Source organism: Notamacropus eugenii, chromosome 5 (assembly GCF_028372415.1).
Source record: "Notamacropus eugenii isolate mMacEug1 chromosome 5, mMacEug1.pri_v2, whole genome shotgun sequence".
Lineage (NCBI taxonomy): Eukaryota > Metazoa > Chordata > Mammalia > Diprotodontia > Macropodidae > Notamacropus > Notamacropus eugenii.
The window spans coordinates 117,727-261,905 of NC_092876.1; the positions used below are offsets into that span (position 1 = coordinate 117,727).

Here is a 144,179-nt window from a genome sequence, read left to right on the forward strand (position 1 = left end):
CCTCTCCATCAGGACTTCTTTCCCCAAGAAACTTACCAGGGGAAATCTCATTCTTGTGCAAGTCTGAATCAGCCTCAGTGCTCACACCTTCTCAGTAGCCTCTGTCCCTCTGATTGGACCCTCTGACTGGGGAGCCAGGTCACAGATTCCAGGGCCTCTGTTTAAGAACAGGGGCTCAGTCCCATTTCCTCCTCATTTACCACCTGCTATCCTACTGTGGACCTCTCCATCCCTCCCCCTCCTTATGTACCTCCTCCTTTGCCCCTTCCTTCCATAAACCCCTCCCCATTCAGCTTCCTTTTATGTATTCTCCTCTCCCTTTACATTGCAAGCTGTTGGAGAGGAGGAACTGTTTTGGTTTTTATTTGTATTTCTAGCCCCAGAATTTAACGTAGCTTGGTACATAGTAGGTGCTTAAGAAATGTTTATTGACTGACTGCCTGAAATCATTGCCCAGGCTCATAGGGACACTGAAGGAAACAGCCTGTGACAATGTCTCCCCTTCCTAGGAGCTCCCTCCCCACAATCATTATGGGAGGAAAGATCCCTTGGAGGGTGAGCTCCCCATCCCACCTCAGCTGCTGCACAGCCAAGAATCCTGACCCTTTGCTCCACCTGCCTAGGGTCAGATCTCAGGAGTAGGAGGGAGAATAGAGGCTGCATGGGTGGTCAAAGTGCACAAGTGCAATCAGAGCAATATCTACTGGGTCCCCTTTCATGTAGGATGGGCTAGTTTTCCCCCAAAAAAGGCAAAAAACTGTCCCTAAGTTTTGATTGGTCCAGGCAACTAGGCTTTGAGTTATTGACATGGTTTCCTAGGTTCCTTGGTGGTTGTCGTGGAACCAGGAGATGCAGATGAGGAGGCAAATCGTTCTGTTCTTGAGGGAGAGGGGAGATGGAGGGTTTCCTTGAAGGAACAACAGGTCAATGGTACTGGATCCAAGGTGGTGTGGTGAGGGGGATGGAAGTGTATTAAAATGCATGAATGGGAGAATGGGAACTGATATTGTGTTCTGAAGGTTTGAAAGCCAGATGTTTCTATTTGATCCTGGAGGTGATAGGAAGACCCTGGAATTTATGGAGTAGAGGAAGAGCATGCTCAAACTGGGCTTAAGAGACAACTGTGGGAAAGACGAACCAGAGTGAGGAGAGACTTGTGGTAGCTGACCAACCACAGACTAATGGAATCTCCCAGGAGAGTGACATGGTCCAAAGTTTCAGAGGAGAGAAAGGCTGAATGTGTGAGAGATTTTACAAAGGCAAAATCAGCAGACCTTGGGAATAGAATGGATATGGGAGGTGAGAAAGAGGAAGAAGTCCAACCTTGATATCTAGGTTTGGAGTCAGAGGACCGAGAATGGCAGTGCCTTGGACAGGGAGGTGTGGAAGGGGTTGGTGTTTGGGGATGAAGCTAATGAACTCAGTTTTGGACATACAGAGTTTAAGGTGTCCTCAGGCCATCTGTTTCTAACTGTTCCACAGGCAATTAGAGATGAGAGATTGTAGGTCAGGAGACAGTTTAGGGCTGGATAAACAGATTAGAGAATCATCAACACAGAAATGAGAATTGAATCCATGGAAGCTGATGAGATCACCAAGTGAAATAATATAGAGGGAGAAGAGAAGAAGGACCAGCATAGACCCCTGGAGGAAACCCACAGTTAGCAGGCCTGACCTAGATGAAAATCTGGCAAAGGAGACTGAAAAAGAACCGTCAGACAGGTGGGAGGAGAAATGAGGGTAAGTGACAGTGTCAAAGGCTGTGAAGTCAAGAAGGATGAAGACTGCGAAAAAACCATTAGATATGGCAATTGAGAGATGGCTAGTAGCTTTTTAAAATTAGATTTTTATTTCAGTTCTAAATTCTCCCTCTCTCCCTCTTTCCCTCTCTCCCTCTCCCTCTCTCCCCCTCTCCCCCTCTCCCTCTCCCTCTCCCTCTCCCTTCTCTCCCTCTCCCTCTCCTCTCTCTCTCTCTCTCTCTCTCTCTCTCTCTCTCTCTCTCTCTCTCTCTCTCTCTCTCTCTCTCCCACCTTCTCTCCTCCCCTCCCCTATTCACTAAGCAAAACAAAATCCATTATAAATGCCTATAATTATGGGAAACACATTTCTTCATTAACGAAGTCCAAAAAAGTAATAAAAACAAAAAAACTACAAAAAATATGTTTCAGTCTCCTCTCTGAGTTCACTCGTTTTCTCTCTGGAGGTGGGCAGCATGTTTCCTCATGAGTCCCTTGGAATTGTGGTTGCCCATTGTGTTGATCAGTTACTAAGTCCTTTAAAATCAGCTAGCTTTACAATATTGTTATTCTATAAATTATTCTGCCGGTTCTGCTCATTTCATGCAACATCACTTCATACAATTCTTTTCAGGCTTTTCTGAAACCATTCCCTTAATCCTTTCTTTCAGACGAGAATATCCCAATGCTTTCATCTACCATCATTTGTTCGGTCATTCTCCAATTGATAGGCATGTCCTCAGTTTCTAATACTTTGCCACCATAAAAAGAGCTGCTATCAATATTTTTGTACGCCTGTGTCCTATTCCCTCTTTCTTTGATCTTTTTGGGGCATAGTAAGTATTGTACTTACAAGTAGGAATACCTCTGGATCAAAGAATGTGTACAGTTTAATAGCTTTGGTGGTCTACTTTCAATATGCTTTCCAGAATGGCTGGACCAGCTCAGAGTTCCACCATACTGCAATAGTGTGCCTATCTTCCCAAATCCCCTCCAGCATTTGTCATTTTCCTTTGCTGTCACCTTTGCCATGCTAACAGGCATGGGAGGGGGACATGGCAGAGTTGTTTCCATTTGCATTTTCCTAATTACTGCTGATTTGGAGAATCTTATTTCATATGGCTATTGATAGAGCTTTGATTTCTTCCTCTTAATATTGTCTATTCTTATCCTTTAACTATTTACCAATTGAGGAATTTCTTCTACTCTTGTGAATTTGACTCAGTTCCCTATATACGTTAGAAAAGAGACCTTTAGCAGAAAAACATGCTGCAAAGATTTTTTGCCCATAGTTTTCTGCTTGCCTTCTAACTTTAGCTGCATTTATTTTGTTTGTGAAAATACTTTAATTTTACATATTCAGAATTATCCATTTTACCTCCTGTGAACTGTTCTCTATCTCCTGTTTGGTCATAAGCTCTTCCCCCATCCATATATCTGATAGATAATTTCTTCTATGCTCCAGTTGTTTGTGTATGATGCCACTCTTTATGTCTAAATTATGTACCTGTTTTGAGCTGATTCTGGTATATGGCATGAGATGCTGATCTGTGACTAGCTTTTTCCAGACTACTTTCAAATTTGCCCAAAAGGTTTTGTCAAATAGGTCTTCAATGTCTGGGATCTTCTCAAACAATTAATTACTATGCTCATTTATTTCCATGTCTGGTACACCTGCTCTCTGCCACTGATCAAACTTGCCCTTTCTTACCCAATATCAGTTTCTTTTGACAATTACAGTTTTGTCATATATTTCAAGATCTCACATGGCTTGGTCTCTTTACTTCTCTCTTTTTTAAATCTATTCCCTTTATATTCTTTTTTGGGTAAGAAACCAATGTTTATTTTCCATCAGCATTTTTTCCAACATTGTTAGAGCATCTGGGTCCTCAGTAGCCGTCTGAGCACTCCAGTCTTCAGGAGGGAACTGCTGAATGGGCACAGAAGAACCTGTACTCCCTCAGACCAATCAGCCACTTCAGGCTGAGCAGCAGTGAACTCTGGGGCAGCTGCAGTTCATTCACCCTGAAACTTCTCTTTTGTCATTGCCTTCTCAGCTGCAGCCTGCTCTTCCTTTTCGGTCTCCTCTGGATCCCTGTAGAAGTAAAGATCAGGCATAACCTCCCATGGGTGCCCACGGGAGATGGTACCACACACACATAGGATTTCAAGGGCCAGTATCCACCACATCAGACCAACTGAGTGAGCTCCCTTGTTATTACACAGAATGGCAATGCCCACATAGTTCAGTGGGGAGTCTGTCTTGCACAATGCAATGGCTGGGAGGGTAACATATGATGCTTCAGTCAGGCTGATGATCTGCCCGAGGCTCAGTGATTTCCAAGAGGTGGGGTCCTTGAAAGCTGTCTGGATCTGGTATGGGTGGGCAGCCTATGGGCTAGCGACACAGCAGCCTGTCTGGGCATGGCTCCAGGCCCAGGAGGAGTGTGCAGTTTGGGTTCTGTCTGAAGCCCTGGAACAAGTCGCAGTAGACCATGTCCACAAGTGCCCTGAGCAGTACAAATCAAAAACAAAATTCTGCCCCTCACCATGTACATACACTGGCTCCCCCAGGCTCCTTCCTCTCTGGGGCCCACCCCCATCTGCAGAAAAAAAGGATTCTCAGATGTCTCCAAACGTTCATTTCTTTTCCCCTTAACATGGCCAGAACATCTCCACATGGGCATCCTGCTCCCCACAATCCCCCACCCAAATGTGAAGCTGAGTTGAAATTTTGCAGAAAAGCTGAAGACTGCAGAGTAGTGATTCATCAGGCCATTCTGATAGTCAGACAGAGACCCCAGAGGTCAGGGCAGCATCACATGTGCAGGAGGGCTCATTCTCAAAGCCCTCTGGTCCTCACTGCTGGTTGTCTCCCTTCAGAGTAACATAGGCAGGAAGAAAGGTGGCGGTGGGGGCAGAGAGGGAGCCTTTGAGAACAGGTCTGAAGGTCCTGATGATACTGCCCTGGTCTTGGGCCAGTAGAGTCCAGGGATGATCCCAGGGGCCAGTGCTGAGGAGAGAGGCCAGGAGTCAACAGAACAACCCAGGGACTGCAGACTGGTTTTCTGTCTCAGGTCCATGCCAGGCAATTTTCTCAAACTGAAGAAGGAAAGACAGATTCAGGGGATCCTCCAAGTGCCCTCTGGCCTCCAGCCTCTCATCATTCTGAAGGGCCTGCCTTACCACCCAGCCAATTCTCAGACTAACCTCCCACAGACCCTCCTCCTCTTTGCTTGGCCCTCTTTACCTCCATCCATCCCTCCTTCCAGGCCCCCAGAGTCACACCTCTGTCTGTGAGAGAGACATCTGACCCCTGAGAATTGTCATTGCCTGGAGACAAAGGAGGGAAACAACCCAGTCAGGGACATGCATTTCAGTATCAGGGTATGGGAAGGGAAGGGGACACCAAGGGAAGGCTACTGGGATAAGCCTCTCATCTGTCTTCTCACTGCTCAGGTCCAAGAGACAGCATGGGCTGGCCCCTTATTTCTACCCTTCACTTACCTGCAGCTGAAACATAATCACCTCCTTTTCCACCTGAAAAAGGAAAACAAATTTCCAGAGAGGAATCGAGGAAAAGAGACCACACCAAGGTCTCAGAAGTTCAAAGATTTGTCTTCGAGACACAACAAATTACATTCCCTTCCCCCACTCCAGTCTAGTATTTAGATCCAAAGGGAAAAGAGAAAGGCCCACCAATAGACCCTTCACGCTCTCCAGGCCTGCATCCAGGGGTTCCCAGGGCTGGTCTACAGCCCCCAGCTGGGGAGACACCCAGGCCTTTGGGCAGAGATCTCTATGTCTGAAACAAATTCCCCACTCAGCCAGTCTGTTATACCCCTGCCAGATATCCTCCAGAGAAATGGTTTCCAGTTAAGGATTTGTTCATCTAGAGTCTTAGGGACCATCTGACAGTCTCAAATAACGAAGAGAGGACTTGAGGACAGAAAGACAAGCTGCTGGGTCAAAGGAAGCCCGGATCTCCATGATGCCTGCTCTCTAAGGCCCCCTCCCAGTCTTGCCTACCTGAATTCTTCTTTCTCCAGATCTCAACTCCAGCAATGACTGCAGTGAGGAGGAGGAGGCTAGCAGCAATGCCCCCCACTGTGAGTCAGGTGGGTGAGGATGGTGGCTCTGAAATGGAAAAGGGAATTGAGAGGCCCTGACCCCTGTTAGGCCTGAGTCACTAACCCCTCCCCCACCTCCCCCAGTAACTCCCCCTCCCTCTGATCCTGTGGGGGGTGGCCTTTTCTCAGCCCCTCCTCACTGTCCTTACCCTACTTCAGGTTGAGGGGCTCAGACAGCCCCTGGTGTTGAACTAGGCAGGTGTATTTGTCTTCCTGGCCCGAGGTCATCTGCACAGCTGCCCACTTCTGGAATGTTCCATCTCCTGCAGGCCTAGTCTCAATGAACTCTGTGTCCTGGGGGTGTTCCTCCCCATCCCTCAGCCAAGTCAAGGAGATCTCTTTAGGGTAAAAGTCCTGGGCCCGGCACCTCAGGGTCACTTCCCCATGTGGGGCAGTGTGGCGGGTCACACAGGCAGAGGGTGGGTCTGGAGACAAAGGTCAGAAGCAGGGAGTGCCACACATACTCGGGCCAGGCCCTACCTGTCCTCATCAGCGTCTCCTTTCCCATCTCCAGGTATTTCTTCAGCCACACCAGGCAAATCTCCTCCAGATAGGCTTTCCTTCTCTCTGACATGCACCTGCCGCCTCCCACACACGCTTGGTGTTCACAGCCTGGGGTACCAACGCTGTCCAGGTGTAGGTGTCCGTGTCCAGAGAGATGTAGTCGAGCCCGTCGTAGGCAATTGATAAAACCCGCGCTGGAAGGTGAGTTCGGGAGACACCTCGCAGCCAGACAAACCCTGGTAGGTGTGGATGCCTGCCCCGGCCGGAGCCCTGGGTCAGCACCGCTAAACTTTTGCTGATTCCGTGACCCGCTCCCCACCCGTGTCCTTCAGCCTTGGGAGCCCCTCCCCACCGTCGGCAATCCCAGGGGGAGCCGACCTGGCCTCCCTCCGCCCCTGCCCCTGCCCCGGGGCTCAGGGCACGCACCACTTTCACTCTGGTTAAAGTAGCCACGCAGGGTCTCCGTAAAAATGTGTGGACACCTCGTTGTGCCGCGTGTTCCTATCCCAGTAGTCTGGGTCTACATGGTCCATCTTGTCCAGCCACCGCGCCAGTGGCTCCACCCTCCGACTGGCGCTGTGGCTGTCGAAGCGGGCCAACTGCTGATAGTCCACGTAATCAATGGAGAAGAACCGCGGCTTGCCGAGCTCGGGCCCGGACACCGAGACCGAGAAAAACCTCAGGGAGTGAGAGCCTGAGATTTGGGGACGCGAGCCCGGAGTCAGGGCAGTGACCGCGTAGATCCTACCCCCACTGTCCCGCGTCTGCGGCCAAGCTCAGACCCTGTCCCGCCCGGAGAATGACCCTGGACTCCCAACACGCTGTCCCGAAATGTCTTCCCATCCTTGGTCCTCTGCCCCGGAGGCTAGTGCACCCAGCACAGTGACAGTAATTCTCGAAACTATCGCGCTTTGAAATCACCAATTACATTCACTGATAACCCCAGGCAGGTCCTAGTGCTCCTTCGCTAGTTGCTGGCTACGCATACGCCCTTCTCTGGTCTGGGTCCCGGATCTCTCACAATCCTCACCCTCCGGGCCCCATCTTGTGTCTTCACCAGTCCCCATGCTCATTCCCTCCATCACACCCCCACCCCCGAGATCCACTCCGAAACTCTTTAACAAAGCTGCTCCTGGTTCTCCTAGATGCCGGGGCTGGGGGCTCCTGGACAACTCTGTTCCTTCTTAACGCTCCCAGGACTGTCGCCCCCATTTTCCCTCCTGGCTCCTCTGCTTCAACGCCCCTCGTCCTCACACCCACCTACCAATTCACTCACCCTTCCCTAAACTAAGGAACCGACACCAAGACTTCCAACCCCTCCCTCCTTCCAAAGCCCTGCTAAGGGACAGTAGGCTACTGGTTCCCGAGTCACACGCACACAGCCTTAATCACGGCTTCTTCCTTTCAGAATCGCCCTGATTTCACCTGACATTAAGGACCTGGTTCCCTGAGCTGGGGTAGGAGGAGCTTTCTGTAGGAAACCCCATCCCACCCACATATCTGCTGTGTCCAGTCTCCGCGGCGCCGCTCAACACTATTCTCTACTTACCCGCCCAGGTCTCTGGCACGGTCAGGGTCCCCAACAACAGGAGAAAGCGCATATAAGGTCCCATGGTCCACAAGCACAGAAATACAAGATCATTGAAACCAGTTTATACTGGGTTTAGATAGGGTCGAATGAATCCCTCACTTCTGGTTGACTTCACAGAGTCTCTGCTAACCAATAGCAAGCGGAAACCAAAAAACGTCATTGGTCACTGTGCAGAATGAACACTCTCAGGTTAGGAGGCTAAAACTGAAACTGACGCAGAAGAAATCTCCAGCCTTACTGGACTTTCGCTCTTTATTATTCACAGAACAGCTTCAAACTCTCGGGAACCTGATTCTCCCTCCCTCCCATCATCACTGCAGGAGCGCACGGTTCTTGTGCTCCCGGCTGGAACCAGAGAAAAACAAGATCCCAGCCCTCAACCCTTCCCTGCTGGCCTTCCAATCTCCAGCCCTCCTCATTGTGACCCTTTCCTGTCTTAGAAGTTGGGAAGAAAATGTCCCTACTCCAAACTGAAGGAATCTGAGGACTAAAGTAATATGAAGGCTGATTTGTGGAGGGGTACGTTTCCACCTCCGCTTTAATGACATCCATCCCATCTGTGACTCAGACAAGTCTTTTTTTTTTTGTATTTAAAATTTTTTTTTAGAATTTATTTATTTTCAGTTTGCAACATTCTCTTCCAGAATTTTTTGAATTTCAAATTTTCTCCCCATTTCACCCTTGCCCCCCACCCCAGGACATCATGATTACCTTTTTCTCCAATCTGTCCTCCCTTCTATCACCCACCCCCTTATCTCCCTCCTTTCTATTTTTCTGTAGGGCAAGATAGATTTCTATATCCTGTTGCCTAAAAATCTTATTTCCTAGTTACATGTAAAGATATTTTTTAATATTCGTTTTTAAAGCTTTGAGTTCCACATTCTCTCCCTTCCCCTCTCCTCATCCACCTTCATTGAGAAGGCAAGCAATTTGATATAGATTATACATGTGTAATAACACAAAACACTTCCATTACAGTCATGTTGTGAAAAACTAACTATATTTTCCTCTGTTCGGTCTCAACCTCCATTTATTCTATTCTCTCCTTTTACCTGTCCCTCTACAAAAGTGTTTGCTTCCAATTACCCCTTCCCCCAATCACCTGTTCCTTCTATTATTCCCCCCTTTCTTATCCCATTCCCTCCTGAATGAATTGGTCTATCATAATGGAAAACCATTATTCTGGAGTCAAAGGAACTGGGATGCAAGGCTTGCTGGCCTAAGCCTGGAGCAGCTACAAGGAAGGCCAAAGCTGGCAGGAACTCAGGCAGGAAGAGGAGGAGAAAGAGAAAGAGCTCCCACAACAAGAAGAATAAATGAACTGGAAAAGCAATGGCAGCAAGCAAAAAAAGCTAGACCAGAGTTGGAAGTCACCTGAATAGTCACTTAAATTTAGTTCAATCTCATTCCCACCCCTGCCATAGTCTTTTAATGATTCTCTTCTTTTTGACCGAATTCTAGCTTTTTTTGATTTTCCATTATGATAGACCTCTTCTTTCAGTTCACATTTGTCTCGAGAATTTCTGATGTTTTTGCTCTTTTTGTCATTTTTTTTTTTGCTGTTTTTACGATAATTTTGTGGCATTGGATGGACTTTTCTTGTGACTTCTCATGGTATCAATTGCCTGGAATCCTCAATTATTAAGCTCCTTCAAACTGAGGAAGATTTCCAAAGAACTGAAAAGTTCTAAGTATTTTACCACCACCATAGCAAATAAGTAAAGGCAATGAAGAAAACAAAAGCCCCTGCCAGCTCACCCTCAGCCTGTTGTCCCCTCTTCGCAAAACCATTATGAGAATAGTCTCTGCACATCTTGAGGACAGATTCTATTAAAAACAGAGAAAGGATAAGACCTGCAAAATATCTCCAAAGCACAATCTTGGGTCAGGCAACTGTCTGAAAAGTAGAGCATGTGAGATCCTATGACATCTACTAGGAATAATTGTTTTAAAGCACTCGACTCAGTAGAACTAAATGTGCCCCTGAAGGCTTTCATCAAACAAATTACCTCCCACCACATGTTAGAAAGAGGGACAATTCTTTGATAGATACAATGGATACATTTTCCAGGAAGTGCAGAGCACTGCCATGAAATGAAATCAAAAATAGAAGCATATGTTCCCCTATAGTCACATGGAGTAGACATAAATGAGGTTTCAGACATCATTTATACCAATCATTCTATAGGGAAGACAATTGACTCTCAGTAATTAAGATCATGGTGTTGGGGATGGAAGCTCAATTCCATGTGGACAGTCTTGGGCGGGTAAAGGTGGGAACTTCTAAATCTTAGAGTTCTCATGAGGCACCCCATGAAACACCAGGGAATCGAGGAGTGAGACCGAGCTATCTCGTGTATTTCCGCCTCTTCTCCTGAGAAACGTGATGGGAGGAGCATCCCTGCCCTCGAGACTGTCCCGGATCTGGGCACACCTATTGTTATCTAACAGGCACGGTATTCAGGTGCAAACTACACGGCCGGAGAGCTTAATTAGGGTCAGGAAAGCCTGAAGGGCTCTTAGCTCGGAGGGGCCCTGACAGGACAGAAGGCTCCGTTTTTCCTCTCTTCGCTCTCCCCTCCCCCTCTCTCCCCACTTACACTTCTGCTTCTAATCTCTTACTATAAGATCTTTGCCTCCTTGGGAGATTTCTCTCTCCCTCCTAAGGAAGAGCTCCCCCTGCACATGTAACCAGGACCCTGAATAAAGCCTAACCCTTGTTCGACTCCGGAAAGTCTCTTCTCTCATACGTTTATCCAGTTTGGCCAACCGAAGACCTGGGACAGGTAAGGTAAGACTCGGGTAGCCCTCAGGCCTCTAGGCCTGGCATCATGGTAAATAACAATGCCAGGATCAGAACCCAGATCATTGAGTTTCCAATGTTATTTATGTTCCACTGCAATAATTTGCCAGGAGCATGGAGTACATTATGCCTTGAATCCAAACAAAAGAAGAATCCTCCCTGGATGGCAGGATTCTCCAATTCCTCCCATTTCCTCATGATATCAGATCATGATTGACACTACAGAGCCTCTGAAGGGAAATCTATGGCAATATCAAAGAGATTCCTCTAACCATCCACATAATGAAAAAGCAAAGTGGAGAAAGCCCCAATATTGCCATTATCTAGATGACATGGGCCTCAGTCTGTGCTATGTTCATTCAGGCTGTTTGTAAGTCTTTGGATAAGAACACCAAATGGACAATGAGTTGGATCCAGAATTGAACAGAAGAAGAGCAGACTTTCATTGGAGAGACTGTGTGGTGCTTTCAGTAGCTGCAAACTGCCCATATCATTAATGTCTGTTTCTACTGATGAAATGCATGCTTCTGAGTCATATAACACCACAATCTGGTGGGAGGGGAAAAAACAAAATTACAATTAAAGTAGCATTGAAAAAACAAGTATTTCCTTTTCTTTTCAGAGTTTAAAATTTATACTGATGTGAAGAGCATCACTAAACTTTTATAAAGAAAATTAGTTGAAACCTTTAAAAATGATAGCTCTCTTTTCACCTTAAAGCAAAATTAAACCTTTAAAACTGAAATTCATTAAAACTTAGTTGGTATAAAATGTCTTTAAGTAACAGGTGCTCAAAGTATTATAACAAACTAAATTCCTAGTTATTGTAAAATTCCTAAATATCACAAAGTGATTTAGTCAAAAGGTGTTGCAATGGAATCTCACATTGGTAACAGTAAGAGAATGATCACAGGAAAATACTACTGCTTTTAAAATCCTTTTAAATAATGGGAACTTACTAAGGTGAGTCATAAGTAGCTTACATAAATTTTCTAATTCTAGATAAAAACTAATATTAGATTTCCCAGTAAGATTACACAAAGAGCTCACATGTTTTACTGATCTCTTACTCTTGATCATAGAAATTTTCTATAGAAGAAGAAAAGCAGGGACATGTGACATACCAAATAGGACAGGATAAAACATCATTGACTTTGTTTGAATTCAGAGAAGAGTGAAATTCTCCAACCATGCAGTATCCGTTTCATAGCCAGAATCAGGAATAGGCAGGTGGGAAACATTCCTTTCTTAAAGAAACACAATGGGGAAACTAAGCCTGGAGAATTCTATCCTAAATTGAGGCCAGAATTGTCTCCTCAGTCTTTCCTTTCCAGATGCAAACTTCACCTGTTACCAGTACAGGATCACATTCCCTCTGAATAACGAGTAGCATATCTTTCCGATACTGATTTAATGCAGGCAATTGTACCCAAATTCAAACTCAAAAATGACAGTGTTCCAATTGTCCCAAAAATGTCCCAAATGCCTTTTACCTTAAACAACGAGTCTCATTAATCACAGTTTAGAGCCAGATACAGTTATTTTTATTCTCATGGAGTTGCAACAAGCAATAAATATTGAAGGGATTCCATTTAACATCTTTCCTTCTTGAATTTAAAACTTGTCCTGGTGTAAAAGCCAATTGTTAAAAATATTTTCTATTACCACTTTGGAGCAAGTCATATTCATTATTTAGGAACTACAGAATCCAAACAAGTTCTTTTCCTGGGACTGATGACCTTGCCCACATGGATGGTTTCCGGGGGCCTTGGCAATTTTACAAAATAAGGGGAATCAGTACAGACCACAGGGGAAGGGGGGACTGATGTTAGTGCCCCTGCCTGCCAACCCACAAATATACAGGAGGACTGTTCTGAGTGGGCAGAATCAATTCTGGATAAAGCTTTCACCCAATTCCATCCTTTCCATACACAGTGATCAATTAAAAATTTTAGGTTTCTGCATTAAAACAGTAACCCCAAATAACTTAGTTAACAGTCTTACAACCTTCGTAAATGATAGCCCAGCTGTTTTAGCTGTAACCTCTTTCAACAGGCAAAGGTGAAAGTACTTGATTTTCTAAATGGCAGCTATAAAACCTTTTAAGACAGGGTTTGCAAGGTTGATAAAGTAACATAACTGATTTTTACACAATTTTTCCAACTTCTTTTCGTTTCAACAAAATTCAGATTAAAAATTATTTTGTTTAATACCATTTCTGTCTCACAGTGGTCACTCAATTTTTACAATATAAGAGAAAATTACCACAATTGAGAAGCATAATCGTAACACAAACAGTACATTTTAGATGACATTTATTGCATTTCCAAACCATCACATATACACATTATTAGTGGAAGATTGGGCTTGGCAAATGTAGAGGCTGGTTTGCTTGTGATCTTGTACTGTCCTGGCACATCCCCTGTTCTCCCCACAGTTGCAGAGCCTGGTTGTGGGGGAGGTAGGGATTTGTGAAGGGGGAGAGAAAGCGGGACTAAGGACCAGGGAGTTCTGGGAGGTTGTGGAGTCCAACACCTGAATCAAATGTCCAGGGGCTATTGAGAAGGGGAATTTGATGGATAAGGGAGAGAGTCCTTGAGGAATCTATGAGCTTCCTGACTGGGGTTGCTCAGCTTCAGGGAACTTGGAGCAGAAGCTCTAGGCTCAGGTGGTATGGGAGCAAGGTCTGGGGGGTTTGAGAGGAGAGGTTCCTCTGCTTGCCTGGGGAGAGGGGGGCTTCAGGCTGGCCAGGGACCCAGGACTGTTGTCAGCGAGGCCCAATAGCTACTATGCCTCTCCTTCCTTCCTTTTGCCAGGTTGGGGAGGATAACTCAGATTCCTTACTATTTTTTAGCAGTCTTTTCCCTTGATCTGATCTGGGATGAAAGCAGCCCTAGCTCAGTGGTCAGAGTCAGAACTACAGCGTGAAGGATCTTTACTCAAGTAAACTTCACTCCTATGTCCACTCCTTAAAAACTTCTTTGAAAGAGAGGACTCTGAATGTGCCAGTCGAAGAGTGGGGGACTCTAGAAAAAGACCCAGTGGCACCTGGTCCCTTCTGCTGTACTGGAGACTTCCAAGCTCTGTCTCTGAGGTGTCTCTTTTTCAGATCTATGCATTTCCCCAATTTTCCTTAGTGCCAAATAGTATAATAAATTCTGACTTATCTTAAACATAAAGTTAGGAGTGACACATTTCAATTAAAATATCATTAAAATAAATTTAACTACCTTTTTGTTTTTCTCTTTTAGATGAGACATGAAATGATTAAATGCTAATCAGTGTCCTTCTCTGATATGAGAGATAAAGTGTACCAGATTTCTTTCTTGTCTTTCTCTTCATCTCCACAACCTGGCCAGTGTTAGAAAACAGAAGGAGAGGTGGCAAGTGCCACCTGAGGCCAGAGGGCAAGGGGGAGGGGGTGTACAGTGGTGCTGGGGTGCTAGGTGGTGGACCCTGCCCACGAGGAGGAGTAGTGGGGACTCCAGGGGCAGTGCCAGGGCTCTGCTGCCTCTGTGGGGCAGCCGCAGGCACAGTTCGAATGCATGATGATCTAGGACAGCGTGGCCATGGCCCCTCCTCTTCCTCCTCCTCCTAGGTCAGGCCGATCCCCTCCCTGCAGGTGCCTCCTCCTGGACTAGACCCCTGGTGCCTCATCCCCTCCCCAAGCCATTCCCGCAGCCCCTTCCACCCCCTCATTCATCCTCATGCACCATGGCTGGCACAGGTTCTATCCAAGATGTCCAACCGAGTAGTCTGCTGGGAAGCTGATCCACAGCCTCAGGTCCTCAACTGAATGCACAATTAGATGGTTGATTTTCACAAATACAGTCAACAAAAAGACCTACTAGCGTCATTATTGCCCACCATGCAGGGTATACTTACTATGGGTCTCATGCTGTTCATGCTTACAAACAAGTGGATCCATCTGTTACCAGGAGAATATTCATCCTGGGCCTTCCCATCAAGTGCCCCTATCTTGATGTGCACTTTCCAGTGTGGATATATATAGAACACCTTCATATTGATCAAAAGATTTATAGAGAACTGTGGAAGACAGGAATGTTTGAGCATGTCTCTGCAGACAGATTAAAATGAACACAGTATTGAAATGCATTTGCCTTATACTGCTAAAGCCATGGAAAGCCATAAGGATGAGTTTACCATTATTCCTGTATTGGTTGGAGCTCTGAGTGAGTCAAAAGAATAGGAATTTAGAAAACCCTTCAGTAAATATATAGGGGATTCTAGTAATCTCTTTGTGGTTTCTTCTGATTTCTGCCACTGGAGTCAAAGGTTCCATTACAGTTACTATGATGAATCCTAGGGGGAGATTTATAGATCCATTGATCATCTAGATAAAATAGGCATGAGTATTATAGAACAACTATACCCCATATCTTTTAGCCATTACTTGAAAAAATACTATAACACAATATGGGGAAGACATCACATTGGGGTGTTACTAAATGCTATCACAGAATTCCAGAAGAATGGAATGAATATGAGCTTTCCATTTTTGAATTATGCCCAGTTAAACCAGTGTAGCAACTGGCAAGACAGTTCAGTGAGTTATGCAGCTGGAGCATTTACACTCCACTGAAACTTTGAATACTCAAGGATACCACCTGCACATAATCATTCTCTAAATGGGGTCCCAGCCTCACCCTTACAAAGATACAGTTCCTGGTCTTTGGGGATACTGAAACCTCAAAATTAATAGAACTTTTTTCTCCTCTTTTTTAGTAGGTATAGTCCTTCCTTAATTTCAACTCATTATAAAATGCTTTATTGTTTAGGACAATGAAAGGAAGGAAGACTGGCATCAAAATATTTTGTGATTTAAAAGTGATGATAGATATAAAGTCATGGTGTCAGATGGTCCTTCAAATATAACCTGCAAAACATTTACTATATTAAAAATTCGTATTCTTTGCAGACCTGTGCACTCATATTCAGCTGTCAGAATAGTTTTGCAAATTATAAACAAACAAAAAAAGGTGGAAGCTTTTTAATAATGAAAACTGTATTTATAAATTGACTGTATTGGAATATAATAAATCTCCAGTAGAGTCCACTGCTACCCATGTTGCACAACAGATATCTTCCATTTTAGTTGCTAATAAAGGGCTACAGAACTCAAAAAAAAAAAAAAAAAACCAAGGTAGAGTGAGAGAGAGAATTTTACTAACAACTTTCCATAAATTTCCAAACCTTTTCTGCTTTCCTTAAACTTTCTACCCATACTGTTCTCTTTCCCACATGCTTATTCCTTCTGGTGGGCTTTGATTAAAGCTCCTTTAAAACTGTACATATCTTATTTCTTTCTATTTCTGACTGGACACTGCCTTTAGCAATCATATAAATTGAACAGTATAAGATTGTCTCTCTCTTTCTCTCTTCCATCTATCTACTCTCTGATGCTGCTATCAGAGAAAGGAGGAGAGGAGGAGAGACAGAGATAACCAAATTCCAAAGTCCAGCTGCAGCAGGCTGGCTGTATTAACACAGACACTCTCATTCACACAGATGAAGACAAAGAACATGTAGAGACTGAACATAGGCAATGAAAAGAAGAATCCAAAAACTCCGAGAGGATTGTCAGAAATTCTCTGCACAAATCAAACATTTTTTCTTGACTCTCCAGATCATAATGGAGGCCAGGTAACACATTCTTTACAGTCTGGGAGACCAAGTTTCCTAGGGGTGAATCTTGCAAGTGGAGGGGAGGGGGGTGAGTTTGTTGGCCTATCCTTTTCTCTGTAAGCCTTAGAGATAGGTACAGACGGGGAAGGGTACCAATACAGCCCCTGTAGCCTACCTTGCTTCTGTGCATCCCAAGAGAGTGAGTGAACCCATACAGGAACTTCCTACCAAGGTGTCCCTTATCTCGCAGGAATTATGTCAGAGTCTGTCGAAGTCTTCCTAGGTACCTAAGGGGTGAACCTCAACTACAGGGCTAGGAAGGTGAAGGAATATTTCATATCCCTTGAATAAAGTAAGTTCACTCTGTTCTTTTGGTGACCTCTCAAGGAATATAACATATGTGAGTTGGCCATGTATTAATGTTCTGGGAACTAGCCATCCCCGGAACACATAGATAATACTTGGAAGATTTGGCTAGTCTTCCTAGTATGTGATTAATTAACTTATATCTTGTGGCCCCTGTATGATATCTCCTTGATGGACAAACATCTGTATTCCCATGGCCATGTGCCTGACCAGCTTGGAACAGTGTGCGGAGCCATTGGCAAAAAGCCTTCTTTGTCTAGATCCCTATAAAATCCCCTTGTTTAGTGTAAGTCCTCGGAATCTCACCCATGGAGAGGATGCTCTGCCTGGGACTACTTGCTCACAATTCAGACCCTGAAAGCTGTATCCCGGGATCCCCCAGCTGAGAAAATTCAGGTGTTGGTGCTTTCCTGAATTGGTGATGTTTTTCTATTTCCTCTTATATCTATATTAATATTGTTATAATTATATTAGTATTAGGCTATATTAATTATTTCTGCTACAGCTCTAAACTGTTCATGCATTTGCCTTTTCTGTAAATCAATAAAATATCCAGCTTCTTCTTCTCAAATGTGTCTTATTGTGGGTGCGAATCTGAATCATAAATTTCCTTAATCACACAGAGGGGGGAAGGGTTTGGGAAACTTAAGGGAAAGGGGAAGACAGGGGAAGCTTACCTTGACTTGAATAATGCCTGTGCCCCATGTTGGATGCCAAAAATATAATGAGGGCTGGAGAGACCTCTGTGGGCCATCTGGGAAAGAATTCATGGATTTTAGGGTTAGAATCAGAGCACATTTAGAATCAGTGCTCCGATTCTATCAAGTGTTATTGAGGTCAAGGTAAAGATATACTGTGCTTTTCAGCAGGCAAGAGTTCTTAGGGAACCTGCAACCTTATAGGGGTACACATAAAGTTTATATAGGACATTCTATAATAAAACATGTGCTAAATATGCTAACTAGGTGATTCAGGGTGGAATTAGGGAATGTTTAAGGAAAATGGTTAGTTCTTAAAGGAACATGCACATTTGGTATCTACTCAGAGTCCATGAGGAAATAGCCCAAGGGAAGAAAATACCTGGAGGTGTGGTTTTAGGCCAGAAAGTCACTAAGTCAACTAGAGGTCAGGACTGACTCAGGAATACCAGGCTGCTCTCATCAATGTCTTGTTAGACAAGATTTAGGGTTAGGGGAGTATGATTGGTCAGTGAGTGGAAAATGTTGCTATAACCCTGTACACAGTCAGCTCAGCCCAGTATACAGTTGGTTCAGACTAATAAGTTCTATAGGTTCAGTTGGCTACTGTAGCAAGAAGGGAGAGGATGGTTGTTGCTGGGACAGGCTGTGTCCTTGGGCTGGAGAGAGACTGACTGGAATACTGTTTTGAGGCTAGGGAGAACAGTGATTTTTAGAGAGAAATATGATTTTAGAATTGGGGTCCAAGCACATGCACCCAAGCACCTCATCCATCCTCTGTTATAAAATCTTTTCTTGTCCCATCTTTGATCTCTAACCTCCATAAAAACCTCTAAGACTACATCATCAATCTGAATCCTCTATAGAAGCAGAACTCCCCCTAATTTCGGGGTCTCACTTAACTTTCTTCCTAAGGAGACCCCTAGACTTCATGTACTAAAGTTCCCAACGAATGGCTATAGATAATGTCTGAGTGAATTCTTTCACACCCAAACCCCTCTCCAAAATTTCCCCTTTTTCCTTCCTTCCTTCTTTCTCCTCTCCCCTCCTTCCGTCTGCTTGCCCCCATGGGATTTTTTCGGTCCCCTTGTTTCTTTTGAGTTGCTTTTTCTTCTGTGTTACACGGCTTGAACTCGTATGGGTTTATGGTCTTCAGGGAGGATGGAGAAGCAGAAGAATGGGAGGTCTGGTGGGAGGGAGGAAGGGAATGAATCCAGACGTTCAAGAAAATGGATGTTAAAAACGTTTCTATACGTCACTGGAAAATACAGAATATAAAATAAATAACATGGGTGATTGAAGAAAAAAATGAAATGGGAAGGGGGGAAGAAATTCGTAATTCCAGATTCTTCATTTGCAGTCCTGCCTCCCTCCTCCTAGAAGGCAAACCATGGGATGCCTACTCTCCAGCAGAGGTCACGCTAGGGCCTTACAGCAAACAAACTAGAGGACAGGACCAAGGACAGCTTCCACGTGCGCTCGCTACGTCATCGCTGACTCCGCCTCCAGCTCCACCTCTAAATCAGGAACCCAGGGATCCCCTGGGGCCCAGCAGGCCGGAACGGGGTGATGCCTGTCACCCAGGGTCTGGGGATCAGTTCTGGGTAGGAAATCTCTGCATTTAATTTACTCCGCTTCGCTCCTGGTAAAAGGAAGGAAAGTGGCAACAGAGAGCTGGAAGGCGAGTACGCCGGGCAGAGGTGGAGATTGGGGAGGGACGGAATGCGCAGGCGCATGGGCGAGGCGGAGGCGGAGGTAGCGAGAGGGACGGAATGCGCAGGCGCCCAGGAGCGGCGGAGGCGGAGGTAGCGAGAGGGAGGGAACGCGCAGGCGCCCAGGAGCGGCGGAGGCGGAGGTAGCTAGAGGGAGGGAACGCGCAGGCGCACAACCGAGACAGAGGCAGGCAAAGGGAGCGAGCAGGTGAGAGGGAGACGGGGCGTGCGCCTGGGGTCCTGCTGTGGTCGAGCGCTGCTCCGGTCCCCGGGGCCGGGGTTGCCCCGTGAGTCCGAGGACGCGGAGCCTGGTAGGTCTCGGGGTCCGGGAGGCGCGAACTCCAGGGAGGGGTCCGGCTGGGTCTGCCCCGCCCCCCCTCAGGGCCCAGTTCCCAAAATGAAGCTCAAGTTTGCGGTGAAGTTTGGAATAGAAACAGAGGGGGAGGGGCGGGGGAGAGCCGCGGGTGGGGGAGGGGCGGAGAACGGGGCGCTGAGGTTCGGGCGGGTCCGGCCCAAGTTCCCCGCCCCGCCCCCCTCCAGCTCTCCGTTTCCTGGGTTTGGGGGTGACCGGGATCGGGACTGGAGCCGGGTCCTTCACCTCACACACTCGGGGCCCCTGCCCCCCAGGTCTGCAAAAGGAAGAGGAGGAAGGGTGACCCCGGACCTCTTGCTTCCCCAACTCGGTGTCCCCCGGAGCCTCCCTGCCCTCCCAGGTCCCCACGTCCTCCAGCCCCCCTCCCTCCTAGGAATGTGTGGGGGATGAGGAGAGGGGCCTCCCAGGAGCCACTGAGGCTCTGAGGGGGCTCATCCCATCTGGGACCCCATGCCCCTCTGCCCCCCGGGGGCAGGAGAGAGGGAGGGGAGGAGTCGTCCTGTTCTGACCGTTTTCATTTCCCTGCCTCTTCTCTCCCTCTGCAGGCTGCAGTCTCTCCCCTGAGGCCGGGGAGGTCCCATTATGACCCTTGTGGGGCCTCAGCCTGCTGCCCTGGAGAAGAGACCTCTCCCCGCTGGGATCCTTCCTTCTCCCTGCCCAGCTCAGCCTGCAGAGGACCCAGGCCTGGCCCCAGCAGGGAGCCTGGAGCCAGAGGGAATGGCCCCTGGGAGCCGCAGCCACCTTCCCCAGGTGAGTGCCGTCTGTGCCCAGACATCATCCACAAGGCCATTGCCATGGGCGTGGAGGATGGTCTATGAGGCAGGAAACACCTTCCTTCTGGGCACAAAATTGAATAATTCAGTTCAAAATAATGCTGTCTGCTTCTCTGGGTTAAAGTGATTCACTGGCCCTTTGGAATATGGACCACAAACTACCCCCTCCCCAAATTGCTGCCCTCCCCTGTTTGTTTTGAAGTTCTCTCATTAGAGTAGGTCAGACAACTTTCCCCCGTCCCCCTGAATCTCCCATCTCCCATTTCTTGGGTCCCATGGGGAAGCATTGGGTATTGTAGAGTTGTTTTCCAGTCGGGTCGACTCTTCAGGTCTTCCTGATCTCATTTGAGATCCTGGAGTGAGGATTTCCTTCTCCAGCTCATTTTCCAGAGGAGGAAACTGAGGCAAACAGGGTGAAGTGACTTGTCCAGGCTCACACAGCTGGGAGCTCCAGCTGCCCCATCGAGGATTTAGAAAGTGGATGTGAGTGCCAGGCCTGGTTCTAAACTTCTCTGGACACACAGGAAGGAAAAACAAGGCCTGCCCTCAAGGCGCTCACAATCTAATGGTCAGTCATTTTACTCACATGTGACTCTGTGACCCCACATCTAGTTTTCTTGGCAGGGATGCTGGAGTGGGCTGTCATTTCTTTCTTTAGCTTATTTTACAGAGAAGGAAACGGGCTTAAACCTGACTTACCCAGGGTCACACAGCTAGTGTCTGAGGCAAAATGGGAGCTCAAGTCCCCCTGAGTCCAGGGGTAGCACTCTATCTGCTGGGGCCTACAAAGGGGGTGTGAGACCCCCTCAAAGACCAGGGTGCCAGGGGCAGGTCTTCTGGAGAAGAATTCACGAACTCAGGCATTGCTGAAGTCAAGGTAAAGATTTATTGCGCTTTTCAGCGGGCAAGAGTTCTTAGGGAACCTGCAACCTTAAAAGGGTACAGAGAAAGTTTATGTAGGATGTTCTGTAGTATCACTTGTGCCAAATGTGGTAACTAGGTGTTTTGGGGCAGGATTAGGGAGTGGTTAAGGAGTGGTCGGTTCTTAAAAGAACATGCACTTTTGGTATCTACTGCGCAGGTATTTTACCCAGAGTTCATCGGGAAATAGCCCAATTCGGGGGCTATCTGGAGGTGTGGGTTTAGGCGTCACTAAGTCAATCAAAGGTCAGGGCTGACCAGGAAAAACCAGGCTTCTCTAGTCAGTGCCTTGTTAGACAAGATTAATGTAATGGAGCATAGGTATGTCCAAGTCTGGGATACACATGGTTGGTCAGCGAGTAGTAAATGTCATTATGACCCAGTGCACAGACTATTCAACCAGTACACAGCTGGTTAAACCTAATGAGTTCTATAGGCGCAACTGGCTACTATAGCAGGTAGTTACTAGGGCACTGTGTGTCCTTGGGCTGGGGAGAAACTGCCTGAGATAGTATTTTGAGGCTAGGGAGAAATGTGATTTTTAAAGAGAAATGTGATTTTAGAATTGGGGCCCATTACATGCACCCAAGCACCTCATCATATCTGCAGTGCCATTTAGCTGACCCTGTCCCAAAGAAGCTCTGTACAGTGTTAAATACAGTTAACTCTGAGAGGGAAGACGAACAGTTTTGGGGACTGGGAAAATAAAGTTTTTCAGAGATTGAAATTTTAGCTGAGACTTGAAAGAAGCCCAGAGGCCAAGGTCAGCATCAGGAACTTCCGAGTCATGGGAGACATTGCAAAGGCTCAGAGTCAGGAAGTGAGGTGTGCTTTGGTCAGAGAGGAGGAGATGGAACAGAGTGAGGTATAGGAAGACTGGAGAGGGAATTGGGGCTGGTTATGTGAACCTACTATGTGCCACCTTATTCAACTTACACATTTTCTCTCCTTTGATCCTGTTCCAAGAATTGTCAGGGTCCTTGCTAGTGACAGACTGGATAAGGCAACGCAGGCTGCAGCCAGACGCACATTTAGGTTAAACTGTCCCTTTTTGTATCTATTCAGACTGTAGGGGCTTCAGGATGTGTTGTGGTGAAACTGTCTCAAAGCATTCTGAGTCAGACCCCCTCTTATCCAAGTATAGACATTTATTGAGATTGTTGCTTCTCATCAAGTAGGCTAAGTTCCAAGAGAAAGCACGATGAATCTTTATAGGGTAAAGATGCAGTTACATAACAGAAATTATGAATATTCAAAAGACTAGAGGGGTTTGTTAAGGGATTAGGTAATAGGGGAGGGGTCCCAGCCATAGTGGAACTGTGTATGCAGTTACACACAATGCATACGGGAAAAGTCATTGGGGAAGTTATGTATGTATGATAATGATATTATAATAAGCCTCTCTACATCGTAAGTTCACTGTAGGCCAGTTTTTTCTTATTGCTCTGGAGGTGCCTACTTAGGGAAAGTCCCTTCCATGATTTTGGGGTCCACATCCTGCTCAGATAGGCTGGTGGTGCTGCTTTCTGATTGGCTGACTGTTCTGGTCCTGTCTGAGACTAGATGGATGTAGTTGTGGTTGTGAGTGCATGGATACATGTGCTGTTTCTGTGGGAAATATGAGGAATGGGTCTGGGGGCAGTGTCTAGCTAGAGTTAGTGGCTGGGATCCCATCGTGGGGACACACCTGCTGCTTCTGTGAGAAATAAGAGTTCATGGACACACCTGTTGTTCTCTTGAGCAGAGAAGTTAGGATCTTGAGTGGGGATGGGGGTAGAAATGGCTAGGCAGGGGCAGTGGGCCTGCTCTTCAGTGGGGCCTATATAAGGAAGTTAGAATATTGATGATGGAATCCTAATAAAGCTGCCCCCAGGCCCAATATTCTAACTTCCTTCGATGGAAATTCAGACTCCATCAGTTCTTTCTCAGGACATGAACAGCATTTTTCCTCAGAAGTCTTTCTGAATTGTCTCAGATCATCATACTGCTGAGAATAGTCAAATCATTCCCATTGATCATTACACAGTATTGCTTTTCCTCTCTGCAGCATTCTCATCTCACTTTGCATCAGTTCATGTACGTCTTCCTAGGTTTTTCTGAAAGCATCGCGCTCATCATTTCCTCCAGCACAGTCGTAATCCAGCACAATCATATACAGCATGTTCAGCCATTCCCCAGTAGTACATTCCTTTGATCTCCACTTCTTTGTCAACACTAAAAGAGTTGCTCTAAATATTTTTGTACCTATAAGTCCTTTTGGTTTTCTTTGTTTTTATTTCTTTTCGTACATACCTGGTAGTGGCATTGCTAGGCCAAAGAATATGCATGGTTTTATAGCCCTTTGGGCATAGTTGCAAATTGATGTGTAGAATGGTTGGATCAGTATACAATTTCACCAACAAGGCATTAGTTTCTCAATTTTCCCACATCCCCTCCAGCACTTGTCATTACTTTCTGTTCTATTAGACAATCTAACGTATGTGAGGTAATACCTCACAATTGTTTTAATTTGCATTTCTCAAGTGAACAATGATTTAGAGCCTTTTGTTCTTATGGCTATAGGTAACTTTGATTACTTCATCTGAAAATTGACTTCATATTTTTTGATCATTTATCAATTGGGCAATGGCTCTTATTTTCATAAATTTGATTCAGTTCTCTATATATTTGAAAGACGAGGTCTTTACCAGAACAAATTGTTCTCATCTGCCCATTACACCAGAGGAAGTCATCACATGCTTGGGGTAGACACCCCCATAACTTAATGGATGTGAGACCCCTTGGTTACCCTCAACCTGGTTTGGCCCATCTGCCGAAATGGTTTACCAGGGTGTGGCCACTGTGCATGCTGCAGTTTCTTGGAGCCACAGGTGAGAGTCGAATGGAACAGGTGAGCACCAAAGGTGGAAAGAGCCCTAAAAGGATTCGGCAGCCATCACACCAAGGTATTGGTCCTCCCTGAACACACCAGGACCTATGACACTGTTAGTCATGAGGGCTTATGGAAAATTATGTCAAAATTTGTCTGCCTGGAAAAGTTCATCTGTATTGTATGTCAATTTCATGATGGCATGTTTGCCCAGGTATTGGATATTGGGCAATGCTCTCATGCCTTCCCAGTTACCAGAGGAGTGAAACAGGGCTGTATGCTTGCTCCTGTGCTTTTTAGCATGATGTTTTCAGCCATGTTGACAAATGCTTGCAATGAAGATGAACACAGCATCAAGGTCAACTACCATACTGAGGATAAGTTCCTCAGTTTGAAAAAGCTATAAGCCAAGACCAAAGTGGAGGGAGTGCTGGTGCATGATTTTCTGTTTGCAGATGATTGTGCACTCAGTGCAGCCTCTGAAGCTGAGATGCAACAAAGTATGGATCAGTTCTCTGCTGCCTGTGCTAATTTTGGCCTAATAATTAATGCTAAGAAAACACGTGTGCTCCATCGGCCACCACCACACCATCCATATGTGGAACCATTGATTAGAACAAATAGAGAAGTTTTGAATGGTGTGGATAAGTTCACTTACCTTGGTAGTATACTTTCCAGGGATGTACACATTGACAATGAGGTGGATGCAGGCATTGCAGCTCAGTGTTTGGGAGGCTCTGAAGAAAAGTTTGGGAGAGAAGAGGTATTAGACTGACTACCAAACTGAAAGTCTACAGACTGCAAGTCTGCTGTACTGACCTCATTGTTGTATGCGTGTGATACATGGACAATCTACCAGCACCATGCCAGGAAACTGAATCTCTTCCATGTGAACTGTCTTAGGAAGATTCTGAGGATCACCTGGCAGTTTAAGGTGCCAGACATTGAAGTCCTTGCTCGAGCTGAACTGCCAAGCATTCAAACTGTGCTTCAGAGAACGCAGTTCCAATGGTCTGGCCACATTGTTCAAATGCAAAATGTACACTTGCCAAATGGACCTGATAGAATCGAGTGTATTTTTTGGAAAACTCACATAGAGCAGGCGATCACGTAGTGGTCAGAAGAAGCGATACGAGGACACTCTCAAGGTCTCTTTCAGAAACTTTGGATTTGACTGTGTAACATGAGAGACACAAGAAAAAGTGCTGTGCTCTCTGAGCAAAGCAGAATTGAGACAGCACAAAGTAAACATAGGATGTGCAAATTTGGAGTATCCACTTCAAATATTCATACAGACTATCTGTGCCCAACCTGTGGTAGAGCTTTCTGATCTCATATTGATCTGATCAGCCACAGTCAGACACACTGAAACTTCACTTTATCATGGTGATGTCATTTTGGTCCTCTTAGAAAATGAAGGACAACAACCAATCAACCTTTACCAGAGAAATTTGCTTGAAAAGTTTTTTACATTTATGTTTGCTAACTGTATTTCCCTCCATCCTGTTTCCCCCATTTATTATGTTTTTTCTCTCTCCTTTCACCCTGTCCCTTCTCAAAACTGTTTTGCTTCTGGTCACTAACTCCTCTAATCTCCCCTCCTTTTTATGAGCATGCCCCATTCTCTTATCCCTTTCCTTTTCTACTTTCCTCAAGGGTAAGAGAAATCTATCCCCAAGTGAGTATGAATGCTATCCCCTTTCTGAGCCAATTCTGATGAGAGTAAGGTTAAAGTCTTCCCCATCGCTACCTCTGTTTATCCCTCCACTGTGAAGTCTCTTTTATGTCAGATAATTTACCCTATTTTTTCTCTCCCTTTCCCTTTCTCCCAGTACATTCCTTTTTCTCTCCTTTTAATTTTATATTTTTTGATAACTTCTCATCATATTCACCTCACACCTGTGCCCTCTGTCTATAGACTCCTTCTCACTGCCCTCATGCTGAGTGTTCGGCCTTGAGGCCAAAGGGCTACCCGAGTCTTACCTTACCTGTGGCAGGTCTTTGGCAGCCAAACCGGATAAACGAGTTGAGAGAAGAGACTTTCCAGAGTCGAACAAGGGTTAGGCTTTATTCAGGGTCTTGGTTACATGTGCAGGGTGAATTCTTCCTCAGGAGAGAGGAATCCTCCTCCTCCCAAGGAGGCAAAGATCGTACAGCAAGAGAATGGCAGTGGGAGAGGGGAGGGCCCTTCTGCCCTCTAAGGGCCCCTCAGCTAGAAGAGCGCCTTCAGGTTTTCCTGACCCTACTTAAGCTCTCCTGCCGCATAGTTTGCACCTGAATACCATGCCTGCTCTCACCCTTTAGCTAGTCAACAACAGGTGTGCTCAGACCATGGGTTAATCTCAAGGGTGGGATGCTCTCCCCAGCAAGTTTCCCACGGGGAAGAGGTGGAAATGCACGAGATAGCCCGTGTCTCACACCTCAATTCCCAGCTGTTCCCTGGGGGGCCTCATGAGAACTCTGAGGTTTTAGAAGTCCTCACCTTTACCTGCCCGAGACTGTCCACATGAAACTGAGCTTACACCCCCAACACTGAGAATTTTCTTAGGACTTATAAGTATCCCCTTCCCATGTAGGAGTATAGTTTAATCTTATTGAATCCCTTGTGAAATTCCTCTTTCCTGTTTACCTTTTTTCTACTTGCATATTGTATTTGAAAGTAAGATTTTTCTATTTAATTAAACATCTGTTTTGTTCCTCTGAAGAATTATACTCAGTTTGGTGATTCACCAAAGCACCTGTGCTTTCCAGAATATCACATTCTAAACTCTTTGATCCTTTAATATAGAGGCTGTTAAATCTTGTGTTATCCTGGCTGTGGTTTCATGCATACTTGAATTGTTTCTTTCTGGTTGCTTATATTTTTTCTTTCACCAGGGAACTCCACAATTTGGCCAGTTTCCTGGGAGTTTCCTTTTTGGGATCTCTTTCACGTGATGATCAGTGGATTCACTCAATATCTACTTTGCCCTCAACTTCTAGGATATCAGGGCATTTTTCTTGATAATGTTTTGAATGATAATGGCTAGGCTCTTTTTTTTTATTGTGGCTTTTAGGAAGTCCAATAATTTTAAAATTACCTCTCCTGGATCCATTTTCCAAGTCAGTTATTTTTCCAAGGAGATATTTCACAGTCTTCTTTTTTTTTCTTTTTCATTTTGAATGTTTCTTCATATCTCATAGACTCATAAGCTTCCACTTGCTAAATTGTAATTTTTAAGAAATTATCTTCTTCAGTGACGTTTTCTACCTTCTATGGTCAATTCTACTTTTTTTTTTTAATTTGGTCAATTCTACTTTTTTTAAATTTTTATATTAATTTATTTTAGTCTTCAACATTCAATTCCACAAGATTTTGACTTCCAAATTTTCTCCCCTTCTTTTCCCTTCTCCTCACTTCAAGATGACATGCATTCTGGTTACCCTTTCCCCCAGTCTGCCCTCTGCTCAAATCCCCCCATCACCTTCCTCCTCACTTCCTTGTAGGGCAAGATAGATTTCTGTACCCCATTGCCTGTACATCTTATTTCCCAGTTACATATAAAAACAGTTTTAAAAATTTGTTTTTAAAAGTTTGAGTACTAAATTCTTTCCCTTTTTCCCTCCCTCTCCCCCACTGAGAAGGCAAGCAATTCAATATGGGTTATACATGTTAGGCAAAACACTTCCATAATAGTCATGTTATGAAAGACTGACTGTATTACATTCCATTCTAAACTGCCTTCCATTTATTCTGTTCTCTCCTTTGACCCTGTCCTGTTTCAAAAGTGTTTGCTTCTGACTAGCCCCTCCCCAAATCTGCCCTCCCTTCTATCATGCCCCCTCTTATCCCCTTCTCCCTACTTTCCTGTCGGATAAGATACCCAATTCAGTGTATATGTTTTTCCCTACTTAAGCCAAATCTGATGAAAATAAGGTTCATTTATTCCCTCTCACCTCTCCCCTCTTCCCCTTCATTGTAAAAGCTTTTTCTTGCCTCTTTAATGTGAGATGTTACCCTATTCTATCTCTCCTTTCTCTTCCCAATATGTTCCTCTCTCATCCCCTAATTTTATCTTTTAGATATCATTCCTTCATATTCAACTCACCCTATGGCCTCTGTCAATGTGTGTGTGTATGTGTATGTGTGTATGTATGTGTATTTAGGGTTAGGGTTATGTATGTATATATGTACTATTCACTCCAACTGCCCTAATCCTGAGAAAGGTCTCATGAGTTACAAATATCATCTTTCCATTTAGGAGTATAAACAGTTCAACTTTAATAAATTCCTTATGATTTATCTTTCCTTCTTACCTTTCCATGCTTCTCTTGATTCTTATATTTAAAAGTCAAATTTTCTATTCAGGTCTTGTCTCTTCATCAAGAATGCTTGAAATTCCTCTATTTCATTGAATGTACATTTCCCCCCTTAAGTATTATACTCAGTTTTACTGGGTAGATGATTCTTGGTTTTAATCCTAGCTCCTTTGACCTGCATACTATCATATTCCAGGCCCTCCAGTCCTTTAATGGAGAAACTGCTAGATATTGTGTTATCCTGATTGTATTTCCACAATATTCAAATTGTTTCTTTTTAGCTTTTACCCTTCTCCTAAGAACTCTGGGATTAGGCTACAATATTCCTAAGAGTTTTCCTTTCAGGATGTCTTTCAAAAGGCAATCAGTGGATTCTTTCCATTTCTATTTTGCCTTCTGGTTCTAGAATATCAGGGCAGTTTTCCTTGACAATTTCTTGAAAGATGATGTCTAAGCTCTTTTTTTGATCATGGCTTTCAGTTAGTCCAATAATTTTAAAATTATCTCTCCTGGATCTCTTTTCTAGGTCAGTGGTTTTTTCAATAAGATATTTCACGTTGTCCTTTTTTTTTGCATTCTTTTGGTTCTGTTTTATGCTTTCTCATAAAATCATTAGTTTCCATTTGCTCTATTCTAATCTTTAAGGGATTAATTTCTTCAGTGAGCTTTTGCACATCCTTTTCCATTTGACCTATTCTGTTTTTTAAGGCACTCTTCTCCTCATTGACTTTTTGGACCTCTTTTGTCATTTGGGTTAGTCTATTTCTTAAGGTGTTATTTTCTTCAGTATTTTTTGGGTTCTCCTTCAACAAGCTGGTGACTCATTTTTCATGATTTTCTTACATCACTCTCTTTTCTCTTCCCAATTTTTTTCTCTATTTCTCTTACTTGATTTTCACAATCCGTTTTGAGCTCTTCCATGGCCTGAGATAAATTCATATTTTTCTTGGAGGCTTTGGATATTGGATCTTTGGCTTTATTTTCTTCTTCTGGTTATGTTTTGATTTTCTGTGTCACCAAAGTAAGATTCTATAGCCTGAGGTTTTTGGTTTTTTTTGCATTGTTTGGTCATTTTCCCAGCTACATACTTGACTTTCTAACTGTTTATTAAGGTAGGACTCTGCTTCCAGTTTATAGGGGGTCCTGTCCCAAACTTCAGGTATTTTTCACAGCTATTTTCAGAGATACTTCTAGCCTGTAAATTTTCAGTTCTTCCATGGTGGTATGATCAAAGGAGAGGTGTTCAAACATTCTTCTCTTCTTCATAAATCTGATAAATACACTATTCTTTGCTCCCTAATTATTTATAGTATCGGTCTTTATACCTAGATCATGTACCCATTTGGACTTTATTCTTGTGTACGATATCAGGTATTGGTCTGGGCCTAATTTCCACCACACTGTTATCCAGTTTTCCTAGCAATTTTTATTGAACAATGAGTTCTTATCCCAGAAGCTGAGGTCCTTGGGTTTATCAAACAGTGAATTGCTATATTCATTGACTACTATGTCTTGAGTACCTAACCTATTCCACTGGTCTATCCTTCTGTTTCTTAGGCAGTGCCAACTGGTTTTGATAATTGCTACTTTATGATACAATTTGAGATCTGATAGAGCTAGGCCACCTTCCCTAGCATTTCTTTTCATTAGTTCCTTTGATATTCTGGACCTTTTCTTCTTCCAGATGAATTTTGATATTATTTTTTCTAGGTCTAAAAAATAATTATCTGATAGTTTGATTGGTGAGGCACTGAATAAGTAAATTACTTTAGGTAGAATTGTTATCTTTATTATATTGGGTCGACCTACCCACGAGCAACTGATGTTTTTCCACTTACTTAGATCTGACTTTATTTGTGCAAAAAGTGTTTTGTAATTGTGTTCATATAGTCCCTGGGTTTGTTTTGGCAGGTAGACTCCCAAATATTTTACAGTGTCTACCCTAGTTTTAAATGGGATTTCTTTTTCTATCTTTTGCTGTTGGGCTTTGTTAGTAATATATAGAAATGCAGAAGATGTGTGTGGGTTTATCTTGTAACTTGCAACTTTGCCAAAGTTGTTTATTGGTTCTCTGGAATTCTCTAAGTATGTCATCATATCATCTGCAAAGAGTGATAACTTAGTTTCTTCTTTGCCTATTCTAATTCCTTCAATTTCTTTATCTTGTCTAATTGCTACAGCTAACATTTCTAATACCATATTGAATAATAGTGGTGATAATGGACATCATTGTTTCACCCCTGGTCTTACTGGAAATGCATCTAGCTTATGCCCACTGCATATAATGCTTGCTGAAGCTTTTAAGTAGGTACTGCTTATTATCTTATGGAAAGGCCCATTTATTCCTATGTTCTCCAGTGTTTTCAGTAGGAATAGGTATTGTATTTTGTCAAAAGCTTTTTCTGCATCTATTGAGATAATCAGGTTAAAGATAAAAGGTTGGAACAGAATATTTTGTGCTTCACCTGATGTAAAAAAAGCAGGGGTAGCAATCCTAATCTCACACAAAGCAAAAACAGAAATAGATCTAATTAAAAGAGATAAGGAAGGAAACCATATCCTGCTAAAAGGCACCATAGACAACGAAGCAATTTCATTACTAAACATATATGCTCCAAGTGGTATAGCATCCAGATTCTTAGAGGAGAAGTTAAGGGAGTTACAGGAAGAAACAGACAACAAAAGTATACTAGTGGGGGACCTCAACCTCCCCCTCTCAGAACTTGATAAATCTAACCTCAAAATAAACAAGAGAGAAATTAAGGAGGTGAATAGAACTCTCGGTAAGGTAGATATGATAGATCTCTGGAGAAAATTGAACAGGGATAGAAAGGAATATACCTTTTCCTCAGCGGTACATGGCATATATACGGAAATTGACTATGTACTAGGCCATAAGAACCTCATAGTCCAGTGCAAAAAGGCAGAGATAGTCAATACATCCTTCTCAGATCACAATGCAGTAAAACTTATATATAATCAAAGGTCATGAAAACATAAACCAAAAACTAATTGGAAGCTAAACAATCTAATCCTAAAGAATGAGTAGGTTAAACAACAAATCAAAGAAACAATGAACAATTTCATTCAAGAGAATGACAATAATGAGACAACCTACCAAATCTTATGGGATACTGCAAAAGTACTTCTTATGGGAAGTTTTATATCTTTGAATGTCTATATGAATAAAATAGAGAAAGAGGAAATCAGTGACTTGGGAATGCAGCTGAAAAAGCTTGAAAAAGAACAAATTGAAAATCCCCAAGTAAATACCAAATTAGAAATACAGAAAACCAAAGAAGAGATTAATAAAATTGAAACTATTGAACTAATAAATAAAATTAAGAGTTGGTTTTGTGAAAAAACCAATAAAATTGATAAACCTTTGATTTGATTAAAAAAAAGAAAGAAGCCAAATTACCAATATAAAAAATGAAAAGGGTGAACTCACCTCCAATGAGGAGGAAATTAAAACAATAATAAGAAATTACTTTGCCCAACTGTATGCCCATAAATTCGACAATCTAAATGAGATGGATGATTATTTTAAAAGATATAAATTGCCCAGATTAACAGAAGAGGAATTTGAATACTTACATAACCCCATCTCAGAGAAAGAAATTGAAGAAGCCTCAATGACTCCAGGAAAAAATCTCCAAGGCTAGCTGGATTCACAAGTGAATTCTGTCATACATTTAAAAAACAGTTAATTCCAGTACTATATAGACTGTTTGGGAAAATTGGGAAAGGACTCCTCCCAAATTCTTTTTATGATACAAATATAGTTTTGATACCTAAACCAGGAAGAGCCAAAACAGACAAAGAAAATTATAGACAAATTACTCTAATGAATATAGATGCAATACTTTTAAATAAGATTTTAGCAAAAAGAATACAGCAACTTATCACAAAAATAATACATTATTATTAGGTAGGATTTATACCAGGAATGCAGGGCTGGTTCAATATTAGAAAAGCTATTGGCATTATTGATCATATCAACAACAAAACTAACAGAAGCCACATGATCCTCTATCTCTCCTAATTTATTATTTTTTAAATCTTTTTTCAGTTCTTCTGTGGCCTGAGACCAAGTCTTATTTTTCTTGGAGACTTTTAGTGTAAGAGTTTGTACTTTGTTTTTCCTTGTCTCTGTAGTAACTTTCTGTAGTCAGAATTTTTTTCCTTTTTCTAGCCTATTACTTGGCTTTTAACTCCTTTCCAAAGTGGGGCTCTGCTTTCATGGGGGCTGACATACTAGAAGCTGTCACTTCTGCCAAGGTCATGTGAACAAAGGAGAGTTGTGTGTCCTCCTCTCCTGGCCTGTGCTCTGATCTGTGAGCAACCACAGGCACTCTTTCCTCCCCAGGGGCTACAAGCTCTGCTGTGTTTCTCCTCACCTTGGGACTGCCACCCATATCTGAGTGCTGGCAAAGCATCAGAGTCCTGCCCCTGGTGCCAGCAAAGAGACCTCTATCTAGCCAGTTATCTGTGGGCTGAGAGGTCCAGAATCTGCCATAGCCACACCACCACTGATTTTTTCCTGGGACCACATCTACACTATTGCAACCTATGATGGATGTTCCACTCTCAGCCAGTTGGGATGCACCTTTCTCCCTCTCCCCTTCAAGTACACAAATTAAAAATAAAGGACATATAAAGAGAGACTCTATCAACATCCAGAGAAAGAACTGATACATAAAAGTATGTATAGAATAATTTTATATATTTATGCCTATTTGTGTCTAATGGTAGCCATCTCTAGGACTGGGGGGTGGGAGGATGGGGAGAAAGAAAGAAAAGAAATTTCCATGATAACTTTGTCGTGTAATTAGAGGCAGATAGCAAGCTGGACACAGGAGATTTGCAGTTTCCTGTGCCACCATCTGTTTTATTGTATTGCCATGGAAATGCTTGTTTTCTTCCCAGAATTTGAAAATAAATTTCCTTTTTAAAAAAGGTAAAACACAGTTAGTTCCTAATCCCAAGCAACTCACATTCTAGTGGAGGAGATAAGTAAAAATAATTTTATATGTTAGATGTATTTGTTATATACAGGTACATATGTGTACATACCCATGTCTATACATGTATGCACATATTGCATAAATTTGGTCTGGAACTTCACTTTCTTCTACATAATTTCTCTACTTGTTTGGTCTCTATGTCCTTTGGATTGAACTCAGTCTTCCTGCAACTCCATTCAATATGAAACGACACAAATTTACCATGCATATGCATGTGAGAATTATTTTAAAAAAATTTTTTTTAAAAAAGAACCTATCACTTATATCAGTTCTGATAAGGAAGATCATTCCATCACCCTCTCCCATTCTCCACAGATCCACCTACTTCGCAGATAGAACACAGAGAGACACAAACTTTCTCCCTGATTTCACATGAGGTGCATTTCAGAGTAAAATACTTCCCTGTTTTATTCCAACTGATCATATAAAATGCTTTTCTCAAAATTCAATTGGACTCTTAATGACTGTGGTTTTAAGAGTTGACTCTGACTTCCATAAAGGGCATGACCTTTGAATAAATCTGTGAGCTTTAGTTTTGTTCTGTAAATTAATGTGGTTTGGACTGTTTAAATCTAAAGTGTCTTTCAGCTCTACATCCTAAGACTTTTAATGATTTAGGTGTTGGTGACATTCAAGGATGTGGCTGTGGACTTCACCCCAGAGGAATGGGGCCTCTTGGACCATCCTCAAAAGGAGCTGTACAAGGGAGTCATGCTGGAGAACGCACGGAACCTGCTCTCCCTGGGTAAGGATACTTTACCTGGTAACTCTGAGTCTCAATCAAAGGAGATATCTTCATTCCCTGGTGTGCAGGGTCAGGAGCATCTATCACTTATTAGAGAGAGAAAAGTGCTGGTCTCCTATCCTCCTGCTGCCTGGTTTTCCTGTACAATATCTCTGCAGTGTGTGACAGGAATCTGAGGGTTTCCTTGTTGCCTCTGAAGCTGTCTCTCTTACCACTCCTAGGCAGCTTCATATTAGTGTGGAAGAATCTGAGACGTGGAACAGATCTCAGGGCCATTCGGTCTGACCTCTCCCTGGATGTGAATTGTGTCTGTTAAGTGTCTGAAAGCTGCTCAGGCAGCTTCTCCTGACAAGCCCGTACTCTCTGGAATGGGTCTAGGATCTGGAATATTCTTTTTAACAAGCATCAGTTTGTAGCTCATGGCTTCTACTTGTCCTTGGTATAGTGAGTTGGTCCTAAATCCTCCTTCCTTTTACCCTCAAATTCCAGCAGAGATGATGGAAAAGGAAAGGAAGGGAAGAAGCATTTATTTTCACCTACCGTATACCAGATGCTGGACCCAGGGCTTTCTTTACAATATTATGTCACTTCATCCTCATAATAATCTTCTAAGTTTGGTCCTGTTATTCTCCCTATTTGACAGTTGAGGAAACTGAGGCAAATGGAGGTTATGTGACTTGTCCTGTAGCACATAGCTTGTAACGTTGTGAGGCTGATTTATACTCTGGCATGCCTCACTCTAGACCCAAGCCTCTCTCCACTGCACCCTCAGCTGCCTCTAATTTCTAAATAATGGAAAATGTGCAATGAGTCCATCCTTTTGTGAAGATTGGGCGCCAAAACCAAATTTACTGATTCCGACCTGGTTCCATGATCTTCTCCCGAAGGCTCAGAAAACAAATGCTGTCAAACTATCCTTCAGGACTCCTGGGAACCACCCTGGGATTGCCAGGAATAACAGACTGGCCAAGAAATAGAATTTGGACCAAGTAGGGTTTATTGAGTTTGCCAGCAGGAGACTCATCTAAAGAGACAAAGACTTCGCAAATGAGCAGAACACAATATTTCTATAGGTGTGAGGAATGGGGGTTGGGGGGAAGAGTGCAAAAGCTGGTTCATCAAGGTCCCTGTTTCTGGGACTTGAGGCTGGTTCTGCACAATAACCCTTTTTACCCAGTTTTGGGATTCAGAGTTTCTGCCAGAATAGAACATGACAGGATTTGGGGAGGAGGGGCAGGTTTGTCTCTTTCTCAGAACAGGTTGTACAACACATTCTATTTTGGGTTACTTGCAGTACAAGCACCAATGGGTGAGTTACAGTCTCGTGTATGAACATAAGGGAGCAGCTCTAGGTCTGAACACCTTTCCCTAAAGATAACTAAATCCCTATGATTCCCTATGCCCAGGGCTGCCAGTTCCCAGAGAATACATGATCTCTTATTTTGAGCAAAGAGAAGCACCATGGATGGTGGATCAAGAGGGCCTGAGGAGCTGCTGTTCAGGTGAGTGAAGTGAAAGCAGGTATATGAGAACTAGGATTATGCGGGTTCTGTGTTATAGTGAAGCAAGTGCTAGATTTAGGGGAAGAAGACCTGACTTGGAATTCTTTTTCCTGGGTCAGTCACTGAACCTCAGTTTCTCCATCTGTAAAACAGACGATTTGGTCTCCATGGCCTTTCAGCTCCCTTCCGGGGATCAATCTGCGATCCTAAAAAGCATCATTGTTCAGAATTTAGGGGCAATAAATTCTCCTGAAAGTGCAAAAGGGGGATTAAACTTTTCTATGTGAGCTCTTTCCTAGACTTTCTTCAAGTCGGCAAACATCTAGGCATTTGCTACATTCCACATCCTGTGCAAAGCACTGAGCACATAAATCAACACTGGAGCCCACAGACTGGTGGGGGTAGAGAACATACCACATATACTAGGCAGGATAAATAGGAGTTAGTCAAGAGAGGAAAGGCCTACATTTAAAGAGGAGTGGGAAAGGGTTATTGTGGGAGGTGGGGCTTCAAGGAAGGCAGGGCAAAGAAAACCCATGGAGTACGAAGGTAAAATGCCCTGTCCCCAGAACAAAATTGGGCCTGGAGAGAGGATTGAAAAAAGACTGACAGAGCAGAGGAGGAGTAGATGGTGAAGTGCTTTAGCTGCCCTAGAGACGGCCTAATATTTGATACTTGGGCAGCCACCAGAGGTTGTTGTGTAAGTGATGACATGATCAGGTGAGAGTTTTAGGAAGAGGAACTTGATAACTGAATGGCAGATTGACTGAACTAGGGGGAAGTGAGGCAGCTGGACTAACCAGCAGGCACAGACACCATTTCAGGTGTGAGGTGACAGGTCTGAACAAACGGTGTCAGCATTGAAAGAGAAAGGGGTACATGTGAAAAAGGTGGAATCAACAGGATTTTGCAACATTGAATATGGGCATCAGGAGTGTGAAAGTGTGAGAGTTGATGAGGAGTGCATGGTATTTCATTTCTGAGCCTGGACTGTTGGGAGGTTGCTTTGGATAGCATTAGGAGTGTTAGAAGATAGGAGAGTTGGGGGAAAGAGATTGAGTTTCATTTTTGGATGTGGTAGAAGTTGAACCAAGATAGAGTAATGTCACTAAAAACTAGAGAGGGGGATATCGAGAAAAGGGGGAGACTGACAGTATCAAAACCTGTGGAGAAGTCCAGAACAATTAGGATTAAGAAATGGCCATTGAATTTTAGCAATTTTGAGATTATTGGTAATTTTTAAGACATGCGTTTCAGTCGAAACATGAAATTGGGAGCTAGACTACAGTTTCTTTTTTTTCTTTTGACTATTATAAATACCCAAATTAACTGTAAAGTAGAAATGAAGGAACATTTTGTATCTACATACAGAGAAAGAACTGATAAATAGAAATATGTCTAGAATACTTTTACATAAATGTTCCTATTTGTGTCTAATGGTAGCCATGTGTTGGGTGGGGTGGTGAGGGAGAAAAGAAAGGAAAAAAAAACGTTTCAAAGAAAGCAAGGGAAAGGAGTTGGAGACACCAAACGGAAATGGCCCTCTCTGACAGTTTAGATGTAAAGTGGAGGAAAGATGATGAACACCATCTTGTGGGGATGCATGGATTACATGGGAGTGTTGTAAGCATTAGATAGAAATGATTTTATTTGAAGCAATAGGAAAAGTCATTAGAGTGGAACAGAGTGAAAATTGTTGAAGAAACAACATACTAGAGGACGAATGTCCTGGGGTAGAGAGAGATTATTTGCAAGTGTAAGGGCATTTTCTCTAGTGAGCAGAAGAATAATCTTTCCATACAGAGGTCAAAAGGAAAAAGACACCTGATTTATGTGAGATGAGGATAAGAAAGCCTTTCATAAATGTCCAGTTATTTTTTCGGTGGGGAGGTAGGGGGTGGAAGCAAGCCATAATGGAGGGTTAGGGATGAATAAAAAGATTTGGAAGAGCTGCTGTGATGAGTAGCACAGGGAATCAGGGAGATGGCAAAGGATTGCCTTGCCCCAGGGAGGGCCCAGCTTGAGATTATGTATCCTAAATTGGTAGTGGGTCTGGCAGCCTGGTTTCATGATTTTTTTTCTCCATTTAGTAGCACATGAGGAGAAGAGAAACCTTACTCAGTAGTCTTCCAAGGCTAAATTTTGCATAAATCATCAAGCTTTAAGTCCCTTTCCTAATCTCTGAGGCTAATCTCTGTCCCATTTTTGGAGAATCATGGGCCAAGTTCATGTACATGACCACCACATGAGTTTGGGGAACTGGGAGATAGAGACCCACAGGTGTCCTATAGCATGAGACCCTTCCAGAGGCTAGAAAGAAACCTTTGTGATCTTGCAGTTGGTTCTGGTCCAGTTCCATCAGGGTTAGAACCTAACAAATGTGACTTCTTAGAGGTGATTGAGTACAAGAAAGGGATAAAACAGGGCTGAGGCCCAAACATGGGATTCAACAACTAGGAGAGAGAGCAGATTGCGGGGAGTAGAGGTAGAGTGTGGGGACAGCTGTCAGCTCTGGGCCCAGTCAGGAAATCAATAAGCATTGATTAAGTGCCTTCTGTTTTAGCCATTGTACTAAGCCATGAGGATACAAAAGGCACTCTCTCCTGTCTCAGAACTCAAATTCTAGTTTACAAACAAATGCTGATATAGGAAAAAGGGAATGTTTTGGAATGAAAATATACTTAGTTCCACAAGGAAATAAGGGAATAAAAGGGGTGAGGTTAATAATGGTTTAAGAAGGAGAATGGAATTGGGGAGAAAATAGTAAAACTCAAAAGTAATAGCTAGGTTTTATGCAACACCTACTATGTGTCATGCACCATATAAATATTGTCTCATTTTATCCTCATGAGAACTCTAGGAGTTAGGTGCTATTATTATCCCCATTTTACAGATAAAAAAATGAGGTAAACAGAGATCTTATGACTTGTCTAGGGTCACAGGACTAGCAAATTTCTGAGGTGGAATTGGAACTCAGGTCTTCATGATTCGAGACCCAGCATTGTATCCACTGCACCACCAGTTGTATTCTGATTTTTAAACAGAATATGATGAAAATGCTCACACATGTGTAAGATATAAAATGGAAGGAGAATTTTACAAACTCTTGCTAGGGGATGGAAATTCCTTTTTTTTAATTCTGTAGCCAGTCAAAATGAATTGCTAATTAGTATTAAAAAGATTTGTTTTTCTCATTTGTTTGGCTCATGACAAGTACTGCATTAAATGACAAATGTTATTTTGTCAGTATTATTATTTTATCATTATTTTATGATATGTTATATATATATGATATATCAATATTATTATATAATATTGAAGATATTACTTTGGTCTGGTTTTGTTTTATTAACATTTATATACAGAACGGCCTTTGAAAGGATAGAATTTCTTCACACATTGGTTTTTTTTTCCTACCACTAGTAAACTGGCTGCACTTTGAAACTCTATTGAATGACTAACCTATGTTGCCAACCAATTCCTTTGAGAGGCTGCCAGATAGAAGAAGAGTAACATAAACAGAGGAGAACTTCTTACTTAGCATTTCATTGAGGGACATTTTTAGGGCTGTTTTTATAAAATGGTTGTGATGGTCCATGATGATGTTATGATGACCTCTATTGTGCATGCCTACTGATCATGGTTTTCAAGTAGCCTTCCCTTACTGTTGCAAATCCAAGTGAGATCTGGATCTGGTGATTACAGCTTTGGTGAGTTGTGATTACAAGGTAACCTAGGAATTGTGTGCAGTGATAGGCAGCCACTGAGGGTCTTTTGGAAACAATTTGATGTCAGGCTGAGAAACTGAAAGGATGTGTTGCACATCGTCAGAAACAGACAGAAGCTTTTATGCGTGGTCCACAAAAGCAGTGTACTCCTGATCATAATAGTTTGGAATCACTGCAGAAAGAAATCTGTTAAGGTTGCAATATGTGTCCTCTTCTGTACAAAAGGATGATAAACTCAAATTTCTGTATCAGACACATATTTTCAGACATGGGGGATGACATGCATTTTTTAAAAATTTGTGGATTTTAGGGTTAGGATTAGTATTTGAATTTTATTTTAGTGAGCAGAGGTATTTAAAGATAATTTTATAAAAGAAATAAGTAATGGCTATCTCAAAAATTAATGGGTAAGAACAGAAACTCATGCCTCAAGTAAATACAAAAAAGTGTTGGTATTCTGCTTGTGACCTCAGATAATGCAACAGAAAAAATAAGATTGAAAGTGATCACCAGGGAAATTGCATTATGTTTACAAATAGGATAGATCATGACATCATTTGAGTATTTAGTATACGTGCATCAATTGGCATTGTATCTCTGAAGAAAGGATTGAAAGTGCAGACAATTAAATAGAAAGTGAAAGATTGATAGTTGGGATACTTTTGTTGAGTACTGTGGACAGAGCATGCGCATTCACAGCTTTTGAATTCTAGTCTCAACTTCTGGGATTTGGGTCAAGTCACTCAGCCGTTCTGAGCTCATGGTGTGAGTTGTGAATGTGATGATAATGATGGTCCTTCCTGTGTCACAGTTTTGTTGTGAGGATCCAGTGTAATTGTGTATGAAGCTCTTTGTGAATTAAGTCATCGTTGAGATGTGAGCTAATGGCATTTTAAAATGATTGGGTCTGCTTTGCCTGGGGACATAGAAAGTAACTGAGTTTATTTTCTGCTGATAGAGGGAAGGGCACATAAATATATATATATATATATATGTGTGTGTGTGTGTATGTATAGTGTCTGCATTTTTTTTTTCAGGGGAGATTAGACTTGAAATGAAGGAAACTACTAGAGAGCTGAGCCTTTCTGTGGAAGAAACTCATAAGCACAGATTCATAAGTGATGTTCCCTTTGACGTCAATTGGAGAAAAATCTGTGATACACATGAGAGAACCCACACCGGAGAAAAACCTTATAAATGTAATCAATGTGGAAAGACTTTTGGAAAGAAGGAGAGTCTTGTTCGGCATCAGAGAATCCACACTGGAGTGAGACCCTATGGATGTAATCAGTGTGGAAAGACTTATAAACAGAAGAAAAACCTTATTGTGCATCAGAGAACCCACACTGGAGTAAAACCTTATGAATGTAATCAATGTGGAAAGGCTTTTAGAGACAAGAGCCATCTTACTGTGCATCAGAGAATCCACACTGGAGAGAAACCCTATGAATGTAAAGGATGTGGAAAGACTTTTAGCAGGAAGGAACGTCTATTTGAGCATCAGAGAATCCACACTGGAGAGAGACCTTATGAATGTAATCAGTGTGGAAAGACTTTTAGCAGGAAGGAACGTCTTTTTGAGCATCAGACAATCCATAGTGGAGAGAGACCTTATGAGTGTAATCAGTGTGGAAAGACTTTTAGAAAAAGGAATAGCGTTATTGAACATCAGAGAATCCACACTGGAGCAAAACCCTATGAATGTAATCAATGTGGAAAGGCTTTTAGAGAGAAGAGCCATCTTACTGTGCATCAGAGAATTCACACTGGAGAGAGACCTTATGAATGTAATCAATGTGGAAAGACTTTCAGATATAGGAATAGTGCTAGTGGACATCAGAGAATCCACACTGGAGAAAAACGTTATGAATGTAATCAGTGTGGAAAGACTTTTGCATGGAAGGAGACACTGGGTCTACATCAGAGAATCCACACTGGAGTAAAACCTTATGAATGTAACCAGTGTGGAAAGACTTATACACGCAAGCGTTTTCTTGTTCAACATCAGAGAATCCACACTGGAGAGACACCTTATGAATATAATCAACATGAAAAGACTTTTACATGGAAGGAGACTCTTGTTCAATATCCAAGAATCCACACTGGAGAGACACCTTATAAATGTAATCAATGTGGAAAGAATTTTAGATGGAAACACAGTCTTGTTGAACATCAGAGAATCCACAATGGAGAGAGGCCTTATGAATGTATTCAGTGTGGAAATGCTTTTACACGCAAACATATTCTTGTTCAACATCAGAGAATTCACACTGGAGAGAAGCCTTATGAATGTCATCAATGTGGAAAGGCTTTTAGAGATAAGTATTATCTTAGTGTGCATCAGAGAATCCACACTGGAGAGAAACCTTATGAATGTATTCAATGTGGAAAGACTTATAGACAGAAGAAACATCTTAATGTGCATCAGAGAACCCACACTGGAGTGAAACCTTATGAATATAATCACACTGTAGTGAAACCTTATGAATGTAATCAATGTGGAAAGACTTTTGGACGTTGGAAGGACATTGATGAACATCACAGAACCCACCCTGGAGTGAAACCTTATGAATGTAATCAGTGTGGGAAGGCTTTCACAACCAGGCGTAGTTTTGTTCAACATCAGAGAACTCACAGTGACGTGAACCCCTGTGAATGTAATCAATGTGGAAAGACTTTTAGACAGAAGAAATATCTTATTGTGCATCAGAGAACCCACACTGGAGTGAAACCTTATGAGTGTAATCAGTGTGGAAATACTTTCAGATGTAGGAAAGATATTGATGAACATCAGAGAGTCCACACTGGAGAGAAACCTTAAGAATGTAATCAATGTGGTAAAGCTTTCAGGCTAAAGTTGGTCCTTGTTTCCCGTCAGAGAATTCGTGGAAGATAGAGGAATCTTATAACTAACCTGAATGAGGAAAGACATTAAAATGGAGTACAGAGCTACTTAGACAAAAATTCACTCTAGGTACAAGCCATCTATGGATTCCATGTGGGAAGGGTTTCAGCCAGAGGTTAGCTCTTATCATTTTGTCAGAGCTTTTGTAATGAAAAGAATGTGCTCAGTGGGGACATGCTCTTTAGAACATGGAAGTCACTGGTGAGGGTGAAATTTTGTGTCTGACCATAAAAGAAATGTGAGACAGGGAAAATAATTCATGCTGCCTCCAGGTTGCAAAACAAAAGGAGACAATAGGCTCATAAAATGAAGAATTGTGTGAGAGAATATATCTGGATATTCTCAGACTTAAAATGTTTTGAGAAGGAAAAGACTTTGTGTCAGTGTTATGTCAACTGGAGAAGAATCTTTGGCCAAGGGAAGAAATCGGATGTTTTTTGATCAAACATATGAAAATTGTGATGATTTGGGGGGGATTTTGTGTTCTCCCACAGGCTGCCTACATGCACATATTCAGCCTACATCCAGACCTTTGCATGTGACAGTTAAGAAACTTCTCATCAACTTGAGGTCATATCTGCCTCCTGATTTTTGTAACACAGCAATCAAGATGAAAAGGAAGGGATTCCCCTCATGAACTTGAGGTTTAAAAAAACAAAAGGAGCCACCAGTAAACACATAAGGGGGCTTGCACTTTCTATTTCAGAAGGTTCCCCTGGTTGCTCGTGTGCTGCCAGCCAAGAAAGAATATCTAAAAGAACTAAATTTCATATCATAGGCATCTGGGCTGCTTGTTGCATGTACTTTACAAATCAGTGAAAGGCTCAAATACTGACAACAGCTTCCTCATCAGTGTAATGGTTTCTAGTTCAGAGACCAACAGGTTGGACATAAGGGAGCACTTCAAGAGGCATTACAGGAAGTATCTATTCTTTTATCAAGGCAAGTCAAAGGAGTCTTGCTTTGCCAGAAATGGCAAACATTGATAGGAAGAAAGCTTTCAAATGAAATTTATTTGAATGCTAATGAGGATCCAAGCCAACTTCTTGTTCCCTTGTCACTGATTTTATCAGAGAAATGAGTTCAAGGGGTCTTCGGAGGCCATCCAGGCCAAATTCATGCCTATGCAGGCATATCTTTGAAAATATTTCTGCTTAAAGACCTGCTAGGGATGCAGCCCATTATTAGGACACTGTACATCATGTCAAGCTGAAATCTACCTCTTACACTCATGGGTCCTAGGTCTTCCCTCTGGGGTCAAGTAGGACAAATGTGATTCAACTTAGACATGATAGCCTTTCAGTTATTGAAAGAGTATTTCATATTGCCCACCAAGTCTTCTCTTCAGGGTAGGTAACCTCAGTTCTTTAACTGATCCTCATTTGGCATGATCTTCAATCTGTCTTATTTATAGTCTTTCTTTGGACATATTCCAGCTTGTCAATTTCTCTTATTATCTCCAATTTATCTTAGAACTAGATATCATATTTGTCCATATTTATTTGCTTGTTGTCTCTTCTATTAGACCAAGTTCCTTCAGAGTAGAGACTGTCCTTTGCCATTCTTTGTGTTCCCAGTGCTTAGTTCAGTGCCTGGAACATAGTAGGTGCTTCATAAATGCTTATTGACTGACTCATAAATTGTTGCCTAGAGATGAACACAATATTTCAGATGTGGAAAGACTTTTGGATGTTGGAAGGACATTGATGAACATCACAGAACCCACCCTGAAATGAAACCTTATGGATGTAATCAGTGTGGGAAGGCATTCACATCCAGGTGTAGTTTTGTTCAACCTTAGAGAACTGACAGCAGGATTATCACTGCTGTCTATCAAGAATGATTACGAGGAATTTCTCATTTCTTTCCTTTCTTGATTTGACTTGTTTGCACAATGACTATTGCGGGTATGAAGGCAGAGTAAAATTTATACTTCATTGTCTTTTGAATAGGGGAAAGTGAGATGGCATAAATTAGGCCCATAATTTCCTCATCAGTTTTTGCAGGCTGAAAATGTGATTGGTTATTGCTTTATTCTTTGAAGGAAAAGACATTAAAACAAACAGGTAAATGAATTAGGCAGAGAACATTGAGAGAAGATATGGTAGTGCTAATGCCTTCCATAATTAGCCTGCTGTAGCTATCTATAATGCTATGGATGTGTGGAGGAAGAGGAAATAAAAGATTTAAAAAGATAGAAGATAGCTTCTTTAGCATATTGGATGTTTCCCTTCCACCTGGTCACCTCCGTGAAAGGCAGTATAGTGGAGTGGAAAGAGTACTAGATGTGGAATCAGAGGGTGTGGGTGTACTTCTGTGGCTTTGGGAAAGTAATTTAACTTAACTGAATCTCAATTCCCCCATCTGAAAAATGGAGGATATTGGACTAGGTGATTGCTAAGGCCTCTTCTACTTCTAGACCCCTTGATCCTGTGGATCTGAGAAGTCAAAGGGGATCTTAAAGATGAACCCAACCCCCCACTGCCACTTATTGGTGGAACCTCACCTGCTGGAGAGGGCTGGTGACTCAGATGACTTCTGGGGATGATTGGCAGTTTGGAGAGGTAGAAAGATGGGTATTTATAATAGACAGAATAACTTATTTGCTCAAAGTCATTCTTAGGACATAACACTATTATTGACAGTGGTTGCTTGGTTCTCCTTGTTTTGCTCTTCAGTATTTCATGCACGTCTTACCATGGTTTTCTAAAATCTTGAGCTCATCATTTCTTAGAGCACAGCCGTATTCCATCACAATCATATACCACAACTTGTTCAGCCATTCCCCAACTGATGGGCATGTCTGAAATTTCCACTTCTTAGTCACCATGAAGAGAGCTTCTGTAAACATTTTAGCAAGATATAGGCTCTTTTTTCAAAGGTTATACATGTGTAGTCATGCAAAACATATCAATAATAGTCATGTTATGAAAGAAAGCAACAAAAAAAACCTCAAGAAAAATAAAGTGAAAAATAAAAAGAAGTTCCTTCAATCTGTGCTCAGGCATTATCAGTTCTTTGCCTGGTGATGGATAGCATTCTTCATCCTAAGTCTTTCAGAGTTGTCTTGGATTGCTGCATTGCTGAGAATGCTAAGTCATTCACGGAGCGCATTCTAACCCTAACCCTAAATGCGCTCCAATTCTAACCCTAACCCTAAATATAATTTGTGGTAGTGTGATTGGCTCTGAATAGATTAACTTATGTAGAATTGCCACTTTTATTACATTTGCTCAGCCTACCCTTGAGCAATTAATATTTTCCCAGTTATTTAAATCTGATTTTATGTGAAAAGTGTTTTGTAACTGTGTTCATATATATCCTAGGTTTTGTCTTGGTAGATGGACTCTCAAGTATTTTATATTGGCTACAGTTATTTTAAGTGGAGCTTCACATTGTATCTTTTGCTGTTGGTCTTTGTTGACAATATATAGAAATGCTGTTGATTTATGTGGGCTTATTTGTATCCTGCAACTTTGCTAAAGTTGTTCATTATTTCAAGTAGTTTTTTAGTTGATTCTCTAGGATTTTCTAAATATTCTTTCATATCATCTGAATGAGTGGCAGTTTTGTTTCCTCATTACTTAGTCTAATTCCTTCAATTTCTTTTTCTTGTTATAGCTAATATTTCTAGTACAATATGAATAATGAAGGTGATAATGGGCATCCTTGCTTTACCCCTAATCTTACTGGGAAGGCTTTTTAGCTTATCCCCTTTATAGATAATGCTTGCCCATGGTTTTAGATAATTATGATTTATCATTTTAAGGAAAAATATTCCTATGCTCTCTAAAGTTTTTAATAGGAAGTCTGCTGTATTTTGTCAAGGGCTCCATCTTGTGTATCTATTGATCATCACATGATTTCTGTTGGTTTTGTTATTGATATGGTCAGTTATGCTGAAAATTTTCCTCATATTGAAGCAGCCCTGCATTTTTGGTATAAATCCCACCTGGTCATAGGGTATGATCCCTATGATATATTGCCATAATCTCCTTGCTAGTATTTCATGTAAAATTTTTGCATCAATATTAAATAGCGAAATTGATCTATAATTTTCTTTCTTTGTTTTGGCTTTTCCTGTTTTAAGTAGCAATAGTTTTTAGAAAAAGGATTATTAAATCCTCTGGCAGAGGCTAGAGCCAAAATGGGCTAGCTCCCTGAGCCTCTGCAAGTTTTACCTTCTGTTGAGTTCAGACCCAGAAACAAGGACATAACAGCTGAGTGGCCAGCTTGGAGGCAGTTTCCAAATAGGGGACACAGAATGTTTAAAAGTTCAATTGCAGAAGATTCCATGCCTCAGTCTCTGGACCCCCTGAAAGGTTTCTGGGGTCATCATGACCTGTATGCTTCACAGAGAAAATGTCCACAAAGGTATCTGCAATGCTGAAAGTATCTTCCTAGAGTTGGGTTGGTATGGTAGTTCTCTCCCAAATTGCACAGCTTGCATTTTTGTCCAATATCCCAGATATGAGACAAATCTAAATCACATCCAGATCCAGACTTCTCTTACCTTCCTTCCTACGTTCTACCCATTGGTCTGACAACACTGGCCTCCCTGCTCTTCCAGGGAGAAGACACTCATCTCTCCATTCCCAGCATCCTCTCTGGCTGTCCTCCATGGTTGTAACATTCTCCTTCTTCTCTGTCCACTGGCTTATTGTGAGTTCCCACTAAAATCTCACCTCTACCAGGAAACCTTTCCCAATCCTCAATTCTGGTGCTTTCCCTCACTTAATCAATAGTATTTACCTTGTTTGCACTTATTTGTTTGCTTATTGTCTCCCCTTCCTTAGACTGGAAGCTCCCTGAGGGTAGGGATTGTTGTTAATCTCATTTTGTACCAACTCTAAGCATGGTGCCTAGCATACTGTAGGCACTTAATAAATGTTTATTGACTAACAGCTCCCATTCAATTCATCTCAAAAACAATTCAAGTTTTTTCCACTCTCTCACTCCGCTCATGGGGCAGCCAGGTGGTACAATGGATAGAGCACCAGTACAGGAGTCAGGAGGACCTGAGTTCAAATCTCACTTCAGACACTTGACACTAGCTGTGTAACCTTGGGCAAGCCACTTAACCCCAGTTGCCTCATCCTGGGTCATCTCCAGGCATTGTGATGTATATCTGGTCACTGAATTCAGATGGCTCTGGAGAAGTGAAGCTGGTGACCTGCACAGCTCTCATTGAAACCAAAGTCAAGTGCAAGTCATGTCATCATTTCGCTGATGGCATGGTCTTCTTTGGCAATGAAGGACAAACGCACACCCTCAGAAAGGGGCAGCCTTTTTTGTTGCCCTCTATAGACAGGTTTTGGTGGCCTCAATCATCCTATTCCCATCCCCATCCCTGACCAAATTTTCATCTTTTCCCCACTAACTGTTTCCTTTCAAACATGCCAGACTCCCCTAAACACTTTACAGTCCCTTGTTGTCACCTCCTTTTCTTATCTGAATCTCTTGAAAAATCTTCCTGATCTCAGACCGTCAACCCTGGCCCAGAGGCTCAGAGAATAGGGATCACATCTGGTCAGCACAGCTAGACCTGGAATCTGGAAGTGGGGGGAAGAGTCCTTTATTCCTCCACTCACCCCTCACCCTGTTCATTAAATGAAAGTTGGGTGAAAATTCTCGAATCCTCACCTGAGCCCATGCCAGCTGTTTTTTGGTTCAACAGCATCTAAGACATTTGCAGTCGTTGTCTATACTTCACTTAAGCCAAACCTCAGCCCCTGGAGGGCTCTTCTTTCCTTGGGTCCTCTTAAGCTCACAACCACTTTACTCCTTTATTTTTATATTTTTCCTTTACATTCATTTTGAGGTGATGTTCTGTCTATTGTGGAGGAAATCTGGAGAGCCTGGAATTTTCAGACCTTCTCCACTGTCTTCCCAGAATTCCCACACACACACAGACTCTGGGTCTTTCCAAGTTTCAAAACTCAGGTTAAGGAGAAAATAATGCAAGCAACAAGAGAAAAAAACAATTGAAATACTGCTGATATACAGTCAGTATCCCACAAAACCAAAAAGATGGTAGGTGTTGGAATATCCTTCAAAAAGAAAAAGAGCCAGGGTTGTGACCAAGAATAATTTACCCAGCAAAACTGAGTATAATCCTGAATGGAAAAAAAAAATGGATATTTAACAAATTTGTGATGAAAAAGACCAGAACTAAAAGGAAAATTTGATATAAAAATCCAGAAGAAATTTAAGGAAAACGTTAAAAACTAATGATAAAGAACTCGTTAAGGTAAAGCTGTTACAGAATCTGAAGATGTTAAAGAATTGGAGGATTAGGGTAAGAGGATGAAAGGAGAGGATAAGGGACTCTTAAGAGGGGTGGGTAGAATAAGGTATAGGAGGGTAATGGGAGAGGATAAGGTAATAGAAATAGTGTGAAAAGAGGCTGAAGACAATAGTGAGTAAAAATAGGATGGAGGGAAATTCACAAGTAGTAATTATAACTTCAAATGTGAATGGGTTGAACTCACCCAAAAAATGGAAACATTAGAATGGATCAATAGATAACAATATGTTCACAAGAAACACGTTTAAGAATGAAAGATACACATAGTTAAAATGTACGTTACAGAATTTATTATACTTCAGCTGATGAAAAAAGGCAGGGATAGCAATCAGGATCACAGCCAAGGTTAAGTCTAAAAATAGATTGAGAGAAATCAATAGGGTAAATCCATTTTTATAAAGGTATCATAGACAATAAAGCAATAGTAATACTGAACCTATATACATCTGCGAAATCTGTGAAATTTCTAAAGCCCCCATATTATGTGTGAATGTAATTGCAAGGCATGTGTCCCTCACCCCTACTCCTTAGCAAAGTAATTTTTTTCTTAATAAAGAAGTCACACCTACTGGTTCTACCTCAGCATGAGTGTCATAAAGATAAGCTTAAGGGACTGCAAAACACTATCTGAGCTCACACTATGTACCCCAGATGAAGCTCCAACCACTCCCCTTACACATAACTATACCCAGGTCAGCCAGCCTTGGCCAGATCAGTCAGCCAGCTTGGTCACTAAGGCTGAGGGAGCCCATCTGATTCTGTCCAGAGGAAACTATGATCCAGTAGCCTTAATGGGATGAGCCTGGAGGGCCGTAAGTATGAACAGCTCCTGACAAACTACTACCATCAGTCTTGCCCAATGCCATCCCTGGTCTTAGACATTTATACTTGCCTTTACAATTGGCATCATGTATTGTGCATCACCCCTGATGACCTGAATTATTCACAGCACCTTCTTGTCAAGTTTGACAAAATGGTGTTAGAAGTGGGATCGACTTCTGCTTGGTGCCAGTGATAGTCTTCCTGCCAGTTCCCGTCATAGAACTGTGACAGCTGGATCCAAGAACGCTGCTAGCCTTTCTCCCTTTGTCCCTTCCTTTTTTTCTCTTCTTTTTCTTTTGAAACATGTACATAAGAAATTAAGATACCCTAGTCCCAGGATTATGCAGGATAAGGGAATTAGGAGGTGAGGCTAGGCCCCGTAAGGCCTTCTCCTATAAAAGTTTAAAAGGGTAACCTTGGAATAAAAGGGTGGCCTGTATTTTAGAAAGTAGGTGCTCTTCAGCACCATGGTAAATAGAGAGTCTGGCACAGTTTGTTTCTGGAAAAGACAACCAAGCACCAACAAGGAACCTGCCCAGGGAACTAGAGCATCTATTATGTTTACCCAGTAGGGAAACAGTGTTATCAGAGCTTAAACAAAGGGTGTAGGTTTACTCAGGAGGATCTCCAGTACTACTAGCCAGTATAGGGAATGTGTGGTCAGTCTAAGGTAGATTTCCTGAGAAAGAAACTAAAGATAAAACCCAGTACCCCCAAAAAATGAATGGGAAGCCATTGTCGGGATACTGAACCAAGTGCCAGAGAACATCAGGCAAATAGGGTAAATCCATTTTTATAAAGGTATCATAGACAATACGCACTGAAGGAAGAAATTAAGCAGATTAAGAACTCCTCTCAGACTCTGGAAGAAGTTATAGTTATTTAAAAAAGAAAAGATGTGGGTGCAAAAGACACCTCAATCAGCAAGCTAGAGCAGGAATTTAAAGATGAGGGGCCTGTAAATACATGCACTGGCACAATCCCCCTCCTCCACAGAAAACTTACCCCTCCCTAGACCAAAGAGATTCTGTCAAGGAAGAAGGATCTCCAGGGCAGTTACCCTTCAAGTTAAAGTTCTGCCCACTGGTTCCATGTTGGGATTAAAGACTGAGACTGTCTAGGCTAAGTAGACAGTCCCTCAAGTTAAAAAAAATGATCTGGGGGAAGAGAGGTACAAGCCTTATTGTCCTGGGGATGCTACACTCCATTTAAAATCAGTGGGAATTAACCTTTGGCCAAACAGTTGTCATATCTGATCCCGTCTAGGCCATTTCTGTCAAAGTTTACTAAGGAAACACACTTGGGCTCATGATCTGCAAAGCTATCTTAAAGACAAGGTCTAACACAGATGAAGAAATCTCCCTTCATTGTATCAGGGAAGGTCATGCTATTGATATAGTAGGTTTGCCAAAGTTAAGGGTTAATACAAGAACAGCAGCAACAGAAGCCATGGGTAATACATAAAGGAAAAGGTTTAGGTCTACTCCCTGGAAGATGCAGACCTTAAACACAATGTAGTCACACCCTAGCAGGGGAAAAGTCATGGGATCTAAGGTTGGTCCACTTCAGTATCTTCCTATTAGGGGCATACAAGTCACACTGAGCTAAAGCTACAACTACAAAGCTTCCTGTTGGGGTGGGGCACAGCTGGCTCTTGGTTGTGGGAGACACTCTCTATGCCAGGGACAACTTTCCATGAGTTGAATCCTCCTTGATTTATGAGATGACACACTCAACACCAATAACTCTCGGGTGATAGAAAGTTTGCTGAAGCTGTATTTGAACTCAGATCTTCATGATCTATATCTTAGCTCCATCAACATTGTCTTAGTGTGCCTCTCTTCCTACAACTCTTCAAACATTGACTTGTCATTTGAGGGGGGACATCATTGCCATTTTGCAGATTATGAGATGAAACCTGAGTGTTGTTGACCTATATCTTGCCACTGGACCCAGGTGGCTTCAGAGGAGAAAATGAGGTTGATAACTTTTCACAGTCCTCCCTCACTTAATTCCAATTCACTTGTCCGTCATAGCATCACCTTCCTGATGTCATGATCCCCTTCAAGAATGAAGGACAGACAAGAATATTTCTCATTAGTGATTTGGCACATTTTTTCATGTGGTTGTGAGTATTTAGCAATTCTTCTTTTGAGAACCTTTTGTTCATATCCTTTGACCATTTCTTAGGTAATGACTATTAGTTATATTGTGTGTGTGTTTGTGTGTGTGTGTATGTGTGTGCATCTTAAACCATACATTATGGCTATTATTTTACCAATACCTGATGGTTTTGGTAACTTCCTTATAAGGTAGTTTGAGGTCTACAAGTGTTGTTGCCCCATGTTCTTCTTTTCATCATTTCCCTTGATGTTGTAGATCTTTATAATTTTATTCAGTACTGTTGCAAGATTCTGTCCATAATATTTCCTGTCATCCTCTTCACTATTACATCTACCAGATCTCCTCATTCATCCCTGTCTCCTCCTGTGCTTTGAGAAAGAAGTCTCTTATTAGTCATTGTTTTATTCTGTCCCTGTTTCTGCATTTCTGTTATTTGGGGTAGCCCAGATATAAATAAGCTCTTCAGTTTGGATTTTCTTTCTAAAAATATTTCAGATTTCTCCTTATTAGTCAACATGAACTTTTTGTTCCATATTGTTAAGCTCATATTTGTGAAACAGGTCACCCTGGGCTGCATCCTGAGCTCCACTGCTCTCTGGAAAACATTCTTCAATTCCCTCCTCATATCTAGTGGGTTTGGAATCATCTTGCATTATTCCAATGTCCTTTCCATTCTCTCTCTTGACTTATAGGATTTTTTGTTTCTGAATTGAATTGTTAAATGTAACCTCTAAATGTCTTGGAGTTTGCAGTCTTGGTTTCTTTTTTTTTTTCTGGAGGTTATTTGTCCGTTCTTTCCACTGAACTTTCATTTTCTACGTTCAGAAGTTCTGGCCAATTCACTTTATTTCCCTCATGCTTTTGTTGATGTTTTTTACCCATTTGCGCTCTTTTGCGAGGCCTATGATTCTTAGACTGTCTGCGGGCTTCCTGTCTTTGATTTCAATATGTTTTCTTCTATAGTGGGCAGATTTTCTTTTAATATTATTGTTCTTTGCTTTTCTTCTTCTAGGTTGTCCTTCACTTTTGTGTATTTGTGTTCTCAATCTATTGTCCTCTCTTGTTTTCTTTGGAGAGCCTTGTCAGGGCACTGACAATCTAACAGAGGAAGAAGACATAGAAGGATGAAAAGGGGTCAGGGTGGGGAGAAGGCAGCCACTTCAAGATCGTGGTGAAGTCAGTCAAAGAAGTCTTAAAGAAATAGAGCCAGGTGAGAAATGCGGAGATATCTAAGGTGAGCATGCTCCATAAAAGGAGGTTTGGAGTTCACAATCCCAGCTCATGGTGGTGAAGGAGGGATGTGGGAGATGATTGAGAAGGAATGAAGTTTGGAAAAGTTTCTGTTGGCTGTGAGTTAGGGAATCATTTAGAGATCAGTTATCCTTTGGTAAAAGGACTGTCTTCTTTCAGTGAGAATTCCCAGTATGAATACTGCACAATGAAGAAGAGTGACTCAAGACCTTAGAGAAAAGGAAAGATGTATAAATTCTTTGGAATCTCAAAAAGTGTAATAGGGCAACAAATTCTTCAATTGTTCAGAAGTAAAACAATAAAGGAAACTAAGGGTGAAGTATGGATTACTCTCTTTTCCTCGACAGATCCACCTACCTTAGAAATAGAAGCTGTACTTTCTCCCTGTTTCCATAGAGACACACATTCCATAAGAAGACATTTCTTAAATTCATTCCAAACTAATCATATAAGAGGTTTCTTTTTTTCTCAAAATGTGGTTGGGCTATTGATAACTATGAGTTGACTCTGACACAACAGGTGTGATGTTTGGGCAAATCCTTCCTTTGTGCTTCAGTTTCCTCCTGTAATTTTTTCCTTTTTAAAAAATGTTTTTCACAATTACATGTAAAAACAGTTTTAACATTTAGTTTTCAAATTTTGAGTTTGAAATTCACCCTCTCTTTCCCTCCTTGTCATTGATAAGGCAAACAATTTGGCATACACATTTCCATGTAAGTCATGCTGTGAAAGAAAAGGCAAAAAAACCAAGAAAAATAAAGAAAGTAAAGAAAAAGTGTCATCAATCTGCATTCAGGCTCCACCAGTGCTTTCTCTGGAGATGGACAGCACCTTTCATCTTAAATCCTTCAGTATTTTCTTGGATCATTGTGTTGCTGAGAATAGCTAAGTTATTCACAGTAGACCACCATACAATATGCTATTACCGTATACAATGTTCTTCTGGTTCTGCTCATTTCCCTTTGCATCAGTTCATAGAAGTCTTTCCAGGTTTTTCTGAGAACATTCTGCTCAACATTTCTTATAACACAATAGTATTCCAGCATAATCATATACAACCATTTGTTCAGCCATTCCCCAACTGATAGGCATTCCCTCAATTTCCAATTTTTTGCCACCACTAAAAGAGCTGCTATAAATATTTTTGTACATATAAGTCATTTTCCTTTTTTTTACATATCTTTGGTATAAAGAGCTAATAGTGGTATTGCTTGGTCAAAGGGAATGCATGTTTCTATAGCCCTTTGGGGATAGTTCCAAACTGCTATCCAGAATAGCTTAATAGATATACTTCACTGACAGTGCATTAGAGTTTTAATTTTCTCATGCCCTCCAATATTTGTCATTTTTTTCTCTATCATATTGGCCAATCTGATAGGTGGGGGGGGGGGTAGCTCTGAACTGATTCAACTTGCATTTTACCAACTGAGACGTGGCTCTTATTTATAAATTTGACACAGCTCTCCATATATTTGAGAAATGAGGTCTTCAAAAGAGAAACTTGCTGTAAAAACATTTCACAGTAATAATTACCAACTATGTGTTTCCCCCCATGCTATTTTCCCGTTTATCCTTTTACTCTGTCCATTCTCAAAAATGTTTTGCTTCCATTTTTGACCTCCCCCAATCTGCCCTTCCTTCTATCAGTCCCACCCCCCTTCTCTTACCCTTTTCCTCTTGTATATTCCTGTATAGTCAAATAGATTTCTATATCCAACTTAGTGTGTATATATGTATTGTTTCTTCTTTAAGTTAACTCTGATGAGAGTAAGGCTTGTGCTTACTCTCTCCTCTTCCCCCATGTTCCCCTCCACTGTAAAATCTCTGGGGGGGCCTCTTTAATGTCAGATACTTTACCCCATTCTGTCTCTCCCTTTCCCTTTCTCCCAATTGTGAGAAATAATTCATTTGGACCCCCATTCTATTCCAATCAGTATTTATCCGTTTGCTCTGATTCTATAAAAATAGTGCTGATAGGCCCCAGAGCTGTGAGTTGCAAATTCTAAGTTCACTTGCTTAATTATAGGAAGCTAACTAGAGGCCCTCCACCCTTGTTTTACCTTGTTATGGTGACCAAACCCAGAATGGAGAAGGTAACTCAATCATATGGTAAGTCACCCAACTTATTTTTGTACCTCTGGAACACTGTCTTGTTCAAAATGAGCAGGTGTCAGTGAAGATGTGTGATGCTTTGCCCAACCTGAGATCTCCCTGCTGACATGCCATTTCTAGCTGATGAATCATTTTTGACCTTCAAAGTAAGATCTATCAACCAGTGGGATTCCATACTTTGTATAGTTTCTTTAGAATGTTCAGATCTCAAATCTGACATCGTCTTATAAAAATAAAACCCTAGAAGAAAGGGGCATCTCAGATCATGAGGAAGATCTTAGGTCCACATCATTAGAGGGGACCATGGACCTTTTAATCATTGGCTCATATGTCTGCCTCAGTCTCTTTTGTTGTAGGTTGGACAATTTGAATCCCCTCAATAGTGGTACTCTGAAATGGAACAGTGATGCATGGGCCTCATCCTCTTTAGGCCGACCCCTACAAGGGACCCAAAAAGGAAGTACACACTAGGATAAATTTTCACCAGTGCTCCCCATGGACACTGGCCCTCGGAGGTTGAACTCCTCTCTCTGTCTGTACCCAGATTCTCTGAACCAGAGGTAAGTCTATCTAAGCTAATAGTTGGTGAATCTACCTTGATGTACCCTAAATTCATTTTCTTTAGGAAGGGTTCCCAAATGGGCTAAGAGGTGTACACCCCTGAAAGTACACTACCAGGGTAAATGAAATTATCCACGGCATTCAAAACTTCTCCATTTGCTGTAACCAATGGTTTCACATATGGATGGTGTGATGGTGACTGATGGAGCACCTGGGTTTTCTTGGTGTTAATTATTAGGGCAAAATTAGCAGAGGCAGCAGAAAATTGATTCATATTTGTTGAATCTCAGCTTCAGAGGCTACATTGAGTGCACAATCATCTGCAAACAGAAAATCATGCACTAACACTCCTTCCACTTTCTTCTTGGCTTGTAACCTTTCCAAGTAAAAGAATTTACTGTCAGTGCAGTGGTTTACCTTGATGTCATGTTCATCCTCATTGAAAGCATTTGACAATATGGCTGAAAATATCATGCTTAAAAGCATAGGAGCAAGCATAAAGTCCTGTTACACTCCAATGGTGACTAGGAAGACATGAGAGCATTGTCCATTGTTATCTAGAACCCAGGCAAACATGTTGTCATGAAATTGACAAACAATGCTAATGAACTTCTCTGGGCAACCAAATTTTGACATAATTTTCCATAAATTATCTAGCTCATTGTTTGGGAATTTCCAAAGTAAAGTTTGAGAGAGAAGAGGTATTAGACTGACTTAAACTCTGCTTCAGAGAGTGAAACTCCAATGGGCTGACTATGTTGTTCAAATGCAGAATATACACTTACCGTAAATACTGTTTTATGGAGATCTCACACAGGGCAAGCATTCACATGGTGGTCAGAAGAAGCGATATAAGGCCTCTCTCAAGAACTTTGGATTTGTGCAACATGGGAAATGCTGGAACAGGATCACTCCGAATGGCATGCCCACATCAGAAAGGGTGCTGTGCTCTATGAGCACAGAACTGAAACAGCTCAAAAGAAACACAACATATGCAAGTTTAGAGAATCCACCCCAAATGTTCCCACAGACTCCTTGTGCCTGACCTGTGATAGAATATTCTGAGCTCATATTGGTCTGATCAGCCACAGTCAGACACATGGAAACTTGACTCTAGCATAGGGATTGGCATTTTGGTCCTCTTTAAGAACCAAGGACAACAACCAAGAGGTACATTTTGAATTTGTGACTTAATCTGTCTAAATATATAAACTCTAGAGCATTCAAATTGTACTTTTACAAAAGTTATATGGCCATAATTTTAACTTTTTGTACACAGGCTACTGTTGGGGTTTTTTTTTTCCCTCTTTTTTTTTTACTTTCATTTTGATAACACCAAGGAAATTCAGCAGTAGAACTGCTAGTTCCTCATTTTCAAACAGTTAGCCACCTACCTAATTTTAAAACTTCCTGTTGGCAGGTTTAAAATAGATTTTTTTTTTGTCTTTAAGTTCCTTTAACAAGGAGTAATTAAATTATTTTTGTCATCAGTAGAGAAATTTTTCAAACTGATTGAGGGGGAACTCGTTTCAGTGGCTCACAGCGGGGTTGATCCTATGACCAGTCCCTGAATGAGTAGGATTTAGGGGAATGGTTCCCCACTGGAGCTCTCCAACACCACCTTGAGAGAACCATAATTTAACTAGACCCAACTGCCTCAGGGGAGAGATTTCCCTTTCTCAAAAGTAGTTGCATGTGACCACCCTGGGAACAATCCCATCCTCTTCTGACCTGAGAAGAAGGCTCATTTAAGTTTTACAGAGATGATGAAAGGGAAAGGCTCCCTTTCCATTAGCAAGGTTATTTTCATGTACATTTTCTTAGGATTAAGGGAAGGTTATCGAATATCAAATATATAATATCTATCAAATATATAATAAATACATAATATATGTTATGTACAATACGTGTTATATATTATATACAATCAAATATATAATAATATGTACAATCAAAGCTAAATGCTTAGGAAGTTTTGAGAGAAAGTAGATATAAACTGTGATGAATAGTCTTAGGATCGTAGAGGTTAAGCCCAGAAATTAAGAATTGGAAATTTTGTAGAATTTGTCAAAACAGGGGAGGAGCCAAGATGGTGGAGTAGAAAGATACACATATGCTAGCTCTTACCCCACAGCCTGTAAAATACCTGTAAAGTAGGTATTAACAAATAACAAATTCTAGAGCAGCAGAAGCCACAGAACAACAGCGTGGAGGAGACTGGAAAGACTAATGGGAAAGGTCTGTCATGCACTGGACGTGGAGCAGAGCCCAGCCCTGCCTTGGCACTGAAAGGAGCAGAGTAGAGCAGCCTTCAGAGACAGAATCTCCAGTGGCAGTGCAGAGCCCTCAACCCACAGGTGCCAAAGGTCAGTGAGAGGGTCTTTTTAGCTGGCTGTGAGGGAAGCGGGGTGTCCCCATAACTCAGGGCCCCTCAGGAGGCAGCAATAGAGGCAGCAGTGAACAGGGGCTCCCAAAGCAGGCAGTAGCCTGCATCCATTGTTGAAGGTCTCATCGTAAACCCCCTGAGGGACCTGAGCCCTCTGTGGTGGTCACCACCTGGGCAGCTGATCTTAATCTCACACTGAATAGCAGCCCTGCCCTCACCTAAAGACCATGAGGCTTTGGAGCAGCTCATCTGAATCTCATCCCCCAGTGCTGGCTTTGCAGAACTGGAGGCCAGCAGGTTGTGGAGAGGAAACTTAGAAATCAAGTAACTGGCTGGGAAAATGCCCAAAAAAGGGAAAAAAAAATTAGACTATGGAAAGTTACTTTCTTGGGGAACAGGTGTCTCCTCCCATCCTTTTGGATGAGGAAGTACAAGGCATACTGTCAGAGGAAGTCAAGCCCTCTGCCTCCAAAGGGAACTTAAATTGGGCTCAGGCAATAGAAGACCTTAAAAAACAAGTTAGTAGCTTACTAAAGGAGAACCAAAAAAAAAAAAAATGCTGAGGAAAATAACAGCTTTAAAAAGAGGCTAACTCAGCTGGAAAAAGAGGTCCAAAAAGCCAATAAGGAGAAGGATGTTTTAAAAAGCAGAATTAGCCAAATGGAGGAGAAGGTTCAAAAGCTCACTGAACAAAATAATTCGTTGAAAGAGAGAATTGAATTCAGGGAAATGAATGACTATGAGTTAAACCAAGAAGTTAGTAAACAAAATCAAAAATTTGAAAAAATAGAAGATAATGTGAAACATCTCATTGGAAAACCAACTGACCTGGAATATATATCCAGGAGAAATAATTTAAAAATTATTGGTCTACGTGAAAGCTACGATCAAAAAAAGAGCCTAGACATTATCTTCTATGAAATTATCAAGGAAAACTGCCCTGATGTTATAGAATCAGAGGGCAAAATAAATATTGAAAGAATTCACCAATTACCTCCTGAAAGAAACCTGAACAGAGAAACTCCTAGCAATATTGTGGCCCAATTTCAGAGTTCCCAGATCAAGTCGAAAATACTGAAAGCAGCTAGAAAGAAACAATTTGAGTACTGTGGAAATACAATCAGGATAGCACAGGATCTGGCAGCTTCAACATTAAGGGATTGAAGGGCTTGGAATGGGATATTTCAGAGTTCAAAGGAACTGGGATGGAAACCAAGAATCACCTACCCAGCAAATCTGAATATAATACTTCAAGGGAAAATATGGTCATTCAGTGATATAGATGACTTTCAAGCATTCATGTTGAGGAAAAGACCAGATCTGTATAGAAAAATTTGACTTCCCAAGACAAGAATCAAGAGAAGCATGAAAAGGTAAACAGGAAAGAAAAATCATAAAAGACTCTCTAAAGCTGAACTGTTTACATTACTACATGGAAAGAAAATATGTTTAACTCTTGAATCTTTTCTCAGTATTAGGGTAGATGGAGAGATTTTACATATACACACACACGCGCATGCATACACATAGATAGATAGAGAGTGCAGGGTGTGTTATATCAGAAGAGATGATATCCACACACAAAATAAAATAAAACAAAAATTAAGGGGTGAAGGAGGAAAATTTCGGGAAGAAAAAGGTAGTAATGGAACGGGGCAGGCTATAACTCATAAAAGAGATAAGAAAAATCTTATTCAATGGAGGAGATAAAGGAGAAGGGGAGAGGGGGTAAAATAAAGCTATTCTCTCCACATGTGACTGAAGGAGGGAATAACATGCTCACTAAATTTGATATGAAAATTTATATTACACCACAGGAAAGGAGGAGAGGAGGCAACAAGTGGGGTGAAGGGTATGTTAGAAGGGAGGGCAAATAGGAGAAGGGAGTCACTAGAAATAAACACTTTTGAGAAGGGACAAGGTCAGTTGTAGGGGGAAAAATAAATGGGGATGGGGTAGGACAGAGGGCAATATAATTAGTATTACACAAAATACTTATTATGGAAGTCTTTTGCAAAACATATTTAGTCTGTATTGAATTGCTTCCCTTCTCAGTGGGGCTGGGGAGGGAGGTGGGGAGGGAGAGAAGTTGGAATTCAAGTATTAGAAACGAATGTTGAGAATTTTTATTGCATATAATTGGGAAATAACTACAGGGAATGGGGTATAGAAATTTATCTTGCCCTACAGGAAAAAAGAGAAGATGGGGATAAGGGAAGGGTGAGGTGTGGTAGAAGGGAGGGTACATTGAGGGAAGGAGTAATGAGAATGCAAGGTATTAGGAAGCAGAGGGAGGGGAGTGATGTGGAGAAAAATTGAACATGTTACAAAGTGAGGTAAAAGCAATTAGTATTAAAACAATAGACTGAATTAATTAGTGAGAATAAATCAATGACCACTTTAGTTTGGGGAAAAGAATTTCAGTCTAAATGTCCTATGCTGGGGATGGAAGCTCAATTCCAGGTGGACAGTCTCGGGCAGGTAAAGGTGGGAACTTCTAAATCTTAGAGTTCTCACGAGGCCCCCCCAGGAAACAACTGGGAATCGAGGTGAACCGAGCTATCTCGTGTATTTCCACCTCTTCCCGTGAGAAACGTGATGGGAGAGAGCTCTCCCCGCCCTCGAGATTGTCCCGGATCTGGGCACACTATTGTTATCTAACAGCACGGTATTCAGATGCAAACTATGCTGCTGGAGAGTTTAAGTAGGATCAGGAAAGCCTGAAAGCTCTCTTGGCGGGAGGGGCGCGGAGCGGACAGGACAGAAGGCTCCGCTTTTCCTCTCTCTTCTCTCCCCTCCCCCTCTCTCCCCACTTACACTTCTACTTCCAATCTCTTATTGTAAGATCTTTGCCTCCTTGGGAGTTTCTTCACTCCCTCCTAAGGAAGAATTCCCCTGCACTTGTAACTAGACCCTGAAATAAAGCTCAACCCTTGTTCGACTCTGGAACGTCCTTTCTCTCATACGAGCATCCGGTTTGGCCAACCGAAGACCTCCGATAGAGGTAAGGGAAGACTCGGGTAGCCCTCAGGCCTCTAGGCCTGGCAGTCCTCAAGGAAGGTAACCTCAGGCAAAATTTGGCACTGAAGGAAAAGTTAAGGTTTTAATGGTATATTTGATTTTATGATTGCTATTTAATCAGGAACTAGAATATGGATAGAAAGGCATGTAAGCCACTTAAGACTTGCCTCAAAAGATGTTCCTTAGCCAAAGTGAAATTATAATCATATTTGAAACCTGGGTATTGGAACTTGCCATTTTTAGTTGCTGTGGGACTATTAAGTGACTGTTCTTCTGAGTCTGTCTCCAGGTATGGGTAGCAAGAAAGGCGATCTGAGCCTCCAGTACATGATGCCAGTAAACTGGTGAGATGCTGGTATGAACTATATAAGGTGCTCTCAAGGGAAGGGTGGGAGAGTGGCTGTTCAGCCTGGGCTGAGATAGGATTCTCCTGACTCAATTTCCCCACTGACACCTGGCAGACTTTAAGCCTGACTGAATGCAAGTGGATAATCTAATCCTGCCTGGAATTGACATGAAGTTGGGGAGATATTGTTTCCCTGCAATGTCCCTACTCTTGATGGCAATTTCCTATAGTCAAAAGGTTTGTAAGTTTAATATCAAATCTATTCAATTATAGGTTATTGGTAGGGGAACATCCGAGGTTAAGTCTAAAGTCAAGCTATTAGGTGTAGGATCTTAGACCAACAACAATAAGTTAGGGTCCTTTAATTCTTAGTAATACTGTGGAGACAATTAGGTCAAGAGCTTGTGAAGTTAGCAACATAAATATTATTTGTGTCTCAGTTGGTTAATGTTTTAAAAAAAATTCTTTTGTGGTCCATATTGTAAATGCTTTAAAAAGAAATATCACCTGACCAAAACTTTGGATTGCCTCATCTGTTATACACTGTGTTAAAAATAAAAAAATTAAAATTAAAAAAAAAAGAATTTGTCAAAACAAATCCCTGAATATTACAGTTATTAGCTGTAGGAAATTACATTATTAGCTGCAGGAAAAGAACTTACATATAGGTGAGACTCAGACAGATAGAAGATTGCCTCCCACAACGGGGGGGTTTTACCTCTGTGGTCTTCAGTGGGGAACTTCTCCAATGGAATAAGCTAAAAGGTGGGTACATTGGGACTCTAGTCCAGTTCTTTCAGGAAAAATTCCTCTGGGGAGCTCTATTGCTAGTAGGGTATGCCCCCCAGAAGATGTGGAGTCAGAGATAAAAGGAGAACTACATCCTACAGATCCCCATTAGGACAAGGATGGACTCCCTGTCCAGAGATGATTGAAGAAAGAGCTGCTGAGCTGGGTACAAAGAATTTAGGGGATTTTATTGGCCAAAGCGGAAAACTTTTGATTAATTAGTAATTTTAATTGCACATTTTAATTGAACAATCTCCCCAAATCAGCTTAAAACAAATGAATTATTGATACTGCTAAATTATTCATCATTCTCAGTTTTTCTTCCTATGATTATAGTTTGGTCAGAAGTCTGGAGGAATGGAACTTGAATCAGCTCTTGTATCAATTAGAAGCATGTTCTAAATACAAAGTGCACTTTATATGAGTGAACCCCTTTGGGAAATTAGACTAAAGCAATTTTATATTTTTACTAAATTACATTTTTAGGCACACGCCAGCCTGGAGCCAAGGTGGGGCCAAGGCCAAGCACCAAAACGTGGTAAAGAACCATCGTGATGGCTGGCCAAGGAGAACCCCAAGTGCAGTTTAAACTTGTATTAGTTGGAGTTGGAGGTACTAGGAAAGTCACATTTGTAAAACATCACTTGACTGGTGAATTTGAGAAGTATGTAGTGTTGACCTGAATGTTTGATTAAAGAAATGGCAACAGGCTAAATGCATACATTTTAATTATTTATTCTAAATTCCCCTTGAAGTAACTATTAGGTAGTACTATGGAGCCAGGATCAGAACCTGGCTACTCAGTACAGAAATCATCTGCTTAAATACATTTTACCATGAGAAAGGAACTCTCTTAGTTCAACACATTGTAAATTTAGTAAGACAAGACAGTTAACAAAGTAGTATCAGTTGGGATTTATGGTTTCAGCTTGTCTAAATTTCCTCTCTGTACTATATGTCTCTGTGACATACAATAAAGAGAAAATCCCACCACTCTAATGGCAGGCATCCTGTCATAAACAGGTAATTGAAATTGCTGACACAGGAAAAGGTATTTTTAACAGAGTTGACAAAGTTTCAGTTGAAATTACAACCCAGAATATCTGTGTTTTTCCTTATCATTAACATTCCATAAAGAAGGATCTCATAAGGAAATTACTAAGACATTCCCATCTGCTTCGCTGACATACAAAAAGGCATTCTCTGAGTTTACTTAAGATTAACAAAAGAGACTATTAGGTCCAGACTCTTCTTAATTCAAGCTTTGGCCCGTATTAAAGTCCAAAATTTATATTAAATATTATCATTCCCTCCTTTTGGTCAAAGGCAACCTGAAGGCTTCACTTGTAGACCAACAAAGGTATGAAAAAAAATTCTAAATCTTCATGCAGGTCTTGGGAAAGTTGTCTATGTCTGATGTCATCTTCTTCAGGCCCGTTCAAAATTGGAGGGCACTCAGGAGCAGGGGCAATGGAAGTGACAGATGGATCCAAGAGTCCGTACAGAAAATTTGACAGGGTCTCCTAGAAAACATATGATTTGATAATTGAGAGGAAACAGTACAACATAGTTAACATGGCTAAAGGCACATAGAAATAGTTCAGTTTCCCAGTCACACAGGGCTAGGTTCAAACAACACGATGAAGTTTTTCTCACAGTTCACAAAATTACATTTTTACATTAAGTCAGGTACAGATTAAACTTAGATGGCTCACATTAGACTAGTTTTGAGAAGGGAGATTTACATGTCACCAAAATAAACAAGAAAATTAAACATGAACCATACACATAAATGCAATCATTATTTCAATGTTAATTAACATTAAGTTCCTTGTGTCCCAGTAATCCACTCTTAATTTTCATTTAAACGTCACTTTTTGGATTCCAGATTTCTCATGTAGTTGTCTGATGTCTAGACATCCTTTCTTTGACAATAGGTTTTATTCTTGGGACAGTCCAAAAAGAGAATTTTGCTTCTCTGGTTCAGATCTAGAAGTTCCCATGTAATTCTGACAATATAAATTAGTACAATCACCTAAAATTTGTTCTCTATCTTTGAAATTTCAGAGAATTCCAGTTTATATTATTTGGTGTCTCTGTCCTTACCTAAATCCTGTACCTGAAATGAGAATCTTTTAAAATGTGGAGGTCCAACTGTAAAATGAACTCATCTGCCCTTTAAATTATCAGACAAGTACTTTAACAAAGAAGAAATAATTTAACTTACTTTTACCACTATCTTATACAAATTTTATGCAAAAATCAAAATTTGAGATCTTATTACCAAAAACATGAAAAATTTTAGAAACTAATCATATACATCTGTGTGTGTATATATATATATGTGTGTATATATATATATGTGTGTGTATATATATATATGTGTGTGTGTCTATATATATATATGTATATATATGTGTGTATATATGTGTGTGTGTGTGTGTGTGTGTGTGTATATATATATATATATATATATATATATATATATATATATATAGGATAGCAAATTTTGAGGAAGACCTAACCCTAAATTCTTCCTCAAAATTTGCTATCCTATTTAATTAGACATCTGTCTCCTCACATCTTTGTCTAATTACCTGGCCTAGTCATTTCCTCAGTGTTATCTCTATATTATATTTATTTATTTGGCCAGGAATGTAGGTTAAAGTTGTGAGTTATTCATTCCTGCACCCCATTATAATAACTCAGAGATGTCCCAATTTCCATTTATTATTTGATAGACTTAGTATCATACTTACAGAACTTCTTGATTATAAAGATTTGCTATAAAAGAAAAAGAGGAACAGTGTCAATATAGTAAAAGAAGGAAAGGATTTCCTTAGTTCTGGTTGATTCCAGGAATGAGCCATTATCTGACAGTTAATCATGTGGTCACCAGGTGCTGAAAGGAGGGCTTAATAATCAGGTAGGGAATTTCCTTTCTCAGAAAGGAAAAAGCACATTTGGGGAATAAAGTTAGGAAGATCCTACCTTGGCTGTGTCCAAGGTCGTCTTCAAAACCTTTCCAAACATCCACCATTAGCCTGCAGCACATGTCAATTGGCTTTATGATAACTTATTCAACTATTCCTGTAATCAGAGCTTCAAACAATAGTAAATTGCAGTCCCAATCTTATAGCAAATAAATATTGGCTGGTATGCTTCAGATAGGGCCATCTCAAATTTGATTGAGCTATTAATTAGCAAATTAAATTACATATGTTTTCTTCTTAAACTACTTCCTCATACTCTCTAAATATACCTAAACCATCTGAAACTGACACAAAAATATCCAGAACAACTGTCTAGGAACAAGAGGGGTTTAGATAAGCCACATCTGTTCTCAAACTTTTTCTGCCTTTCATAGTTTCAATCAGAACTCAAATCTCTCAATCCTATTCTTCAGATTATTCCACTTGGTTTTATACTTTAACCATAAGACAAGATAGCTCATAAGTTATTACTTTTTACTAGCATAACTGTACTGGAATCCTATTCCAGCTTGAACAAGCAAAGAGGTTAGTGGCTAATCTTATAGTCTGGTGAAATTACGTCCTTGTTTCACAAGTTTATTATTCTTCCCTAATTATACTCACTCTGTAAGAACGAGATACTTCAGGAATTAAATCTTTTACATATAATAAGTTCAAATGCAAATTTTAACTCTGACTGAGGGCATAGAATAGCTACAAATTCAGATCAAAACAACAAGATCTCTACTTCTTCACAGCTTAATTTAAGAGCAAATTATTTTGAAATTTTAGTAGGCCTTCTAAAAAATCACATAAGATTTTTCAAGACATTTTTCTAGAAGTATTTTCATTTCTTTAAAAACAGTCCAAACTTTAGTTTGATGTTTACTAAATTTTTATGAAAAAAATTAGTTGGAAACTTAAAATGATTGATATTTCCTTTTTTTCCTTAAACAAAAATAAGCCTTTAAAATTGGAATTCATTGAAGCTGAGTTGTTACAAAAATGTTCCTAAGTAATATGAATTCCCTAAGTATTATAACAAACTGAATTCTTAGATATCACAAAATGCTTTAGTCAAAAAGATGTAATGGAACCTCACATTGGTAATAGTAAGAGACTGATCGCAGAAAAACACTACTGCTTTAAAATCTTTTTAAACAGTGAGGACATGTTAAGGTGAGTCTTAAGTAGCTTACATAAATTTCTGTACGTGTTCTAATTTCAGATAAAAATAATATTAAATTTTCCAGTAAGGTTACACAAAAAGACTCATATGTTTTGCTGGTCACTTGTTATTGACTATAGAAATTTGCTACAGAAGGAAAAAAGCAGGAACATGTGACATACCAAATGTGACAGGATAAAACATCCTTAACTTGGTTTGAATTCAGATGAGGGTGAAATTAATGCAGACAACTGCAATTCAAACTCAAATAAAAATAGTTGTGGTCCCAAATGCCTTTTACCTTAAACAGCAAGTTTCACTAATCACAGCTTAGAGTCAGATACAGTCATTTCCACTCTCATGGAGTTACAATAAGCAATAAAAATTTACCAGGACACATATGCAGAAGAAATTCTATTTAACATCTTTCCTTCTCACATTTAAAACTTGTCCTGATGTAAAAGCCAATTGTTAGAAATCCTTTCTATTTATTACAACTTCTGAGCAAGTCATACTCATTGTTTAGGAACTACATAAAACAAGTTCCATTCCTAGGGCTGATGATCTTGCCCACACAAATGGGAGAACTGTTCTGAATGGGCAGAAGGAATCTAAATAAAGTTTTCAGTTCATTCCCTCCTTTCCATACACAGAAATCACTTAACAATTTTAGGTTTCAGCATAAAAACAGTAATCCCAAATAACTTAGTTAACAATCCTACAACTTCATAGAAGATAGCCACATTGTTTAGCTTTAACCTTTTTAACAGGGAAGGATGAAAATATCTGGTTTTCTAAATGGCAGTTACAAAACGTTGTAAGACAAGGTTAGCAGGACTGATAAAGTATCATAACTCGTTTTACACAATTTTCTCAACATCTTTTAGCTGCAACAAATTCAAATTAAAAATGGCTTTGTCTAACATCATTTCTGGATTACAGTGGTCACTCGACTTTTACAATGAAAGAGAAATTGAGAAACACAATCTTAGAAATACAGTTTTAACACAACAATAACTTCAGATGGTATTATTTGCATTTCCAGAAATTATTGATCTTATTACTTTTAGTAATTAAAACCACTTAGAAGTTAACAATTACATTAGAGATAATAATATTGTGTGTAACATATACCAGTCATTATGTTAAGCATTTTACAATCATTTTATCATTTTGATCCTATAATAACCATAATTATTTTTACTTTTACAAATCAGGAAATGGTTCAAACACAGATAAAATACCTTTTTTTCCAACTGAACAGAAAAGTGAAGCTTACCAAGAGCAGAGAAGCTGGTGTCCCAGTGGTGGTGATTTTTGCAGGCAGAGCCTAGGGAATACTCACCACAGGCCTGATTCATCCACCTTTTCCTTCCTCCACAACTGCAGAACTTACTGAGCCTAAGGCAGCGTGCAGCTGCTGGGACAGGGTTGGCAGAGTGTATAGGACCTAGAAATATTTCCAAGATTTACCTAGAAAGGTGGGCTACAAGGTTACCCACAATCTTAGGAGTAATTTCAAATGATCAGTTCAAGAATTTTTATGATTAATCTCACAACATACAAATCTTCTAAAATGATTTTACCTCAGGTGATCTCACTTTCCATTGCAATTCCAGGTTAACCAGACTGGAACAACAAGGAAAAGTGTTAAAGTTTTGTTTATTTATTTCCTTAGCTGCACCCCTTGAAGTCCAGGTGCTTGCGTTTAAATCTTACAAGATAACAGACTCATTCATAACACATATGATACAGACATACACTGACAGACAAACTGAAGACAGGACAAATGCAAACGGAGCTCACACACACACACAAAAAAAAAAAAAACAGAGAGAGAGAGCAATTAGAAGCTTGTTAGTTCATAGGTGGATTGTAACTGTCCTCTTCAAGACCAGAGTCCTTAAAGGGAAAATGCGGAGGGGGAAGGAGGAGGCAACGTAGCCTTGAACAGAGGTTGCCTTACTTAGGGCTAAGGCAGATAAGGGAAGGCAAAGGGGGAGGAGGTAGTGGCTACGTGCCCTCACCTTCCCCAGATTAGAGGCCTTTAAGGGAAGGGGGAGGAGGAAGGAGGAAACAGGGGGAATAGGAGGTCACCCAATAACATTCTTTCATTACGTTACTATGATGGCTAGGAGATGGCACAGTAAAAATGACAAGATTTTCAAAACTGGGTCAAGAAGTTTACATGTAAAAAAATTGTTTGAAACATCTATCTGATAATATTACAAGAGACAAAGACTCATTTTCCAGTTCAAGCCCTCATGATGCAGCAATTGAAATTCTCTGAAGTTTCAGGTGAACTGTGTATTCTAAATAGAATGATTCTCCTTATAGCTCTATTGTATATTGGATTTGTATTAAGTCTCAGCACCTGAGACACAGATCTGGAAAGAAGAAGTCTCTTCAAAACTGACCTAACAATGTGACTTGTTATAAAATATAAAATTATATACCTTAAACTTCTTTTTTTCATCCTCAGCAATGATATATGATCCTTAATAACTGAATCCATGTAAAGTTATGAAGCTATGATTATTAGAACTTGCATTAGACCTCCTGTAACTGTAATTGATACTGTTCTGAACATGATTCCAAGTTTAGTCATCAAGGAATTCTACTAGGCCAATAATCCAGGATAGCAGTAACCCTATGGGGTTGATATCCATGAATTACAAGTGGGGTTCTCACACGAAAGACTGTGAGTAATGATTCTTGGCATGGACTGGGATAGTATTCCCCTGACTCTATTTCCTCCTGGATGGAGAATATTTCACTTTTTAAGCTTTGATCAATAAAATTAACTATCTATATGGAACCTGGAATTGACATGAAATTAGGGAAGCATTTTTTCCTTAATGTCTCTATTTTCTTTCAATGTCAGTTTTCTATAATCATGGCACATTATCAGTGTAAATACAATATTAAATCCTTATTTTGTAAGTTAATATTAGACTACATCTGAACCATTATAATAAGACACAGGCATAAGATTTGAGCTGTTTAATCTAAAAATTTTAGTCCTTCCTCAAATTAATGTAAGAATAATTGAATGTTGATGGAACAGTTTATGGAACTTAACTGTTTTATTAATTACTAAACCCAAAATAGAAATATCTTCAATTTTTGTTTGGAAGGAAAGAAGGATGATACAATACCTAGTATTACCTAAATGGGAAAAGCCAAATTTATTTGTGTTTATTACCACCTGAAACTGAGCATGACTTGAAAGGCAAACATGTTTTTATTTATAAATACTTTACGTGATCTGCACCATATTGAAATTAAATACTCAGTATGTTTATACATCCTCTCCCAGAACTCTTAGTTACAATTTAAATGATTTTAGCAACTTCTAAATGAATTCAGTTGTGTATCAGAGGTCATCACCTTATAAAAAAATGTTTTGTCAAAAGTTCCCAAGCAGAATCTTATCCTCTTAAGGGGGATGAACAGCTAAAGAAAATAGCTAGAGTGAATAATGTTCAGTTGGTTTTAATAAAGACTTGTAATAAGTTTAGGTAAGTATATATGCCAAATATAAATTTTGGGATCAAAATTTTTAAATTTTTCAGTTATTTCAATTTGCCAACCCAAAGATGTAAATTCTCTAGTCTAGTGATGTTGATATTAGTGCTATTAAAGTTTGACTTAGTACTCACTACCTGAGCTGGCTATTGTCATAGCAAACTAGAATTGTATTAAAATCTATTATGTCTGAGATGTTTAACAGAGAAAGGGATCTCTGCAAGTGACCTGAACTGGAGAAGCAAATCCATTAGAAACTGCTCTGAAGCCCCACTCTTTCCAGTATTGCTAAGAGGAGAGATCTCTAGAGGATGATAGGACTGGATTGGAGCATGTTTCAGAAGACTGGATAACTGGATGACATGGGACAAGCCTCAGTTGTTCTGTAGGTCACCTAAAAAAGTGTTAGCTTAAGGGCATGCACCTCCGAGTCCACAAAGTCATAACTTTTGCAGAACATCATGACATCTTCGTGAGAGGGATTGAATCTAGCATCCCACCTTTGATACTCTATCACACTCCATCTTGTATTCCAGAAAGCACGACACCACCATCATCCTCCCCACTAGTGACCCCTAATATACCTGTTCCTGAATCTGCAGTCACTGGAACTCCGAATCCTCCGTTTTAGTCTCCTACTTTGACTTTTGCTCCATTACCAAAAGCAATGACTGAGAATATTTTTGTTCATGGAACTTAACTCATTCCTTTTCTTCCACTCTCTAAACTGCAACAGTCTAGATCTGTTTGTGTTGCCTATAGAAATGTTGCCTCTCATCGCTGTAATGAATTATAGTGACTGTTTGCCAAAATAACTTGAATTGTTTGCATAAATTCAAAAGATTTCCAAAACCCATGTGAAGGGCAAACAATGCTTACATTGCATGCTCTTCAACAATGCCCTATGGCATACCTGTTCCTTGTAGTTTTCGATCAGTGAGAGAGTCACTTCAGGCATTTATTGCATATTTAGTTGGTTGGCTGTTGTGCTTCGTTCTCAAAGAGGATCAAAATAACTTCACCAAGATAAAGTGAAATTTCAGTGTGTCCAACTGTGACTGAACAGACCAATACGAGTTCGGAATGCTCTCGTATATTTTATATGAATATAACATATATATGTTAAATATATGTGGTATATGTTATATATGTCATGTATGTTATATATGTCATGTATGTGTTATATATATTTATATGTTAATGTTTACTCTAGTAGAATGCAATCGGTATGTTATAATTTGTGCTCATTTCCCTCTTCTCTAATGTGCCTTGTGCCCCAGTGAGGGGATCCGGCCCTTCTGGTTTTGTCACTCATGGAGGATTACCTTCCATGCTTTTAGACTGTAATGATACAAAGATCTGGGGTCTTTCTGTGGATTGAAGTGGTGGAATGTGCGAAATAATTCATTTGAAACCCTACTCTATTCCACTCAGCATTAATCAGTTTGCCATGATGCCATAGCAGTAGTGATTATAAGTTCTGTACATTAGACCCCAGAGCTGTGAGTTGCAAATTGTAAGTTCACTTGCTTAATGATAGGAAGTTAACTCGAGGCCCTCCACCCCTGTGTTGCCTTGTTGTAGTGGTCAAACCCAGTATGGAGGTAACTCAATTAGATGGATAATCTCCCAACTTATTTTTGTACCTCTGGACCATTCTCTCTTGTCCAACATGCGCAAGTGATCCTCTTATGACCATTTAGTCGGTGGAGATGTCCCATGCTTTGCTCAACCTGGGACACTTCTCCATCCCTACCTGCTGACATGCCATTTCTAGTGCATGCATCATTTTTGGCCCTTGAAGCAAGATCTATCAACCAATGGGATTCCATACTTTTCATAGCCACCTCTTTAGAATGTTCAGATATCTAATCTGGTGTCAAGCCTTATAAAAATAAGACCCTAGAAGAAAGGGTCATCTCAGATCATGAAGAAGATCTGAGGTCCATTTCATTAGAGGGGACTTTGGACCCTTTAATAAAGTGTCACTGACTCAGAGCTTAACCTCCGTCTTTTTTATTGTAGGTTGGACAGTTTTAATCTCCACATAGTGCATTCTTCTTTCTCACTCCTTAATTTAATTTAACTTTTTTATAAATATCCCATCATATTCAGCTCACACTGGGTTCCTCTATCTATGTATATGCCTTCTAACTGCTCTAACAATGAAAAAGTTTTTAAGAGATGTAATATTTTCCCATGTAGGAATGTAAATATTTTAGCCTTATTGAACCTGTTTTTTCCTGTTTACATTTTTATGCTTCTTTTGAGTCTTATATTTGAAAATAAAATTTTCTATTCAGCACTGGCTTTTTCATCAAGAATGCTTCAAAGTCCTTTATTTCATTAAATATTCTTTTCTTCCCCTGAATGATTACATTCAGTTTTGCTGGGTAGATGATTCTTGGTTGGAATCTTATTAGCTCCTTTCCCCTCTAGAATGTCATATTCCAAAGCCTCCAGTCCTTTAATGTAGAAACTGCTGAATCTTACATTATCTTCTTTTTGCCTTCTTGCAATATTTTTTCCTTGACCTTGGAATGCCACAATTTGGCTACAATATTCCTAGGAGTTTTCCTTCTAGGATTCCTTTCCAGAAGCAATCAGTGGATTCTTCCTTTTTCTATTTTACCCTCTTGTTCTTGACTATCAGAACAGTTTTCCTTGATAATTTCTTGAAAGATGTTGAGGCTCTTTTTTGCTCATGGCTTTCAGGAAGTCCAATAATTTTTAAATTATCTCTCTTCTATCTATTTTTCACATGGATTTTACCAGTGAGTTATTTCACATTGTCTTCTATTTTTTCATTCCTTCGATTTTGTTTGTTTATTGATGTCTCATAGAGTCATTGACTTCTACTTGCCCAATTATAAGTTTTTAGTAATTATTTTCCTCAATGAGCTTTTGTATGTCTTTTTCCATTTGGCCAATTCAGCTTTTCAAGACATTATTCTCTTCATTGGATTTTTTTGCCTCTTTTATCATTTTGTCTATTTTGTTTTGTAAGGTAGTGTTTTCTTCAGTATTTGTGTATGTCCTTTAACAAACTGTGGACTCCCATTTTCATGATTATTTTTCATCACTCTCATTTCTCTTATCAATTTTTCCTCTACTTTTCTTACTTGATTTTTAAAATTATTTTTGAGTTCTTCCATGACTTGGGGCACAATTCATATTTTTCTTAGAGACTTTGGGTAGAAAAGTTTTAACTTTCTTGTCTTCTGAGCTTGTGTTTTGATCTTCTTGCCACCATAGCAAATTTCTATAGTTAGGATATTTTTCAGTTGTTTGCTCAATTTCCAGTCTATTTCTCTTTTTGAAAAATTACTTTTAATGTATGGAATAAAACAAACATTTCCATAGCATACTATAATAAAAAAGACAATAAAAATCTTCTAAGCACAACTTGCTCTTCCTCTCAAATATACAAGAAAATTATGTAAATTTCTATTTTTATTCTCTCCTTCACCCTAAATATGAGTACCATTAGACACAAATAGGTACATACGCTTACATATATAGTATGTATACGTAAAATTATTGTATATATCTATTTTGTCAGTTCTTTCTCTGGTTGCAGATAGCATCTTTCTTCATGTGTCCTTTGTAGTTAATTTGGATATTTATAATAGACAAAAAAATTTATTCACTCAGTCATTCTTAAAACAATATTGCTTGCTCTAAATCAATATTGATTAGAGAAATGCAAATTAAAACCATTCTAAAGCACCATCTCTCATCAATCAGATTGTCTAACATGACAATAAAAGGAAAATGTCAGGTGTTGGAGGGGATGTGGGAAATCTGGGACACTAATGCACTGTTTGTGGGACTGTGAACTGATCCAACCATTATGGAAAGCAATTTGGAATTGTGCCCAAAGGGCTATAAAACTGCATACCCTTTGATCCAGCAATAACCATTGCTAGCTCTATATCTCAAAGACATCCACAAAAAGGGGAAGGACCTATTTGTAAAGAAGTATTTATGGCAGCTCTTATTAATCTTTATGGTCATTCAATAAACGAGTAGCTCCTAGGGGAGTGCTACAATTGTTCAAATGAATGCAAACTTTCTTATACTGTTCCAAAGTGGAATCTCCCACCTTGCCATCTAGTGGCTAAATGAGGCCTCCTGAACACCTCACTTCACATTTCTTCTCTCTGATAGGCTTCCCCTCAAACAGTTCATCAAGATTGACCACAAGTTTCTGACCTTTTGCCTTATCATGCTACATCACAACTCTAATTAACTGCTATCACTCAAAGCTGGGAAGAATTTTAACCCTGTGGAAACAGAATTCCTTCTTTTGTTTCCCACACTTGCCAAAGTCACATAGCTGCTAAATGTCTGAGGATCTAAACTCAGGTCTTCCTGACTCCAGGCTCAGTGCTCTTTCTATTTTTGTAACTGTTGACTTTCTTCCAATCTTGGGGAAGCTTTGCTCTGTTTCCCTTTCACTGCTGTTCCCTAAATTGATTCTTTCTCTCATTCTATTTTGCTAGGTCCTATTCATGACCTATTCCCTCATTTGGACACCTCCCAACTTTCTGTTCTGGACCCACTTTTTCCCTTTTCTTTGCCTATTTTCTACCACCATCACGACTTAGTAGTAGTAGGGACTCCTCCCACTGCTCCTCTTCCTACTAGCACTGTTGCTGCCACTGACACCCCCATCTCTCGGCTCAGCATTGTCTCTTCTCAGCCCCCATCCTTGGAACACTCACCCTGCTACTATTATTGATCTTACTACTACCACTAGTCTGCATTTGCTTTATTGATTCAAGGTTTTCAAATCACTTCGTATACATTCTTTATTTGACCATCACAGTAAACCTGTGAGATATGCACTTGTGCGCATTTTACAGAGAGGAAACAGACTGAGAAAACTTGGGGCACACAACTAGTGAGTGCCTAAGGCAGGATTAGAATTTCTCTTTCTGACTTCCAAATCCCACACTCAATTCATTATCTGATTTAGCTGCCCAGGTGGCCTCATCAGGTCATTGGGTTGAACTCGAATGTCTATACAGATGACTTCCCAGACCTGCAGGTTTGGCCATCCTCTCTCTTCTCAGCTCTAGTCCTAATTCCAGACTGCCTTTGGACAACCTCAGCCATATGTTCAGTAGGCATCTTACTATGCTTATAATATAATTCATCTTCCCCATTAATGCCATCACTCTAACCTTCCCAAATTCTGTTGAGGACATGACCATTTTTGACTTGTCCAAGTTCACCAGTTCACAGTCATTTTTTTCTTTCCACTCTCCCTTACTCCTCCACATCTAATCAGTTGCCAAGTCTTTCTAAGTCTACCTCTATAGCATCTCTGGTATCCATTTCATTTCACTGTATTCCATTCATGTGGGCAGCTGGGTGATTAAGTGGATAGAATTCTGGGCCTCGGAGACTTACTAGCTAGCTGTGTGACCCTAGCAAGTCACTTAATCTCTGTTTGCCTCAGTCTCCTCAACTTTAAAATTAGAATCCTGGAGAAAGAAAGGGCAAATCACTCTAATCTTTGCCAAGGAAATCCCATAAGACGAGGTCACAAAGAGTCAGACATGACTAAATGACTAACAAGCACACTTCATTCAGACTGATTTACTCGCTGTTTCCTGCTCTTGCCACTCAGTCTCCCACCTCTGTCCCTTTGGATAGCCCATCCCCCATGTTTGGAAGGCTCTTTCTCCACCCTCTCCATCTTTGGCTTCTTCCAGGTTACTACTTGGTTTTTACTGATAACATTTAATATCATTTGGGGATTTAATAAGGTCCAGAGCTTGAATTAATCAATCAGAAGAGTCTGCACCTAACAGTCTCTTTGTTCTCTGAAGGAAACTCTGAGAATAACTCTTCTTAAGTGAACAAGGCCAGATGGGACTGACTTAGCATGCTTTATGAGACCCTTAACCAGAGATACTATCTTGAATAATAGAATATTTTCTGTATCTTATGCTTTTTATGGCATGTTAATGATAAATTGAACACAGATATCCTGACACTTTGTCAACTCTCTTATCTTATTGTATTTACAACCTATTCAATTAAGAAGACTCTTTTCTCATAGAGAGAAGCTAAACACATAGAGACCATAAATCTGAGGGACACAGACACCCTTCGATTGTCCTAAAACAGATTTAAGCCTGGTCATTCCTGTAACAATCAGTCAGAGGTTTCCTTCTGGCTCCATGGCCATGTTACCACTAGTTTTAAGGGAATAAACAACATGCATTCAAACTGTTTGCTTTTTTAACCAAACTTTCAGGTTGACATTACTATTCTCACCCTCCTCACATTATCTTGCACTGACTGGTTTAGAAGTTGTGTTCCCTAATGAAATGTAAGCTTCCAATAGGCAGGAGTCATTTTTCAGATTTGTCTTTGTATCCCCAGCCCACTGCCTTGCCCATAGAAGGGCTATAAAAGGGCCTGTTCAATGGAGCTGTAGTGGAAAGATCACTGGATTAGGATTCAGGGCACTTTCCTCCTCCCTGGGCCTTAACTCCTTCCTCAGTAAAATGAATGAGTTGGGCTAGATAATGTCTAAGGCCCTTTCAGCTCTAAATCCCATGAACCTCCTCTGTAAAAAGAGGGTAATGCTTGCACATTCCAGGGTTCCTGGGAGGACAGAGTCAGATAGTGTATGTGCCAACGTGAAGTAAAAAAAAGAGACAGCTGTAGCAGCTTCTGTTGTCACTACCAGCAGCAGTAGCAGCAGCAGCACCTGAGATGCCTGTGTGTGAGAGCTTTGGAGACTAGCCAGGCATGGGCAAGCAAAGGCCTGGATGAGTGTTGTTACCTTTCTCCTTCAGGGTTTATAACCAGCCTCATAGACCCCTTTGCATTTCTTTCCCCCTTTCCCCTTCTCTTTCTTTCACCAGGGAGGTGTGCCCAGTGTCAGCCTATAGCTTTCCCTCTGGGAGCAGAGACTTTCCAATCTAGAAAGTGGCTGAGGAGCCATGGGATCTGAACCAGGGCAGCCAGCTCTCTGAGGAAAGGCTTGACTGAAGCCCCCCTTTTTCTTCCTCCCATTTCCAAAGGGCAGTACAGCTTCCCTTCCACAGGGGTTCCTGATTGCCCTTTGTGCCACTGCTTCAACCAAGGTCCCAAGTCAGCCCCAGAGAATCTCTTCCAATCGACAAGGACTTTCCTTTATGACCTCTTAAGTGCTAGGAGCACTAGGTTGGCTTAAGTTGCAGTCCAAAGCAATTTTCCTGGTCTCAGCCAGTATGTTTTCCATACTTTATGTGGCAGTCTCCTTGATCCCTAATCCTCTTTTTTACAACATAAAATTGTCACACCACATAAGTAATAAATTTTATTAACTGAAAATTTCAAATGATTTCCAGAATTTTGAGGCTATCAATTTTTATAAAGTTTATTTTTTAAACTATGACATTATAATTGCATGGCTCAAAATGAATGATGTTGAGAATTTATTATACCAGATGTTTTAATACTTTTTTTTAATTTTAGGTTCTACAGGTACATTCCTATTAAATGCATGCTGCATAGAAGAATTGAAATGAATGGGAGAAACCATAAAATAAGACAAAACAAAACATAATACAAAAGAAAATGGTCTGGTACTATCTGCAATCCAATTCCATAGTTTGTTCTCTGGATGTGGAAGGCTTTTTGTCTCAGGAGTTCATTGGAAATTTTTTAAGTCCTTGCATTCCAATGAAGTACTCAGTCTAGCAGAAAAATTTCTTTCACACTGTGGTTGTTGCTGTGTACATAGTTCTCCTGGTTCGGCTCCTTTCACTCAGCATCAGTTCATATAAATCCTTCCAGGCCTCTCTGAAGTCTTCCTGTTCTTCATTTCTTCTATCACAATAGTATTCCATTACACTCATATACCACAACTTGTTCAGCCATTCTCCAATTGATGGGCATCCCCTTGATTTCCAGTTTTTGGCTACCACAATGACAGCTGCTATAAATATTTTAATAGTTTTAATTTTTACACACAGATTATCTTCATGCACCAAGGACTGGGAAAATCAGGCTATGTATGTCATGAAATGATGCTGCCTGAGGTTGATGGCGGTTGGATCATACAGACCAGTTTTACCTTGTCTGGCTCATTTTTGTTGACTTGACTTCTTTTTTATATTTAAAAATTGGAAGTAGTTATATGAAAAGGATCCAGTAATTTTGGTAATGGCTTTGCTTCCTGCCATTTCCTCACCTCCCGCTCTAAAGAAAAGGGTCTTATGTCTGTTGGCTGCAGTATTTGATGTCAGTCAGATATATGTGGAGAAGAGCAAGGATTGGGGGGAGGCCCAGATTAGTGGGTGCTGTAGGGGAACCTCAGGAGAGGAGAGAGGCAAAGATGGGGAAAGAGAAAGGTGGCATTAATGTGGGAAGGGTGGGAGATGGGATATTGGAGGAGTCTCCTATCCCTTTGTCTCACTGACCTTTCCTCTGGTAGTATCTCCCCACCCAGTGCCCTGGCGGATCCAGGATATAGTAATAGTCACTGGATAGAAGATGCAGAAGACAGTGAGCAGCCTGAAAACTGTGGGGAGTTTTTGGGAAGAAAAGGATGAAAGGGGTTTTGAAGGGTTGAGGATGCAAGAGGGCCCCCAGTGGGTAATGCAGGTGTGAAGTGGACATTTTCTGCTCCTGATCTCTGTTCATAGTGAACCTGCTGTCTTGTTTGACTTTCCCTATGCCCAGGGACTGTTTTCCTGCCCACCACCTTAACACAGACTCAAGAATGTTCAGAATCCCAAAGACCCAGTGCAAAGAAACAGAATTCCCAAGATATTAAATTAGGCCAGCTTTATTGAGGGGAGATAATAAAAAATGAAGGGTGGTCACAGAGGATGATGGAAACAGGTCTGCTGGACTCATGATGTGTGGGCATGAGCATCACAATGGGGTCCCGGAGGTAATGGGCCACCCCCTTCCAAACCAGCAGAGTCTGGTGAGTTTTTACAGAGTTCTCCGTGTCTAACAGTCAGGCTTTGGGGCAGGGACCAAGGAGGCTGGAGTCTGGTGCTAATTCATGCTAGTAGGGGTAGGAAAGGCTCCTGAGTCATTGGAGGCCAGTTTATTCACAGTCCCTGTGGGCAGAAAAGGAGCTTTGGGCAGTTCCTACTGGTCTCACTGAGGAGGTGACTCTATTTCCCTGTCAGAGGTTTGGAGCTTCCCTGGGGCTTTTTCTTTGACCTGTGTCTGGGAGGCGGTCCTATTCCTTACTCTCTATCTTCTAGGAGCTACACAGGAGAGTGGTGAGGCTCTAGGCAGGGAGATTACTGGCAGAAGATCAGCAATGTGTCTCAGCCCAAGTGCCCACCTCTGGTAAAGACCTACCTGTCCCAGCCCCATGAAGTCTCTGGAAATAGTTGTCATCTGCCCTTGGAAATGAGGCCCGCAGAGCAAATGAGAGAGATGGAAGCAATTGAGAGATCATTTAGAAGAATGATGTCTTCATACACGTATACAGAAACAATGGAATTACAATGTATCAAACTGTATTTAACAATGTATTGGTCACAATGTATTCCAATGCACAATTACAATGTATCAAACTGTATTTAACAATGTATTGATCACAATGTATTCCGATGCACAATTACAATGTATCAAAATTCATTCAGGACTGATGAGAAAACTTAGGCCTGAGATGACCTGAGTCAGTTGTCACACAGCAGGGTGGAGGAAACGGACCTCTCCCTTCCATCAGGTTTCTCCCCTCTTTACAAGGAGGCAGAGCTGACATTCGGTCTTCCTAATTTCACAGAATATTTAAGCTACACTTTATCCCGCCCCAGTTAATGAGAACTCGAGATATTGAAACGTCACTGGGTACTAGCTGGTCTGGTTAGGGAAGATTCCTGTTCTGGGAAAAAACAAACAAACAAACAAATAAAAAACAGGTTTTCTCTTGAAGTCGGGAACTTCCCAGTCCCTGGACAAATCTGAGATTATCCTCTGCCCTGAAATGACCTTGGAGTTTTCTTAGCCCTGAGTTAGGGGAAGTAACCTCTGCGTATGAGGTGCTTAACCGTGTTTGTATCCTGGACCCCTTCTGCTGCATGATAACCACTAGGGACCCCTTTGGGAATAATACTTTTCAATACATCAATAAAACTCCATGTAGGACAAAGAAAGTCAATGACACGGAAATAAAGACATGATTCCCCAGCCCAGCCCTCCATTCAAGTTCATGCACCTGACAGTCCTCCTTGGATCCCTGGAACGAGGGAGGAGTGGGTTCTCGGACCCCGGGTTCAGACTTGATGTCGAGTGAGAAATAAGTCCCTGCCAACCTCTAACTGACTCCTGCTACTGGAGCCCCTCATTGACCCGTGAGACCTGCAACAATGCCCCATCCGCACAGTTAAAATAATCCTAGCCCCGTGTCCAAGCCCTGTCGTCCCGGGAGGGAGTCTGCGATAAGGCTCCTGAGTCCCAACAGGAATGGAGCTCGACTCGGCAACCACGCGTGGGAGCAGGGGTTTTGATATCTCCGGGCTGCTGTAAACTCGTGCGGCTGGGTGGATGTGTGCGGGACGCAGATGCAGGCAGATTTCAGGCAGCTTTCATGTGCTTCCAGCCTCCTGGATCGAAGGTCCTCCTTTCTCTCTCCTGCCCCCTTCCCCAACCTCTCTTCTTCGCCTCCTGAGACAGAGGTGACAAAATTTACAGACGGATTCGGGGGCATGCGTGCCGCGATGTCCACAGTCCCGATCGCCCCGAAATTTCCTTCATCTTTCCAGAAAGAACTCCCTCCCCCGCCGTCTTCCTCTCCTCTCCTCCTTGCAGTTTCCCTTTACGTTCCCGACGCTGCCTCACTCTCAGAATCTCAGCCAGTTGGATGTGTTTTAGAGGTGAGGGACCTCAGGTTCAGAAACAGTAGGTAAGTAGCCCCAGGTCACACACAGCAATGACCTAAAGTCTCCTGCCCACGGAGCGCTCTGTTCTCTTCACCGCTTTCGTGGTTAGAGGAAAGAAGCTTTCTGGTTAGATGAAGAAGGGTGGGAGGTGGGGAGAAAGAGCTGAACGCCTTCCAACTAAGGACTTTCCCAAATCTCCCCTCCGGAGACGAAACCAGGACTGGAATTCTAGATCCTTCTTGTCCTATTCCAGGGGAAGATGAGGACTCAGATGATCAGCAAGCCCCCAGCTGGATCTTGGCAAGTTAAGGCTGTTTCAGCCGACAATTCGCTGAATTTGGCGCCATCTGCTGGCCAAAGGCAATCTTCCGCTTCCCCTCTTCTCTTGGTCAAAGTCCTGTCTATGGAAGGGCATCTTTGGGATTTTGTTTTGGAAGGCAGAAGGGAAAGTAAACGGAGTGGGACCCCACAATGCTTCCCTCCGCATCCTTTCTGCATCCATTTTGCTTCTACAGAAGCTTTACATTTCATGCAATCGAAGTGATCAATTTTATCTTTCCAAATTGCCTCCATGCTTTGGTTAAGAATTCATCCCTTACTGGAGGTTTAAAAATGAATACGTGCTCTCTTCCAGTCGAGAAGTATTCAGTATCCTGGTCGCATGCCTGTTTTGAACTTGTGGATAGTGGCATAAGATGCTGGTCCAAGGCTTATCTCTGTCAGACCACTGTCCTGTTTTCTCAGTAATTCTCAAATATGGAGTTCTGTTCTAGGTCATTTATGTTTTTAAGGTGATCAATCACTGAAATATTGAGTGCTTGTCCGCTAATGAGTTCTCTTAATATCTTGCTAATGTCCACAAATCTGTGGTTTCTCCTTCTCGCTACATGCCTGACCATGCCCTTCTGGTCTATATACACACCTAATAATGGATTTCATGCCACTTCTCGTGACCTAGCTGTTGATTACCCATTGCAGCCATTTTTGTATTGCTTTATTTGTGTTTTTCATTTTTTCCTCCCATCAGATTGCGGTGCTCTATGACTCCTAGGCATGCAGGTCATCAGTAGAAATAAACCTTAATAAGATGGGCAGTTTGTAAACGCTGAAAGCACCACACACTCTCTCCAGTGAAATAGTCTACTCTTCTATTCGCTTCTGCATCCAGCTCATTGTCCATTTGGTGTTCCTATGCAAGAGACTAGCAGAGAGCCTGAATGAACGTACCACACATGAAGAGTCCAGGCAATATTGGGACTTTCTATTGGTTAGAGCAAGTTCTTTGATATTACCATATATTTCCCTTCAGAGACTCTGTAGTGTTGATCCAAGTTGTATGATGTCTTATGGGAATGGAGAGAATTAGAGAATCCTGCCATCCAGGGAGGATTATTCTTTTGTTTGGATTCAAGGCATAACCTTCTCCAGGCTCCTGGCAGATCGGTTCAGTGGAACATAAATAACATTGGAAACCCAGTGATCTGGGTTCTGACCCTGGCATTATTATTTACTATGACTCTATTTACTGAGAGTCAATTTCTTTCACAATAAAAGGAATGGTACAAATGATGTCTGTAACCCCGTCATATGACTAGGTGAGCAAATGTTTGTTTTTGTTTTGGATTTCATTTCATGGCAGTGCTCTACACTTCATTGGAAATTTCTCCATTGTGTCTATCAAAGAATCGTCCCTCTTTTTAATATATGGTGGGAGTTAACTTGTTTGATGAGAGCCTTCAAGGGTACATATAGTTCTACTGAGTGCAATGCTTTAAAGCAATTATTCCCAGGAGATATCATAGAATCTCAAATGCTCTACTTTTCAAATAGTTACCTGACCCAAGATATGTGCTTTGGAGCTATTTTGCAATATCTTGCCCTTTCTCTGTTTTTATAGAATCTGTCCTCTTGGTGTGTAGAGACTATTCTCATAATGATTTTGCAAAGAGGGGACAAGAGGCTGATGGCAGGTTGACAGTGCCCTGGGTCTTCTTCATTGATTGCCTTTATTTATTTGGCATGGTGGTGGTAAAGTGCTCAGAACTTTTCAGTTCTTTGGGAATCTTTCTCAGGTTGAAGGAACTTAATAACTGAGGCTTCCAGGAAAGTGGCACCTTGAGAAGTCACAAGAGAGCCCCAGGAGTCCTTACCTATAGAACCAAACAGGTAACAACTTCTTGTTAATTAATTGAATGATTGATTACAGTATAACTGGTCAGGGAGCTGACTGTAAATATGATAAACAGGAAATGTTTCCTAGCTCCCTCAGAAGAGACTAGGTGACACTTGATTCCTACTGTTGGATAGGGAGGGGTGTGGGAGTTAGGAGCCAGCTATCAGAAGCAGGGCCTAGGGACAAAGAGGAGGGAAGGGAGAAGGGCAGTTTAAAAAGAATAAAGATTTTTAGGTAAGAGCCTTGTGACCAGGAAGAAAACACTCCTGGGAGACAAAGGCAGATGAAGATAAACTAGATTTTTTCCCTTCCGTGAGCTGTCCCCATTCCAATTCCAGCTGACTGAGATGGAAGGCTTCCATGCTGAGCTCAGTCTGTGGTCTGAATGACTCACAGGGCACTTTGTCCTACTGAGGACTCATTGTCCAGGGTCTGGTGGCAGATTTATTTCCCATCAGTGCCCTCAAGCCCTCTTGATCTTAGTCAGACTGTCCCATTCACCATTCCTCCACCAAGAAGCAGAGGACCTGAGGTCAAATCTCCTTCTGCTACTGATGTTAGGATTTGGGCAGGTCCTATCACTTTTCTGGGCCTCATCTTCTGGACTTGTAAAGAAGGGTTTTCATTGCTAAACTCCCTGTAACAAGTTCAGTGTCCTGTAGGATCCACAGGGCATCATGGGCAGAAAAATGAGAAGACTTTTCTTCTAAAAGGGCAAAGCCCTCCCTCATACTAAGTGAGGGTAAAGGGCAGAGGTCCATTTCACTGAGGAAAGCAATTGTTCCCGGAGGCAGGAAAGTGCCTGATTTCCCCTTTAGACAAGTCTCCAAGCCTGCTTGCTATCCTCCATCCAAATTGTTAATAAATGAGGAATATTTCCCACTCCCATGAAAAGAAATCATTCTTCATCCCATGAGTCCATATCCTGTACTTTCCCACCTCTATACCCTTGTCCATACCATTCCATTTGCCCTGAATGCCCTTCCATCACTAACTCAGTAAAAATCCCATTCATTCTATTAGACCCTGCTCAACAAATGTTTTCTCTTCCAAGATGACTCAACACAGCACTTCCTTTGGAAAAGATTATTCCATCTACAGGCCTCCAATAGCACTTTGTGGACACTTCTGTTTGCTGTATTAAGGCTGCTTGTGTGTTAGAGTGATTCACTAACTAGATTGGGGGCAGGGCCCAGGCTGCACTTACTTGCTTACTTCTGCCCCCACCCAAGCTCTCCATAGGGTAGGGGCTCTTGGATTACCCTGACCGTGAAGAAATCTCCTGAACATTAGAAGGAGCTCCATCCTCTGGGTCCTGGGTGAGCCCCAGGGCTACCTAACCCTTGGCTTTCCATAGGGAGGGGGTTCTTGGTCTATACTGACCAGGAGGAGAGCTCCTAGGCATTGAGAGGAGCTCCATCCTCTGGGTTCTTGGCAAGCCCTTGGTTGCTCCTCCCCCAGCTCCTGAATGCTGGCAGCCACCCTGCTTCTTCCTGCCCATCTTCCCCAGGCCCTGGATCCAAGGATAAAGCTCCTAGCCCCCAAGCACCACTGACCCAGAGCCATCTGTTCCCTCACAAGTATCCAGGGAAGCAGTCAGCATGATGACTGATGATTCTCAGATACATCCTCTCCCCCCACTCCACTATAAGATCTACCTTCCCCAGGACACAATTCCTGCAGACTCAGTTTCCCCTGCCCATGCCGGATTCCTCCTCAGACATAGTTTCCCTTTACTCTTACCCTACCTCCCTTCCCAGTGGTCCCAACATTCCCAAGTAGAGCAGATGTGAAACAGCTTGGGAGCCTCTTCTAGAAACTACTGCCCAGAGGGACCCACCCTCACCACACTTATCCTTCCTCTGCATCCTGAGTTCAACGGGCAGGTACTAACAAGAGTTCCTTCACTTGCCACCTCCAGGCTCTCAGGCTCAGCCAGATCCCATGTCTGAACCTTTGCCTCCATCCCCTTAGGTTCTGTCAGAAATACTCATTTTTACTCCCCCTGCCCTACCCCCCTCCATCTTCTAGGAAATAGATGGGGGGGGGGGGGTGAGCTTGATCAGGGAGATTGCTGACAGCAGGTGAGCAGCATGTATCACCACAAACGAGGCTCAGAGAGATCCATTTATTCTGGTCTTCCCTATAGGAAGAGAATGCAATGAGTTTCTAGTTTGTGACAATGCCAGAGATGGTTTATGTTTCTATATTTGCTTGTATTTCTTTCTCCCCTGTGGTATCCTTCCTTGACAAAGAAGACCATGCCATCAGAGAAATAATGACATGACTTGCACTTGACTTTGTTTTGAGTGAGGGAGGGCTGTGCAGGTCACCAGCCTCTCTTCCCCTCCAGACCCATCTGAATCCAGTGACCAGATATTCATCGGGATGACTGAAGATGACCCAGAATGAGGCAATTGGGGTTAAGTGACTTGCCCAAGGTCACACAGCTAGTGAGTGTCAAGTGTCTGAGGTGAGATTTGAACTCAGGTTCTCCTGACTCCTGCACTGGTGCTTTATCCACTGCACCACCTAGCTGCCCATTCCCAGGGGTAATGTACCAGAAAAAAGACTTCTCAATTCTAAGTACTGTCTCTATTTGTTTAGTATTACTCCTGAAGTGGCTATCAGAAAATATTACAAATCAAAAGTATTCAATAGCTGAGGAAAGAAGAAAAGGGAAAGGGAAAGAAGAAAGTGAAAGATGTACCCAACTGAATGAAGAATTCCAGAAAGTAGCAAGGAGATATAAGAAGCAGTTCAGGTTTTTCCTAGGATATTTTGTGTTTGTCAATCATTTCTTAAAAAGGACCATGACATCAAGGAACGAGGACATGACTTGCAGTTGAAATGCCAGATGAATCATATAGATAATATGTTCTCTGGGAGTTTAGAGGAAGTGCAATGTAGATGGGATATTTGAGGAACTGTAGGAGCTGGACTGTGAATAGAAGGGAGACAACTTATACTAGAGAAGAGAGATCATCTCAGGAAGTTGTACGAACCAACTCACAAGCTGGTTCAATGGCTGACTGAGTGAATGAATGAATGAACAAATGAAGAAACATTTAGGAAGTCAAGGACCATTCTAAGCCCTGGGGATACAAATAGGAAAGAAGCAGTCCCTCTTCTTGATAATTTCATGAAAGATGATGTCTAGGCTCTTCTTTTGATCATGGCTTTCAAGTAGTCCCATAATTTTTAAATTGTCTCTCCTGGATCTATTTTCCAGGTCAGTTGTTTTTCCAATGAGATATTTCACATTATCTTCCATTTTTCCATTCTTCTCGCTTTGTTCTGTGATTTCTTACTTTCTCATAAAGTCCTTAGCCTCCATCTGTGCCATTCTAATTTTGAAAGAACTATTTTCTTCAGTGAGCTTTTGAATCTCCTTTTCCATTTGGCTAATTCTGCTTTTGAAAGCATTCTTCTCCTCATTGGCTTTTTGAACCTCTTTTGCCAATTGAGTTAGGCTAGTTTTCAAGGTGTTATTTTCTTCAACATTTTTTTGGGTCTCCCTTAGCAGGGAGCTGATCTGCTGTTCATGCTTTGACTTCATGTCTCTCATTTCTCTTCCCAGCTTTTCCTCTACCTCTCTAACTTGATTTTCAAAATTCTTTTTGAGCTCTTCCATGGCCTGAGCCCATTGGGTGGGCTGGGACACAGAAGCCTTGATTTCTGTGTCTTTGCCTGATGGTAAGCATTGTTCTTCCTCATCAGAAAGGAAGGGAGGAAATGCCTGTTCACCAAGAAAGTAACCTTCTATAGTCTTATTTCTTTTCCCTTTTCTGGGCATTTTCCCAGCCAGTGACTTGACCTCTGAATATTTTCCTCACACCCACCTCGCCTCCTGATCCTCCCAGCCAGCGTTTGGGGTCTGAGATTCAAATGCTGCTTCCAGCCTTAGGGCTTTTGGCGGGGGCAGGGCTGCTATTCAGTGTGAGATTAAGATCAGGTGGTCAGGTTGGGGCAGGGCCACCTCTCAGGCTCAGTTCCCTCAGGGGGTTTATGCACAGACCTTCCACAATGGATCCAGGCTCCTGCTCCCTTGGGGAGCCCCGGTCTGCAGCCGCCTCTCAGCTTCTACCTCCCGGGGGGGCCTGAGCTATGGGGGCACCCCACTCCCCTCTCGACACACCAAAGAGACTCTCTCACCGACCCCAGTCACCTGTGGGTGGAGGGACTTGTGCGGCCGCTGGAGAACCCGTCCCTGAAGGCTGCTCGGATCTTTTCTTCTTGGTGCCGCGTTGCAGGTCTGCACTCAGCTCCCAGTCCCGGTGCCCAGTCCACAGAGGAAGGACCCCCTGCGAGAGGTTTGCAGGTCTCTCCGGAACAGAAATCTCCCTTGCTCCAATGTTCCGTGACCTCTGGGTGCAGAATTCGCCATGAGTTACTTCCCTGTAGCCGTTCTATGGGTTGTGGGTTCGGAGCTATGTGTATGTGCGTCTTTCTACTCCGCCATCTTGACTCCGCCCCCCAGCAGTCCCTCTTCTCAAAGAAGTTTACAATCCAAAAGGCGTGATGACATATGGGGGGCAGGGGGTGATGGCTAGATAAGGGAGTTTTGGCCTGGAAAGTCAGAGGAATGATGGGTGGAGCCTTGTGGCAATTCAAGTGATTTCCAGGAAAGGTGGTGAGAGCAAACTGATATCCTGCTGCCTGACATATTTATTCAATTTAAACTGAGCCCAAAGGTGGTCTAGGAAGGCTGTACTGACCCTCCTCTTTCTTCAACTCTCTTTCTTACTCACACCATTTCCACTTTCTCTTTGCACTGCATTCATTCTCATCCTTCTCAGGGGTACATGTGGAGTCTTTGGTCAGGTGTGTCTCTTGTTGCTCTGGTATGCAGCTATCTGCAAGGGGAATCAATCCAAAGAAGGTTGGACAGAAATGCAGACTATTTTGAAAAGAACTATTGCAAGAGGAGATATGTGTAAATGATATAAAAACAGTAAATACTATCCATCTTTTCTTGATTCCACAAGAGACTCTGCAATCTTCCACTCATCTTGATCTCGGTCTGAATTACTCTACTCAATCCTTAATGAGATTGGGAAGGCTATCTGCCCTTGGGGGATCACAAATCCTAGAAAGACCTGAGATATGTCTTGTAAGTGGAGAAAAGAAGATCAGGTGTGGTTCATTGCTCTGAAGGCATCCCAAACCAAACATCCTTTCATGCTCGGGCATCTGGCTCCCTCGTCACAGAACAGTTGGACAACAGGAACAGAATGCTATGTCCAATACTAATTTTTGTGAGTTCCATTACTTTAATTTCTGAATCAAATCCAGGTCCATGTCTTTCTCCCCTAAGGTCCTTCCTAGGAAAAAGTGTCCAAGATCACCTGGCTAAATCATTGGATCTTTCCATATATAAATGGAAAACTCTGACTCTGAAACCAGTTTCTACCCTGAACCACCCGTAGGGAACTTCACCATGTAACACTGTCTATAATGTTAATGATGGGAAGAAACATTGAAATGACTTCCATCTGGTAGAAATGCCTCCCATGTTCCTTGTGAGCCTCTATGCCTCATATAGTACCATCCTGTTTGGACTTTGACTGGGGTAACGTCAGCAGAAACAAAATGTTTCTCCCTTTCTTTATCTCTCAACTTGTGTATTTTGGATCCTCTGTCTAGTTAAGACAACAAAGCAACCATTCCTTTAGAAAAAGTAGACCCTTTAGGATATGAAGTTTCATATCTCTTGTTCCAGAGAACTTGAGAGGATCAGAAAATATCCAGAGAGACCTTTGGTGGTTTCTATGACAATCCCCTACTTTCCTGATTTTCTGAGATAAATGAAGTTGATAAGGGCTCCTCCAACTCAAAATCTAGCTGGGATGCCCCAGCCCAAGAATGTCAACTGAATTATTGCCCTTAAACCCTGGACCAGACTTACCTTTCTAGGGAGTTTGGCTCCACTTCTTGGATTGAGAGAGTTCCAACTGTTCTGATGCATTGTGGGGATAGTAGTTGTATTGAGGGAGACCAAGCAAGAGCATTATATATGACACCCTCTCCAGGGGGTGAGAAAAATGTCTAAGGATTGAGTTTGCATCATTGAACACAGGACTCACACTTAATGTTCTCAGTCTTACAACAAGGAAATGTGTGAATGCAGAGTCTCTTTTTCCACCTAGACAAAAAGTAGGTGTTTGTATGGGGAAAAACACAAGAACGAGAGAGGTAGCCAAGTCATGTGGCCAAGACGAGGAGAGTACATAGCTAGTATATGGTTTCATGACCTGTCCTAGGAGTTCCCACATTGCTGAGAAATTGATACTTGTGCTACAAATTTACCTGTTTCTCTTCAGGTCAAAAATTTGCCGGGTATAAAAAGTACATGGAATGACCGTATGAACTAATGCCATGTGAGTTAACCTAAATATAGACATACACACACACACACACACATACATACACACATTTGTGTGTGTATATATATGTATGTGTGTGTGTGTATATATGTATGTATATATACACAAATATGTTATACAGATAGTCATAAACATGTTCAGGGTACCAAATCTGGGCGGGGCGATTGATCCATGAATGTTACATTTTACATTGTCCTTTCCCCAAAAACCATTTTTTGTCCCATTACAAAAACTTACTGTCTTCCTCCAAAGTCATGTATTTCCTGCAATATGACATGATTCACTGAATCCCTTCGTTGTAATTTCTGCATTGAAACAGTCACAGACTTGTCTGTCTTGTGAAGGGACTTGAGCATAGAATCAAACTTTGTCAGTTTGGACAATTAAAAGAGTCACTAGGTACAAAGCAGAAATAGGTAAATTTGCCCTTGATTAGATGCAACTGGGAATAAAATACGTCCAATCCGTCAAAGGGTCTTGGGAGAAGAACAGGACAATGTGGATCACAAGCCATATCATTCCCTTTATTTCATTTCCAAGGAAGAACGTACTAACAATACACTGGAGTCAGCATCCTAGTCAGCACTTCCCTCTAAACTTCACTGCTATTTTAGTCCTGCCCAGAGAAGCTGAGCTCCACGTCACGATGGGGCTTATCCAAGGGACAGTTTTTTCCAACTTCTATTCTAAAGGTGATGTCTCTTTCAAGGGACTGTAGATGTTGACCTAAAAGGAATGAGGGAAATATAGGATCATTTCCTCCTTTCAGATTAGGGTTAGGGTTATGTTAGGCACAGAAAAGGGTTAGCCCTACAGGTCCTGTTGTGCATATGGAGAGTTTTCTTCATCATCATCATCAAAAGTAATAATAACAGTGGCTAGCTCTTACACTGCGTTTTAAAGTTTGCAAAAGCCTTTAGGCAAAGTGCCAAGTAAAGTCTCAGAAGACTGGAAGGGTTGAAGGGCCCAAGTTCTCAAGAGCTTTAAATGACAAAGACCTTCATACTTCATCCGAGGGTGATAGCTCCTTATTACTGGAGTTTATTAATATGTTGTTGTTCAGTCATTTCAGTCGCAGCCAACTCTTTGTGACCCCATGTGGGGTTCTCTTGGCAATGATACTTGACTGGTTTGGCATGTCCTTATCCAGCTCATTTTACAGATGGGGAAACTGAGGCAAACAGGGTTAAGTGACTTGCCCAGGGTCACATAGCTAATAAGCATTATGAGCTCTCTCCACTGTGCCACCTAGCTCTGTCTCATGGAATATATAGGCTACCACAACCACCACAACAGAAATATTCAGGAATGCAAGAGGAACCATAGCTGCCAACTGTGGTTTTGGGGAGAGTTTTTTTAATGAAAGGAGTAAAGAGGATCACAAAACCTTAAAAAAAATTTAAAATCTCTTGCAGGAACAAAATCAATGCAATTATAATGAAAACAAAAACTATCATTAGAAACATATTTTCACATAAACGTCCCTATAAATAGATATCCAAGACTGACAATATGCTGAGTCAGCAAATATTTTAGTATCTGCTGGGTACCGCGCACTGGGGTACCATGCACTGTCTCTCTCTTTCTCTCTCTGTCTGTCTCTCACTGTCTCTCTGTCTCTCTGTCTCTCTGTCTCTGTCTCCCTGTGTCTCTCTCTCTGTCTGTCTGTCTGTTTCTCTCTCTCTTTCTCTCTCTCTCTCTCTCTCTCTCTCTCTCTCTCTCTCTCTCTCTCTCTCTCTCTCTCTCTCTCTGTCTCTCCCTCTCTTTCTCTGTGCCTCGACAGGTGAAGAGAAATCAGGAATGAAGACACAGTGACTGTGAAGTGCAGCCCCACACTCAGTTCATTTAAGTGATAAGGAAGTTAGTATCCAATGAAACACTGGGGTCCCCCACTCTGATGTGAAAACAGCACCAATAACCCCATCCCCTCTCCCAGTTACTCCCAGTTGGAATCTTCCTGAGCTATAACATAAGTAGATGAAAATGCACCTTTTGATCAAATAGTAATGCATGTTATCACTGTAATGGAAGCAATTAAAATAGATTCCATCATCAGCAGATTAATCAGCATCTCTAGGGATTGTAGATAGGTGTTGGCAACAATGCTGATTATCTTATTTTAACTTCTTCCAACTAACCAGGAATTAAACTTGGCTTCTTCTGAAGAAACAGTTGTTCTGTGCCAATATCTTCAGCTGGTCTTATGTCTTAAGGCCATCAGTATCAGGTGAAAGAACGAAGTTGAAAAAAATTGAATCTTCTTCTTTTTCCCCACCTTTGTTCTAGTCTAAAACGATTAGGGGGCTTGCCTCTCTGAGAAAGTCAACCTACCCCCTTTGGCCCTTAGTCTTACTCCCTCGCAACTCCCCAAAATCGTTGCTTCATTGATGACCTCCCCTTTCCTTCTTCACATCCTAACAACACTCAGCTTCAATGTATCCATCTCTCCAGACTCCTTCTTTAACACCTGTAAATATGCACAGGTCTCCCTTATCTCAAAAGAAAACCTCTTCATTCATTGTTAATTGTATGAAAAAGTTAGTCAGTATTCGCTGCCTCCATTCCTTCACGATCCAGGCCCTCCATAGCCCTAACCTGATGCACTCTGGCTTTCATCTCCCCACCACTAAATGGAAAGTGCTCCCTTCAAATTCACCTAGAAATCTTGATTGAAAAATTCTTATTTTGTCACCTTGTCACCTTTCTTACTTGTCACCTTTCTCCATCAGTAAGATGTGGTGGACAGCACCATCCTTGGACCCTTCAGTGTTTCTAGGCTAAAATTCAAGCTTTTCTTTTTGGCTATAAAGGTTTAAAACAAAATCTTATTCTTCACTTTGGTTTTTATATATTTTCCCACTTGTCTTTTCCCCACATGCCTTCCCATTTCAACTTCCTTTTCCGGAGAGCAAATCCACATAACAAGGAATAAAAAAGAAGTGAAAGTTTAGTAAAACAAATACATTGAAAAAGTTTGAGATTACAAGTAGGATTCCACATTGATCATGTGCTACCTCTTCAAAGAAGGGGGAGGCAACTTCTCCTATCTCATCTTTGGGGTCAGACTTGGTCACCCTTGCTTTACCTCTGATCTTATGGGAAATATCATCAGCATTTCTTCATTGTATACAATGTATATAATATTGGTTCTCTTAGTCCTGTTTCAAAAAGGACCATTTCTTCTCCAGAGCACTCCTACTATGAAAGAGGAAAATGAATGCACTCTGTGGTCACAGATCTGTCAGTCATCTCCTTCAAGTCATTGGACAGAGGATCCTATAGATCTCCTTGTCCCACCTGCTGAATAATCCTAGCATACCATTATCACCCACCCCAGATTCTCATAGCTCTTACATACTGAGCCCTTAAACATTTACCCTTCTTTCTCACAAGTTCATTTCCTGGCTTACAATCTTTCTCTTCTTCATCAATATATTGATACTCCTTCAAAGATCCTAAATTTCCAATTCCCCAATTTACACAAACCCCTGTGACCTACCCTTTTACTCCCTCTCAGCTACAACACAAAGGTCGTCATAACTTTGTTCTTGCCATCACTCATGAGCGTTTTATTTTCATGATGAAGAATTTTGAGCTTCCTTTACCTATCCATTTCACCGTGTGCATAATTTTTTTACTAAGCCTTCTCTTCATCCTCAATATAACCTCTAACCTCACCTTCCAGCTGGATTTTCTCAGGTCAGAACCTCTCCTATGGCTACCTTCTCCTCCTTTCCCAATCTTGACCCAGTTACCTGTGCCCTATCCTCTGCACTTTAATCCTTTGCTCATTTACCATCCATCACATGTTGCCACATACCAACTTTGGATGACTCCTGGCATTCGCTCTCTTAACTTTTACTCATATGCTGCTGAACAGAAGTGGAAGGATTCATGGTGCTTGTCTTGCCACAAATCTATACCAGCTTAATAGTATAAATCCTCCTCCTCCTCCACTCCATCTATTCTATCATTAGTTTGCATCGTCTCATGTATATGTGCTGTCTCCCCTATCAGAATGTGAGTTTCTTAAGGACAAGGACTATTTCTAATCTTCCTTTCTATCCCAAGTTACAAGTTAGCACTGTGTCTGGCCTGTAGTCAGCTGATGATAAATCCTTCTTGATTGGGTAACCAATTATGCACGTTCAATGTCTGTTGAATTGAAGCATCTCAGATGGGATTAGCAACAGAACAGATCTCATGAAACCTGCGTACAGACCAAGGGACACTCACCAGCACATAGAAATCTATCTTGTCCTACAGGAAAATGTGTGTGTTCATCCTTCGTTGCTGAAGAAGAACATGCCATCAGAGAAATGATGACATGACTTACACTTGACTTTGTTTTGAGTGAAGGAGGCCTGTACAGGTCACCAGCCTCACTTCTCCTCCAGAGTCATCTGAATCCAGTGACCAGATATTCATCAGAATGACTGGAGATGACCCAGGATGAGGCAACTGCGTTAAGTGATGTGCCCAAGGTCACACAGCTAGTGAGTGTCAAGTGTCTGAGGTGAGATTTGAACTCAGGTCCTCCTGACTCCTGCACTAGTGCACTAGTGTAATAGTGCTTCACTTAGTTGCCCCTACAGGAAAATAAAGGAAGCGGGGATGAGAGAAGGGAGAGGTGTGATAGAAGGGAAGGCAGATTGGGGGAAGTGGTCATCAGAATGCATGCTGTCTTGGGGAGGGTGGAAGGGAGAGATGGGGAGAAATTTTGGAACTCAAAATCTTATGGAAGTGAATGTTGAAAACTAAAACTAAATTAATTAATTACATTTTTTAAATATTTAAAATATAAAAATATTTTATTTAATTATATATGTATAATTTAGGGTTACATTGGCACAGGACTGCCCAGCATGGAGTGCCCACATCAGAGAAGGTGCTGTGCTCTATGAGCAAAGCAGAATTGAAGTAGCTCAAAAGAAAAGCGAGATGTGTAAATTTAGAGAATCCACCCAAATGCTCACTTGAACTCTTTTGTGCCTGACCTGTGGTACAGCCTTCCAAGCTTGTACTGATCTGATCAGCCACACTCAGACACACTGTGACGCCACCCTAACATAGTGACGTCATTTTGGCCCTCTTCTAGAATGAAGATACACTGTACATGTTCTTGTGCTTCTACTTATCCCTCTCTGTATTAGTTCATACATGAAAAAGGGCACAAACTAGATAAGAAAAGCCAAAGCGATTGAAGGCAGTTGGTCCAGCATCACATACACTCAAGAACACAAAGGGACAGGTGAAGGACTCCCCTTTATACAAGCACTACAGAGAGAACTGGAAAGCCATTTGGGAAAAGTCAGGTTAAGACTTGGCACTCAAAATGGAGACTGTACCTGAGCATAAAAGTCAGTGGTTAAAAGATTTAGGAAGGAAGATGAAGGAGAAGGAAAGAGAACGTCTAGCTTGACACATTCATGCCTTCTAAAAGCAGATGCAGAGCATGGAGCACCCTAAATCATGGGTGGGAAATCCAAGAAACCACACAGAGAGGCATTGTTCCAGACAGAGAGGGTTCTGTGTACCCTGGGGAAGGGATATGACCATGAGAGGCTTGGCTGAGCATGTTAACTCAGGGAAAGGCTTACTGCTCAACTTGGGCTTGGACATTTAGGGTAGACTGAGGGGATCTCCCTCCCTGGCAGATCCAGGGTCAGAGCCTGGTAATGAGTCAAAGGCTCGAACACATTCAAAACAAGCACCAACTTGTGGTTCCAATCCCAGGAGCAGTGTGGTATCTCAGGTCTCTTCCAGCCCTGTCTGAAGCCTACAGAAGAATAACCAGGGAAAAAGTCTTACACGAAAGGGGACTCTAAAGTTCTGTCACTTTCTAGCAGTATAGCTTTCCAGCTGGCTTATAGTGGTAAATCCATCAGTAATCTCAACATGGGCCAATACCACAGATGTATTGCTCAGACTCAAACATAGTTCAAAAATTTGCAGATCTATGATAGGCGGTATGGGGAAGGATAGGGAATCAGATCATCCTGGGTGCACTGAACACTTACAGGTCCCTGAAGTAAGTTTTCCCTGAGATCCTGGAATAACATACAACTCAAAACCTCAAGAAAGCAGCAACAAGGTTATTCTGGACTTGCCCTTCAGAATGCGGAGAAAGCCTGGCCCTGACATCAGGTCGAGGGTCAGGAAGGAGACTGCAAGAATAAGCAGACAAGAAAGGATCCCACCACAAAGTTTACCTTGGGGAAAAAGATGCTCAAGACACAAACTCAGAAGAAGAAAATGACTTCAAAACATCAACACACAAAGCCTCAAAGAAAAGCACAGAGTGGGCAGAATTCAACTAGGATTTCTGGAAGACAGCAAATAAGAGATAAAAGAGTAAGAAAAAGCTAGAGATGATATTTTTCATTGTGGAAAAAATTGGAATTGAACTTACAGCTGTGGAAGAAAGAATTAGAAGTGGAATAAAGGGCTTGTCACAACTAAATTTTAACAGAAGGGTAGAGGCAGATCTCTGAGCAAGATGACATCTATTAGCAGGGAATGCTACCTATCAATAAATAGGTCAATGACTTGCCTCCACTTATGCCAGAGGCCTGGAGAAAAAGAACACTTCCCTTTTTGTGGGTTTTGGGGAGCACAGAAGAAAGAGCAGAGCAGGGTAGGTGACATCGTGGGGTTAACGCCTAGTTACAATGCTGAGGCCAGGGAACAACCTGATTGGTTGAAAGTTGATAATGGAGGTGAGCAACAACTCTCCTTCTCCTCCTGTGGGATTAAAGGTGCCCATGGCCTGAGTCCAGGTGCAGGATAGAGGCCCAGACATTGGAACGGTAAACCAGATATCTTGGAAGGACAACTTGGTGGCATAAAGATGTAAGGCCCAAACCCCCTTGCTTTCTTATCCATTTCCCAAAGCTAGAAAAATTCCTCGAGCAGGAGAGCTGGACTCTTCAGCTTAACCTAGTACAGACCAGCTGAACTCTAAACCAAGTTTAGAGACAAAGAAACCATAACTTAGGCAATTACAGGATGAAAGTAGTTTCAGCACAAAATCAATAAATTGTAAATAGGATCAATAAGAAATGACATAGAATTCATCTTAATCTTCACAGGCTTGCCCCCAAAGTGGCAGAACCTTGTCCACACAACAAATATATGGAAAACTAGAATGGACCAAACATTATCCAATGACTCCATGTCATAACGAGCAAGATCCAAATGAAAGCAAAAGACTGGACAACAGGAGAAACTGTAAAGAAAACTTATTGTCCTGAACATCATATCAAGGACAGAGAATTTAAGAATCATTAAAACCATGGCCCTAAATCGTAATTCAAGGAAACATTAAAAAAAAACTATTGGATGTCGTTAGAACTAGAGCTCAAAATGGAAATAAAAAGAACCTAAAAGAACCCATCTCTGGAAAGAACTCCAAATAAAAACTCCCAGGATCCTCCTAGCCCAAATCCAGAGCTTAAAGTCAAAGAAAAAAAAAATACTGCAAGCGTCCAGAAAGAAAGACTTACCAAGGAGCAGACAGCTGAGAACATTACAAAAGACAAAGGCTTCTGAGGAGGGGGAAGGTGAGGGACAAGCATCTCCCATAAACCAGATGAAGCAGAAGTCTGTGCAACAGAGGAGCGTCTGGTGGGAGAAGAATCTGACAACAGAACAGCAATCTCACTTGAACGGATCAAAGGAGAGACTGCAGAGGGCAAGGGATGAGAGATGCTCCCTACTTCCTGATGGAGATTAAAGATTCAGAGAACAGAATCTTATACATATATACATACATTTTTTGGGTTTTGGGGGGAATAAACTATTGTACAAAGCTGCAATGCTGCCCTTGAGCATACGAGTTTATAACAGAGGTTTTGTTTTCCTTTATCTCTCAATTTAAGAATGCTGAGCAGGGTAAGTGGAGGTTTTCCTGAGTGAAAAAATATTTATTTGAAAAAATCAGAAGAAAATCCATTCACTTAACTTCCACAACTGTGTCAAGGAGCATTCTTAATCCAAGATTGGAGACTTTAAAAAAAATAGATAATCCTAACCACATAAAATTTAAAAGTTTTCACTAAAACAAATGGAGATCAAATATGAAAAGTTGTTGAATAACACATATGTCAAATAATAAATCAAATCTGAGCAAAATAAGTCCTTTATATCCATACAGAGAGAGGCCTACACCAATGTGAACCAAAAGCCATTGCCAACAGATGAGTGCTGAAAGGATGTGAAAGTTACTAAAGTCCTGGCAACTGCAAACGACCTGAAAACAGATCTCCAAGCCACAATAAGAGGAAGTCATGGGAAAATAATCTTGCCATGTCTTGTGAAGGGGTGAATTTTGTGCATGACAATAACAGAATGATGAAATAGGAGGAACCGAGGCAATAGAGTTGATGATAAATGGCATGAAAAGAGATGTCTGGACTTTCTCGGAACTAAGATGAGACTCGGGACTAGAGTCAATATTATGGCTACTACGTTTGGTAAAAAGAAGAAACCAGAGCTGGGTATTCAAGGCTATGTAAGTGTGCACTGTTGGTCTTCAGTTTCCTAATCTGGAAAATAAAGGAGGTTATCTCTCAGATCCTCTCCAGGGTTAAAATGCTCTCCATGGATTCTGAAGTTTCATGGTTTCCTAGTTGGGGGGATGAGACATGAAAGAGGGAAAATCTTACCAAATGTGCCCAGGTTCATTGTTTCTGAAAAGAAAAAATAGCTAGGCATTCACATCTTCATATTTCAGGCAGCTCAGAACCAGCCTTGGGCTGAAATGACACTGCTCTCCATTTTAATAATTAAGATCTTTCCTTTTTTGTTATTGAGTATTTTCTGGCTTATTGTGACACCTTTGAGGGTTTTCTTATCAAAGAAATTGGGGTGGCTTGCCCTTTCCTTCTCCAGATCGTTTTTCAGATGGGGAAACTGGGGCCAACAGGGTTAAGTGACTTGCCAGGGTCACACAGCTAGTAAATGTCTGAGGCCTGGGTTGGAAGACAGTTTGTCCTGACTACAGGCTCTTGGCTCTGCCCATTGGGCCACATCCCTGCCCCTCTTCTACTCGGATTCCCATTTCCGTTCGCCGGATTTTGATTTCCTCAGCATTCTTGTGTCCTGGCTTAGGAGGTTACAAGACTTGCCTGAGTCACAGCTGGGATGGAGGCCCTTAAATCTGAGGTGGCAGCTCCTGGGCTCAAGTCAGCCTGCAGATTTCTTCAGTCCTCAGACCCCCTCAATCTGGGGGGGCGACATTTTCTCCCCAACTTCTAAGGAGGGGAAAGGGTCGCACTGAGGAGGGCTGGAGGGCAGGGTGGACTCTAGCCCTAACCCTTCTTTTTCTCTGGTTCAAGCTGGGAGCACAAGAGCAGCGGGCTCCTGAAGTGATGATGGGAGGGAGGGAGGCTCTGCTGCTCCGTAGAATCAGAGGCTGTTCTGGGAATAACAAAGACAGAGCCAAGGTCTATCGAGAAGGGGATTTCATCCCAGGCAGTTTCAGGTTTGGTCTAGTACCTTGTGCAGGCTCCTTCTGCCCAGTCACCGGTGACGTTTGTTGTCTCCCACATGCTATTGGCTGGCAGAGGGATTCGTCCCTTCATAAACCCAGAGCAAACAGGTCTCCTTGATGTTGGGCTCCTGTTCCTGCGGACCATGGAGAGCTCTCTGTGCGCTCTCCTTCTGTTGGGGACCCTGGCCCTGCAGGAGACCTGGGCGGGTAAGGAGAGACTGGACTCTGCACCCGGGGGTGGCCGTGGGGCTAGGATGGGGTTTCCTACAGGAAGCCCCTCCGATGCCAGCCCAGGGAGGGTCTCCCCAGACCCGGCTCCTTCAGGTCATTGCGGTCCCGGCAGGCTGAAAGGAAGAAGTTGGAAATAAGCCTGTGTGGGTGATCAGGGACTTGGACTCTGCCGCCCCTTAGCTTTGGCTGGGGCTTGTGGGGGTGTCTTGGTGTCAGTTCCTTACTTTGGCGGGGAGTGAATTAGTAGGGGGTGGATGTCATGGGGAGCTGAGGCAGAGGTTCCAGGAGGGAGAATGGGAGCGATAGTCCTGGGGGCGTTTAGAAGGAGCAGAGCTGTCCGGGGTCCCCCCGACATCCCCCCCCAAGGGCGAGGACAGAACCAGGAGCAGCTTTGTTAAAGAGGATCGGGGTGGGGGAGACGGGGCAGGTGAGGACACAAGGTGGGGGCGGGAGGGTGAGGAGTGTGAGAGACCTCGCACCCGGAGCAGAGGTGGGGGCGGGGCGAGGGAGGCAGGCAGTCCAAGTGTAGGGTCCTAGGACCTGCCTGGGCTGTTCTCGGGGAAGGCGTTTTGCTGATCTCTAAATAGCAGCGGGGCACGGTGTGCCCGCATGGCTGTGAGGAGCTAAAGGGAGGGGATGTTGGGGGCCGGCGGGGAATCTCACGATAGTGGGGTCGGGACTCCGAAATCATTCCCCGGGTGTGACGGAGTCAAGGGTCGGTGTCGGGTCAAGGCACCCCCCGCCCTGACGCGGCCCCGTCCCCACGTCCCAGGCCCTCGCTCCATGAGGCATTTCAACACCGCCATAACCCGGCCCGGGGTCAGGCAGCCGCGGTTCCTCACCGTGACATACGTGGACGATCTGCAGATCGCGAGCTTCGACACCGACAGGCAGTGTCTGAGGTCTGGGCCGCAGGCGGCGTGGATGGAGCGGATGGTCCAGGAGGACCCGTGGTTCTGGGAGCGGGAGACGGAGATCCTCAGGGGGGCCGCACAGATGTTCCGTGTGGCCCTGCAGAACATTAGTGTCTATTTCCACCAGAGCGCGGGAGGTGCGTGACGGAGGATGGGCGGGGGTCGTGGAAGCGGGGTCCCACCCGACGCCCCCCTGGGGATGGGGGGGAAGAGCCCCCTAGAGGTTTCGGGGGGCGGGGCTAGGGTCAGCCAGGGTCCGGCCACACTGACCAAGGCCGTCCGGGACAGGCGTCCACACCCTCCAGCGCATGCTTGGCTGCGAGGTGTCCCCCGAGCTCACCTTCCAGCACGGGTTTTACCAATTCGCCTACGACGGGCGGGACTACATCTCTCTGGACCTGGAGACCCTCACGTGGAGGGCGGCGGTGCCCCAGGCTGTGAACACCAAGCGCATATGGGAGGCGGACAGGAGCATCGCAGAGGGATGGAAAAACTACCTGGAGGAGGAGTGCGTGACGTGGCTGAAGAAGCATCTGGAGATGGGGAAGGACACGCTGATGAGGACAGGTACCTCCGGCCTCTCCCCAGTGTGCGCGGCACTCAAAGCCTCCCCTCACCCCCAGGTTCCCGACCCCCAGGGAACCCTTGTACCCCAAGGCATTTTGTGGGATGTTCCCCCTCCCCCCACCTGTCCTTGTGGCCTTGGAGGGGAGGGGGGAAGGGGAGTCTGGAATTACCTCTGCCCTCTGCCTCCAGACCCACCCAAGTGTGCCAGGAGCTCAAGGCCCCCAACCCATCCTTCTCAGCCCCAGCCCCAGGTTCCCCACCCCCGGGACCCCATGTACCCCATGGCTCAAATTGTGGTGTGTTCCTCCTGCCCTGACCTGCCTTGTGCCCGATGAGGGGAAGGGAGAAAGGGAGCCTGGTAATGCCTCTGACCTTTGCCTCCAGATCCACCCTCTGCCACAGTGACCCGCCACACTGCCCCCAGTGGGGAGGTGACCCTTCGGTGCAGGGCCCAGGACTTTTACCCTAAGGAGATCTCTGTGACTTGGCTGAGGGATGGGGAGGAACAGCCCCAGGACACAGAGTTCATTGAGACCAGGCCTGCAGGAGATGGCACCTTCCAGAAATGGGCAGCTGTGGACGTGACCTCTGGCCAGGAAGACAAATACACCTGCCGAGTTCAGCACGAGGGGCTGTCTGAGCCCCTCACCCTGCAGTGGGGTAAGGACAGAGAGGAGGGGTGGGAAAAGGTCATCCCCCCACCTCCCAGGACCAGAGGGAGGGGGAGTTATGGGGCAAAGTAGGGGAGGGGTTAGTGGTCAGGCTGGACAAGGGTCATGTCCTCTCACTTCCCTTTTCTGTTTCAGAGCCACAGTCCTCACCCACCTGGCTCATTGTAGGGGGCATTGCTGCTGCCCTACTCCTCCTCCTTGCAGTCATTGCTGGAGTTGTGATGTGGAATAGGAATAGGAATTCAGGTAGCCTGGATTGGGGGAGTCATTGGGGAGCAGGCACCATGGGGATCCAGGCTTCCCCTGACCTGGTAGCTTATCTTTCTGTCCCCAACTCCTCTGCTTCCTGTCTAAGGGGCTGTCACATGGGCCCTAAGACTCTAGATACGCAAATCCCTAACAAGAAGCCATTTCTCTGGAGGATGCCTGGCAGGGGTGTAACAGGCTGGCTGAGGGGGGAATCCACTTCAGACTCAGCTCAGATCTCTTCCCAAGGGCCTGGGTGTCTCCCCAGCTGGAGGCTGTAGACCAGCCCTGGGAACCCCTGGAGGCAGGCCTGGAGGAGGGGAAGTACCCATTTGGGGACCTATTCTCTCTTCCTCTTGGATCTAGAGGTTGGAGTGGGGGAGGGGGTGCAGTCCTACTTGTAATTTAGTGTCTCCAGGATAAACCACTGAACTTCTGAAACCTTAGGGTGGCCTGGAAGGAGCACATTTAGGGTTTAGGGAGTGGGAGGGGGGAACTGGAGTAGAGAGGGCCCAGCAAAGAGGAGGGTCTGTGGGAGGTTGGTCTGAGGATGGGCTGGGTGGTGAAGGTGGCCCTTCAGAATGATCAGAGGCTGGAAGCCAAAAGGGACTTGGAGGATCCCCCCTGAATCTGTCTTTCCTTCTTCAGCTTGAGAGAATTGCCTGGCATGGACCTGAGACAGAAAACCAGTCTGCAGTCCACGGGTTGTTCTGTTGACCCCTGGCTTAACTCCTCAGCATTGGCCCCTGGGATCCCCTCTGGACTCTACTGGGCCAAGCCCAAGGCAGCCTCATCAGAGCCCTCACCCTGTTCTCTAAAGCCTACCTCCCAACTCCCTCCTGTCTTTCTGTCTGCTTTGGGGAATGAGCCTCCTTCACATCTGAGGCTGCCCTGACCTCTGGGGTCTCTGACTGATAAACAGCCTGATGAATCACTGCTCTGCAGTCTTCAGCTTTTCTCCACGATCTCAGCTCAGTTTCCCATTGGGTGGGGGATTGTGGGGGACAGGATGACCATGTGGAGATGTTTTGGCCACATGAAGAGGAAAAGAAATGAAAGTTTGGAGATGCTTGAGAAACTTTTTATTTATTCTTCTGAGTCTGGGAGTGCAGGTGGGGGCTGAGCCCAGAGGGGAAGGAGCCTGAGGGGTGGGGTGGGGTGGGGTCAGTGTAGTACACATGGTGGGGGGGCAGACGTTTGTCTTTGATCTGTACTGCATGGGGACACCTGTGGGCAAGGTATATTAGAACTTGCTCCAGGGCTTCAGACAGAACCCAGGCTGCACACTCCTGGGCCTGGAGCCATGCCCAGACAGGCTGCTGGGTGGGCTGGCCCTCACCACTAACCTTTAGAGAGGTCCAATGCTCTCTGATTTGTTGTCATTCCCCCTATGCCTGAGTTCCCCTCCACCTGCCTTGTGTGTATGTCCCTGCTTTTCTTTCATTCCAGGGGCCTCCCTAAAGGCTTCTGTGCTCTCTGCTCAGGGCTCAGTCCAGGCCCCTGGGCTCCATCTCTGTTGGTGATGATGGCCAGTGCACTGAGTGACCACCTTGTCCCCTTTCTAGACTGCCCCAGGGTGGGGGCTCATCTTCCCTCTCAGGAAGGGAAGCATTTCCCTTTGGAATTAATGAAGGAGGGAATATCTAGTTCCTAAATAGAAAGAGCCTCCTACCCCTTCTCCAATTTCATGGACCCTGTACATGGTTGGAGCCGCTTGATCTCTCTCCACCTATGACTTCCCTCCCCCTCAACTCTCCTTTCCCCTTTGGAATGATCCAAGCTGCTGAGAACATCTGCCTTTCCTTCTTTTGTTCTGCTCCAGTATTTCTTTCCAAAAAAGAAGAATGTTTTAATTGTTTCTCTGCCATCTTATAATCACCACCTCAGCTTAGCACTGGACAATGCTTTTCCTCATCTGAGGGCATCCAAGGTTTGCTCTTTGTTCTACACTCCTTGTGTCTGGGAGTCTCCCATTTCAATTATTAATGGATCTAAGGAAGGCAATGACAAAGTAGGGGAACCAGCCAGAGACTTAGGCCCAACTGTCTCCTAGCTGATCTGTGATAATTAAGAGAAAACTTTTCCTAAAAATACTTCAGGTCAGATCCTAGGGTCCTGCCCACACATGTGTTACTCATACCTCACCCAAGTGGTTGGGACATAGTTTTTACAGCAGAAGGTTCCAGGCCTCTCCTGAGCCTCTGTTCACCTCCCAAGCAGGTGAGGATTTTGTGCTAAGAACTAGGTGGATGATGTCTGGGGTGTAAGCCATCTTGTACCATGGCCACACATGATTTGGGGACCCTGTGGTTGGTGTAGGCTCTGATCCCAGAATCGTCTTCTTGCCTTGCTCATCCTGTTCTGGAGCTTTGTTCATGGAAGGCTTGTCTTCTCTCAAGACTTCCTGCCCCTCAGTGCCTTACAAGGAGCAGGGCAAAAACACTGCTTTTCTGTCTCTGATGAAAGATTAGTTCACTGAAATGTGAAACATCTCTCCTACAACTGGAGTTGCTTTTGTGGCCCTGATCACCAAATTCTTTGACCCCCAGAGTCCAGCTTTCCAAATCCCTCCTCTTAAACATTACAGGTGTGCAGAAACAGGAGGGTTAGGGTTCTGAGGCCGCTGCCTTGGAGGGGCTGAGTGACCAAATCCTATGGGCTTTGATCCACTGTGGATGCCATGCAGGTGGAGGTTTGAGCAGAGGGGACAGATACCCAGCCTGCTGGAATACTTTGGAAGCAGATTAAAGAGCAGCTGAAAGATATTTTAAAAAGAAATGAAAATACAATAAACCATCTTTAAACCAAGTCACTATGTGGCCTACAGTGATCCTTAAGTAGATAGAGTGGCTCCCATTTCTATTTGGGGGCAACCAGGGGGTGCAGTGGAGAGAGTGCAGCTCTGGCCTCAAACACTTACAAGCTGTGTGACCCTGGGAAAGTGAATGCACCTTGTTTGCCTCAGTTTCCTCATTTGTAAGATGAGCTGGAGAAGGAAATGGCAAACTCTTCCAGTATCTCTGCCAAGAGTGCCACAAATGGCATCACAGAGTGTTGGGCATGACTGAAGAACAGCACATTTCTCTGAGGTTGACATCACTGGTTAAACTAGCTGACCTCTGAGGGCTTGAACGACTCTCAGATTCAGATTTCCCCTTCACTTCTAGTTGGTTCATGTCAAGGACTTCCTTGGCCTTTGCTATTTACCCACTCAACACACATAGGCCACAGAAGGATGGTGAGAATGCCCATGGGGAAGAATTGTTGGGGAACATCCTTCTAGAGCCCCAGGCATATGTGCTGTGGTCAGGGTCCAGCAAACCAATCCCAATCAGCCTTCCCATCCCAAACTGGAGCTTGCCCTAATGACCTTGGCTTTTCTTCTTCCTTTCCTAACAGTCTCCCTGTAGCTCATAGGCTCAAAGCAAGAGGTCTGGCTTCTAGCTAGGCTCAGTATCACTGACAATGCAAATGTTATTCTCGTGATGAAGAAACTAAGGTACAGAGAGGCTCAGTGGGGTGCTCAGAACCACACACCCAGTGAAGGCCAGACCTAGGACTTGACCTCAGGTCTTCCACTCCAACATGGGGCCTCCCAATCTTGGCAGCAACTCTGAGTGAAACCTGCCAGAGATAGACCTGTAGAGGTCTGCCTATGAAATCTTCCAGCTGTATCTCCAGTTAATCCCTTCAACATGGGTACCTCACTCTACAGCCCCCCCTCTCCCAAATGCCTTCTTTATGGCAGGGATCTTCCCTGGAATCTGGAAGTATCTCTGGAATGTTCTGACAAAGGCATGAGCAGGATGGGAGGGGAGAGGACGCATCCTCATGTGTCCTAGTCATGCTACCCACACCTTTGCTTACAGCCCCTGTGCCTCAGTCACATGCCTTAAAAACAACCCCCCTGACCCTGTCCAAAGTTAGGGGAATGTTAAACCAGCAGATGAAGTTCATTTTCACAGTTATCCATGTGAGAAGAAATTGGGACTCATGTCCTCAGTGGAGCCTCTGACAGAGTCAGGAAGCCCTAAGTCCACATTCTGTCTCAGGCACTTACAAAGAGCTTTGTAAAACTTATTATAGAAATGTGTGCTGCTTTTGCTTTCAAGCACCAAATCCTATGATTTTGCCAATTCCGGTCATTCAGTCATCATGACACTCATTAAAATGACTTTCATCCATTCCTTTCCGAAACCTAAGAATTCTTCCCAGTGTGAAATCAGTCATTTATCTCCTAAGCAGGGACAGTCCTCACACCCCATGGATATTCATAGTATCATGAGATTTAGAATTATAGCATCCTCCACTTCTAAAATGATGAGTGTGAAGAGCGGAGTTGGGGGTACAGTCTTCTAACAAACCAGCCTCTGAAACCTTCAGACTTCCCTGTGAGCTTGGGGACTTCACAGAGGAACATCAGTCTAGAGTATGAGGGAATCGCAGAAGTCCTCTGGTCCAGTTGCGTAGGACTGTAGCGCCAATGTGAAATTCACAGAGCCCACATCAGCCATGAATATCACGGTGCAATTCAAAATGACAAAATACCACAGACTCTCCACATGGAAGTCAGAACCAAAACATTTATTCAGACCCAAGTCCATCACAGCAACAAAAATCAATACACAATAACAATGCAGAGAACAACACCATCTCCAAGCCTTTCCCTGCTAGGCCTCCCCCAAACCAGCTCCATTAAACAAATCACAAACAAGCTCTTTCACTGACGATACCCAGAACTCTGCAGCCTTCCTAGCTCTGACTGCTATCCACACTAACTTCCTCTCATCTCTGCTCTACCTCTGCCTCTTCCTACTCCACCCATTCAACAAACTCCTCCCAACACAGTCTCCAAGTGCCTTAATGGGCCTATTAATGAATGGGAAAGATTTTCCAATTTAATTCACCATTGCAAGGACAGTACCTAGTCCATAGCAGGCTCACTAAATGCTGTTGGCCTGACTGACTCTAGTGCCCAAATCCATTCCTCTGATCTCTAGGACTTTCCTATGAAAGTAAAATCTGCATATTCAGTGGAACAATGACAAATAACAAGTTATTGAAAGAAGATTCTGGAAATAGAGGGCCCTTCAGCGGCTTTCTGGGTCACTGGGGAACAAATTGCACATGTATGGAGCAGTTGTAAACAACACAGGGTCGTGATTAGATGCAGCTTTTGAAGTCCAGGCTAGGTCAGCCATGGGTGTTCAGAGAAGCCAGTCTGGGACACCCAAGGAAGATTCCCAGTGAGAAGAGGACTCAGCTTCAAAGTAGAAGTTATATTTATCTACCTCAGGGGCTCTTTGCCTGCGGTACACTGACCCCTGATGAATTGGATGAGAATTTTCAGGGCATCTGTGAACTTGGATGGGAAAAAAATGTGTATTTATTTCACCAAACTTCTAATTGAAGTGTAATCATGCCTTTGAATATTAAATTTTCAAAAACCACAATAGCATTCCATTTATTAAAACTTCACCAAATGACACACAAACAATTGAAGATACCCTGGTCTCTGTTACAGATGGGATAGTAATAGAAGTGGTCAGAGAATGTGTCATTAGGTCAACGTGTGTGTATTTGTTGTTGGTCAAGTTAACCATGCCAGTATCACCATATTGACCAAATATATCAGCATTTAACATAAATGCATATGAATCTTTTAGACTATAATAATACTAGACCTAGACTTTTTTCCTTGAATGAGAATGATGAGGGAAATCTAAATGTATGTTAGGGATCCTTAGGCACATTTTGGATATATGAGTATGTGTATATACATACACCCATACACACATATGCTTATACATGTATAGGAGGCAATAACTGCTATCTAGCCAATCAATTTCTTAATACACTACTACATGCCAGTCACTGTTCTAGGTGCTGGGGAAAGAAAGACCCACACGAGACAGCCCCTGCCTTGAAGGGACTTCCATCCTGCTGAGGCTTATCCATGATCCTGGATCAGTGTTCTGTCAATGCATTTTATCAGAGAATTGCTTTTTCTTACTTTTGTGTCATTATGAACTTGACATACATGGTCTTTCCATATACAAAGAACTGAAAAATGTATTGAATTGAGAACTGGCAATTAAGTTAATAAACAACAATTTAATTTAATAAGTAAGAAAAATAATAATGAATAAGCATTGAGCTTATTTTCACATGATGAATTTATAGAAAATTAAATATCATATTTCCCAATGGACTTATTTTCTCAGTGTTTCCAAATTGATTTCTGCTCTCTTCTGTGCATTTTATATGCTTGAGACTTTCTTTCTTTTCTTGTTTTATGTCACTCTCACTAACTGTTCCCAATTTGCCCCATTCCCCAAATCTAAACCTCCTGTAACAAAGAACGAAATGACAAGTCCACTCATTTGGTCTGTCTGAAATTGTTCATCTCATTCAGCATCTTTAGACCATCATCTCTTTCCAAGGTGATTTTCCATCAATGATTTTCCATCATTTCTGGTCTTTGGAAATTGTGACTGGTCATTGCATTGATCAGAATTTTTAAGACTTTAAAAATTATTTTTTATAATGTTGTAACCAATATATAAATTGTTCACCAGATTCTACTCACTCGACTGCATCTGTTCATATAATCTTCTCAGGTTCTGGGATTTGTTTTGGTTTTGCAGTTTTCACATTAGCTTTGTTCGACTTTTTAAAGTTTTAATTTTAAAAATTCAATTAATTTTTAATCAGCAGAAATGGATTTTCTCTTCTTAGCTTAGCTCCCCTTTTCCATGGATAAAACAAAGAAATGAAGACAAAAATTTTCATAACAAAAATGGCTAATTAAGCAAAACTATTTCTAACGTTGGTTATGCTCCCCAAAACGTAGAGACAACTGTGCCCATGACCTGTCTGGCAGTGAGTGGCATGTTTCGTCATCAGTCCTCTGGAATCATGGTTGGTCAGTGCATTGATCAGAACTACTGAGTCTTTCAAAGTTGATGGTCTTTACAATAATTTTATTTTTTTATTTTTTTTTTTTAGGTTTTTAAAAATGGTTATATTTCACTCAGAATAATATATATAAAAAGTAAAATAAATGTGAGGCAGAAAAGTCAGATAATTATATGAAATATACAGTATTTTACAGGAACTGATAAAGGTGTCAGTTCTACAGACAGACTGCATAAAATACTCAGGTCGCTTAATTCCGCAGGCATGTTAGTGAAATGAAGAAGCAGCCAGGCTTCTTCTGAGGCCTCCTGCCTCAGACCTTCCCCATCTTCCCTCCCACCTTCCTCATTCTGCACACATTCCTCTCCTGGAGAGGGGACAGGGTGTGAAGGAATAACTAGAATGAGCAAAGTGACCACAAAAGGAAACTGAGGAAAGAAAGAATCCCTGCTCAACTCTGCCCAATGACCCTGCTAATAAGAGAAAACAGAATTAGTGAGAAGAAAATGGACCCAAAAGGAAGAATTGTAGTATATGAGAATCTCTGCTCAGTTCTGCCCAATGACCCTGCAAATAGGGGAGAGCAAGAAACAAATGGATAGTGAAGGGAAAAGAAAGAAAAGAGTCATCCTCATGCACCAGGACTCAACTCCAGACTGCTTTTCCACTCCATGATGACTCAGCGTTCTGGTCTGTGTCCTCACATCTATCACTGCCTGTGTCAGAATGATCAATATTCCTAACTTATAGCTGGAAGAGGTCCTAGAGGTCATGTAGTCTAACACCTTCATTTTCCAGGTAGAGAAACTGAGGCATAGGGGAGCAGGAGTGACTGCATGAGGTCATGCAAGCAGTAAAGAAAAGAGATGGTACCTGAACCCAGGTGTAATGAATGAGGGATGGGGAGAAGAGGTCCTCTCTTCATGGGAATTTCCTTTATTAAGAGTAACATGGGAATAATGCACTATGATACAAATCATCACCAACCTTATACTTGGAAGGGACCCCACGAGAAGCATATGACCTAGTTCTCTGCCTTCAAGCTGCTGTAGGAGCATTAGCCCGATTTTACAGAAGTCAATCGAAGCCCAAAGAGTATAAGTCCAACTGGCAGTCAGGACTAGAACCCAGGTCACCTGCCTCCCAGTGCGATCCTTCTAAAGAATTTTTGGGGGTGTCCCACACCTGTAATTTCATCCTGCAGAGAACTGCTCTGGGAAATTTCCTTCTACTGATGTCAATCAGCAATTTACCTTCAAATTGTTTCCAAGAGAGTTGCCTGGAGGCCCCAAGAAATGAAGTGATTTGCTCAGGGTCACATAGAATGCTTCCAGAAGGACTTGAACCCAGGTGTCCCTGACACCAAGGCGGGCCCGCTATCCACTGCACTCCACTGTCTCTCTAGAGCAGGGGCACTCACCCTTAATATCAGGGCCCCTTCCTCTGCAAAATGACGAACTTTCAGGCCCTTTCTCAGAATCAGTTAGAATCATGAAGGAAACCAAAGGTTAGTGGGAATGAAGACTTAATTTTTTCCATCAAAATTCCCAGATACTCAGAAACCTATCCTCAGACATTTGCGGACCCAAGCTACGTACCCCTTTTCTAAGAATCTGCCCCCTCCCTGTTTCACAGCTGGATAGGACAAGGGACCTTAGCAATTCCATTCCTTTTTATGCAGTTAGCACTTACTAAGCACCTACTATGTCCCTTCATGCTGTTCCCTCAGTATCTGGCTCCCAAGCAGCTTCCAACTGTCTTCAGATTGAGGGCCATCTGCAATCTCCCTAGGCACACGTGCCCAGCATTGTAGCACTGGGGAGCAGGAAGGCATTACAAAGCTGTCTTAAATAATTTTAAAAACAACACACACACACAAAAGGAAGCTACATATTATAACTCACAACAATAAATGTGAAGGAGGAATATTTGCTGGTTGTAGAAATGCTGCTTTAAGTGGCTGGGACGTTCCCTTAATAAACTGTATTATGCAAACATAAAAACGGCATAAGAAAATGGGGGAAAGTGATACAACACCATCCCACACGCTTCTACCAAGAGGAACTCCTGGAGTATGAGCAATCAAGAGCTGAGTCCAGAGTGAAAATCCTCTGACGCCCTACCATGGCTACCAACTGAAGTCATCCCCTCTCCCAAATACAAAGAAGAAGCCTTGAACAGTGATGAAAATTACCACACTGCCCGCTAACACCAGGCCGCAGGCTCCCCACTGGATCCATAACCCTCCAGGGCACATCCCAACAGCAGAAAACTCAGTCCGATGGCTCCAATGAAAGACAAGGCAACAAGAACTTCTCAGAAGCCTGAGCCCTGCACTGGGCCCCGATGGTAATGCCAGAGCCCTCAGCCTCCTTCCCCATGCTTCAGTCCCACCTTAATCTGAACCCCATAGAAATCTAGGAGCCAGGAGCAGGCCACAGCCTTCTTCCCACCTCATGGAACCGAGCCCAATAATTTTAGTTTTATAAAAACTGTTCTCTTGATTTCTACTCACTTTACTTTGTATTCATTCATAAACCCTCCCAGGTTTTCTGGTTTTCAAATGTTTTAATTCCACTAAGGAGAATTCTAGTTTTTCAAATGCATTATATATTTGTAGTTTTAAAAATATTTTATCAATACATTTTATTTTTGACAAGATTCATTTCTCAATGACCCCTTTATCTCCACCCAGTATTTCCCTTCTTTCCAAGAAAACAACTGAAGCTCTAAGCAAAACTGACCATGAGCAAGTGGGGAGCATTCCACTCCCATCACCAACCTGTCAAGTGTTACTGTGAGGATCTAATTAAATAATCTATGTAGAGCTCTTGGCACATAGTACATACTTCATAAATGCTTCTTCTCTTCCCCTTTCTCACTCCTGGAAATGCAAATTGTCACTTCTCCCATCACTTCTGACAAGCCATACCCTTATTTATAATACTCCAAATTCCACTTCTGTTGCCGGGCCAAAACTCCAACACTTCAAGAAGCTTCTGATTTTTTACACCCTTTTCTACTCTTACATGAAGCAACGGATTCTTTCAAAGGATGCCAAGTCCTCACCGTTGTGGATAATACTGGTCAAAATCTCCCCTGCTTTTCTAACTTCCCTTACAGTCCTTGACTCTGTAGGTATATGACATCTAACCATAAACAAGGAGCTCCATAAGTACGGCTAGGGCCTAGGAGAAAGCAAGAGTGGGATGTTCCACTACTAGCTTTGGCTAACTACCATCAAGCTAAAACTGGGTCATCTTTGTGTGAACTGATCCAATCATTTTGGAGAACAATCTGGAATGATGCCCAGGGTTAAAAACTGCCCATACCCTTTGACCCCAAAATACCACTACTAGGTGTATTTGCAAAGATGATTGGGGGAAAAGGAAAAGAACCCATGTGTTCTAAAATGTTGATATCAACTCTCTTTGTGGCTTCAAAGAACTGGAAATCATGGGAATGTCCATCAGTTGAGGAATGCCTGAACAAGTTGTGGTATATGATTATTATGGAATGGAATGTGCTGTAAGAAATGATGAAGACATGGAAAGACTTGTAGGAAATAATGAGGAAGGAAAAGAAAGTTGTATACATGAACAGCAATACTGTTTTAAGAACAAATTAGAATGACTAAGTTATTTTGACTGCTATAAATACCCAAATTCATTACAAAGGACCTATGAAGGAGGAAGTTATATGCATCCAGAGAAAGAACTGATAAATAGAAGTATGTATAGAATGATTTACACACACACACACATACACACACATACACACACACATACACGCACACACACACACACATACACGCACACACACACATACACACACATACACACACACACATACACACACACATACACACACATACACACACACATACACACACACATACACACACATACACACACACATACACACACACATACACACACATACACACACACACACATACACACACACATACACATACACACACATACACGCACACACACGCACACACACACATACACACACACACACATACACACACATACACACACATACACACACACATACACACACACATACACGCACACACACACACATACACGCACACACACACATACACACACACATACACACACATACACACACACATACACACACACATACACACACATACACACACATACACACACACACACACACACACACATACACACACACACACACACTTATCTAAAGGTATCCATCTCTAAGGCTGGGGGAGGGGAAGAAAAAGGGACAAAGAGGAAAGTTCCATGATAATTGTATTATACACTTAATTAATTTATTTACATTTTTATGTATTTACACGTAACACATTGTACGTGACAGATTTGCAGTTTCATGGGCATTCATCTTTTTCTGTTCTACCGTGCTACGGAAATGCTTGTTTTATTTCACAAGTGCAAAATAAAACACATAAAAAGCCAACAACATCCAAGCTACGAGTGGTTCCTGTCAGGTGCAGACTATGCCAGAGGCGAGGCCACAGCTTTGATGGCGTTGGGTTGTTCAGTTTGTCAGGAGTCCAGGTCACTAGGACCACTCTAAGTGAGGACAAATGGAGGAGATGAAAGGACAAAGAGGTCATGGGGAAAAGAAATGGAACAAAAGGCCTGTCTGGTCCTTGCATCCTTTCCAGTGATTCCCTGCACTCCCCTGGGGTCCTTTTCTTCCCCAAAATATTCAGGATCTGGTCCTCTCCCCCTGTTACAGGCATGCTTAACAGCAGCTAGCTGATTCAATGTTGGGAGGAAATGAGCCACTCACATATCGTTGAACATTAAAGAAAGGAGGTTGACTTTGCCTTCACACAAGGATATGCACCAAAGGTACAGTGACACTTTTCTGGGTGGGGCTCCTCTCATGTCCAGGTGGAAACTTGTCTGGTCAAAGGGGCAGGGCAGGGTGACTCCAAAGAAGCCACCATGTGGAAGGAGCCACAGCTTCCTGTGGATTGGACTTTAGGTGCTCTTAGGACACCAGGAAGCTTCCTTGAGAGAGACAAGGACTAATCAAATCCTAGGGAGAGCTCTGTTGATTTCAGGGAAAATTAATCCTTCTTTTGGGGAAACCAGAACCCCCTGGTACTATCACACATCACCCCCAAAGACCCAGGGATCTTCTTAAGGAAGATCTTTCCACCATTTCCTAATTTTCAGGATTTTATTGGACAATTGTCCTGCCCAGAGAACGCGAGAAGCAAAGAAGTACTTTGCTTCATGAAAGAGTAAACAAAAGAAAAGGGGGGAGGGAAGGGGGAGGATGGAAAAAGTTGGGAATTCTAGACTTTCTTTATCTCTTTTGGATGAAATTAGCCTAGGATTTATTGATCTAGTCCTGGTGTCACATACTGCAGGAGTCATATTGAAATGGAATTAGGAAATATTGGCAGCATCATAGTTTAGTGTAAGAAAGACAAAGTCATTTGTCTGTGCATTTATTTCTCTCAAGTGGGCAAAGCGGGCATGAGCAGCTGCAGTCAAATGTTGAGTTCCCTTTGGGGTTGGGGTACATAGGTTTTAACCCCTTCCAACAGGGGCTAATATCATTTCATCATCATATCATCTCTGGGATGAGGAAAAATCTCTTCTATCAGACCACCTCCCCCATGTGGGCTATCTGGAAAACAAATCTGTCTCTTCCCAAGGTTGACTAGACCAATGGGCTCCCCCTACATTAGATTAAGTTCATTTCAGCTCATTTAGGGGGTTCCTTAGGACAAGGAGAGTCCTACAATTGCATTATCAGTAATGTCCATTTGGAGGATTTTCTGGGTTCAGCAAACAGAAAAGAAAAGAAAAGAAAAACACTGCAAGGACTTCAGATATGTCTGGCTCAGGGATGTTCAGTTGGCTTCCTGATTAGGTGATTCGGATTCCCAGGTCAGTTTGGCCTCCTCTGGATAGGAAGGAAGCTCATACAGATCAAAGTTGTTGGTAAGGTCATTAGCCATTCTACTTTCATAATTTTTATATCCTTTCCTTTTGGTCAAAGGAATGTATGAGGCATTCCCTACAGAACAAGGGGGAACCACTAAAGACAACATTAATTTCTTCACTAAGGTGGTGGAGCACTATAGGCCAAAGTTAGTCCTAGGTGAGCCTCGAGATAGATTACTAGGACGATAGGATGTATTTCAGAAGACAAAAGAAGGAGAGACCAAATGAGACTTCTTGATCCTGGGGAAAGAGAGCTAAAAACATCATGCCACTGGTTTCCAGCAGCCTGCTCCCTCAGCTGAGTGTGACATATGTGGAAGGAATCGATGCTACCCTGGATTTGTTGGGACTTGTTGACACAAAAGCAACATTTCTCATTAATAAAAGCACACATGCTTCCTTCAATGGCAAGAAGGGCATATACTGCCCACCAGTTTTGCAAGAGTGCTCCACTCAGAGTTGATTTCACCCTTCAGGGGTCCCGCCCTTCCTGCTATCTGGTCATTCATGATACTCATCTATTAAGACAGATTTCTGAAAAACCTAGTTTGCAGAAATAAGCCCTCCTATTTCCATTCTTGTAGCAGCCAGGATGCAGCCACCTATGATGAGGGTTAGGACTGGGATCATGTCAGGTGGGGCATGACCTGAGTGTGGGGTGCATCAGTGACAAGGCCTTGGACTGTCAGGTGTCAGGAGGGTACCAGAGTTTGGGTGTAGCATGAATGACAGTGCACAACCCCGTACACCAAAGAAGAAGGGTCTGATAAAGGGACATTCCCAGGGATGATAGTAAGGTAAGGGAAAATGTGAGGAAACCTGGGGACTTGAAGCTAACCTCAGACCCTAGGCCAATTAAGGAGGTCCCACTCAGGTCTCTGGAGGTAACCTTGTACACTAACCAGGACCGGGAGAAAAAATGCCGATAGAAGGGTTCAGGCAGGGCTTGTTGGGCATATCATTGGAAGTAGGGCCATACCCTACCCGTGTTTTACCCAAAGGTACTCTCTATAGTGATTCCAGTAGATAATTTTGTTCCCCATTTTGCCGGGTCAGAGTTTCAAGCAGATCCCGGCAGAGAAAGTGGTATTGATGAGGAACCAGTCACTGATGTAGACTTCGGTACCAACCCCATAGGGCTGAACTCAGAGGAACCTTGGGTTGTGTTAGTTCCTAGGACCTGAGGAGAGGGCAGGACTACATAGATTGAATTTGAGCCTCCTCTTGTGGTTGGACGTGGTTCACCCACACTAGCCTAGATTGTGTAATTGCACTGGGCTGGATCAAGGCTCCCCACAGGGTTTTCAGAGGAGTGATTTGATAAATAGCAAACAGCAGTGGGGGGGGGGGGAGGGGGGCGTATCTGAGGAGTCCTAGGCAACTTCAGAGAAGAAAGGACCCTGAAAGATAGGTGAATGTGAGTTTTACCCAACTGCTTCTGGAAATAGGGGGCACTGAGGAAAATGCTGACCTTTCTACCAGATATAGTTTGGTATGAACCCTGAATCACAAATGGCTTTTGTGGGTCTCCAGTCTTAGAGAACCTCAGGTCCTTGCTGGGGTGGGCCTGGGCTACTAATTCAGCAGACCCCCAAGTCCTTGGCAGAGATATGTTGTACTGAAGTGGCCCTTAGGGAGTCAGTGCACAACCAGCTGGACAGGTGAAACACCCTGGCTGCCTCCTGGCCCAGCCTCCACATGGGGTGAGCAGGTACGGAAAAGGAGAGGCTATCTTCCCTCTGTAGTTGGGCATCCTCAGAGACAGGTGCCTATTGCAAGGCAGCTGTAAGTAAGTAGAGGGAACAGGTCAAAAGGGAAACCAAGGTAGGGGGAGGGAGAGGCATAATGGAATGTTAGAAACATGTTTGACATTGAGAAGTATCAAGGAAAACTTCTGAAAGGAGAGTTCAGAGGAACTGAACACTTGGGCCAAAGTGGCCTCCACCCCTCTTCAAAAAGGGGGAGGAGGGAGAGAGATATCGAAGAGGGGGGATTTTTATAATGTTCCTGCAGGACAGATCCTTCCAACAGAGGACAGACTGGTCTGTTGTCTTTCGACTCACAATCTTTTCATACTCCCACTGTAAGTCATTAAGCAAGTGAAGTTGGATGTTTAGAGTGTCCTGCCAATGACCCCAGCTGGTTTAAGCTGGATCACTTCTTAACTTCTTGGGTTTTTCTGAAAGCCCTTAACCGTTTTCTGACTGCTCAGGGTCACCTGCAGTGTTGATTCAGTAACCTTAGGGGCCAACAACCTTTGTGGACACTTGAGCCCTGCTCTCTCTTACAAGTTTCCCAACTTCTTTACCTGACTCTGCTAGGTCACAACTCTGATTACTTATTACCCTTCAGAGCTGGAAGTGTTTACCCTCTGTACACAGAACTTCTTATTTTGTTTCCTACAAACTCCTGCCTTTTTGTCTTTATTCAAATTGTTGTTTCCACACCTAAATCCAATCAACATCTCCTCACTTTCTTTTCCCTATGAATCCTGCCTTCTTCTATCTCCCCTCTGTATGAATATGGGAGGGCAGTAAGGTTGACTGACTCATTGAAAAATGACCACGGGGCAGTGCCCTTACATAAGCAGAGACACTGAGCTCAGAAGAAAAAGGCAAATCAATGAATTGTCCTTTAAGAGGTTCCATCTCCTTCAGCAGTCTGGGGGGGAACATCAGCTGATGCAGTTTTCTGGTCTGGATGCTCCTTTAAACAGTCTTCAGCACAACATCTCTGCATCTTCTTCTCTTTATCCTTTTGTAGAAATCCAGATGTCCACTCTCCTACAAAACTGATCTTGGTACAATTTTAGATTACGGTTCCTAAGCCTTGTAATCTTATCACTCTTACAAAATCAAAATTGGAACTTTGGCCAATTATCATGTGTAAGAAATTCACATTAGAACCCAGTTTTTACATTTTACCTTAATTCACTATTTTGCCATCACGAAGATGAGATTTCACTAAGGAATTAGTAACAGGCTCCAGTACATACATAAATGCAATCAGTAATACAGTACATATGACATCATAATACAGTACATAAATACAGTACAAATCAAATCAAATCACAAAACAATTCCAACTCTTGGTTATGTAATGTTCCTTTTAAAGCATTTACAGGATAGACCACAAACCATTCTTCTTTTAACATGAAGCAACTTGGACAGGAATAACATTAACTAAGTGTGCTAATTCCACAGGCCCTCAATCTTTCTCCACACTATTATAAAGAATTAAAGAACCCTAGATTATCATTGTTGGTCTAAAATCCTAAGCCTAAGAGCTTAATCTTGGACTTACATCTTAACCTCAGATGTTCCCCTACCAACAATCTATTATTTAATAGATTTGGTATTATGCCTACATAACTTTTGATTGTAGGAATTTGCCATTAAGAGTAGGGACATAGCTGGAGCAAGGGAACATTTCCCTAACTCCAATTGCCAGTTCCAGGCAGGAGTAGATTGTCAACTGGCATTTAGTCAGGCTTAAAGTATGCCGTGTGTCAGTGGGGAAACTGAGTTAGGAGAATCCTCCCTCAGCTCAGGCAGAAAAGCCATTCTCCCAACCTTCCCATGAGATCACGTGTTTTTTTTAATTAATTTGTTTTCAGTTTTCAACAAGAACTTCCATGCGTCTTACATTTTCTCTCCCTCCCTCCCCACTTCCTCCCCAAGATGGTTTGCAATCTTATATGGGTCGCACACAAACATTCTTATTAAAAACATTTCTATATTACTCATATTACATAGAAAAATTAAAATGAATGGGAGAAACCAGGAGAATAATCAAACCAAACCAAACCAAAACATAAGAGAAAATAATCTGCTTCATTCTGCATTCTGATTTCATAGTTCTTTCTCTGGATGTAGATGGCATTTTGCCTGAAGTCCTTTGAGAAAGTTTTGGGTCCTTGCATTGCTATGAAGGGATAAGTCTACCAGAAACAGTCCTCACACCCTGTGGCTTTTACTGTGTATAATGTTCTCGTGTTTCTGCTCCTTTCACTCAGCATCAGTTCATATAAGTCCTTCCAGGCCTCTCTAAAGTCCTCCTGTCCATCATTTCTTATAGTACAATAGGATTCCATTACATCCATATACCACCAACTTGTTCAGCCATTCCTCAATTGATTAAGGCATCCCCTCGATTTCCAAGTCTTGGCCACCACTAAAAGAGGCGTTATAAATATTTTTGTACATGTAGTACATGTTCCCATTTTTACGATCTCTTTGAGATACTATCCTAGAAGCGATATTGTTGGGTCAAACCATATGCCGCTATTTGTAGCCCTTTGGGCATAGTACAAAATTGCTCTCCAGATGGTTGGATTGGCTCACAGCTCCACCAACAAGGAATTCCTGTTCCAACTCTGCCACATCTTCTCCACCACTCATCATCTTCTGTTTTGTCATGTTAGCAAATTTGATAGGTGTGATATGGTACCTCACAGTTTCTTTGATTTGCATCTCTCTCATCAACAGTGATTTAGAGCATTTTTTCATATGACTATAGATGGATTTAATTTCTTCCTATGGAAACGGCCTATTCATATCCTTTGACTATTTATAAATCAGGGAATGACTTGTGTTCTTGTAAATTTGACTCAGAACCGAATTTTTAATGGATAAATTGAGGCTCAGAGAAATAGCAAGAAAATCAAGACATCAGAGACCAAGACACAGACATACATGGAATAATTGAGTCCCAGATATTCCAGCTGGAAGGAGCTGCATAGACTCAGTCTAAGTCACGTGTTTTATGAAGAAATGGTATGCCAAGAGAGGGAAAGTCATTTGTCTGAGGTCACCCAGCAAGTCAGGGACAGAGCTAGGACTGCAGCCTTTATTTTTCCTTTCCTAAGTCAAGCTTTTCTATCACCCCATGTTGGTACATGTAGATATTGAGGAAGAAAAAAACAACAAATTAGGGGTTGGGGAACAGAAGTGGAGGGTTAAAGAGACAGCGAGGCAGGAGGGAGGGGGCCCTGAATCCCCTTTTCCTTCTCCAGTAGTCTTGCCTGACCCCTGGCTAGGGCAATGTCAAGTCCTGTCAGGGTGGCAGGCACCAATGTAAGCCTGCACTGCCATGGACAGCTGGGAGGAAGGAGGTTTGCTCGTCATCCTGGGAGCTTCCCAGGGTCTCTTTCAGTCCCTCAGCTCTGCCCATCCCTGGGCTGACTTTGCCCTTCAAGGTCCCTCAGCCTGGTACCTCCAGGTGCTGCAACCATATCACCTCCAGTGTCAGAAAAGTGACCCTTTGTTCATCAGCTGGTCGTGTGAAGGGACCCAGGAACTTGAATGCTATCCCTCTAACCCCTTCACAAAGCCACAGTTCCTGTTCCATAGATTTCTCAGATTCCCTAGCACCCCATCCTCTGGTCTTTGATCTTTCTTGGTATCTAGGCATGTTATCTTCTAGCCTTTCCTTTCCCTCTCCATCTCTCCTGTAGCCAGGTCTCCCAGCCCAGAACTATTTGGGGCACCTGTCACTCTTTCTAGCTCTCAGTATTTTAAGAATATCATAGCATTATATTTTTCTCCTTTAATGAAATTGAAACAGAGCCAGGCATCTACCCCTCTCCCTCTCCCAGACACCTATATCCCTTAAAGGTTCATGGAGCCAGCCTCCATGTTTCCCCAGTACTCAATGATCTGAGCAGTCCTGTCAGTGTCTCTACTGTTCACTCCCCAGAATTCTACTAAACTGCTTCATTCAAATGAGTCTGGCTGGAGTGGTGCTGCTCACCCTGGGGACGCTGGTGTTTCCAGACTGGCACAGATTGAGGGGCTGCCAAGACAGAACCTGGAGGCCCCTGCTTGAGCAACAGATGGAGTTAAAACAAATACACTGGGTCTTGAAGTGCATGGTCTTCATTAGCAATGGCAATGGCATGGGAGGACATGGCTGGGAGTCAAGGAGGGTTCCTTGGAGAGGGGTGAGGGAGTGGAGGAATTACTTTGCCACTGTTCTCAACCTCTGCCAGAGGCTGGTTCTTCAAAAACTCTCTTAGGAAAAGAAACCTGTCTGCAATACTTTCTTCTTGGGATGAGTGGGAGAGAACATTCCAGGTGGGAAGAATTGTGTGTGCTCATGGAATTGGGGGTAACATCTTGGAATACAGAGAAAACTGGCCTAGATGGAGGGCCGAGGTTAAACCTAGGGGGTCTCAATGCTTAACCTTACTAGGAATCCGCTGTGTAAGTTAACAGACTACAAAAGATCCTGTTCTTTAGGCTTAGCAGTCAGGCTAGGGACAGCTTGGTAGTTGGAGTGTACAGAGGATAGAGCACTGTCCTTGCAGTCCAGAAGTTCTGAATTCCAATCTGACCTCAGTCATTTTCTAGCTCCAGGGTGAGTAATTGTTTTCTGCTAATGGTCTCTTTATTAAAATATGTAGGGAATGGGTCAAATTCACAAGAATAGAAGAAATTTCTCAATTGAGAAACAGTCAAAAGATATGAATAGGCAATTTTCAGAGCAAGAAATCAAAGCTATCAACAGCCATATAAAAATCCTGTAAATCACCAATAATTAGAAAAGTACAAATGAAAAGAAATCAGTTACAACCCCATACCCATCAGCTTGGCTAAGGTGATAGCAAAGGAAAATGACGAGGGATGGGGGAAAATAGGGGCACTAAATCAGTATTGGTCCTTTTTTGGACCCAGATGCAGACAAATATTTATAGAGGCACTTTTTGTGACGTCAAGGTATTAGAAATTGTGCAGATGCCCATGAATTGGAAAATGACTGAATAAAATATGGTATCTGAATGCAACAAGATATAATTGTATTGTAAGAAATAAGGTAGATGAGGATTTCAGAAGAAAAAAAAACCCTGAGAAGACTTGTATGAACTGATATAGCATGAAATAAGTGGAACCAACAGAATAGTTTATACAGTAACAATATTGTAAAGATAATCAATTATGAAGGACTTGGTAACTGATCAACACAATGACCAACCACAATGTCAAAGGACTCATGATGAAACATACTGCCTGCCTGCTGAGACAGAATGAAAGGATTCAGAATGGGGATTGAATCATATTTTCTTCTCTTTCTTTTTATTACGTTTTGGGACATAACTAATGAAGGAATTGGTTTTCCATCACTATACATACATATATAAAATTTGTAATAGGTTTTATTTTTCTCAGTGTGTAGAGGAGGGGGAAGATATAAGAGAAAGAGAGAAAAGAGAGAGAGAGAGAGAGAGAGAGAGAGAGAGAGAGAGAGAGAGAGAATTTAGAACTGAAATGGAATAAAAAAATCTAATTTTCAAAAGCTACCAGCCATCTCTTAGTTGACAAATCTAACGATCTAACGGCTTTTTCAGTCTTTATCCTTCTTGGCTTTGCAGCCTTTGACGCTGTCACTTACCTTCACCTCCTTGATAATCTCTTCTCTTTAAGTTTTCCTGGCATCACTGTCTCATTTCTCTGCCTAACTATCTGACGCCTCCTTCTCTGTCTCCTTTGCTGAATTCTCATCCACATCAGGCCTGCTGCGTTTCCTCCAGGATCCTATGCTGGACCTTCTTCTCTTCTCCCTCTTTATTATTTCACTTGGTAACCTCATCAGCTCCCGTAACTTGACTTCTCATCTCTGATTCTCTAATCTATTTGTCCAGCCCTAACCTCTCTCCTGACCTACAGTCTCTCATCTCCAACTTCCTATTGAACAGTAAGAAACAGATGTCCTGTGGACACCTTAAACTCCACGTGTCCAAAGCCGAATTCTTTGCTTTAGACCCCTTACACACCTCCCTGTTACTGTACAAGACACTACCATTCTTGGTCCTCTAGGCTCCAAACCTAGATATCAATGCTGGACTTCTTCCTCTTACTCATCTCCCACATCCAGTCTATTTCCAACGTCTATTGATTCTAGCTTAGTAAAATCTCTCACACATTCTGCCTTTCTCCCTTCTGATACTCTGGACCATGTCACCCTCCTAGAAGATTCCATTACGCTGGCTGGTCAGTTGCCACAAATCTCTCCTCATTCTGGTCCATCCTCCCCGCCAAGTTGTCTCTTAAGCCAGGTTTGAGCATGCCCCTCTTGAATTTCATGAATTGAGGGAGCTCCCTGTCACCTCCAGGAACAAAGAGAAAAACATCTGGCTTCCAATCCTTCAGAACCCATCCTCAGCACTCATTCTCCCATCTTTATATTTTGTTGCACTTCCACCACCCACAACACACCACCTTGGATCCAGTGCCATTGACCTCCCTGCTCTTTCTTCAAGGACACACTCCATCTCCCCTCTCCCTCAAGAACAAAATGCTCTGCCTCCTTGTCTACACCTCCTAGTTTCCAGGACAACTAAGGAAACTGGGAAACCATATCAGTAGTTCAAAGACTAGTTACCTGAACCAATCAAAACTTGAGGACAATTTTCCTGCTGTTTTGGGGAAAATGAGCCCATCCAACATGAAAGGAGACCCAATAGACATCGCTCAGACCACACTTGCTCTTTGATCACCCATGTAGCCTATGTGCAGATCAGACTACAAATATCCATCTTTCCTTCCTACTCCTAAGGCCTGACTCTAGGCAAGTGGAGCAAAGGGTCAGGATTCTCTTCTGTGCAGCAGCTGAGGTGGGATGGGAGCTCACCCTACAGGAGATCTTTCCTCCCATAATGAGTGTGGGGAGGAGGCTTCTAGGAAAGAGGCTTGTCACAGGCTGTTTACTTCACTGTCGCTATAAGCCTGTCTATTGATTTCAGGCAGTCAGTCAATGAGCACTTCCTAGGCACCTACTATATGCCAAGTTATATTAAATGTTGGGGACTGAAATATAAATAAACACAAAGACAATTCCTCCCCTCCAAATATTTACAGTGTAAATGGAGAAGATAATACAAAAAAGGGAGCTGAATGGGGAGGGAGTTATGGAAGGAAGGGGCAGAGGAGAAGGTACACAGGGAGGGGGAAGGATGGAGAGGTCCGTAGTAGGGCAGTGGGTGGAAAATGGGGAGGAGATGGACCTGAGACCCTGTCCTTAAACAGGGGCCCTGGAATCTGTGACCCAGCTTCCCAGTCAGAGGGTCCAGTCAGAAGGACAGAGGCTACTGAGAAGGTGTGAGACTTGAGGCTGATTCAATCTTGCATGAGAATGAGGTTTCCCTGGGGTAAATTACCTGGGGAAGGAAGTCTTGATGGACAGGCCAAGAGAAGTCCAATAGCCATGTAGTTGGTGAGGAAATGGGGACAGACTCTCCTGAGGCCTCCAATGGACAACATGCCATGGTGACCATGATCCTACCCTCACATCACAGGCCTCCTCCAGCTTTCTCAAAGGTTCTCAAACCAGTAGAGGGAAAAGGCCCAGATGCCCCAGCTCAAGACTTTGTAATCAGGCATCTGTGAACTTGTTTATAAAACTGCTTTGATTAACTCCATATTTAGTAGATTAAAATTGGAGTTGACATTTCAGATATAAATGGTGGGTATAGAACCCCAGAGCCACAGCGTCCACCTTCCTGCTGATGCTCACAGCTTATCTAGGCAAGCTCTCTCTGCCAGAATTCAGATGTGAATCGAGCTGGTCAGTGAGTCAGAGGCCAACTCAAACCCAGCCAGTTCATAAGCAGGGAAGAAAGTTCTTTCCTCAGTTCTTTCGGACAAAATGTTTGGAATAAGGTGGTAACTGCATGGCGTTGCACATTCTCCATCTTCACCATCATCTCTATGTGTGGTACTGTGAGTCCATATTAGATTTTAAGGGTGTCTCTGCTTTTCAGGAATTTACAGGCTGAGGGAAGAGACAATCTGTAAATACACATACTGACCTCTCATGCCCATGGGTGCCCAGGTTTAGAGCATTTGACTTCAGCATTTTTGTAGCCCCTTCTCTCGGTTGGCAGGACCATGAGGGAAGATGAGATCCTTGAATTTAGTTTCCTCAGATCCTGATACACAGATGGGTTTTAGAATGGAGCCTGCAGTTTTATCCTGGTCACCCTCCCACCCCCAGGCCCGCAGCTGCTCACACCATCCTCTGGCACCAACATGACCCTCTGCATTTGGTTACATTTAGTACTTTGACCCCACTCTGGTTATGCCTCTAGTAGAGCATCTTCCAGGAAAAATACCATCCACAGGCATCAAGGATGAGGAAAGTGGCTTATTCCCAGAGATCAGTGGAGAGAGAAGGGTTCTAGAGGACATCAGTCAGTGAGCCCAGAGTCCCTCACTTTAGTGACTGTGTAGCCCATGGATTAACCCATGCATCAGAAAGGAAGTCTACAGCCAGTTGGCCTGCTCACCAAACTGCTTGACAATGCTCTGGAAAAAAAGAATTAATTCTTATCGAAGGCATGTGGACCTACTGCCTCAGTTTCCTCCTGTACAGGGAAGCATTAGGTTTCCTCACACTTTGATATCTGCAGGTTCTGAGGAAGACAGAAATTGAAGGTTCAGGGTCATGATACAGGGCTTTCCCAGATGTGAAACACAATCAATTTGTGAACCTGTGCATACTTTTTACAAAAGGCAGAAGGCATTATGTGTTTCAGCTTGGGTTGGAGCTTCCCCCAGATGCCTTTTAGGTCTTCTCCCTCCTCTTGGGGGGCAGGAGAAAGGGCTGCTGCCAGGAGAAGATGCCCAAAAGCCACCTGACCACATGGGGCAGGGCTGGAGATGCAAGTCTCCAGGGACAGCATGTGATGTAGAGACAGCAAGGCAGGACACATCAAGGGGCTGCCCAGGAGATTCACAGAGTGATAAAAACATTAAACCACAAGGTCCTTCAGAGCAGGAACCCTTTTGGTTATTCTTCATGTTCCTAGAGCTTAGGACTGTTCCTGGAACATACTAGGCAGTTGTTGATTGACTGACAGCTGGGGAACTGAAGATGATGGCAGTGAGATGATTTCTCATTTCCCGGGGGAATTTGAAATTCTTCCTGAAGGACTAGACCCGTGATGGGGAATCTGTAGCCAAAAGGCTACATGTAGCCCTCTAGGTCCTCAAGTGTGGCCCTTTGACTGAATCCAAACTTCATAGAAGGGGATTTGTTCTGTGAAGTGTGAAGTTTAGGCTCAGTTAAAGGGTCACACTTGAGGACCTAGAGGGCCACATATGGTCTCTTGGCTGCAGGTTCCCCACTCTTGTATGAGACTTTACCTGAAGAACTGCCCTCTCTCCCCAAAGCCTCCTTCTATATCTGTAAAAACCAGGTGCAGAAGAGAGGGTGGATGGAGAAGATAATATGCTTATTTTCACGAGAAGGGCTGCTGTCCACCTGGAAGTCTGGTCAGATGCCAGTCATCTTTTCCTTTTCATTGTAGTAAAAGATGCATTGAATCACTTAATGAGGAATTGTTGGGGTCACACAAAGGAGGGAAAAGGGATCTGGGAGCCACAGGAGAGGAGGGCAATGAGCTACCAAGTGACAAAGTATTAAGAGTATATGAAAATTCTTGGGGTAGACAGAAGGGAGGGGTCACCAAGAACATTTCTCTTGGTCCTGGAACTGTTCTTTATAGTTCCAGGAGTCATTAGCTAAGCCTAGATCTCCCCCTGGTGGATGTACTAGGCATAGCCATCTGACGAACTATACCAGGGACCTACTCAATACACCTTCCCCCCAGCAGGGTGCCGCCTGCTGCACTCACTGCCTCGGTGTGTGTAAAACAGCTTAGAGGGCTACAAGCTGACGAGGTGGGCAGGATCTTAGAGATCCTTCAGCCCACCTCTCATTTTAGATGAAGAAACTAAAGCAAAGAATTTTTCAATGACATCCAAAGTCACCCAGGTAATACCCCTCACAACTCGATTTTTAACCTTGGTCCTTGAATTGTAAATTCAATTAGTTAACCAGCAATTATCAAGAACCTACTATGTTCCAGGCCCTGTGGGATGTAGTAGGGATAGAAAGAAAGGTTAAAACAGTCCCTGCTCTCAGAGAACTCCCAGTTCAATGGAAGGAACAGCATGGAATCCACTATGTGCAAAGAAGCCACAGAGAGAGCAAATGGGAGGTCATCTCAGGAGGACAGCGCAAGCAGTGGGTGGGCGGGGAGCCAGGCAGGGTCTCCTGCAGGAGATGGGCTCTGAGCTGTGTCTGAAGGAAGGCAGAAGGGAGGAGGCAGTAGTCCAGACATGGGGGATGGCCAGTGAACATCCACAGAGCTGAGAGATGGAGTCCTGTGGGCAGAAGAGCCAAAAGGCCAGTGTCCCTCCAATTCAAAGGAAGTAGAGGGGAGGAAAATGTGGGAAGACTGGCCAGGGTGGAAGAAGCTGGGTTGCAAAGAGCATTAAGGTCCAAACAGAATTTTGTATTTCATCTTGGAGGTGGCAGGAGACTCTGGAGTTTATTGAATGGGGGGATGGGTGTGTGGTAGGGTCAGATCATTATTTTAGGAAGGTCCCTTTGACAGCTGAGTGGAGGCAGGGAGACCCACCAGGTGACACCAGAGTGATTGAAGATAAAGGGACATGTAGCAGAACTGTTGTGAAGGTAAAAATGAGGAAAGCTGGCGATCTCTCTCCATGAGACCCCTTCTCCTTGCTCCCCACACAAATTCTGTGGGGCAATCTGCCCTCCTGCCCATGTACCAAAAATGGTTGTCCCATCCAATGCTTTGATTGGTCAGGGAACGGACAAGGCCTTTCTAGATTTGGGACAGAAGCAGGCAGAGTGTGGCATTTCTCACTTCCTAAACCAGTGCCCACATTCCACGCATAAGAGAGATTTCTTGAGACATGATTGAATCCCAACCTCTTACTCTTATAGGTGAGGAGCCCAAGGCCCATGTACAACAGGACCCTAACTGTGAGTGAGGGGCTAAAAAGGGACTTTTTCTCCCTGGATACTCATCTGTCAATCAATCTGCCATGGTCCTCCCTCTGGGTCTCTTGATGTCTTGCTAATGTCCAACCATCTGTTATTTCTCCTTCTCATTGCATGTCTGCCCATGTCCTTCCTGGTCTATACACACCTAATAATGAATTTCCTGTCACTTCTGGACTAGGTGATGGTTGCTCACTGCAGGCTCTTGATGCCTAATTGTGTTTTTTTCTGTTGCTTTAATTGTTACTTGGTATTTTTACTCCCACTGGATTGTGGTGTTCTCTGATTCAAAGGCATGCCTGTCATCAGTAGAAACAGACATTAATGAGATGGGCAGTTTGTAATTGCTGAAAGCACCACATAATCTCTCCAGTGAAATGAAGTCTGCTCTTCTCCTCCTATTCAATTCTGGATGCAGCTCATTATCCATTTGGCGTTCCTGTCCAAGGGCCTAACAGACAGCCTGAGTGAACTTACTGTACACTGAGACATGTATCATCAAGAGTCTGGGCCATATTGGGGCTTCCTTTACTTTGCTTTTTCATTGAGCAGATAGAGTCATCTCTTTTGTATTTATCTGTATTAGTTAATTCATTTATTTTTGTTTTCAACATTCACTTCCACAAGTTTTTAATTTTCTCCCCCTCCCTCCCCAAGAGAGCATGCATCTGATGAAGGCTCTACACATACATTCCTATTAAACACACTTTCACATTAGTTATGTTGCAGAGAATAATTAAAAAGAATGGAAGAAACCAGGAGAAAGAAAAGAAAGCAAGCGAGAACATAATCTGCTTCGCTCTGCATTCTGACTCCATAATTCTTTCTCTCGATGTGGATGGCATTTTCCATCATGAGTCCTTTGGAATTGTTTTATGTCCTTGCATTGCTGAGAAGGGCTAAGTCTATCAAGGTCAGTCCTCGCACACTGTGGCTGTTACTGTGTACAATGTTGCCCTGGATCTGTCCAGCAATCTCTTTGATATGGCCATAAATTTCCCTTCAGAGGCTCTGTAGTGTTGATCTGATTTGTGTGATGCAGTATGGGAATAGAAGGAACTGGAAAATCCTGGCATCCATGGAGGATTATTCTTTTGTTTGTATTCAAGGCATAGCCTGCTCCACGCTCCTGGCAGACTGGTGCAGTGGAACATAAATAACATTTCAAACCCAATGTTCTGGGTTCTGATCCTGGCTTTCTTATTTACCATGAGTCAGATTCCTTCCCCATAAAGGACTAGTATAAGTGGCATAAAACCTCATCTATGTTTGCTTCATATGACTATGGGTGAACATATGATTCTGTTTTAGATTTCATTTCATGGTAGTGCTCTGCCCTTCCTGGAAAATACCTCCATTGTGTCTATCAAAAAGATTTCCCTCTTTTTAACATATAGGGGGAGATAACTTGTTCGATGAGGACCTTCAAGGGCACATTGAGCTCTACTGAGTCAAATGCTTTAAAACAATTCTTTGGAGTAGATATTATGGACCTTACATGCTCTACTTTTCAGTCGGCTACCTGACCGCAGCATCGTGTTTTGGTTCTATGTGGCAACATTCTGCTCATTCTCCCTTTTTAGTAGACTCTGTCCTCTGGTTGCACAGAGACTACTCTTATAATGGTTTTGCAAAGACGGCCTAACTGGCTGATGGGTGGCTGATAATTACTTCTCCCTGTTTCATTGATTGCCTTTATTTATTTGGCATGGTGGTAGTAAAATACTCAGAACTTTTTGATTCTTTGGGAATTTTCCTCTAATTGAAGGAGATTAATCATTGAGGATACAGGGAAAATGGCACCATGACAAGTCACAAGTGAGTTCATCAAATGCCACAAAATGGTCATCGAAACAGCAATAAAAATGACAAAAGAAGCAAAAATTTCAGAAATTCTTAAGAGAGAAAATGTGAACCACAAGAAGAGGTCTATCATAATGGGCAACCATTATTCTTTTGAATGAAAGGAGCTGGGATGCAAAGCTTGCTGGCCCAAGTCTGGGGGAGCAGCTACTAGGGAAGCAGAAGCTGGCAGAAGTTCAGGTAGGAGAAGGAGGAGGAAGAGCAAGAGGAGGAGGAGGAGGAGGAAGAGCTGAGGCTCTCAGAACAAGGAGAAAAATGAACTGCAAAGCCATGGCAACAACCAAGAAACCTCGGTATTTCCTAAGACATGCTAAAAATCACTGAAGGAATTTATGAGAGAAACAGAATTCAGTAAAAAAGGAAAAGAATAACTAAAGGCTGGGGCAAGTCAGGTTGAACTAAACTCAGATGACTTCTACCACTGGTTCTCGGATGGAATGTTTGAGTAACGGAGGCATTGAGTCCTACAAACAGCTGAGAAATCTCTGGAAATGAGGACATAAGTCATGTAGAACTAATGTAGGAAAATGAGTTGAAAGTAGAAACACAGGTGTGATTAATCCAAGTAGAGAGATTTTGGCAGAGGGCAGCCTGACAAGAGGAAAGAAGAAAGCAGAACAATGTCATGGTGAAATAACTAAAGATCCAAAGAAACACAAAGCAGACAAAAGTGACAGATTAGGGGGACAGATCAAGGAGTAAAGCATCTGAGAATTTCTGTGGATCCTTCAAGCTCTCTTAAAAGCGAGGTGTTTGGGGCAGCTAAGTGCCAAAGTGGATAGAGCCCTAGCCCTGCAGTCAGGAGGACCTGTGTTCAAATCCAGCCTCAGACTCTTGATGCTTACTAGCTGTGTGACTCTAACCCAATCAAACAGTTAATCCTAATTTTCTCTCTTCCTCCCACCTCCAAATAAAGTGTTCACAAGTCTGCATTGTTTCTATGGGATAATGTCTCCCCAATTCTTTCCCCTGGGAAAGATTGGAGAACTTCCCAGGTCAAGCAAAATGCCACCAGGAAGCATTTGGCCCTCACATGCAGAGGAGTAAGTGAAATGCTCACTGGAGAGACAGGGGTAGAGGTGCCCAGGCAAGGCAACCATCCTTTCTATCTGAACTTAGGAAGATATGTGTTTCTGTCCCTCAGGATGGAGAATGTCTTCAGTGCTCTTGACCTCTATGTACTTCCTTTTCTCAGAAAGTTCTGCCAATATATCCTAGTCAGCCACATAAAGCTTCCCAGAGCCTCTCTTTATATTCTGGGATTCTTGCACCTCGCAAGACCATGATGTACCAGTCCTCGTACTCCCTTTCTTAATTAATGATACTTTGTCTTTTAGAAAATAAATTATATTTCAATTATCTTTTTAATTAAAATTCTAAAATAAAACATTTCAATGATCAAGAATTTGCTTTTTCCTTTCCACCTCCCCTCACTCATCCCCCCTCAAATAAGAAGAAAACCAAAGCCCTTGTTATAAATAGACACAAGGAAAGCAAACACATTTTCCATTTTGGAGATGTCTGAAGATGTGTCTCATTCTTTAGTCCATCTTCTGATGTGTGTAGCATCCTGCATTGATGGTCCTCTGGAATCAGGGGTGGTCATTGTGTTTATCACAGTTTGTAAGGCTTTCAAAATTGCTTACTTTTGTAACATTGTTCATGTACAAATTGTTCTCTTGGTTCTGTTTATTTCAGCCTGCACCGATTCATTCAAGGCTTTCCTGGTTTCTCTGAAACCATCTTCTTCAACATTCAAACCAAAACGTGTTTAGCCAGTCTGAAACGGGTGCACACTGCCTTAGCTTCTAGTTCTTTGCCATTAAAAAGGTGTTAGTTAAAATACACAGGTATGAACCATATGTGTGTGTGTGTGTGTGTGTGTGTGTGCGTGTGTTAAACCTTTTCCTCTTTCTTTGCACTCTTTGGGGTCTAAACCTTGAAATGGTCCTGCTGGGTACAAGGGTATCACGGATAATAAAATCACTTAGGAGGCACAGTCCCAAAGTGCTTTCCAAAATGATTGGTTCAGTTCACAGCCTCAGCCAAAGGGCACCAGTGGGCTATCCACCCAGACCCTCAGCACTGGTCATTTTCTTTTCTGGACAGCCTAGGATTTTTAAGACTTTAACCTGGTCCTTCACTCCCCTAAACCTTGTAGATGGCGCCAGAGAGCAGCCTTTCCCGCTAATCTTCAGCTGCTGGAAGTTGGCAGAGCGACTTCTGTGGTCTAAAATGGCTCTTTTACGTTTGCTTTTTAACTCTATCCCTGTCGTAATTTTCTTCAGAACCAAATCAATAAAAATCTCAGTCAATCTTCCTTCCTTAGGCAGTTGTTTTCCAACTGTTTCATTGCACTTCAGAGGCTTTGGTGCTCTCTGTCTCTCCCTCTCTCCCTCCTTCTGTCTTTGTCTCTGTCACTTTCCACACCTTTTCTCTCTATCCCTCCTACCTCTCTCCTACCCTCTTCTCTTCTCTTCTCTTCTCTTCTTTCTCTCTCTCTCTCTCTCTCTCTCTCTCTCTCTCTCTCTCTCTCTCTCTCTCTCTCTCTCTCTCTCTCTCTCTCCCCCTCCCCCCATTTGAATGACTGTGGAGAGAAAATGGCCTTTTCATTTGCAGGCATGGCTACTGATGGTTGCAGATGATAACCCAGAATCAGAGAATAAGAGCTCCCAGGTACCTTAGGTATCCACTCCAACTCCCTCCTGAACAACAATCCTTTCTGTATCTTAACCACATCATTATCTAGTGTTTGCCTGAGGGCCTCCAAGGAGGGGGAAGCCATGACTGCCAGGGGAGGGCCTGTGCACATCTAGACAGACCTAATCCTCAGGTGAAATCAGCCTCTCGGCAATGTTCCCTCAGGTCCTGCTTCTGTCCACCTGGACTCCTCTGAGACTGTTTCCAAACTTTCAGATACTTGGAGACAACCATCTTCTCCCCTCAGCTTCTTCTCTTCTCCTAAATATCCCCAATTCCTTCACCCAGTCCTCCATAGCAAAGGTCTCTGGTCCCCTCAATATTCAGGCCCTTGTCTTCTGGACACATTCTTCTAGACACATTGTTCGCACTTTTTCCAAACTGTGGTGCCCCAGAACGAACATAATCTTCCACATGGGGCCTGACCAAGTCCGAGTCTTGCAGATCTAATGCTTAGAGGACTGGGGGTGGTGGTGGAGAGAACATGAGAGATTCTGAGAGGGGACTGTGTTAGCAACTGGGGGAGAGAAGAGCTGAGGAGGCTGCATTCTAATCTTTTGTAGGGGAGATGTCACTGAAAGGATGGCCAAATCTCAAGGAGCTGAATGAGAAGACCTGGAGCCACACGCATAGACAAGCGATAGAGGGCAGTCAATGACTGCCCAACAAGCCTGCTGAGCAAGGGCAACCCATTGGGAGCCCCACAAGGTGGAGGTGGTGGCAGTTACTTTTGGGGCATCTGTCAGACACTAAGTCCAACATTTTACCTCTCCTTCCAGAAGCCGAGATCTTCCTGTTCCTAGCCACAGGTGATATCCCCTGCAGACTTCAGATGACTCCAGTTCACCCTAATCCGATGTCCACCAGTTTCCCCCTGCACACTCATTTCTCTAGCTGGTGTAAAGCCCACATCCCTGCACCACCCTTTGACTCATTTCTCGAGTATTTTATTTGGGGGTCGAAGGAGGGGAGAGAGAGCGTATGACAAGAATTCTTTTGTAACCACATGTAATTCAATGCCTTTCTTTAGACAGCCCAGGTGCCTTCACTTCTGCCCAGCACTGCTCACTGCTCTCACCCTCCCTCTTCCAGAATTCTGTCCTGGCCTAGAGCATCAGCACCAATGACTAGAGCAAGCAGACACCTGGGCCTCAGTCCAGAACCCCTTCTTTCAAAATCTCTCCCCCTATTTCCCCTCTCTATGTCTCTTCATCTGTGAGCACCCCATCACCCTCCTTTCCTTTAAAGTCTGTTTTGCTTAGGACCACCGCCTGTCCTCAAGGGACCTTCACACTTTCTCCCAAGTGCGCTGTCCCCTGGCTGCCATTGATGCTGCCCCAGCCTGGAGTGCCTCCTATGAGTAGAGCTCCCACGAGCCCCAGGTGCCCTTCTTTCAATATCTCTCTGTCTGTTTCTCTCTCATTCTCTGTCATTCTGTCTGTCTCCGTGTCTCGCTGATAACAAGCCTACAATTGGACTTTTTTTTAATCTCTGCTTCCCGTTTATAGTGGGTATTTTCTTTCTTTTCTGCCTTCTGCATAGGTGGGGGAGGGGAGGGTTTACATCCTAAAACAAAACTAGAAAGAAGTCACTTTTTCTTTTTCATAAAGGGGAGGAGACTCAACAGAGATTACCCAAAGTCCCCTGAGGAGCTGTCAGAGGACTGAATTGTGTCTGTGGCTCTTTTTCCTTTTTAAGTTTTTGAAGTTATTTAAACTTCGATATAAAATAAGAGAAGAAAAGCGGACATGTACGCAGAACATGAGCGGTACTCAACTTCCATCAATACATTTCCATTTCAGGAAAACTTCTATCTTAAAGAGTTCACATTGTGTTCAAAGCTGTCTGACTTTTCTTTGCTAACTCGGAGCTTTTCTTTTTCCCTTTGCTCTGTGCTTTCTACTTTATTTGTCCGCAGTCCTGCACTGAGAGCAGACCTCATATTGAGCACGGACACAGACATCCACAGGCACCCATCAGCCTATGTAGATATCTCTAAGCTACACACGTAAACACAGATACACAGAAAACACCTCTCTGTAAGACTACTCTCCTTATTGCTACTTGTTTTCTGCTTCTCTCAAGGACAGCAGCTTACTTCACCTGTCCAAGTCTTTCCACATTTCTCTACATAAACCAGCTCATCATTTGCAGCAGGATTCCAACCCAGTAACAGTCCGTCTGAGATATTGTTCGGCGAAGCTATTTTCCCCAAGGGTCTCGCTCCTTTTCAGGGAAAGGTAGCCCTGGACCACTTCTTTTGTGATCTTTGCCCAGCTCTCTGCTCACGTCCCCACCCCTGGTCCGTGGCACTTGGGCAGGAGGCGGGTGGGGTATGAGGCTGCAGGGCACATCGCACTCCCTCTGATTCTGAAGCCAACTCCTCAGCCTGCTTCTGCCTTGGACTCCGGCAACCCGGCTGCCTCAGGGATCCGCTCTCCACCAGCGCAATGGCGCTCTCCTTTCAAGCCTACGTTTTATCACCGTTCCATACACTGGAAGACACGAAAAGAAGTCCAGGAAACTCAACATTCCTCAGGCGGGAAGGGCCACAGCTGGGTGCTTGAAGGATGGATTCGAAAGTGTGGAAGCCAAGCATTTGACCACACCAAGTGAAGTCTTTGTCTCCAAAGGCGCAGAGGAAACTCGATTCCCCCTCCACCCGCTGATTACATAACCACCTCATGGAGAATGGTCAGTTCGGGAGCAAATCCAAAGGTAAGGGGGAAGGGAGGGGATGACGCTATTCCTCGGATGTGGTGTGGTTCTGACTAATTTTGTCCTTCTGGGTCCTGTCTTTTCCTCCAGGTCCTTCTGGTTGACCCCGTCTCCGTGTCTCCTCTTTAACTGAGCCCAGTTCCCTGCAGCTGGAAGGGTTCCAGGACTCTCAGCTGCTCTCTGCTCTCTCCCTGGGAGGAAGGTGAGCTGATCTCCTAAGAAGGAAAAATAAAAAAGAAGGTGTAGTGAGAGGGTGTGAGGGAAGGTGCCTGAGACTGCGTGCAAGGGCTGGGGCAAGGATGGCGCTCCTGGGACTCTGATTTTTCTTCTCCCGACCTGGCCACCACGTCTGGAGTCCTGAAGGGATCCCTTGTTTTGGAGGTGGTTGATGCCCGCAGCAGCTGACAAGCAAATTCCGTCCCCTCCACCCCCCTTCGATTTTCCAGAGTCACGTAGAGTTCTGCTCTCCACTTCTATGGAAGCTTCCAGCTTCCCCGCCCCTCCCCCTCCTCCTACGAGTCTCTAACCCAGATCAGGTGTCAGGGGATTCCGAGAGGCCGAGACCAGTGGAAGAGCAAGCCCTGACAGCCCTCAGCCCACGCCAAACTCCAAGGAACAACAGCCCTGGAGCCACTCCCTTCATCCCTTAGGAGCCACATCCATAGCACCTAAACCAGTATTGGCACCCTCAGCAATAAAGCCAGGTCAGCTGAGGTCAGACCCTCTTAGTGCACCTTAACTGCTTCCTGGCTGTGGGACTGTGGCGAGATAGGAAGAGGGCCTCGGCTGCCTGCTGTCCTCTAAAAATTCACCCCTTGACTTTGGGGCACTGCCACCCAAATTGGAACCATTGCATCGGGAGCTGTTACAGAAAAAGGAAGAACCCAATGGAAAAGCAGGTTTGCAGGTGCCTTGGAGTAGATAAGAGCCTCCAGGCAAGCACAACCCACACACACCCCTGCCATCCCTTCCTAGCAATCCACACCCTTGTCCAGGCTGGGAGGGACGCTGAGAACTCAGCCTCACTTCCCCTACCCCTTCTCTGTCCTCCAGCTCAGCAGCATGAGTGGGATGGAGGGAGAAGAGTGGGCGTGGTGCGTGTCTGCTTGAACTGAAACCTGGAAAGGTTAGGGGTTTGTGAGGGGCAGTTGAAGCATCCCATGGTCCTGCTAGGGAGAGACTCCAAAGTGTGGGCACACAGCTTTTTTCCTACCCTCTTCTTTAGAAAAATCCTCAATAAACTCCACTCCCCCCCCCCCCGATAATCATTTAGTATAAATTTTGGACTTTAACGAGGACTCAAGCCTGAACTAATCAGTCAGACTGCTTTGTTTTGCTCTGAAAATGCTCTTTCCTGTGTCAGCAATTTCAAAGACCTGTTAATGACAGGCTGCCTGCAACCAGAGTGGTGGGATTTTTCCTTATCTTGTATCACAGAAATACATGCTATACAGAGGAAAGTCAGATATCCTGTAATCATAAATTTTAACTGACACTACTTTGTTAATTGTCTTGTCTCAGTAAATTTACAACTTATTCACCTAAGAAGGTTCCTTTCTCATGGTAAAGTATATTTGAGCCTGGTCATTCTTCCATCAGGCAGTCAGAAGTTTTCTGGCTCCATGATCATGTGACTGCTAGTTTTAAGGGAATCAACTGTACGCATTGAGCCTGTTTGCCTTTTTCTTAACGAAACTTTCAGATCAACAATTATGGTGTTGTGACATGTGGATTGGAAATGATGGACTAGGAGGGAACACAGCTCTCCACCTCACCAAAGTCAAAGTCTTAGGGGCCTCAGGATTCTTAAACCTTGATGGGGTTGAGTAAGTTCTCCTATTCCCAGATTCCAAAGGACTCACACTAGTTTAGTTGAGAGTAGCAAATTCCCTTTAAGCTAGCTCAGGGGGCAGGGATCAAGTCTACGGTCAAATGTTCTTTATGGACCCCCTGGACTGATTGATCTCAGGAAAAATTAACACAAGTTATTGCTAAGCACTAGTGTCAGTTAACTAAAGATAGTCCTAAATTACCTTGGCCACCATAGGGCTCTTTTGGACCAGTCAAAGTTACTTTATCTCAAAACCAAATTAAGTTTAAAGGCCAACAAAACATCTAGCCAGCAGTGGGATTGCTTCCTCTTATGGCTGAGGGAGAACAAAAGACAGAATCCTCTTCCCTTAAGGCTTCCAAAGCTGCTTCAGCACCAGCCAAGCTAACTCCCTCTACCTCAAGGGCCCCAGCCTGTACTTCCCTTTCAGTCCCTCAGTCCTATTCCTCACCTCCTTCCTTCCTTCCTCCCTCTCCCTTCCCTTAAAGGCTTTGATCTGGGGAGGATGACTGCACCTAGCTGTTATCTCCTCTCTCCTCACCTTCCCTTACCTGCCTTAGCCCTAAGGAGGACAACTTTGTTCAGCCTCCCTTACCACCTCCTCCTTCTTCCCCTTCCCCACTATGCCTTAAGGGCTCTGATCTTGAAGAGGACAGTTACAATCCACCTACAGATTAGAGAAGTGAACTTATTCCCATTTCTTTAAGATAGTCAGAAACTTCGGAGCACCATGGCTTCCCACCCCTCCAACTACTGTAGGGGTCCTCCGAGCACCTTTATTCTGTTAGGTCTTGAATCCTTGCAGCCCCCTTTCCTCAGAGTAATAACAGCTAATTCATGATGGGGATTTCTAACAAGTGTCTGATTCCCTCTCTCTCCATTGTTTATTGTGAGCTCTGTTTGTATTTGTTCTGTCGTTAATTGTCAACTTGTCTGTGTGTGTCTCTGTCTGTATCATGTGTGCTGTGATTGAGTCTGTTATCTTGTAAGATTTAAAATGCAAGCAGCTAGACTGTTAAGGGTTGCAGCTAGGGAAACAAACAAACAAAACTTTAAGACTTTTCCTTGTTGTTCCAGTCTGACCAACCTGGAATTACAATGAAAAGTGAGATACAGTTAAAATCATCTTAGCAGATTTTGTAATTTTTGAGAGTAATCGTTAAAAAGTTTGGAAATTGATCATTTGGAATTACTGGAGAAGAATATGGGTAACTCCAGGAGATCACTTTCCTTAAACACTCCCTCCCAATCCTGATCACTTGACATTCCCCATTCCCTCCAAGTTAAGAGAGTATCTAGGAATGGGGATTTTTAACAGCTACAAGGGTTCCTATTAATCCTTCTCATCCTAGATCTAATTATAGAAAAGAGAATATAGAAGTGTAGCGGCAGCATTTCGCAGACTGGCAGTGATTCTAACAGTCTTGTGCCCTTGGGTACCTTGTAGCCAACCCTTCTAGATAAAGCTTGGAAATGTCACGTAGGTCCTATACATTCTGCCCACCCTGTCCCTGCAGCTGCAAACTGCCTCAGGCTTAATAAATTTTGCAGGCGTGGGGGAACATATGGGTGGATGGATCAGGCCCGAGGCGAGCATTCCCTCAGCTCTGCCTACAAGAATCATCACCACTGGGCTACCAGCCTTTCTCCTTCTGGTAAACTTCACACTTCTCCATTCCAGTTACAAAAATTTATTTTATCTCTATCTGACCAGTTTCCTGATTTGTAAAAGTAAAATGATAATGGTTGCTGTTATGGGATCAAAATGATAAAATGATTGTAAAATGCTTAACGTAATGACTGGTATATGTTAATGCAATATTATTGTCTCTCTAATGTAATAAATTTTGAAGTGGTTTTTAATTACTAAAGGTAATAAGATCAATAATTTCTGGAAATGCAAATAATACCATCTGAAGTTATTGTTGTGTTAAAATTGTATTGATAAAATTGTATTTCTGAATTTCTCTTAGATTGTGAAATCTGAGAGGCCATTGTGAGGTAGAAAGGTTGTTAAAGCAATTTTACTTTGGATCTTTTTGCATATGAATTGGACTTTTAAAAGGAAGTGAGAAAATTAGATGATTTTATATTTACTAGGATAGCAGATTTTTTTCATCTGAATTCTTGACCATTATGAAAAAATATATATGGTGGTGTAAATTTGTAGTTTCCACATGTTATGCAAGGTGATTTACAAATGTATTGACCTAAAGTTCTTATAAAACTCTGTGCAAAAGTTTCTGTGTTGTAAAATTCCTACTGAGCAAATGAGATTCCTTAGAAAGGGTGTGATTTTCAAGCCTGTTTCATCTAAAAGATGTATTTATGTATGTTTAATTTGAAGGTTTGTGGAATATGTGTGTGTGAACATATTATATACATATATATGTATATATACACAGTGTGAAATGCAAGAATATACTTAATTTCTAGTGATATATTTAAGGAAAAATTGTTATTGTGATAAGGCTAAATTAAATGACTGTCATTCTTGATTTAGAAAAACTAAATTTTTCTATTACAAACACCTTTTCGACTAAAGAACCTTGTGATATCTAGGAATTCTGTAATGACTAAGAATTTAGTTTTGTATAATATTTTGTGACTTTGTGTTGCCTTACACCAACATAGTTTCATGAATTCCAATTATAAAGGTTTATTTTTGTTTTAAGGAGGAAGAGATATCTATCATTTTGAACATCAGAATAAATTTTAAATTGTTTTTAAAGAAGGGGAAATACTTTTAGAGGAAATATTTTGGAAAAAAATATTGTGTGATTTTTTTTTTTACAAGGCCTACTAAAATTTCAAAATAAATTGTTGTTAAATTAGGCTGTAAAGCAGAAGAGATCTTGCTGTTTTGATCTGAATTTGTAGTTATTCTGTGGCCTAAGCATGAGTTAAAATTTGCGTTTGAACTTCTTATGTGTAAAAGACAATTCTTGAAGTATCTTATTTTTCAAGAGTGAGTATAATTAGGGAAGAATAACAAACTTGTGAAACAAAGACATAATTCCATGAACTCTAAAGTTAACCACTAACCTCTTTGCTTTGATAAAGCTAGAATAGGATTCCAGTAAAGTTATACTAGTAAAAAATGATAACGTATGAACTATCCTGTGTTATGGTTAAAATGTATAAAGGAAAGTAGAATAATCTGAATAATAGGGTTGAGAGATTTAGAAAGATAAATTAAGATCTGATTGAATCTATGAAAGGTAAATAAGGTTTGGGAACAAATGTTAGTTATCCAAAGCCCTCTTGTCCCTAGATGGCTGTTCTGGATACTTTGTGTCAGTTTAAGATGGTTTAAGTAAGTGTACAGAGTATGAAGGAAGTATTTTAAGACAGGAAAAATTATGGAACATGATTTGCTAATTAGTAGCTCAGTCAAATTTGAGATGGCCCTATCTGAAGGATAAAAGCCAATATTTATTTGCTATTTAAGACTGGGACTGCAATTTACTATTGTTTGAAGCTCTGATTGCAGGAATAGTTGTCTAAGTTATCATAAAGCCAATTGGCCTGTGCTGCAGGCTGAGAATGGTAGATGCTTGGAAAGGTTTTGAAGACGACCTTGGACATGGCCTAGGCAGGATCTTCCTAATTCTGTTTCCCAAATGTGCTATTTCCTTTCTGAAAAAGGAAATTCTTCACCTGATTACTTTCAGCACCTAGTGACTACATGATTGACTGTCAGATAATGGCTCATTTCTGAAATCAAACAGAACTAAGACATTCCTTCCTTCTGTTAACATATATGACATTGTCCCTCTTTTACTTTTATAGAAAATCTCTATAATCAAGAAGCTCTGTAAGTACAATACTAAGTCTATTAAATAATAAATGGAACATCTCTGAGTTACTATAATGGGATGCAAAAATGAATAGCATGCAACTTTAACCTATTATTCATGGCCAAATAAATATAAAATAGAGATAACATCCTCCAAAGGAGGAAATGATTAGGACGAAGTAATAAGACAAAAGTGTAAGGTGATAGATGTCTATATAGGATAGCAAATTTTGAGGAAAAGTAACAGGATCACACTGATTCCTCTAAGAACTATACACAGATGCATATGATTGGCTTCTAAATTATTAAGTTATTGAGAAAAAGATCTTAAATCTAGATTTTTGCACAAAAATTGTCTTAAGGTAGTGATAAAAGTAAGTGAAATTATTGCTTCTTTATTAAAGTATCTGTCCAATAATTTTAAAAGGCAGATGGGGTTATTTTATGGTTGGACCTTCACATTTTAAAAAGATTCTTATTTTGAGTTGAGGATTTAGATAAAGACAGAAATAGCAAATAATAGAAGCTGAAATTCTCTGAAATTTCAAAAATGGAGAACCAATTTTAAGTGATTGTGCTAATTTATGTTGTCAGAATTATCTGGCAACTTCTAGATCTGAACCAGAGAAGCAGAACTTCCTTTTTGAACTATTCCAAGAATAAAACCTATTGTCAAAGAATGGATATCTAGACATCAGACAACTATATGAGATATCTGGGATTCAAAAAAAGTGATGTTTAAATGGACATTAAGAATAGATTACTGGGATGCAAGGAATTTAATGTTAACATTAGAAATAACGATTGCGTTTATTCGTCTGATTCCTGTTTAATTTTCTTGCTTATATTGGTGACATGGAAATCTGCCTCCTCACAACTAGTTTATTGTTTAATCTAAGTTTAATCTGTACCTGACAATGTAAAAATGCAGTTTTGTGAAGTGTGAGAAAAACTTTATTGAGTTGTTTGAACCTAGCCCTGCATGGCTGGGAAACTGAATTACTTCTATGTGCTTTTAGCCATGCTAACTCCGTTGAACTGTTTCCTCTCAGTTATCAAATCATATGTTTTCTGGGAGACCCTGTTGGGTTTTCTGTATAGATTCTTGGATCTGTCTGTCACTTCCATTGCCCCTGCTCCCAAGTGGACCTTGTGCTCCAATTTGGAAAGGGTCTGAAGAAGATGACATCAGACATAGACAGCTTTCTCCAGTTCTGACCAGACCTGCTGGAAGAATACCCTTGAATACCCAGGACTAATTATTTACAGGTTTTTCCATACTTTTGTTGGTCTACAGGTGAAGCCTTTGGCTTGCCTCTGACCAAAAGGAGGAAGTTAATAGTCATTTAATTTAAATTTTGGACTTTAATAAGGGCCCAAGCCTGAACTAATTAGTCAGACTGCTTTGCTTTGCTCTAAAAATGCCCTTCCCTGGGTCAACAATTTCAAAAACCAGTTTGACAGGATTCCTGCAACCAGAGTGGTGGAATTTTTCCTGATCTTGTATCACAGAGACACATACTATATAGAAGAAAGTCAGATATCCTGGAATCTTAAATTCCAACTGACACTACTTTGTTAATTGTCTTACTAAATTTACAACTTATTCAACTAAGAAAGGTTCTTTCTCACGGTAAAATGTTTTTAAGCTTGATCATTCTTCTGTCAGGCAGTCAGAAGTTTTCTGGCTCCATGATCATGTGACTGCTAGCTTTAAGGAAATAAACTGTACGCATTTAGCCTGCTTGCCTTTTTCTTAAGCAAACGTTCAGGTCGACACCCTTCAAATCACTTTCAATAATGATTTGGTAAGATATCTTCCAGCTCTGCTCCCCTTTCCTGAGGAGGCACATTGTCCCTCCAAAGAAGAAAAGCCCTGCAGATTCTAGGAATTTTTAGAAACTTTTGATATTTTCCTTCCATTTGGAGTTCACCCCAGTCTTCCTCCCTCCCAACCTCGAATTCAATACCAGCATTTTACATAGACATAGACCTGTGTGTTGGTGTGTGCCTGTATATCTACATGGACCCACACATGTGCGCATATGTGGAGAGGGAGAGGAAGAGGGCGCCATACCATACATATGGTTTGTACTTCCCTATATGAGTTCTGAATCTAGAGGTGGATTGCCTTTTTCCTTCCTAAGTCTTTGCCAATCGAACTGACTATTCTTGTTACTTTGAATAGCTTCTCATTCCCAGGTAGTCTTCCAATATTGTTGCTGTCCCTGTATCATCAGAGAGATGATTCGTTGAAGACCCCTTCTCCATTTTTAATCAGTGTGAGTCAGTTCTTGATTATCTTAGTAAGGCCATTGATTCTTAGTAATTCTTTTAATCCAAACATTTAGCGATTCATATCGAGCCCATCACCTCACAATACATATCAGAAGAACCAATGTGTTAATCCATCTCTTGTCTAGATCCTATGGGAATCTAGGTTCTCTTAGGAGGACCCCGTCAACCTTATGACCATCTAGTCTTGGAGATTTTTCTTGCTTTACTCAACACTGCTGACATCTCCTTTTTCCTTCTTTGAGCTTATGGGCCATATGTCAACCTATGGAATTCCATATTTTGTACAGTGCCCTGAGAATGCTTAAGTACTCAATCTCCAGACTGTCAAATCAGGTGTCCAAACTTCCACCAATAGACCCCTGGAAGGGCAGGGAACATCTCAAATCCTGAGGAACGTCTGAGGTTGACTTGCTTAGTGGGGACCAAGGACCCTTTAAGTAACTGACACTGGCTCAGAGCTCTGCTTCCTTCTCTTGGATTCTAGGTTGGACACTTTTATCTCCATCAGCATTCTCTTGGCCCTCTTCCTTTCACTCTGCCTGCCCTGGAGATTTCATTTCAATAGTCAAAGACTGAAGTTTCCTATTTTTGTGGGAGAGATCATCTGGAAGTACACCAGAGGCTAGCCTTCCTCATCTCTGTTCCTCGTTCAGCCACTCCCCTTGACCCTTTCTGAACTACAGAGGTGAGTAAACTGAGGCCCTAAGACCCTGTCCCCAGGAAACCAACGCATATATCAGGTGTAAAGGATACCTTCTAGGAAATGACTAGACCTGAAAATGGGCATCCATGATGGTTGTTTGCCCTCTTCCATAGAGCAGGCTAGACCCTGACATGGCAACTGAGGTGTTGAGGATTGGCATGCCAAAGAAAAGTGTTTGGGAATGCCTGAATGGAAGTGGGCAGGAAGGATGAAGGGACTTCAGGTCCTCTTTGATGCCTGTTTTTCCTCTCTCTCTTGCCATTACCAACTCACCTCTGTTCTGGGTTCATTCCTTCCTTCATGACTGTCCTTGCTGGCTATCTCCAGGGTCCATCCTCTCATTCCTATTGTTAGAGTCAGCCAGATAATTTGGTTTCATTGAATTCTTCTTCCTTTAATTTTTCTTCTTTTTCTCCCTGTCCCCCTCCCCCAAGATTTTTCAATTACTCCTTTCCTTTTCCCTCATCCCATCATTGAGGGACTTAAGGCTGAAGGAACCTCTTCCCCCCCACACACACACACAAACGTGCACACGCCTGGGTAATGTTTCTGTCCACTAAGACTACATCCAGAAGATACCGGGCTTTTCAAGGTTCATCTCCATCTCCTTCTTCATTCTTTGAAGAAGAGATCCCAGATTCCTTTGTGGCATATAAGTATTTATTTTCCTTCCCTCCCCTCCCTCCTTTCTCCCTATTTCCCTCATCCCATCCTGGGTGGTCTACCTGCCTCCCTGACTGACTGCCCAGCTTTCCTTCCCAGACACCCAGAGTAAAAAAGGTTTGTCTCCTGGCAGTGGGAGTTGGCCTTCTGCCCCTCATCCAGACATTCACCAATCTTCTTTCCTTTTTGTCCCTAGGTCTCCTGTAGCGCTCCTCACCATGATCCAGTCAGACCTGGCAAGTTCCGCAGGTGTGTAACTACTTGGCTCCATATGTTGGAACACATCCCTGCACAGATGAACTGTGGAAGCTGGGGAACAGCCTAACCAACCAAGGCCCATCCCTGGCCTTCACGGCTACTTCTTCCCCTTCTGCTTTAGTCTCTATCCAGAGGACAGCAGTAGCAAGACAGCTCCCTTTTACCCTCTGCCTTCCAGGTAGGGGTGTGTGTGTGTGTGTGTGTGTGTGTGTGTGTGTGTGTGTGTGTGTTTGTATGTGTGTGTGTGCATGTGTGCACACATATGCGGTTGTGAAGGTATCTATATATTTGGTGGGTGGGAAATTCTTTTTCCTTCCCTTCTTTCTGTCCTTCCTTTTTGCTCATTCCTTCTGGAATCCTTTTCTTTCTCCTTTCCTTTCTCTTTCCTCCTCTT

The 144,179-nt window shown here is 42.6% G+C and overlaps 2 protein-coding genes, 2 long non-coding RNA genes and 2 pseudogenes across 4 annotated transcripts; 4 read left to right on the plus strand and 2 right to left on the minus strand.

Annotated features, from left to right (window-relative positions):
- Positions 1-3,916: 3,916 nt before the first annotated feature.
- LOC140508094 (BOLA class I histocompatibility antigen, alpha chain BL3-6-like) lies at positions 3,917-8,243 on the minus strand (annotated as a pseudogene).
- A 6,389-nt stretch (positions 8,244-14,632) lies between these two features.
- On the plus strand, positions 14,633-15,367 carry LOC140508107 (protein MEMO1-like; annotated as a pseudogene).
- Positions 15,368-19,353: 3,986 nt separating this feature from the next.
- Positions 19,354-60,835, plus strand: LOC140508072 (uncharacterized). The gene is made up of 5 exons (XM_072615804.1): positions 19,354-19,497; positions 20,105-20,309; positions 34,067-34,193; positions 35,600-35,695; positions 40,461-60,835. Exons 2-5 carry the CDS (start codon positions 20,142-20,144, stop codon positions 42,242-42,244), a joined length of 2,175 nt encoding a protein of 724 aa, XP_072471905.1. The 5' UTR covers positions 19,354-19,497; positions 20,105-20,141; the 3' UTR covers positions 42,245-60,835.
- A 1,931-nt stretch (positions 60,836-62,766) lies between these two features.
- Positions 62,767-68,667, minus strand: LOC140508130 (uncharacterized). Its single transcript, XR_011968313.1, has 3 exons — positions 65,039-68,667; positions 64,807-64,831; positions 62,767-63,570 (listed from the first exon to the last, which is right to left on the minus strand). It is a non-coding gene; the product is annotated as an uncharacterized lncRNA (long non-coding RNA).
- Positions 68,668-98,739: 30,072 nt separating this feature from the next.
- Positions 98,740-102,355, plus strand: LOC140503229 (BOLA class I histocompatibility antigen, alpha chain BL3-7-like). Its single transcript, XM_072606990.1, has 6 exons — positions 98,740-98,830; positions 99,627-99,905; positions 100,057-100,335; positions 100,720-100,995; positions 101,142-101,252; positions 101,901-102,355. The coding sequence occupies exons 1-6, from the start codon at positions 98,767-98,769 to the stop codon at positions 101,903-101,905; spliced, it is 1,014 nt and encodes a 337-aa protein (XP_072463091.1). The 5' UTR covers positions 98,740-98,766; the 3' UTR covers positions 101,906-102,355.
- A 31,190-nt stretch (positions 102,356-133,545) lies between these two features.
- On the plus strand, positions 133,546-141,602 carry LOC140508133 (uncharacterized). Its single transcript, XR_011968316.1, has 2 exons — positions 133,546-134,233; positions 134,324-141,602. It is a non-coding gene; the product is annotated as an uncharacterized lncRNA (long non-coding RNA).
- The last annotated feature ends 2,577 nt before the right edge of the window (positions 141,603-144,179 follow it).

Bases quoted from the DNA above. Each gene is read 5' to 3' on its own strand.
- LOC140508072 (XM_072615804.1), top strand. From the start codon at position 20,142: ATGACCCTTGTGGGGCCTCAGCCTGCTGCCCTGGAGAAGAGACCTCTC. The intron at 20,310-34,066 runs GTGAGTGCCGTC...TTAATGATTTAG, and splicing joins GCCGCAGCCACCTTCCCCAG to GTGTTGGTGACATTCAAGGA. The intron at 35,696-40,460 runs GTGAGTGAAGTG...TTTTTTTTTCAG, and splicing joins CCTGAGGAGCTGCTGTTCAG to GGGAGATTAGACTTGAAATG.
- LOC140503229 (XM_072606990.1), top strand. From the start codon at position 98,767: ATGGAGAGCTCTCTGTGCGCTCTCCTTCTGTTGGGGACCCTGGCCCTG. The intron at 98,831-99,626 runs GTAAGGAGAGAC...CCCACGTCCCAG, and splicing joins CCTGCAGGAGACCTGGGCGG to GCCCTCGCTCCATGAGGCAT. The intron at 99,906-100,056 runs GTGCGTGACGGA...CGTCCGGGACAG, and splicing joins TTTCCACCAGAGCGCGGGAG to GCGTCCACACCCTCCAGCGC.